The following is a 144,179-nucleotide window of genomic DNA, read 5'->3' as shown; positions in this document are numbered from 1 at the left end:
ATCAACAATACTTTATGATAGCAATACCAATAAGATAACCTCATGGGTCCAATGCTATTTTTCCTCTTTCCTAAGGCCGCGTACACACGTGGGGACTGTTCGCTGAAACTTTGTTCGTCAAACAGTTGCCGCAACAGTCCGCTCAAAATTTGCATGAGCGGACTTGCCCACACACGGCACTTTTTGAGCGGACTGTTTCAGTGAACTGTTTGCCAAACAGTTCGCTCAACTTTTGAAATGAACGGACTCGCCCACGTAAGGCGGAGGCAAGTCCGCCCATTTCGAGCGCGTGTACAGGTAGGCGGGGCCCGCGAAGGAGACGTCGCGGGCACCGCCGCCTGGAATGGACTTAAAGGGACACCCAACGCCGAAAAAAATCGGCGTGGGGGTTCCCCCAAAGTCCACAACAGACCCTTGTCCGAGCACGCTACCCGGCCGGCCAGGAAAGGGGGGGCGAGCGAGCGCGCCCCCCCCCTGAGCCGTGCCAGGCCGCGTGCCCTCAACATGGGGGGTGCCTTGGGGAAGGGGGGGCCGCGCGGCCCCCCCACCCCAAAGCACCTTGTCCCCATGTTGATGAGGACAAGGGCCTCTTCCCGACAACCCTGGCCGTTGGTTGTCGGGGTTTGCGGGCGGGGGGCTTATCGGAATCCGGGAGCCCCCTTTAAGAAGGGGGCCCCCGGATACCGGCCCCCCACCCTATGTGAATGAGTATGGGGTACAATGTACCCCTACCCATTCACCTGTGAAAAAAAGTACAAAAAAAAACACAACACAGGGTTAAAATATTTTATTGCACAGCTCCGGGGGTCTTCCGTCTTCGGGGGTCTTCTCCGGACTCCTCCGCTATCTTCTTGTAGCTCTTTTGCTAGCGGAGGAGTCCGGCTTTCTTCCTCCCCGCCGCCGGCCTCTTCTTCCGACTTTGGGGGTCTTGTCCCCCTCTTCGGTTCTTCTGCCGGGCCACCGCGCCTTCTTATAGCTCTTTTAGAGGCGGTGGCCCGAGCTTCTGTCGCCGCCTTCCGTTCTTCTTCTTCTTCTTCTTCTTCTTCTTCTTCTTCTCCAGGAGATGTTGACACGTCGCTCTCTCCGGCCGGAATGCCAGAGCCGCGCTGTGCTGCCACTTATATAGTGCCAATGGGGCGGTGTCACATGGTATATGTCACATGGGTTGGTCACATGGGTTGATGTCACATGGGGACTATGACATCGTAAGGGGGCGGGGTCACCATGTGACATCAACCCATGTGACCAACCCATGTGACATATACCATGTGACACCGCCCCATTGTCACTATATAAGTGGCAGCGCAGGGCGGCTCTGGCATTCCGGCCGGAGAGAGCGTCGTGTCAACATCTCCTGGAGAAGAAGAAGAAGAACAAGAAGAAGAAGAAGAACGGAAGGCGGCGACGGCGACAGCGGCGACAGAAGACCGGGCCACCGCCTGCAAAAGAGCTACAAGAAGGCGCGGTGGCCCGGCAGAAGAACCGAAGAGGGGGACAAGACCCCCGAAGTCGGGAGAAGAGGCCGGCGGCGGGGAGGAAGAAAGCCGGACTCCTCCGCTAGCAAAAGAGCTACACGAAGATAGCGGAGGAGTCCGGCGAGAAGACCCCCGAAGACGGAAGACCCCCGGAGCTGTGCAATAAAATATTTTTTCTCGTGTGTTGTGTTTTTTTTTTGGGTACTTTTATTTTACAGGTGAATGGGTAGGGGTACATTGTACCCCATACTCATTCACATAGGGTGGGGGGCCGGTATCCGGGGGCCCCCTTATTAAAGGGGGCTCCCGGATTCCGATAAGCCCCCCGCCCGCAGACCCCGACAACCAACGGCCAGGGTTGTCGGGAAGAGGCCCTTGTCCTCATCAACATGGGGACAAGGTGCTTTGGGGTGGGGGGGCCGCGCGGCCCCCCCTTCCCCAAGGCACCCCCCATGTTGAGGGCACGCGGCCTGGTACGGCTCAGGAGGGGGGGCGCGCTCGCTCGCCCCCCTTTCCTGGCCGGCCAGGTAGCGTGCTCGGACAAGGGTCTGTTGTGGACTTTGGGGGGACCCCCACGCCGATTTTTTTCGGCGTTGGGGTTCCCCTTTAAGTCCATTCCAGGCGGCGGAGCCCGCAACGTCTCCGTCGCGGGCCCCGCCTACCTTCACACGGGCTCGAAATGAGCGGACTTTCCTCCGAGCGGGAACAGTTTGCTCATTTCGAAAGTGGCCTACACACGGGCGGACTGTTCGCTCAAACAAAGTTTCAGCGGACAGTTTTTCGGAATTTCCGAAAGACTTTGTCCGTCAAACTGTCCGCTGAAACTGTCCGCTGAAAGCCCACACACGAGCGGACTGTCCGCTGAAACACTGTTCAGCGGACAAAGTTGAGCGAACAGTCCGCCCGTGTGTACGCGGCCTTAGGGACAGAGTTTTGTCACCCTACAATAAGAAGTGGTTGTACAGGGACCTTCATGGAAGGATCAATCACCAGGTATTAATGTAATGAGAATTACAAATTTACAATAATAAAATTGACTTTTGAAAAGACATGTTAAAGCTCATATGATGTTTTATTATATTCCTTCTTATAATATAAAACATAAGAAGCAGGTGAGCCTGTATCACTTCCATGAATTATTTGCAATGTGTTTGGTGAAGAGCTCGGTATTTCCGTACACATGATATACTGTATGCTATGACATAATCAAATGTTCTGACTACTGAAATATTAGCATGTCAACCTGACAACACTTTGAAATTCGGGAAGTGATATCACTTTAGCAAGGGTACAAATCAATATCCTATATTTACGTAGAAATCGAAACACACATTGCACAACCGTATAGAGACATAAACAAAATTAAATTTTTTAAAGACCATTACTTCACCTGTCCCCAATAAACTAAAATACGAGAACATTGAAATAACCATAAAAACGATTTATAGCTATCATAACTTTTCATGTCAACCTGTATTTCTTTGTACTTTTTTTTTACTTTATGTTCTGAACATGTTATAAGTCAACAATTCTGATGCCAAGATCTACTACTCTTTTCCATCCTTTGTTGAAGCTTGGTGGTGCTTCTACAACTTCTTTGCAGTAGCTTCTTGTCTGCATGCATTTCCAAGATGGCAGAATGACACTTTTCAGGGTGGGTTTTTTGATGGCAACAGCGGTACACCAGGCTTGCATAATGTGGGTTGAAATGGCCGCTTGTAGCCTTCTTTTGAAGCCTGTGTGACAACCCAAAACAACGATTGGTATGTAGGAGGGGTCCAGCCCCCTAGGTTTGCCCTCTTATGTAGTGTGTGGTGGTGGGGGAAGGGGTGTGGAATATTTGTCTGCCTGGCTTTTGTCCAGTACTATTTGTGATAGTCAATAGCATGGTTAAGTGTATGCCACTTAGACGTTGCCGCTAGGGGTATAATCGGGTATAGAAGTGGGTTGTTCTCAACTGAGGATGTCCAGCATCATCTTGGAGAAGCCTAGGTCCCAATTGGACCTCAAGTTCATGTGATTTAGGTGGCGATCTTGGATGCAGGTGTGATATACAAAGTGCAATCTGCGTCATAAGAGGACATCTGGTCAAGGAGAGTTAAGGTGGCCACAGATGACTTGAGATTCCTCAATACACACAACGAGGTGGATATAGAAATCCTCCCCCATTGAGCCATTGTATTCTAACAGTGGGACTCCTCCAACTGGCTGCAGCTGCTGCTTGATAAAAGTTTTCAAATACAGATTGCTCTGCTGAATGTTGCACTTTTGGAGCTGATCAGGACTCAATCTCATCTCCACTTTTACGCCACAACAGCCACGAAACAGACAATTGCAAGGTCTTGGAAGACACCAGTTCTTTGCATGCTAGCTACTAAAAATATAGTCACTCCGGTGATGGCACGTGCAAAAAATGAGGCTACACTCCAGGACCGAGCACTTCAATATATTAAAGTCAGGCAGCCCTGGATAGATAAACACAGTACTTGGCCCCCCCCCCCCGACTTTGACTCAACCCTCTTGGAACATTAACTCGCCTAATGCCGCGCACACACCACCAGACTTTCCGGCAGAAAAGGTCAGACGGTCTTTCCTTCTGACTTTTGACAGAGTTACGATGGACTTTCGACCGAACAGGCTTGCCCACACACGAACAGACCAAAGTCCGTTTGTTTTGAACGTGATGACGTACGACGGGACTAGAAAAGGAAGTTCAATAGCCAGTAGCCAATAGCTGCCCTTGCGTGGTATTTGGTCCGTCGGACCAGCATACAGATGAACAATTTTCCCAATAGAAATTGATTCCGTCGGACAGATTTGAAACATGTTCTATTTCTAAGTCCGTCTGAATTTTTGAAGAAAAAAGTCAGATGACGTCCACACACACGATCGTAATATTCGACGGAATGATTCCGTCTGACCTTTTCTGCCGGAAAGTTTGGTCGTGTGTACGCGGCATTAGAATTCAGTCATTGCATAGTACCTTTAAGTTCACCACTAGTATAGACCCTGAAACTAACCGCCCGTCCCCCTTCCCCCCCAGTCACAGTGTCACTGATTGCTGGGGTTGACCATGCAAGAGTCAGCTATTTTATACCCTTTCTTTTCACTGTCTTTAAACCATTGTTGCTGCCACCGCTCTTTGGTCCATTATTGGACTCTAAACACTCATCCTTTGTTCAAGGACCCACAACAGTTCCGCTATGTTCTTCTGAACCGCTCTATATATCTCCCTGTGTGGAGACCTCTGTGAACCTTCTTGAAAACTATTTTGTTTTTAATGGCAGATTCAGCACTCAATAAAAACTCTTGAATCAAAAAAAGTTCCCGTTTGACAAAAGTTGATTGAATGATGCCCATTATCATGTTGCATTATAAAGTGAGTCCACGCTGAGAAATAAGATACTTCAACCTGATTATAGTGAAAAAATAAAATTGATCGAATTCTACATAATTAATCGTCCATTCAAATTGCTAGTTGATCTCCACTGTGAAGGTAACACACAATACACCGAGAATGGTGATGAGAGAAAAGGTCTGCCTTCCACCTCCACACACACTGCCGCTTACCAACTCCTGTTGATCTCTTAGTTATAGGAGATCACACATGCCTGTGGCTTGATACCCAGCCTGGGCCTATAAAGAGGAAGTAAACCCTGAGGGGTTTACTTTCTCTTTCATTCCCTGCAAAGGCAAAGCATAATGGACTACTATGCATCACATAGTAGTCCATTATGTGTCACTTACCTGACACAGGAGCCAGCAAAGTCACCGCTGTCCTCTGTAGTCCGGCACATCCATTTTCTCGGTGGGGTCTCGCAGCTCCGCCGCTGTCATTCGGTGAAGCTGCGATGACGTCACTCCCGCGCATGCGCACGGGAGCCGACACGCGTGGCAGCTCCGTCGTTGAAGATGCCGCGCTCAGTGCGCCTGCGCGCCGCTGTGTACGGCGCATGCACCGTAGACAGCGGTGCCTGTCTTTGGGCAAATATCTCCTAAACCGTATAGGTTTAGGAGATATTTCTTGGACCTACAGGTAAGCCTTAATCTAGGCTTACCTGTAGGTCAAAGTGTGTTGTAAAGGTTTACAACCACTTTAATTCACACAGCCAAGATTCCAGCTTCTTCACGGGAGTTGCAACTCTTATGCTCCGTATACACAGTTGGACTTTCCATCAGAAAATGTGCGATCGGAGCTTGTTGTCGGAAATTCCGACCATGTGTAGGCTCCATCGGACTTTTTCCATCAGAATTTCCGACACACAAAGTTTGAGAGCTGAATCTAAAATTTTCCGACAACAAAATCCGTTTGCGTAAATTCCGATCATGTGTAGACAATTCCGACGCACAAAGTGCCACGCATGCTCAGAATAAATTACGAGACGGAAGCTATTGGCTGCTGGCTATTGAACTTCCTCTTTATAGTCCCGTCGTACGTGTTGTATGTCACCGCGTTCTTGGTGATCGGAATTTCCGACAACTTTGTGCGACCATGTGTATGCAAGACAAGTTTGAGCCAACATCCGTTGGAAAAAATCAGATGGATTTTGTTGTCGGAATGTGCGATCGTGTGTACAGGGCATTACAGGTATCTTTTACCAGATGTTTCCCAAAAGAGATTAATAAAAGGCTTCCATAGTGTAAAACCATTGGATATTTATTTCATTAAAAATTAAGAAGTATTGCACTTACATTTGTAAAAAGCATCACATGCAGCATGAAACAGGGAGCCAGCTGGCCGACTCTCGATAGCAACCCATTTATCTCGGTGATGTCAGCACTTCGCTCCTCCCTGCATGTTTTGTCACACCTGACGCTGTGCTGGGGCAGTAAACGCGTAGGAAGTAGCATCGTGCTTACTTCACCGCCATAAACACAAGTCCTGGAACCACGGGTTGCTATCGAGAGCCGGCCGCCTCGGGGTTTTATACTGCATGTGATTCTTTTTACAAATGTAAGTGCAATACTTCTTAATTTTTTTAATGAAATAAATATCCAATGGTTTTACGCTATGGAAGCCTTTTATTACTCTCTTTTGGGAACCATCTGATAAAACATACCTGTAAGCCCTTGTACACACGGTCGGACATTCTGACAACCAAATCCGTTGGATTTTGTGCGACGGATTTTGTCCGAAACTGTTGCATACACACGGTCGGACAAAGTTGTCGGAAAATACGATTGTACACAACGTGATGATGTTATTTCGTTACGACGGGACTACGTTCAGGCTAGTAGCCAATAGCTTTGGTCTAGGAATTAGATCTGAGCATGCGTGGCACTTTGTCCATCGGAGTAGGCTACACATGATCAGAGTATGTCCGATCGGAGCATTTTGTTGGAAAATCTTATGGACAAGTTGGAAAACTTGGTCCGTCGGAAACGGTCCGATAGGACACATTCCGTCTGAATCTCCGACCGTGTGTACAAGGGCTAAGAGTTACAACTCCTGTGAAAATGCTGGGATCTTGGCTGTGTGTAATTAAAGGACGGGATGGGTATCAAGCCACAGGCGTGTGTGATCTCCTATAGCTAAGAGATCAACGGGAGTCGGGAAGCGGCAGTGTGCGTGGAGGTGGAAGGCAGATCTTTTCTCTCATCACCATTCTCGGGTGTATTGTGTGTTACCTTGACAGTGGAGATCAACTAGCAATTTGAATGGACTATTAATTATGTCAAATTTGATCAATTTTATTTTTTCACTATAATCAGGTTGAAGTATCTTATTTCCCAGCACGGACTCACTTTATAGCGCAACTAGATATTGGGAATTGTTGATTGATATGGATATCTTGCAGAGAAGTCGCAGACGTTTTTTATTCACATATTTGTTATTAATCACAATTTTGTGTCACATACCATTAGGGACAGTGCAGTAATTTTAAGTTACTATTGATCTAATGATGCGGTTTGCCATGCATTTGTCGAAATTCAGCAGGTTCCTGCTGAACCCTCTACATTTCATTACATTTATGGCAGCTTTAGGCTCTGAAGAGATCCTTGACCCTACATTAGGAATGGGCTAGGATAGGAAGATCTGAAATCCTGGAGGACGGAGGGCCCCTTCTAGAGCCCAGTTTGTAATCAGCCTGTTTCTAGCAAATGCGTCTGACTACACTTCAATCACCTACCTTGGAAAGCAACAAGAATTTGTTTAGATGTTCAGAAGAAGGATATTTGGAGTTTAGGAGGAAGCCTTCTCCACGGTAAACCATAGAATGAATAAGGCTTCCTCCTAAACTCTAAATAACCTTCTTCTGAACTTATAACCAAATTCTTGGTTAGAAGTTCAGAAGAAGGTTATTTGGAGTTTAGGATGAAGCCTTCTCCACTCTAAACCATAGAGTGGAGAATGCTTCCTCCTAAACTCCAAATAACCTTCTTCTGAACTTCTACTTCCAACCAAATTCTTGTTGCTTTCCAAGGTAGATGATTGTTGTAGGAGAACCACAATTGCCTTTAAACCCTGTAACTATTTAGGAATGGTTGTTCTTGTTGAACAACCTGTTTTAACTGTAATTTTATTCAAGTCCTAAAGAAAGAACACGTCTACAGAAAATAATTGAATTTGTTTGTTACTTTGTTGCGTCATTTTGGATAAAAGTAAATAAAGCCAAGTTCCAGGGATGGTCATTTTTAGTTACGTTGCCCCAGCTTGGCCCGATGCAAGAACGTATATGTACCACCCATGTAGGATCTCAGTAAAAGCTGCAGATTCAAAAATATTGAAAGTGACTTTCAAAATGTGATCAACATGTTGATGCTTTGAAAGAATTTTAGGGATTGGGTTGACATAAACTTGAAATGTGTTAACAAAAGCATCCCAACCCAAGGCAAACAACTCCAAACCGGTGGCGTTCATGTACCCTTAGATATTTTATCCATCTCCAATGGAAGACCCATTTAATGGCAATCTCAGGCAATGTGACATTGTTGATGTCTACCCTGATTGAAGCTGACTGTACAAACATGCCATGTACTGTAGACCACAAGAGGGAGCTATACATTCTCATTCTTTATATTGGATATCTTCTGTCCGTTGTTTGTCTAATGCCGCGTACACACGATCGGACATTCCGACAACAAAATCCATTAATTTTTTTCCGACAGATGTTGGCTCAAACTTGTCTTGCCTACACATGGTCAACACAATGTAGTCCAAATTTCTGAACGTCAAGAATGTGGTGACGTACAATGAGCCGAGTTCAACAGCCAGTGCGGCTCTTCTGCTTGATTCTGAGCATGCGTAGAACTTTGTGCGTCGCAATTGTGTACACACGATCTGAATTTCAGACGACGGGTTTCATTGTCAGAAAATTTGAGATCAGATCTCAAATTTTATGTGTCAGAAATTCCAATGGAAAATGTCCGATGGAGCCTACACACGGTCGGAATTTCCGACAAAAAGCTCCCATCGAACATTTTCCGTCGGAAAATCCGACCGTGCGCACGGGGCATTACACTTGTCTATGATTTTCTGTCTGCATTCTTTGCAAGGTATTTATCAGTTGCTATTTTTGTATCTAAAGCCCAAACTTTTTTTTGGGATAGTGTAGGGAAGAGTGATGGAATCCCTGTCGGGTTTTATTGGTCCAGAAAAGGTACTAAAGAGGTGCTATGATTTTAAAACTTTTTTGTGCAACAAGGTGATTGAAGGAACCTTATTCAAGCTCAATAGCTCTGGCGTGGTGGCCCTTACATGGCACGGCATCCCTCCATGGGCACCCAACAGTAGACATGTCCATGACGAAAAAATTTGTTTAGTTTGTTTCATTTTGATTGGTTTGATCAAGTTTTTTCGTTTCGTTAAATTCGGTTGATTCGCTCAATTATTTTAGAATTCGTTTTCAGAAATTTGTATTTGGAATTAGTATTCGGAATTTTCTTTGAATTTACCATCTTTTTTTAAGATTCGAAACGACCAAATCTATGAATTTTTCGAATCGGCCGAAACTAAAATGTTATATTGTTTTCAAATCGAATGCAGCAAAGTGAACCAACAAAAGGAAAATCAAATGATTTCAATGACTCTTTAAATTCGCCTTTGGCTTAGCAAAAAAAACTGCATTATTTTGAAATGGTACTCTAATAACACAGTCTTTGATTTCAGCAATATGCACAGTGAGAATTCGACTGGACTTCAATGTAAAATTCGAATTTCAGTCCAAATTTCCAAAATTCTGACAAATTTTGTTACGTTATTCTGAGCTTTCGGTAAAATGTATATATATTGTAATTCAGGTATTTGGATATATCGAATCTCCGAATAGCGAAAAATTTGTCCGAATATTTATTCAGAACAAAACGAACCACACATGTCTACCCAACAGGAGTGCCGGATCAAAATCATCAAATCAAAATATATGAAGGAGTTTAGGATCATGTTTATTGTTCATAAATTAATCATACAAAAATATCCTATGCATTTTGGGGGCTAAAACCACTCCCCTTTCATCATACAAAAACAAATATAAGACAAAGTCATAATCATGAAAAATAAATAAATAAATATAGATAGATATATACACTCTGTATGTAAAGAATATAATTATAAGTGTAAAAATATCTCTAAAAAGAAAAAGTGCATACAATTTTTATAAAATTGCATCCAATGCAAAGTGTTCACAAAAAGAATGACCATAAAAATACTGAAAATGCCAAGAAAACAAGTTGCTGAACTTGTAAAACAGCCAATGGCAAGATAAGATGAATTAGCCGCTCTAGCTGTGTCAGCATGTATTGCATGCTTGAAGAGGAAAACAGCAGCTGCAAAAGCTACATCCATAACAAAGGATGTAACAGAAGGCATGGGAAGCTGGGCACTGCCACCGGGGACATGTAGCAATGCAAAAAACAAAAAAACAAAAAAAACAACAACAAATAAATACAAATGATGACACCAGAAGCAGATTATTCCTTCAATACCACCCTCCTTTATATAACAAAATTATTGTTTTAAATAGCCATGAAATAAATAATAATAAAAATATTAAAATTAATAATAATAATAATAATTATTATTATTATTATTGCAGTATAATAATAATATTATTATTATTATTATTATTATTATTATTATTATTATTATTATTATTATTAATAATAATAATAATAAAAATTATTATTATTATTATTATTAATTTTATTATTACTATTATTATTATTATTATTATTATTATGTAGCGCTTACCCCAGATAGGAGCTGCTGGTAATTGATTGGGCCTGTACTCTGATTTTCCACCCCCAATAATTTGACTCAACCCAATTGACACAGTTGTGTAACAGTGTTGGTACGAAGCTTAATAACAAGGAACAATCCCACAATAATAATATGCATATAATATACCTTTGCCATTTAGCTGGGCATCCGTTGCTCCACCTGTTAGGAGAATGAACAAGCCTCACACCAATTGTAACTTAACCAGAGTGCAAGTTTACTGAAACTGGTTTAAACAGTGGTTACAATAACTGTACTAACACACAAACTTAACACAATAATGCAATGAATAATTGTGTATTGTTAGCACTACAGAGATTCCTTAACTGACCCCGGCAGGCGCGTCTCCAAGTGAGACTAGTGCTCAGGGTGTTAAAGCCTTGACCCTGGTCACCTTCCCACTTCCAGTACGGCCAAACTAGATACACTATGCAAGGCTATTAGACACAACACAGTACAATTGCTCAAGAGGTTTCACTGAGGTATAATGCAGTCCTTTGCATGGAACTGTGACCCCCATTGAAGATATAGTCTCTGGTCTTCTTTCTTCTGCTAGCTATTATACTGCAGTGTTTGTAATCCAAAGGTTTGATAAGTAATAATGTCATGTACCTGGTAGGAGTCTGAGATGATGAGGTCGGCCTCTTCTTGCATCCAATGCGTTTCAGAGTACTAGTTTGTCTCCTTCTTCAGAGGTATTTAGCAAGAAGAGACTCTATTTTTCTAAAGGTGAAACAATAAGTGAATGAATGAATACATAGACACTGATATTCAATATTTATCCAGTATTAATAACGTGTAATGTTGAAAAGAGAACTTACAAATTAAGTATTGTGGTACCGGTTCCGGCATCCACAGGTGTTCCACTGGGGGTCTCTCGTATGAAAACTTGAGGGAAATTGTACTCTCGTTTGTTCGTAATTACTGGAATGTTAAACCATACCGTCACAATATTTGTAAATTCTCTTTTATAGGGGGATCTCTTTTTTTTTTTTTCGCCACATCAGTGAACACGTTCGGGAAGCCCCAAATCAACTCTGCTGTTCATCGTAGCCCCGAATCTTTTCAACATCATTGTAGCATTTATCTCTCATATCTGTGTGGGATTTTTTTTTCTTTTGATGTAATTAATTTCAATTCCATCGTGCCTGATGGGCTCCACTTATCTGCATCCCTTAGTCATTCTTATAAAAAAAAAAAGCTTTACCCGCCCTACCACCCATTTATTTTCAACAGCGACAGATAACTTTCCATATGTCCACTTTCCAAATTTTTTTTCATACTTTCTATAAGTAGATTGTTACATTGTATTGTAATGTACAATTAGCAACCCAGGAGCTTTCGGTCGACCATGGCGAGACCTGTTCTGAGTGGAACCTGTCTTGTTATACCACTGTATGGTCTTGGCCACCATGCTGCAGCTCAGTTTCAGGGTCTTGCCAATCTTCTTATAGCCTATGCGATCTTTATGTAGAGCAACAATTATTTTTTTCAGATCCTCAGAGAGTTCTTTGCCATGAGGTGCCATGTCTAACTTCCAGTGACCAGTATGAGAGAGTGAGAGTGATAACACCAAATTTAACACACCTGCTCCCCATTCACACCTGAGACCTTGTAACACTAATGAGTCACATGACATCAGGGAGGGAAAATGGCCAATTTGGCCATTTTCACCTAGGGGTGTACTCACTTTTGTTGCCAGACATTAATGGCTGTGTGTTGAGTTATTTTGCGGGCACAGCAAATTTACATTATTATACAAGCTGTACACTCACTACTTTACATTGTAGCAAAGTGTCATTTCTTCAGTGTTGTCACATGAAAAGATGGAAGAAAATATTTACAAAAATGTGAGGGGTGTACTTACTTTTGTGAGATACTGTATATCTATCTACCTATATATATATATATCTACACAGTTAGGTCCATATATATTTGGACACCAGCACAATTTTCTTTTTTTCAGGTACTTAGCAAAACATGTTCAAGCTATAGTTATATAATGGATATGGGCTGAAATTGCACACTCTCAGGTTTGAGGGTACGTACATCCAAATAGGCCTTTTCTAAAGATGATGCACAAGAAAGCCTGCAAACAGTTTGCTGTAGACATGTAGACTAAGGACATGGATTACTGGAACCATGTCCTGTGGTCTGATGAGACCAAGATAAACGTATTTGGTTGGGATGGTGTCAGCATGTGTGGCAGCAACCAGGTGAGGAGTACAAAGACAAGTGTGTCTTGCACTGGGGAGCTACAGTTCATTGAGGGAACCATGAATGCCAACATGTACTGACATACTGAAGCAGAGTGTGATCCCCTCCCCTTCTGACACTGGGCCTCCGGGCAGTATTCCAACATGATAATGAACCCAAACACACCTCCCAGACGACCACTGCCTTGCTAAAGAAGCTGAAGGTAAAGGTGATGGACTGGCCAAGCATGTCTCCAGACCTAAACTCTATTGAGCATCTGTGGGGCATACTCAAACGTAAGGTGGAGGAGCGCAAGGTCTCTAACATCCACCAGCTCCGTGATGTCATCATGGAGGAGTGGCAGAGGACTCCAGTGGCAACCTGTGAAGCTCTGGTGAACTCCATGCCCAAGAGGGTTAAGGCAGTGCTGGAAAATAATGGTGGCCACACAAAATATTGGCACTTTGAGCCCAAATTTGGACATTTTCACTTAGGGGTGTACTGACTTTTGTTGCCAGCGATAGAGATTAATGGCTGTGTGTTGAGTTATTTTGAGGGGGCAGCAAATTTACACTGTTATACAAGCTGTACACTCACTAATTTACATTATAGTAGACAAGTGTAATTTCTTCAGTGTTGTCACATGAAAAAATATTTACAAAAATGTGAGGGGTGTACTCACTTTTGTGAGATATTGTATATATGGACCTAACTTTATATACAGTGTGTATATAGTGTATATATATATATATATATATATATATAATTTAGGGCTGTGAAAATTAACGATTCTTTTGATCGGTAGGCTGCATGCCCTGGGGCTGCTTTGGGCCAAGCTGCCTCCCCACTCCCTCCTCTTCCTCCTCCACTATACGCCATACACAGTCTGCGGGCATCTACCGCTGTGCGTCTCCGAGCTGAGTGTGAAAACTTTGGCCGCGCTGTGAGAAAGGTCCCACCCTCCTCCTATATCAGCTTGTGTGATAGACGCAGTGTTCTGTCTATTACACGAGCTGATCTAGGAGGAGGGCAGGACTTTTCTCACAGTGCGGCCAAAGTTTTCACACTCAGCTCGGAGATGCCTGCAGACTGTGTAATCCAGGGACAGGCATTGACTACAGTGAGGCTGCGATTATGGGAACGGTGAGACTGCATTATGGGCATGGTGAGGCTGCCATTATAGGCACAGCGAAGCTGCGATTAAGGGCATTGTGAGGCTGCAATTCTAGGCACCACAAGGCTGCTACAATGGGCAAGGTGAGACAGCATTATGGGCATGGAGAGGCTGCCATTATAGGCACGGCGAAGCTGCGATTAAGGGCATGGAGAGGCTGAGATTATGAGCCCGGTGAGGCTGTGATTATGGGCATAGTGAGGCTGAGATTATGGGCACGGTGAGGCTGCATTATGGGCACGGTGAGGCTGCATTATGGGCATGGTGAGGCTGCATTATGGGCACGGTAAGGCTGCGAATATTGGCATGGTGAGGCTGCATTATGGGCACGGTGAGGCTGAGATTATGGGCACGGTGAGGCTGCATTATGGGCACGGTGAGGCTGCATTATGGGCACGGTGAGGCTGCATTATGGGCACGGTAAGGCTGTGATTATGGGCACGGTGAGGCTGTGATTATGAGCACGGTAAGGCTGCGATAATGGACACGGTGAGGCTGAGATTATGGGCACAGTGAGGCTGCATTATGGGCACGGTAAGGCTGCGAATATGGGCATGGTGAGGCTGAGATTATGGGCACGGTGAGGCTGAAATGATGGGCCCAGTAAGGCTGAGATTATGGGCACAGTGAGGCTGAGTTTGACGTGTGATGTCCTAGCCATGCCCCGCTATGTCTGGCTTTAGCCGCTGCCATAACAACAGTGCTAAATCAGCTAAAAGTAGTTGGCTCTGTATGTATTTTATAATTAATCGAAATTAATCAAAAAAGAAAACAATCGAACACGAAAATTTTAATTTGTAACAACCCTAATATAATTATATTTTATATATATATATATATATATATATATATATATTTTTTTTTTTTTTTTTTTTTTTTCAAGACAGGACAGATAGCTATGCCCACTTCTCAATTTATTTTCATACTCATAAGTACATTGTTACATTGTATTTTCTCAAAGATACTTACAGAATTTCTGCAAGTGTGATTTTATATATTTTCATAACTTTCTATCATTTTTTGTTTCTTTTTTTTATTTAACAAACTGTCCCCTTTAAAGAAAAAACTGAAAGCATTTCAGAATATCCAAATGCTTCCTGCAAAATGGTCTGTTTAGAAACTGTGTGTATAATGTTAACCTGCTAATAAAATATACAGATGAGGGAAGGTCCTTGTTTAGCTTGAAGCAACATGCCCGAACATGTCTAAACTTGTTTGAAAAAAGGCAGATTTCTGTTTTCTCTGAAATAACATGAAAATGGATTTGTCAACTTTTTTTTTTTTCTTCTTGGCTGATGAAATCATAAGTCAAGACTGAAGCAAACAGGATAATAAATTATATAGGAAAAAAATAAATAAAAATTAAACAATGAGATTTTTGATGAATAATGTAACATGAGTCGGACTGCATTAACCAATGTTGCGCCACCGGTAAAAACTTTCTTGTAAGGTGTGGCTTCTTTCAATTGGGAGTACTTAAGTGAGCCCCCATGTGGGGGCCGCGTGTACCTGCACGAGGTTCACAGGTTTTTTCTGTGTATCCCCGTGCAGGCAGTCCCATTCATGCCAATTGGGACGCAGTGGCTATACAGTAGCTGCTCCCAATTTGAAGGCCGTGGGGGTGCCTGTACCCACACGCACCCACGCCCACACTGATGTCAAATTATCAACCATTGCAGACTGATTGACATAAAGGTGCATCTCGGAAAATTCGATTATTGCCAAAAAGTTTATTTATTTCAGTAATTCAATTCAAAAAGTGAAACTCATATATTCTATAAAGATACGTTACACATAGAGTGATATATTTTAAGCATTTCTTTCATTTAATTTTGATGATGATGGCTTACAGCTCGTGGCAACCCCAAATTCATTATCTCAGAAAATTAGAATATTACATAAGACCAATTAAAAAAATAAAGAAATGTTGGTTTAGTGAAAAGTATGTCCATGTATAGTATAGTAGGTAATCAATACTTGGTCGGGGGCTCCTTTTGCATGAATTATGGCATCAATGTGGCGTGGCATGGAGGCGATCAGCCTGGGGCACTGCTGAGGTGTTATGGAAGCCCAGGTTGCTTTGATAGCGGCCTACGGCTCATCTGCATTGTTGGGTCTGGTGTCTCTCATCTTCCTCTTGACCATGGGTCTTCAAATTATGGCCCTCCAGTTGTTCAGGAACTACAATTTCCATCATGCCTCCTACAGTAGTCATGTCTGTGAATGTCAGAGTTTTACAATGCCTCATGGGATGTGTAGTTTCGGAACAGCTGGAGGGCCATAGTTTGAGGATCCCTGCTCTTGACAATACCCCACTGATTCTCTATGGGGTTTAGGTCAAACGAGTTAGCAGGTCAATCAAGCACAGTGATACCATGATCATTAAACCAGGCATTGGTAGTTTTGGCAGTGTGGGCAGGCGTCAAGTCCTGCTGGAAAATGAAATCAGCATCTCCATAAGGCTGGTCAACAGAGGGAAGCATGAAGTCCTCTAGAATTTCCTGGTAGAGGGCTGAGCTGACTTTGGACTTGATAAAAACACAGTGGACCAACACCAGCAGATGACACGGCTCCCCAAATCATCAATGACTGTGGAAACATCACACTGGACCTCATGCAACTTGGATTCTGGGATATAGGTAAATATGTAGCGCTAAACCATCCAAACTATACTAAAAATACATACTCGTAAGTGCAGTTAATCAAACAAACAATTCATGAAAAAAGTCCACATAAAAATAAGTGAAACATAAAATGTCCATCTAAACATGTGCATGGATAAACGGGATGTCACACAGCCATAAGGATCAAACTGTAGACGTCTTCAAAGTAAACACCAAGGTTTATGTACGCTTACCAGAGATGTTGGACTCGGATATCATGAGATAATGAGTCAATCAAGCATGAATGCACCCATGGGACAGGCCAACAGTGACTGTATATCCAGTGTCAGAAGAATCCCGGATCCACCTCACTACTGCTTCACACGGTATCAACCATAGATAAAATGGTTACTGCAGGCGGTACCAAGACAGGAACTCCAGTGATGGCAAATGGAGGATGACCCAAACCAACCCTTATGAGGGTACTGGAACCAAATGGTAGAGCTCAACAGCACTTTCATCGGTGGACATAAAAAGAAAAGAAAAAAAAAGAAAAAAACTTGGATTCTGTGCCTCTCCACTCTTCCTCCAGACTCTTGATTTCCAAATGAAATGCAAAATGTTCCACAGTCCAAGGACTGGACTTTTCCTCTTTTGGGATGAAAGTAAATTTTGCATTTTATTTGCAAATCAAGGTCCCAGAGTCTGGAGGAAGAGTGGAGAGACACAGAATCCAAGTTGCATGAGGTCCAGTGTGAAGTCCAATTGTAGTTTAGGAGGAAGCTGGTGGGGGCACCAAAACAGTGGGGGCACCAAAACAGTGGCTCAACGTATATTTTTAACACCTCCAAACTGCTAGTCTAAATGAGGCCTTAGGGATCTGCTTAGACATGGTCAGAACCTAGTCCAAGCCCACATGAGCTAACCCACCAGGAAGCTGTCACTTAAAGCCAATCATAAGCCAATCATAAGCGGTTGAGGCATTTTCCTCTCTGAAGCCCTACATGCCCCATGTGGCTGTGGGTGGGGAATGCCTTGGCCTCTTTTGATTGGCTTTGTGCGGTGACATATTTCTGGAAGGATAGCTTAGGTGGGTTCAGACTAGGTCCTTGGTGACTATTACCAGGCTTGTAAAGTTCCCTCAAGGGCAGCTGCTGAGAGCTCAGTTGCAATTGATGTAGGTACACCCTTAGGTCTACACCACCCAAGAGCCCTTTCTCTAAACTCAGTGTGTGGGCAGCCTTTTGAGTGTCAAGGCAGCAACAATGCTTTGCTTAGAAGTTGGAGTAGGATATGCACACACCTGAGTTCATTCACACCTGAGACCATTACCAGGCTTCTTGCAGGGACAGCTGCTTGGAGCTCAGTTGCAATTGATGTAGGTACGTCCCCAGAGCTAAATCTCCCAAGAGCCCTTTTCATGTAAGTTGTGTGGGCGAGCTTCTGGAAGTTAAGGCAGCTACATTTCTTATTTATATTAATTCATCTTTATTTAAACATTTTCATTTATTACAAACAATATCTAAATTCCATATTTTACATAGAAACATAGAAATAGACAACAATCAGAAAAAATTGATATTTATAAAATAAGTAATCATCATATCTTATATAAACCTGCCGATAGCAGGGGGGGAATTTGCCCCGTCCCGCACCCCTCTAATCTTGTTGGAACCCCCCTCTCCCCCCCCCCCCCCCCCACTAAAAGGAAAGAGGAAGTTGGAGTAGGATCTGAACACCTGAGTTCATCCCTAGTGACCATTACCAGGCTTCTTGCAGAGGCAGATGCTTGGAGCTCAGTTGCAATTGATGTAGGTATGCCCCCAGAACTACATCTCCCAAGAGCCCTTTCAGTGTACTCATTGTGTGGGCAGGCTTCTGGAAGTTAAGGTAGCAGTATTCATTTTCTTAGATGTAGGAGTAGGATCCAAACACACTTGAGTTTATCCTTAGGCCTCGTTCAGATATAGCGTTTCCGCTTGCAATTCTGAAAGTGCGATTACCCGCGTTTTTGTGTTTCTCGCATAGGGCAGTCTATTCACTTCAACTTTTTGGGCGACAACAGGCAGAATTGTTGCCATACTATCAGAGGACATTGCATTATGTGGATCAACAGGTATTTAGGGGACTTTGTAGGGGGGCTAAGGGAAAACTAAGTTCAGATGGATGCATAATTAAGTGGTGCAATAACAAACCCAATGGGAAGGCAACCAACCGGGAACACTCACTGGATATAACAGCGATGTGTAACAGAGCGGGTCTTGGATGTGCCAACAGCGTTTGTCTTGAGGGGCGTTATGCAGCCTGGCCAGTCCATGCCTAAATGGGAGGGTTTCCAGTAAGGATGGTGTGTCTCTATCCTTTCCCTACTCATCCGGAACCTCTCTTTACTGATTTACTATTACTATTCTAGTCCCTACACTACCCACACGAGAAATGCATGCCAAGCCTGGGAGCTAGGGTCTTAAGTAGACTCTGCCTGACCCAGGATAGCCACCAAAGTCACATGGGGTGGCAGCAGCCAACTGGATAGCTTCCCCAGTGACCCAGGAAAACCTGTTGCTCTTGACTTCCTCTCCCTCTGCAATGCCGCTGCAATTGCTACCTGCAGTGGAGAAAGTAGGCTGCACCTGCTTATATGCTTATTGTCCCAAACTGAGGGTGCTGTCCCAAAAGGGGTTACACCTGGGTGTCCATTCATGTTACAGGAGGCCATAGTTCTACTTTGGACAATTGTGGCAACAGTTTGGGGGATGCTCTCTTCAGTTAGAGCATGACTGGGCCCCTGCACAGAAACCCAACTCCATAAAGTAATGGTTTGTTGCATATAGAGGAACTGGAGTGGCCTACACAGAGCCCTGGCTTCAACTTATTAAGCACTTTGAGATGATCCAAGCGTAGCAGCACCGCTCCATAAACCAAAGCGTCTCTTTTGCTGTGAACTATATGGGTGCTAGCAAAAAAGCAGGTCCACATTCCCAATCTGGAGAAAACAGCACAACGCAAGCCGCACAAAGATGATGGCACCTTTTCATAAAACCGTGCCTGAAGATATGCACATGTGCATAACACAGTTCATGCACCCATACACAGAATCCGGGCTGTGCATATGTCAATGCGTGAATGAATACGCATGTTGGGCACTGGCGTATTGGTGCCCAGTGGCTTATTTAAGGCTTTACAGAGGTTAGTAGAACCACTGAGTGGTTTACAGCTTCTGTAATCCACAACCAGTCCTTCTTCCTCATCTGTACCCTGACCCGGTCTATTCTCTGACTCTGCCAGAGCATGATCTCCCCTTATCAACCCTGGCTTATGACCTGACTCCAACTTCTGCCTGCTGATTTGGTATTGGTTCTGCCAGTCTGATACCAACCTTGGCCCATGCTTCGTATCCTGCTTCTGTTTCCTGAATCTCCACCTTTGCCGCTTGATTGTTTCTGACTTCTGCCTGCTCGACTACTTTTCCAGGATCCAAGTTGCTACAACAGCCTCCTACACGGATTCAAGTCCTGCGTCCACACTATCCCCAAATTATCCAAATATTCTTCTGACCAGGATCTCTCACAGGCACCCATGCCACTCCTTGCCCTACTTTACTCTGTTATCATTTCCAGGGGAGATGGCACAGGAAATGTAATGGAAGCCCTCTTGTCAGTTCAGTCTCCAATGGCGTGTACACATGGTTGGACTTTCCGGCAGAAAAAGTCTGACGGAATCACTTCATTGGATATTCCGATCGTGTGTGGGCTTCAGCTGATTTTTTTTTTTTTCGAAAATTCTGACGGACTTAGAAATAGAACATATTTTAAATCTTTCTGACGGAATCAATTCCTATCGGGAAAACCGTTTGTCTGTATGCTGTTTTTCCGACCGACCAAAAACGACACAAGGGCAGCTATTGGCTACTGGCTATTTAACTTCCTTTTTCTAGTCTCATCGTAAACGATCGGACTTTGGTGTGATTGTGTGTAGCCAAGTCCGTTTCAGCGGTTTATTCTGACAGAAAAATCGGTCGTGTGTACGCAGCATAACAGATACATGATAGATGGGAGTTGAAATTGGACGTTCAACTAACTCATACACATGTGATGGTCAGGTGTCTACAAACCTTGGCCATATAGTTTATGAAAAATTAATTTGCAATATTTCATATTGACCTAAGATGTATGATAAATTTCCCAGCTTCATAATTCTACAGTTTTTTTTTTTTGACGATATAGGTTGTTAGATAAATTGAATTTTTTGGCTCCTTTGTAATCATTGGAGCAGCTATTGATTTCTTTAAATTTCAAAGTATTTATTGCCTCTGCGGGAAGGGTGGAGGCACAAGGGGATCACCTCTACCCCTTGCCTATAAGTAAAATTGTAAAAGGAAAAAAAGTATGCCCGGAACACCACTAGAAAAATAAAATAGGTTAAAGGCTAACCGTATTCAGCTAACAGTCAGGCTAAACTTGCAGTAACTAATATTTGTCCAACAAAAAACTATTCTGTGACCTAAACAATCCCGGGGGCGGAAACTGCCCGGTGGCCTAGTAACAGATCATGGGAGTTATGGGGGTGCCCCGCTAAAGAGAGTACAAGATAGACAGAACCATAGTCTCCTCCGAGGCGTCCATGTGAATAGCAAAGAATCTTCTGACTAGGCTGTCAAAGGGAGGTCCCGGAGGTCTTGATGAGTTAGTCTCTCTCTCTCTCGCCTGATGGCAGGGTGAGGATGGTTCTGAGCATACAGGGCCATCGTGGTACACCCGACAGTGGTGAAAAGGCTGTGTGCTAGGGGCTTCAGGGGGGGTGAGGGGAAGTGTATCAAAATGGAAAAATGAAAAAAAAAAGAAAAAACAACAGGAAAAAGCCAAGAAAGGTCCTGCTTGGGGACAGGTTAGATTAGGAGCTCAGGGCCCCGACCATCACGGAGAAACCCGTCCCAGGTACATGACCTAAAGGGAATGATGAGTGGAGAACCTGAGGGTCTCGTAAGGGGGGTCTTCCATCTCTTGATTTCTTGTTCTTTCCCGAGATCCATAGGGGGGAGACTGGGCTCGTCGGTTGTGGACGCTTGGCTGAAGCTGCTGCGTTGGCCGATACTTCCATGGGTGCTTCCTGGGATAGAAGTTTTAGATGGAGGAGCAGTTTTTTACCTTCCTGCAGACTGGAAAAGGCGTAGGTACGGCCCTTGTAGTTGAATTTAACTGCAAAAGGGAAGGCCCACCGGTATTTGATCTCCTGGTTGGAGAGAACTGTGAGAAGCGACTTCAGGGCTCGCCTCTTCTGTATAGTAGCTGGGGACAGGTCAGCGAAGATTTGAAGCTGGTGACCATGGCAGGAGACCTGTTGTTGAAGTCTCAACTGCTTCAAAACCTCCTCCTTCATGGCATAGAAGTGTGGCTTCATGATGATATCCCTAGGGGAGCCATCCTTTCTCGGGGGTCCAAGGGCTCTGTGAACCCTGTCCAGCTCCAGACGATGCGATGGTATATTCGGAATTAAATCCTTGAAAAGATCCTGGACTGCCGTGGAAACATCTGGAAAGGTCTCAGGGAGGCCACGTATCCTAAGGTTATATCGCCTGGATCTGTTTTCGAGGTAGTCGATCCTGGATAGGGCCAAATCTAGTTGCTCCTTAAGGGTCTGAATGTGTGCGGCATTTTGGTTGGTGCACGACACAGTAATGTCTAGCTTGCTTTCAATCGCTTCCATTCTGGATCCCAGATTTGCGAAATCCGATTTCATATCTCTAGTGATCTGGGCTGCGGTGTTCAGGGCCGCTGATAGGGCAGTACAACCAGCCCTGTTGTACCGGGCCCGGCCAGCAGCTTTTAACTTCTAGCTAAAAAAAAAAAATAATAATAAATAAATAAATAAACGAAATAACTATATTAACCTGCACCCACTTGATTACTAACATATATAAGGAATATATATTCATTTCCTGGGCCCCATCAGGTTACCAGAGGGGCCCAGGAGGTGAAAGCAGAAGAGGGACTTTTTTTCTATTTTCGGGTGCAGGGATACAATGCTGTGCCGCATGCTGTTCTCAGTATACCTGCACAAACTAAAGTTCTTCCTGCTCACTGTATGCCTCCCCGGCGGATGGATATTACTGTTATACGGCTCCCTTCATCCAGTAAGTGCTGCAGCTTGAGGGACTTATCACTGGGACGGCTGAGACATTCAGCACAGCCATAACAAAGTCAGCATCACACAGTCATGTTACACTGACAGAGCCACACAGCACCTGCTGTGCTCTGATCATCATAATGATAATGACCATGAGCACATAGTGAGATGCTACTTTTACACATGTGATGGGGGAAGGGACAGTAAAAATACATAGCCAAGCTGCATTTTTACCACCCCCAAACCACTCTCCTTTCATAACCTTTCAGCCAAGCTTTGCAATTAGGTCCTTTTTCATGCAGACCTGATTGAAAGCTCCGTATGAAGACACAAACTGAATGGGCACAGATGTCAAAACACTGACATCTCTCCCATTCAGATGCAGTTATGATTGGTGGGGCGCTGTAAATGTTAAATGTTCCAGCTCCTGCCTCCTGCCCTGACAGCGTGGAGGCAGGGGTGGGGTTATGGGCGGAGCCAGGATGGGTTGTGGGCGGGGTCAATGGGGCCCCGTCAGGTAGGCTGTATGGGGCCCCATGATTTCTAACAGCGGCCCTGGCGGTGTTAACTAGACCCCTTTCCAGGAGGGCCGATAGTTTGAGAAAAAGGTCTCCCTGCTGGGAGAAGGAGTCTTGTTCAGGCATGCATGGAGAGGGTGTAGCTAGGAGGTTGGGAGACATAGGCCCTGATGGTGATAGGGCACTGTCCTCAATGTGGCGGCCTAGGAGTGATTCTGTGGAGGCTGGGGATGGTGTCTGGGGATAGTGATGTCCACCCTGGGTCACCTGAGAATATGACAGTATAGCAGGGGCGATCACTTGCCTTTGATCTGGCTTCTTGTCCCCTGTGGCTGTGTGAGGCTGTGTGAGGCTGTGAGGCGTTCTGTACGGCAGCCATCTTGGTACACCCGTTCCCTCCAGCCTTGTTGAAATCCGGCCCCAGATCTCGTCTGGCCGCCGGACCTGACATCTGCGGGTGTTCCCGCCGGGATCCTTGCAGAGGAGAGGGTCAGTGGAAGCTGCTTTGGCTGATGCTGTGGCGCCGTGTGCGATTGCGTGGTAGAGGTGATGCGGAGTTCCCGGCTTAAGCGGCCATTACGGAGCGCCCGCGCATGCGCACTGCTCCTATTGATTTGTTTGGGATGTTCTAGATGTTGTTTCCCCCCTGCATTTTGGAGACTTCCAGAACATAGAGGGCAAAGGAAAGTCAATTGAACAACCTGAATATTTATTGTGCTTCAGTTAATCCCTGGGAAGGTGTGCAGAGTAGGTTGCTGAAGAGGACCATAAAAAGCCTGAGGCCTGGAGCAGCCAAGGTCTTGTCCTCCAAGCCTCTGAGGCTGCTGCCCCTGTTAGGCCAACCCTGCTGCAGTCTCCTGATGTTCATTGAAGGCCCCAACTATAGCAGAGTTTGGAAGCCTATTCCTTATTTCTTCTGAAGCTAAGGATCTGGTCTAGAGCACTCATTGAGTAGTGCTTGGTTAAAGCTAGAAGGTGTGCAGTTGCCCAGGATATTTGTGAGTACTAACCCAAGCTCAAGGTTAAGTAACTGTAGACATCTGGGGCAGGTAGTTCCTTTCCTGAAGGGTCCTTACTTATGGTTTTCCCTAGTCATTAGTGCAGGGGAACTCTCATCATCATCATCATCTGTGCTGTAAATGACCTCACAGTCCAAACTATGAGGCTAAAGATTGCTTCAGTTTAACAACGACTCTATGGTGTCCAGCTGTGAGAAATAGACTTTTCTATTTGCTAAAGAGAGGAGTGTCCTCTATTTGCCGTGCGTAAGTGTTTGGAGTATCCCAGACCACCCCAGGCCTCATCCTCTTTCAATTTCTATAAGCAAATAAACTCTAAAAAGACATCCCCTAGACCAGGAATCCTCAAACTACGGCCCTCCAGCTGTTGCAAAACTACACATCCCATGAGGCATTGTAAAACTCTGACATTCACAGACATGACTAGGCATGATGGGAATTGTAGTTCCTGAAGAACTGGAGGGCCATAGTTTGAAGACCCATCCCCTAGCCTAGACCATGGGTGTCAAACTCAATTTTGTTTCGGGCCCAATCAGTGTTTCATTACTAGTTTTAGTAATAAATTATTATACCAGCCGTGTGCAACCCTGTTTTTCAACTGACATAGAATTGTATTATTCTCATAATAATTATAAGCAGATGCCCAGAGCAATGGCAGAGGAGTTCTGTCCTCCTCTCTGTGGTCAAATGCTAAAATGGGGGGGGGGGGGGGGGGGACTGAAATTCCCCTTCTTCCAATATTCCTGCCACCGCCCCCACCCCCACCTCATATGATACTACAGTGCCCAGGGCAGCTCCCCCTGCCCACCCTTTGTCCTGGCCCTGGGCAGCAGAGAAGAGAACCTCTTCTGGTGGAGAAGTTCTCTTCTCTGCTGCCCAGGGCCAGGACAACGGGTGGGCAGGAGGGACGGCTGCCCTGGGCACTGTGGTATCATATGAGGTGGGGGTGGGTGCTGCAACGTGAGTGCTTACCTACAACATGGCAGGAATACCGGAAGAGGGGGAATTTTTGTTTGGGTACCAAACTCCCCCCCCCCAAGATATATGAGCATTATGTGTCAGCACTCAGTAACCCCCCCCCCAAAAAAAAAAGCATTTATCTGCATAAATTACCCCCTAAGCATAAATTCCCCCTCTTCCCAGTACATATCTGCCCCTCTACTGAAATTAACCCCTGCTAGCACAAATATTTGCTCCCCCATCCCTCCTTCAAGCTCAAATGATCTCTCTCTCCAAATCCCCCCTCCCAAAAAAAAAGAAGAAACCAAACACCCTCCAAGCACAAATCCTCTACACCTCAAATTTCCCATACAAGCACAAATCCTCTCCCCCCACTCCAAAATCCCCCTCCCATCACACATTCTCCGCCCAATCCCCCCTCATAGCACTAACCCCCCATAATTAATTTCCCCTCCTAGCATAAATAGCCCCCCAATCATCCCTACTAGCTCAAATCCCCCCCAATAAGAACATTTCCCCTCCTAGCACAAATTCCCTCCCCCCCCCCCCCCCCCAACACAACCCCCCCCCCCAATCGCCATTCCTATCACACACCTCTATTTTCCCCTCCTAGACCAATTCTTATCCCCTGACACCCTCCAAGTTCCCCCTCCCAACACAAATCTTTGCTCCCCCATCCCTTATCGAAGCTCAAATCCTCTCTCTCTCTCTCTCTCTCTCTCTCTCCCTCCAAATCCCCCTTCCCTCAAAAAAAAAAAAATTCTCCCTCCTAACACAAATCCTCCTTCCCTCAAATTTCCCCTCCAAGCACAAATCTTCTCCCTCCACTCTAAACCCCCCAATCACAAATTATCTTCAAAAAATCCCCCCACCTAGCACTAATCCCCCCCCCCCCCCCAAAATGTTTCCCTTCCTAGCATAGAAAAACTCCCAATCATCCATAATAGCTCAAACCCACCCAAGAGGAAAATGTTCCCTCCTAGCACTAATACCCTCCCCCTTTCCAACACAAATCCCCCCAAATCACCATTCCTATCAAACACTCCTATTTTCCCCACCTAGACCAATTCTTATCCCCTGACACCCTCCAAGTTCCCCCTCCCAACACAAATCTTTTTTACCCCCATCCCTCATCCAAGCTCAAATCCTCTCTCTTTCTCCCTCCAAATCCCCCTTCCCCCAAGAAAATCCCCCCAAATAACCATTCCTAGCATACACCTCTATTTTCCCCTCCTAGACCAATTTCTCACAATCCACCCTTCTAGCACTAACCCCCCCCCCCCACACACACAATTTCCCTTGCTAGCATAAAAAACTCCCAATCATCCCTAATAGCTCAAACCCACCCAATTTCCTCTCCTAGCAGAAATGCCCCCCCTCCCCTTACCACCTCCCAACACAAATCCCCCTAAATCACCATCCCTAGGGCACACTCTTGGTTACCCCTCCTAAAACAATTCTTATTCCTGCTACCCTCCAAATTCTCCCTCCCAACACAAATTCCCCTCCATAAGATAACTTCCCCTTCTGGCACAAATGCCCTGCGCCTTCCTCTCCTCCCAACACAAATCCCCCCAAATCACCATTCATAGCCTTCACCTCTATTTTCCCCTCCTAGACCAATTCTTATCCCCTGCCACCCTCCAAATATCCCCTCCCAACACAAATCTTTGCTCCCCCCATCCCTCCTCCAAGTTCAAATCCCCTCTCTCCAAATCCCCACTCCCAAAAAAAAAAATCCCCCCCTCTTAGCACAAATCCTCCTTCCCTCTAATTTCCCCTCCAAGCACAAATCTTCTCCCTCCACTCTAAAGCCCCCACTCCAATCACAAATTATCCTCACAATCCCCCCTCCTAGCACTAATCCCCTCCCCCACAAATTTCCCTTCTTAGCATAAAAAACTCCCAATCATCCCTTATAGCTCAAACCCACCCAAGAGGAACATTTCCCCTCCTAGCACTAATACCCTCCCCCTTCCTAACACAAACCCCCCTAAATCACCATTCCTAGTGCACACCCCTATCTTTCCCTCCTAAAAAAAAATCTTATCCCCTGCCACCTTCCAAATACCCCCTCCTAACACAAATCACCCACCGCCCTATCTCCTTGAGGTGACCCCCTCCGACCCCCACCTCACATGATACCACAGTGCCCAGGACGGGCCACCCCCTTTCGCCCACTCCTTGTCCCGGGCCCTTCTTTTGCCAATGCACTGGCACATTTTGGTGAGTTGCCGTGGATCGGTTCAACTCTGGTCCAACCAGCTCAGAAGGTTCATCCCTATTCATAAAAACCAATGAGGTTTCCAAACCTGAAATGCTCCTCTCATCTGTATACACAACACAACCATACCGTATTCGGGTTCTGCTCGTTTGATCCAGAGAGCTTTGCCTTTGGTAATCCTATGAAATCTGTATAGTCTGCTGCATTATGGAAAGCGCTCTCAGGATGTATTAGTTCAGGATGTAGAAAGTCTGGATCGGCGGGAGCTTGAGACTTTCCAAGAAATGTAGTGACAAAACACAGCGCTGTCAATTTTATTTTATTTTTTTTATTCCCCCCCCCCCCCTTTTTTTTTTTCCAGGGGAACCAGATGGTGTATATTTCCTTCCCAGCACCGGACTTCACTTTCTAGGAAATCTTATTTGTAGTAGATGTTACTTGAAACTATTGAGCAGGAGTTTGTTCTGTTTCAATTTAGCCGTGTTTCAGTTTTCCGTCCAAATCCCCTCATTTCCCTTTAAAAAGAGCACGAAAAAGGTAAACATATTTTTCTGAGATAATGTTTTTTTTCTTTTTTGGACACAAAACTTTTGTACATAATCCAAAATGCAGGTATAGGAATGATTCCCTGACACGTTGGAGTTCATTTACTAAAGGACTACAGTGAATGTTCACGAAGGACCACCACCACGTCACGACTGGACCTTAGGCGTGAAAGGACCGACTGGACCACAAAAGAACTCTCATCCGGAAGATTTCATCCCAAAGGACTTCAACTGGGGCATGTGTTCTTTTGTGGTCCAGTCGTTCCTTTCATGCCTAAGGTCCAGTCGTGATGTGGTGGTGGTCCTTAACATCTCCTGAAGTTGTGTTTGGAGGCCCTGGGTTCCTTGAAGTTCTGTTGATCTACCGATCCCAGCATTCATGCCTTTGACTCACTGACATACGAGTCCATCTGTTCCCGTAAGAGTAAATATACTTCCCCTGTTTTGGTTGAAGATGTACCATGCCTGAGGATTCTCATACCGGACACTAGACATGTGCACACTGAAAAATTTTCGTTTTGGAATTTCGTTTTTGTCCGAAAATAAATTTATTTAGTTACTCCCGAAATGTGTTTTTATTTATTTTGTTTCGTTAAATGCTTTTGTCCGAAAATCCGAAATAATTAAGGTTGAATCTGTCATTGAAGGCTTATGGTGTCTATCGAATGTTCTAAGAAGATTCGACGGAGCAGCTAAACTGTACGACGTGGCAATCGTACATTTCCGTTCGAATGTTCCGCCTACAAGCTATAGTAGAATTCTAATGTTGTATGACACTAGTAATAATTATATTTATTAATTATTATTACTAGTCAACCAACATTAGAATTCTTCTATAGTTTATGGGCAGAGCATTTGACCATAAATGTCCACTCGCGGCAACTGCTTCGTCATATCTTAATGTCCAATCTTTTCTCTCTATGTCGAATAATCTTGGACTAATAGAGTTAGGTTAGGCACATTCGACCTTTTTTGCTATTGTCTCTAAAACGTCAAATCTTTTCTCTCTATGTCGAATCTTTTCTCTCTATGTAGAATAATCTTGGACTAATAGAGCTAAGGTTAGGCACATTCGACCACAGGTTCGATGGACACAGATTGCTATTGTCAGCATGATGTGGAATCTCCTATCTATATCGAACTGTTATCACAACGAAAACGAAAATAAGAAAATAAACCATTTGTTTATGTTGGATCTTTCGGTTTTTGGATTCTGCATGTTCGTTATCGTTTGTTAAAACGATAACGAAAACGCGATTTTTTTTCCTTCCTCCGGTCTTTTCCTTCCTCCGGTCTTTTCCTTCCTCTGGTCTTCTCCTTCCTCCGCTTATTGCTCCAATCTTCTTCTTTATCCAGTCTTCTTCTTCCGCTGCTCTTCTTCTTCCCCTGCATCTTACATAGTTACATAGTTAGTAAGGTTGAATAAAGACACCAGTCCATCCAGTTCAACCTGAGTGTGGGTGCATGTCTACAATTGTACATTGCGTCTCATCTATTATATTATTATTTATTTAAGGTACCCATATAGCGTCATCAATTTACGCAGCGCTCCACACATACACTGCACACTCACATCAGTCCCTACCCTCAAGGAGCCCACAGTCCAAGGTCCTCAACTCACATTCATATACTAGGGCCAATTTTGGACAGAAGCCAATTAACCTACCAGCATGTCTTTGGATTCTTCTTCAGCTGATCTTTTTCTTCCTCTGCTTCTTCCTCCGGTCTTCTTTGTCCTCTGTCTGCCGCTGCTGCCCCCACCGCCGACCCGCTGAAAATAAAATAAGTGATTATCCTCTGACTATCTTCCGCCTTCCTGACAATGTCTGACATTTCTTATATAACTGTGGGGCGTGGTCATGGGGTGACGTCATCTGGAAACACCACCCCTCGTGATGTCACTGACCCATCATGGCCTGGGCGGTGATGTCACAAGGTGGTGGGTGACGTCACCCCATGGCCACACCCCATAGTTATATAAGAAATGTCAGACATCGGAGCGGAAAAAAAGGCAGGAGCCAGCATGGGAGGATGATAGTTTTAGCAAGAAGAAGACCTGTTATTTCCTCGTTGAACAAAATCTTTGGTAATAATACCCTATTCTCTCCATTTTCATCAAGCCAATCTTTGGTCCCAAGTAGAGATGACATTTGGGTTCTCCACCACCATGGGTTTTTTCAAATTCCTGGGGTTCATGAATAGCAAACCTTTTTTTGGCTGGAACCTTTGCAAAAATAAGAAACATGTGAAAATAAACCGCGCTAATGGTGGACAAATGGAGTGAAGCTCCAGACACAGAAATAAGATATCCCTGCTAATGTCAAAATATAATATTAATGGGTTTGTGCTAACATACAAAATACCTTAATTCATCACACATAGGAATATTTAAACTGCAAATATCAAAATACAAAAGTTAACAAAATGTGAAAAATGACCATGCAAAGATAAATCAAAAGTCCCAAAATCAAAGAAAGTCCTCATTTATATGTACACCAAATCAAATTCTTTGCTATTCACAAGAAGGGCCAGCATCATCCACCAACACCAAGAATGGTAAAGGTTCGGGCTTACCAGACCACAGTGACCCCCTTATTCAGAGTGGTCAACCCAAGCTTAAATGCAATTCATCAACATCAATGGCGCCTCTCCTTATGGAACACCAGGGTAGACCTCTGGACCCAGCGCCAAATGGACTCCTCTCCCCAGGAAGACATCCTTTTGATGATGAAATGCACCGGCCAGAGCCTCCTTTTGTTGCGTACCTTAAGTGGACCATAAATACTATCCTATTACCGGCCAGGTGATTCTTTTTTCAATGTACTTTGTCTGTGTGCAGATAAATGTGGAGCATTGTCTATGAAGATTTTTAGGTACTGTAGTCTGTCACTATTCCACGGCTGTATGCAATTTTAAAACCTTGATATGTTAGGTATCTATTTACTCGGCAAAGCGCCATGTTTTATAGTTCACAAAAAAATGGATATTATATTGTGTTTTTGTGCTATAAAGTTCATTAGAGAGTATTTTTTCCAATGAAGTTGCGTTTGAAAAAACGCTGTGCAGATACCGCATGACTTAAAAAATTGCAACACCCACCATTTTTTCTATATATATTTTTTCTTTTATATATATATATATATATATATATATATATATATATATATATATATATATATATATATATATATATATATATGCACAGTATCTCACATTTTTGTAAATATTTTTCATGTGACAACACTAAAGAAATTACACTTTGCTATAATGTAAAGTAGTGAGTGTAAATCAGTGGCGGTACATCCATAGTATATTATATATATATATATATATATATATATATATATATATATATATATATATATATATATATATATATTTATTTATTTTTATTTTTTTCATAAATAATAATAATAATCATAAATAATCACTTTTTTTTCTGTGATATGTAGCAGGGCTCTTTAAAACTTATGACTGGATGGACAAAAAAAAAACAAAAAAAAAAAAAAACCATATGCAATGGCAGGTAATTCATAGATGGGTTTAACGGGAATTTAGCTGTAAAATATATTTTTGATTTGTAGATATTATACTGCTGCAAATATCTGGTAAGTCCCTTTTTAACTGTGCAGTGTTACCATTTTTATGGCTTTTTTTTCCGATGCGCTTTGCCTTTCCTAGTACTCCTCACGTTATCTAATGTAACGGATCCAAAGATAACAAATACGCGTCTGCGATCGAACTGATGAATAATTAAGAATATATATATATATATATATATATATATATATATATATATATATATATAAAAAATAAAAAAATAAAAATTCGTATACAGTTACAATTTTTCAAGCAGCCAGGTTGGAGCAGACGTGGTATCTCAGCCTTCTAGGAAAAAAGCGAAGATTTGGGGTTTTAAATTAGCCGTGGGTGACGTCACCGCTGCATTCCAGGAAGAGGACTTTTTTTCCCCCCCGTGTCAGGCCGTGTGTGGTTTTTACATAAACATGGGACCCAATATTCTCCTACGAGCCTCGCAGAGGTTCAGAAAGGGGATAACAAATATAACATACGTCAATGATACAGCGAGACGTGCAAGTAATTACGGCTTCGCAGCCACAGCTAAAGTCTACAGGCTTATGGAACATCTGCCCAACTCAGGCTTCACAACAACCCAGGCAGGTTTACCTTCACCACCATCGCCTGACCGTTTATAAAACCGTGCTGCCCTGGAGGGTACGTTTAGGGATATGAAAAAAAAATGGGGGCGGGGGGGAGCAAAAATAATTTTTTTAAAATTAGGAATAATAAGTAAATTAGATGATGCAAGAAAATTTAATTCATGGATTTTTTTTTTGTCTTTCTTTTTTTAATTTTTTTTTAAAGAATCTGCAAGGCCGGCGTTAGAAGTCATGGGGGCCCCGTACAGTTTACCCAGCAGGGCCACCCCTTAGATACAACCGATGAGATGCCACACACTGGAACACAGAAAGGGAAATGCAGCTTCAGGCTTGCTCCTCCCAGGCCATGCCCCCGATGTGTTTTGTCTCACCCACAGGGCTTAGTCATATGATGCTAGACAATTTAATGCATGGGCCTCTATTTTTTTCCCTTTTTTTTTTTTAGGCTACTATAATGCTGCTTCAACCTGGCTCCTCCCAGGCCTCACCCTTCTGATGTGTTTCGTCTCATCTTTTATTTTTTTAGGCATGCACAAGGTTGCCATTACAAATCATGGGGCCCCCTACTGGCAGGGTCTCCTCTTAGAAATAACTGACAAGACACCACACACCAGAAACACAGTTCAGATAGCAAAAGATATAATGCATCTTCAGCCTGGCACCTCCCAGGCTATGCCCCACTGACGTGTTTTGTCTCACCCACAGGGCTAAGTCATATGGCGCTAGACAATTAAATGCATGGGTCTCTATTTTTTTTCAGCTTTTTTTTAGGCTATTATAATGCTGCTTTAGCCTGGCTCCTCCCAGGCCTCGCCCTTCTGACGTGTTTTACCTCATCTTTTTTTTTAGGCATGCACAAGGTTGCCATTACAAATCATGGGGCCCTCTACTGGCATGGTCCCCCCTTAGAAACAACTGACGAGACACCACACACCAGAAACACAGCTCAGGTAGAGAAAAGATATAATGCAGCTTCAGCTTGGCACCTCCCAGGCCATGCCCCACTGACGTGTTTCGTCTCACCCATGGTGTTTTATCTCACCCATAGGAATTTTTTTATTAGGTATGCACAAGGCTGCCATTAGAACTCATGGGGCCCTGTACCGGCAGGGTCCCCCCTTATAAACAACCGCTGAGATGTCACACACTGAAAACACAGCCCAGGTACAGAAAGATATATATTTTTAGGCATTTATAATGTGACTTCAGCCTGGCTCCAGCCAGGCCTCGTCCTTCTGACGTGTTTCGCCTAATCTTTTTTATTTTTAGGCATGCACAAGGCTGGTATTAGAAATCATGGGGACCCCATACCAGCAGGGTCCCCCTTTAAAAACAAAAGAATGGACACCACACACCAGAAACACATCCCAGGCACAGAAAGATATAATTCAACTTTAGCTTGGCTCCTTCCAGACCTCGCCCTTCTGACATGTTTCGCCTAATTTTTTTTCTTTTTTTTTTAGGTATGCACAAAGTTGCAATTAGAAATCATGGGGCCCTGTACCGACAGGGTGCCCTCCTTAGAAAAAAACAATGAGACACCACACACTGAAAACACAGCCCAGGTACAGAAAGATATAACGTGGCTTCAGTCTGGCTCCTCCCAGGCCTCCTCTTGTGACATGTTTTGCCTAGCCCACAGGGCTTAGTCATATGATGCAGGAAATGATATGCATGTACAAGACTGCCATTGGAAAGCATGGGGCCCTGTACTGGCAGGGCCCCCCCACTAAAATCAACCGAGGAGACACTGCACACCAGAAACACAGCCCCAGGTACAGAAAGATATAATGCTGCTTCAGTCTGGCTCCTCCCAGGCTTTGCTCTTCTGACATGTTTCGTCTCATCTTTTTTTTTTTAGTCAAGCACAAGGCTCCCATTAGAAATCATGGGGACCCCGAAACCAGCAGGGCCCCACCCCTTTTAAAAACAACCGATGAGACACTGCACACCGGAAACACAGCTCAGGTACAGAAAGATATAGTGGGGCTTCAGCCTGGCTCCTCCTTGCCCTTCTGATGTGTTTTGCCTCGCCCATAGGGCTTAGTCACATGATGCAGGAAATGAAATGCATGGATCTCTAATATTTTTTTCAATTTTTTTTTTTTTTAGGAATGCGCAAAATTGCTATTAAAAATCACGGGGCCCCGTACAGTTTACCCAGCAGGGCCCTCCTTAGAAACAACTGATGAGACGCCACACACTGGAAACACAGCTCAGGTACAGAAAGGGATAATGCAGCTTCAGGCTAGCTCCTCCGAGGCCACGCCCCACTGCCACGTTTCGTCTCACCCACAGGCCTTAGTCATATGATGCTAGAAAATTAAATGCTTGGATCTCTATTTTTATATATATATTTTTTAAGAATTTATAATGTGGCTTCAGCCTGGCTCCTCCCAGGGCTCCTCCTTCTGATGTGTTTCGCCTTATCTTTTTTTTTTTAGGCACGCACAAGGCTGCCATTACAAATCCTGTACTGGCAGGGTCCCGCCTTAGAAACAACCGATGAGACATCACACACCAGAAACACATCCCAGGTACAAAAAGATATAATGCCATTTCAGCCTGGCTCCTCCCAAGCCTCGCCCTTCTGACATGCTTCGCTCATCTTTTTTTTTTAGGCTGCCATTAGAAATCATAGGGCCCCCATACCAGCAGGGTCCCCCCCTTTAAAAACAACCAATGAGACACCACACACCAGAAACACATCTCAGGTACAGAAAAATATAAGCTTCAGCCTAGCTCCTCTCAGGTCTCGCCCTTTTGACGCCCTTCTCTCATCTTAGAAACAACTGATGAGACATCACACACTGAAAACACAGCCCAGGCACAGAAAGATATAGTGTGGCTTCAGCCTGGCTCCTCGCCAGGGCCGTCTTTATGGCAGGGCAAAAGGGGAAGCTGCCCTGGGCCCTATCATTGTTGTGGAACCCAAAGCATCTGCCTCATACTTGGCAACTATCCTAATTTAAATTCCCTTTTCCCTTGAAGTTTTAGTCCTGTGCTGTGTCTTAATATCTCAGTGTGAAGTGCTGTTACTAATGTTGTGTACAGATGACTCACCTGCAGAACCTGTGTTTACATGTAAATAACCTGGGAATTCATATGTAAATAGCTTCGGCATTACTACATAAATAGCTGCGGCCGGCAGCATTGCATGTAAATAAAGGCGGCATTCATATGTATATCATGCTCTCCTGCAGTGAGGAAATCATGCGCTGTAATCTCTAACAACCAATCAGTGAGCAGTATTACTGTACATTAATCTCTAGCAACCAATTAACAAGCAGAAATAATTTGCTGTAACCTCTAGCAACCAGTCAGTAAGCAGTAATGATATGCTGTAACAGGTGGCAACCAATCGCAATTGCTGCCTGATCTAATAGAGTAAACAGATTTTAAGTCTAACTGCTATTTATTGTATGTCTCAGAGCAGGTGGAGAGCGAAATTGCATGGGGGGGGGGGGGCCGGGCCCAAGAAAATTTTTGCCCACAGTCCAATCAATATTAAAGACGGCCCTGCTCCTCCCAGGCCTTGCCCTTCTGACGTTTTTCTCCTCGCCCACAGGCCTTAGTGATATGATGCAGGAAATTAAATGCATGGATCTCTAATATTTTTAATATTTCTAATATTCTCCACAAATTTTTTAAGGCATGCACAAGATCTCCATTAGAAATCACTGGGCCCCATACAGTTTACTCAGCAGGGCCCCCCTTAGAAACAACTGATGAGATCCTACATGCTGGAAACACAGCTCAGGCACAGAAAGTCTAAATACGGCTTCAGGCTGGCTCCTCCCAGGCATGCCCCCACTGGCGCGTTTCGTCTCATCCACAGGGCTTAGCCATATAATACTAAAAAATGCAATGCATGGATCTCTATTATTTTTATATATATATATATATATATATATATATATATATATATATATATATATATATATATTGTTAGGCATTCATACTACAACTTCAGCCTGGCTCCTCTCAGGCCTCGCCCCTCTGACGTATTTCGCCCTATCTTTTTTTTTGGTCATGCACAAGGTTGCCATTAGAAATCATGGGGCTCCATACCAGCAGGGCCTCCCTTAGAAGCGTCCGATGAGACACCAAACACCGAAAACAGAGCCCAGGTACAGAAAGATATAATGTGGCTTCAGCCTGGCTCCTCGCAGGCCTTCCCCTTCCGACGTGGTTTGCCTAGCCCACAGGGCTAAGTCCTATGATGCAGTAAAAATGATATGCATGGATTTCTATCATTTTTTTCATTTTTTTAAGACATACACAAGACAACCAATGAGACACCACACACCAAAAACAAATCCCAGTTACAGAAAGATATGATGCCGCTTCAGCCAGGCTCCCCCCCCCCCCCCCCCCAAGCCTCGCCTCATCTTTTTTTTAGGCATGCACAAGACTGCCATTAGAAATCATGGGGCCCCCATACCAGCAGGGTCTCCCCCTTTAAAAACAACCGATGAGACACCGCACACCGGAAACACAGCCCAGGTACAGAAGGATATAATGCTGCTTCAGCCTGGCTCCTCCCAGTCCTTGCCCTTCTGATATGTTTCGCCTCACCTTTTTTTTTTTTTAAAGGCATGTACAAGGCTGGCCCTTAGAAATCATGGGACCCTGCTGGTATGGGGTCCCATGATTTCAAAGTGTGAGAGCGCTGAAAGCTGATAATGGGCCTGGGCAGGAATGGGGGGTGAAAGTGCCCGGTATTGAAGGGGTTAAAGGAGGGTGCCAACACAGTCACCCCCAAGGTAGAATCGCCGCTATCTTAGGCCCTGGGAGGAGAAATGCTCAAATGACATCACAGGAGCAATGTGGCGGAGATCCACTCCAGTTCCCACCCCGTGCCTTTCTTTGCACCAGATTTGGAAATCTGTATCTAACATCTACAACTGGAGCGCGTCGCTTCAATTATGCAGAGAAAAAAAAAATGAGCTGCAATGTCCTTTCACAAACCTGCAATAAAAAGACGTGCCAAAGTATCATAGAAAAAAAAAAATCAATGTCCCCTCTTACTGAAATGCAACATCAGCACATTAAGAGCCGATATTAAATTGCAGAGATGGATATACGGTTCTGCAAAACTGCATAATGTCCTTTGGTACCCAATCACAGCGCCATCCCTGCTGGGAGAATCCCAACAACTTAAAGGGGTAATCTCCATGACTATTCACCGAGACCGCGGCCGCCATACACTCCAAATATGCAGGACTGAATATTTACTAAGAACTGTGTCATTATGTAACCAGTTCAGATCCCTCCCCTATACACACCTAATATACACCCCTATACACCCCTATACACACCTAATATACACCCCTATACACCCCTAATATACACCCCTATACACCCCTATACACACCTAATATACACCCCTATACACCCCTATACACACCTAATATACACCCCTATACACACCCCTATACACACCTAATATACACCCCTGTACACACCTAATATACACCCCTGTACACCTCTATACACACCTAATATACACCCCTATACACATCTAATATACACCGCTATACACACCTAATATACACCTCTATACACCCCTATACACCTCTATACATTCCTATACACATCTATACACCCCTATACATTCCTATACCGCCCATACATTCCTATACACCCCTATAAACTTCTATACATTCCTATGTACCCCTATCCCCCCATACACACCTATACACCCCTATACAACCCTATATAATCCTATACACCCCTATACACACCTGTACACCCATATAGATTCCTATACCCCCTATATATACCTTATACACCCCTATACACACACCTATACACCCTTATATACACCCCTATACACTCCTATAAATTCCTATACACATCTATACACCCCTATACATTCCTATACCCCCCATACACTCCTATACACCCCTACAAACTCATATACATTCCTATACACCCCTACCCCTATACACACATATACACCCCTATGCACTCCTATATAATCCTATACACACCTGTACACCCCTATAGATTCCTATACACCCCCATAGAACCTATATATACCTTATACTCCCCTATATACCCCTATAAACCCCTATGCACCCCTATATACCCATATACAAGCCTATACACCCCTATACACGCCTATACACTCTTATATACACCTATATGCCCCTATATACTCCTATACTCCCCTATACACACCTACAGTATAAACCCCTATACATTCCTATATACACCCCTATATACTCTTATACACCCCTATACACCACTGTACACAGCTATACACCCCTGTAATCTCCTATGCATTCTTATACACCCCTAAACACCTATACTCCTGATGTACACATCTATACACCCCTACACACCCTATACACCCTTATATACACTCCTATACACACACCTATATAACCCTATACACACCTATACACTCCTAAACCCCCTATACATCCATACAAACACCTATATACCCTATATACTCCTATACACCATCTATACACCCCTATACATCCCATACACCTTATACACTCCTATACACATTATACACCTCTTTTACAACCCTACACACCCATTTACACCCCTATAAACCCTATATTCCCTTTTACACACTTTTACAACCCTATACACCATATATACCCCTATACGCACTATATACCTGTATTCACCCCTATACACCTCTTTACACCCTATATGCCCCTATATACCATACTTTAGATTGTAAGCTCTAACGAGCAGGGCCCTCCGATTCCTCTTGTACCAAATTGTAACTGTAATGTCTGCCCTCATGTTGTAAAGCGCTGAGCAAACTGTTGGCGCTTTATAAATCCTGTATTATAATAATAATAATAATAATAATAATAATAATAATAATAATAATAATATACCTCTCTATACACTCCTATGGACCACAGCAATGTTTATCATTTCTTCTATGGGCCTATTTATTGGACATTTGGACAATAACATTATCATTACTTAAAGCAGACCTTCCCCCTTTTTTTTAAATGTAGCTCTCCCCTCCCTCTATCCCCCTCCCAATAACAGAACTGCAAAATAAAATAAATACATAAAATTCTATAAAGGTTCCAGTCTGCACCCCTGCCGGGACCTGCAGGAGCTGTTCAATTTGGGGCCTGAATTAAAACAGCACTGGAATAGATAGCCATCATGTCCGTGCCATTTTGAATGGCATTAGGTGCTTAAATTAAGATAACCTGTTACTTTGTATCTTACTATCCCCCACCTATATTATATATTTATTAACAATGGTACTTTTAATTTCTCTATTTCCTTTCTAAACAATGTTACGTTGTATCTCTCTATCTCACTTCTGATCAATGTTTATAAACAATGTTACTTTATATTTCTCTATTTCCCATCTGAGCAATGTTTATAAACAATGTTACGTTATATTTCTCTATCTCCTGTCTGTATAATGTGTATAAACAATGTTACTTTATATCTCTCTATTTCCTGTCTTATCAATGTTTATAATGATGATGTTACGATATATCTCTCTATCTCACCTCTGATCAATGTTTATAAACAATGTTAATTTGTATCTCTCTATCTCCTGTATGTATAATATAAATATATAAACGTGCTCGACTGATTGGCTCGGTCTGTTCAGTGATGACCTCTCTGCAAGAAGTAGATTGCATACTTGCCAACTGTCCCGAATTTCCCAGGACATTCCCGGGTGTTAGACCCTTTTTCCCGATTTTATTGTGTCCTGGGAAATGTCCCAGGAAATCAGTTTTTTCCTGATTTTTCCGCGCCGCTAGAGGTCCGCGGACCGAGGTCTCTGCTGGCCGCCATTTTTAAGAATACCAGAAGAAGAACACGGGTGGCTACAATAGAAATTAAGCTGCCGCGCCGCCCACCCCCCACCCTGCTGCTGGTCCATCTCTGACCTGTTATGGAAAGGGCCAGGGGTGGGCGGAGCTTAATTCCTATTGTAGCCACATGGCCAGCTCTGGCTATTTTGTTCCCCCTCTGGCAACGGAGAAACCGTAATGGCGGCGGAGACACCGCTATATACCTGAGGGGGCTCCAATGGTGGGGGACTGATGTAAGGGGGCTCCAATGGGGGGACACCTGATGTAAGGGGGGCTCCAATGGGGGGACACCTGATGTAAGGGGGCTCCAATAGGGGGACATCTGATGTAAGGAGGGACTCCTCTGGGGATGCCTGATGTAAGGAGGGACTCCTCTGGGGATGCCTGATGTAAGGAGGGACTCCTCTGGGGATGCCTGATGTAAGGAGGGACTGTGCTGGAATGCCTGATGTAAGGAGAGACTCTACTGGGGATGCCTGATGTAAATAGGGACTCTGCTGGGGGCACCTGATGCAAGGACAGACTCTGCTGGGGGCACCTGATGCAAGGATAGACTCTGCTGGGGGCACCTGATGCAAGGACAGACTCCGCTGGGGACACCTGATGTAAGGAGGGACTCTGCTGGGGGCACCTGATGTAAGGACAGTCTCTGCTGGGGGAACCCATGCGCTTCAATAAACCTGACTCCATAACATCCATGGTGCTGGGATAATTGAAGCGCCGACACCAGGTGTTTGGAGTATCTTTATCTGCTGATTTGTTAAACTCTGGAATAAATTTCTATTGTGGTGTAGGATCTGGGCCTGCTGTCCCTCCATCTCTCTTTCCTTTCTTTCTTTCTTACATGTTTTTCTCCGTTATTCATCCATCCGTTGACAGATTAAAACCGGACATACATGTATCTCTATGGGATAGCGGATGTTAGTGGATGATCATCTGCTGACACCCATTTTTTATGATAGAATGGACGATCCGCTTACATTCGATCCACTGACATCTGCTTTTAAACCTTTTTTTTCATTAAACGCACTGTATATAGCTGGTTGCTAAGGAGGGGGCCTGGAAGATGGCCCCTGCATCCTTAATAACCGACGAGTCATCATCTGTCAGCAGGGTTCCCCACTGACAGCTGAATGTAGAGAAAAATAAAATCGCACAAAAAAATGGTGTGGCACCCCCCCAGGTCCATACCCGGCCCCTTTTAGGTCTAGTATGGATTCGGAGGGGACCATCCCATTCCATCCCCAAAATCCATGCTAGACCCTTATCCGAGCATGCAGCCAGGCAGGTCAGGAAAGGGAGGGCTCAAGCAAGTGCCCCCCCTCCTGAACCATGCACCCCCCACCCCAAAGCCCCGTGCCTCAATTATGAAAGGGACAAAGCCTCTTCCACCACAAATGACACCAATGATGGGGCACTATTCCTCCTACTGACAACAATGATGGGGCACTATTCCTCCCAGTGATACCAATGATGGGGCACTATTCCTCCCACTGACAACAATGATGGGGCACTATTCCTCCCAGTGATACCAATGATGGGGCACTATTCCTCCCACTGACACCAACGATGGGGCACTATTCCTCCCACTGACAACAACGATGGGGCACTATTCCTCCCACTGACAACAACGATGGGGCACTATTCCTCCCACTGACAACAACGATGGGGCACTATTTCTCCCACTGACAACAACGATGGGGCACTATTTCTCCCACTGACAACAACGATGGGGCACTATTCCTCCCACTGACAACAACGATGGGGCACTATTCCTCCCACTGACAACAATGATGGGGCACTATTCCTCCCACTGATACCAATGATGGGGCACTATTCCTCCCACTGATACCAATGATGGGGCACTGTTCCCCCCACTGGTACCAGTGATGGGGCACTATTCCCCCCACTGAAACCAATGATGGGGCACTATTCCCCCCCAATGACAGCAATGGTGGGGCACTATTCCTCCCACTGATACCAATGATGGGACACTATTGATCTTTTATTAAAAAGAATCAAGTGACCAATTTTATACAAAAGTAAAAAACAAAACCATATTATAAAACTTCAACAGAAAAAAAAAGGAATACACATCAACTTTCAGAATATATACAATATATACATAGTCCATTACCAAAACATGCTTAGAAAACTATTTAGATAAAGCAGCAGAGAGGGCCTAAGAGGCACAACCCATCACCTATGTACGCAGCCATTTATCAAAAATGTATCATAAGTTATAAAATCTAGGGTGATAAGAGACACAGTCACACCCGGGAAAGAGACTCCTGGCAGTCAGGGAGGCTTGAAACCCCTCCACGCCTTCAACCAAGCCCCCCGACTCCGCTTGTCCCTCTCAAGCACCCGAATCTTCTCCACCTCATGCAGAATGTCATACACCACCACCTCAACAGGAAGGATTTTATGCCGAATGCTGACCTGACACCGTGCGTTCCAGGTGAAATAACGGACTACTAGGCTACCTAGAAAAATTGTATCCAAACAAAAAACCCCCACCAGTATTGAATGCTATGTACGTCCACTCAGCATAACCCAGTCTGGAGAGGAAAGGGACACCGAGGGCCCGTCCCACCTGTTTGTACACCTCTATGTTAAAGGGGCAATGAAGCAGAAAATGGCCCATAGTCTCCTCCTCACCCGCACACTCCTCCCGAGGACAGCTACGATCCACCCCACTGCGGAATTTCAAATTGCCCCAAACATAGAGCCTCCCATGGAAGCACAACCAGGCCAGATCCCTAAATTTAGGGGGTACTCTGTCCAAATTAATCAATCTTAACCCCACCCTCAAAACTGGGCCTGGGCAATCCCTTAAGGCCAGTGGGTCATGAAAGACTTCGCCCAAGACTAGACTCATAAGGACTTTCCTCGGAACCGATCTGAGATCTTCAGCCAACGATCGCCACTGCCACAGTAACTTCAGGCACAGAGCAACATAGGCTGGTAGCTGACCACGATGACCCCTGAGATTCTTCACTTGGCCACCTTCTTCACAAAGTCGTAGAAAAGGCCTAAACCAAGATCGAAATATGCCTACCCATCCAGGAGGTTCCACTGCAAGCATATTACCAATGTTGAATTTGAGAAATAGCAGTGAAAAGAAAAGAACTGGGTTGACCATACCTAAGCCACCCTCCCTCCTGGATAGATAGGTGACATTCCTCTTGATGGGGTTCAGTCTGTTCCCCCACAGCATCTGGAAGAACACACTACTGACCCTAGTATAGAGAGACACCGGCAAGATGCAGACAAAGCTGACATACAAGAAGATCGGAATCAGGTAAGTTTTAATCAGATCAACCCTTTCCCTCAGAGATAACTTCCATCTCTTCCAGCTGACCACCTTAATATTGTCAAAGTACTTACTAAGGAGCAACCACAGGTACTCATGGTTAACACGATCAAAAGCCTTTGCCTGATCCAATGTCAGCAAATACTTTCCCCTGCCTGCAGCCCTGCACCGCTCCAAGGCCTCCCGGACAGCTAAAACCGCTGTGAAGGTGCTTCTACCCTGGACCGAACAGTACTGATGGCGAGAAAGCAAAGACTCTGCTACTGACAATAGGCGCCAGAAAATAATCTTTGCCAGTATCTTTCTATCAACATTAAGAAGGCTGATGGGGCGCCAATTCTCAATCATCGAAGGATCTTTACCCTTTGAAAGAAGAATCACAGCCGAGTGCCTCATGGAAGGGGAAAGCACCCCCTCAGCAAGGCAACTGTTAAAAACCTCTACCAAATGTGGGGCCAGAATAGACTTAAAGGTTTTGTAAAACTCAGCCATCAAGCCATCCGGTCCAGGTGACTTTTTGATGGCAAGCTGATCAATTGCCCTCATCACCTCTTCAACTGTGATCTCCTCTGTCAAATTCATCAATGGAACATCTCCACCATTTAGACCTGGAGTAGAGTCCAAAAAGCTGTCCATCTTGTCACGGTCAAGCTCTTTCTTCCCAAGAAGGTCAGCATAAAAGGACCTCACGACCTCCAGGATCCCTGACCTGGACTTTATCAAGGAACCTGTACTGTCCTTAAGGCCAACAACCGTTTTAACAGCTACACCTTGTTTGCAGTTCTGGTAAGGGTCAGGCGAGTGGTACTTCCAATAGTCCCTCTCCAGAACCAAAGAGGCATGCCGGTCATATTGACACTTCCTGGGGAGGAGTTTCACTTCGGAGATTGCCCCAGGATCTCCTCCTCTCGAGACAAGAATATCCAGCTTCCTCCGTAAACGTTGGTATTTATTAAACTGCTTTCTATTGACTAGGCCCCTGAAGAATCCAGCGATCCTCTTTTTGGTCAACTTCCACCACTCAGCCTTGGGGCTACAAAAGTCCAGGATGGTCACCTGAGCCTGAAAAAAATCCTCAAAAGATTGTCTAACATGTTCTTCCTTGAGCAGAGTCAAATTCAATCTCCAGATGCCCTTGTCCCTCTGAGGGGCGTCTGAAGCATTCAGGACCACAGATAGCATACAGTGATCAGAGAACTCTACTGCCTGCACCACTGGGGGTGAGAAAGCAGAGGTCTCCTTCAAAAAAAACCTATCTATCCTACTCTGACTACTACCTCGATGAAAGGTGAACCCGGTGTCATCCGGGAGGTGCTTAATGTGCACATCCACAAGACCAGCATCCCTAACCATACTATTTAAAAAAACGCTATCATATCCCAGCCTGTCCTTGAAGTCCTTCCTGTCCTTGGGCCTAGTTACTGTATTAAAGTCACCTCCAAAGACCACTTGCCGGAATGTAAAAAGAAATGGCTTGATCATTGTAAAAAGGCATTTCCTGTCCCACTTTGTGTGCGGCCCATAAACATTAATTAGGTGCAGGTCCTGCCCCCCCACAAGGACGTCTAAGACCATACATCTCCCAATCTCCACCTCAATAACCCGCCGGACATTTACCATACCGGTTTTAAACAACACCGCCACACCGCCGTAAGGCTCGGCGGCAAGAGACCAGTAAGATGGACCATACTTCCACTCTCTCTTGGCCATATGAATATCTGCCAAGGAGGTGAGCCTAGTCTCTTGCAAAAATAAAATTTCAGCGTCTAATTGGCTAAACAAAAAGAAGGCTATAGAACGAGCTCTTACTGACCTAATGCTGGCGACATTTATTGTCACCACTTTTAACGGAGGGGGAACCGCCATTTGGGTTATTGGGTGGATTGCTTCTTAGCTCCCCTCTGCTGCTCATCACCAGAAGCCTCTCTCTTTCTTGAGGCAGCCTCAAACTCCATTTCAGAATCGGAAATTCGTTCCGAAGAAGCTCCAGATGAAGAAACATACCATTCAGAGGACCTACGATGGTTGGAGACAGGCACTGGAGCCCGTTCCGTCCTCACCACCTGCTTCCGCTTCCCAACCTTCCTTCTCTCCTCCAGGTACCGCAGGTCAGCTTCAGAGATGCCATCATCTCTGTTTTTTTTCTTTGGAGTCTTCACAGAAGACTCCTTTATAGAGGAAGAAGCGACCTTTGTAGTACCTGCTACCACTCCTGGTGGGGGTGGTGTTCCCTTTGAGACAGACTTAGAGGGGGGGGGGTAACTGACACGGGGGGCACAGACTTGGAAGATTCTGACACAAGAGGAGAGGATACAGTAGGCTGGGGGGACACAGAGACAGAAGGAATACTTACAGACACAGGGGGGGTGGCCACAGGAACTGGAGAGGGATCCTGAGCAGAATCAGGGGAGTCAGTCACCGCAGAGGACGATGGTACACCAGGGGCCTCACCCTCCATCCTGTCCAGCCCAGACAAGTCATCCATTACCTCCTTCTCCATATTGTGCCAGGCTTCAGGACATTTGCTGTAGGGATGACCAAGGCGCAGGCACAGGTTGCACCTGATCATATCGGTGCAGTCCTTGGCCATGTGACCCTGACCCCGACACACTGAACATATCAAGGCTGAACAGGAGGAGCTCAAATGCCCCTTTTCTCCACAGCGGTGACACAGCTTCGGCTGACCAGGGTAGAAAATAGTCATCCTATCCCTCCCTATAAAAGCTGAGGAGGGCAGGTGACGGACAACATTCCCATCCCTAGCCAACCTGACTGTTACTAACCAACCCCCAGTCCAGAAGTTACGCTCATCAAGGATTTTGCTGGGCTTAATCAAAACCTCCCCATAGTTCCGCAACCAAACCTCTAAATCCCGAGCTGGGACGCTCTCATTGGTCAGAATGATGGTGATTTTTTTTAACTGTTGACCTCTGAGAGATCGCAACTGGGGCCAGACCTTCCCATTCAGGTCTTGACCTGCACCGAGCCTCATATCGCTCCCAGAACAGGTCAAGACCCTCTGGCCTGGTGAAACTAACCGTATAATCCCTCGTCCCAGACACATGTATAAAGGCATACAAGTCATTTGCCCCAAAACCCATTTCTAAAATGAGATCCACCACCGCACGCCGCGCTGGAGGGACTGCACCACCTTTCAGAATCACAACATTACGTCTGGGACCCCCAGCAGAAGCCAGAGACCCAAGACCAGATCCTGGGGTGCCCAAAGTGGTAGCCTATAGGGGAAAACCCCGCTTGGGAGCGGGGCTACCAGGAGCAGAGCGTACCACCTGAGCAAACGTGGGTTTATCAGGGCCAAGGCTCCACACTGAAGTCACATTAGTCTTTACATTATTAGCATTATCAACTGTCTGAACTGGATTAGCAGAATCCGCAGCCGGATGATTGTCCATCACACTGGTGCTGGGGTGATTGTTATCAGTCACAGAAATTTTCCCATCAGGAATGGTCATAGTTGCTGCTGCAGTACCAGCTGTCACCTGATGCTGCGCTGTAGAGTCCTCAGCAGCAGTGGGGTAAACAGCTTTGAAATCTGCTAAAGAAGGGTTAATGGGCTCTGCTGACACCTGTAGTTCATCCACAGAAATAACACTTTTTATATGTAAGTTTTGCTGCATTGCAACATCATCTGGCACAACAGGGCTGCACACAGGATTAGCAGTCTGACTGTTATCAGGCACATTGTCATTATCAGAGAAAGACACAAACACAGTCTTGTCCACAACATGGGACTTGGCAGGCTTTACCTTATCAGGTACATTGTCTGGAATGTCCTCCTCATTAAACACCAACCGATCCCCCCGTATAGGAGACTCCATTACCTGGATGGCCCTCAGCATGCCTCCTGAGTCCTGGGAAGGCATGGGGCTACTTACCTCTCCCTGGGGGGGCAGGGGGGCGGAATTGGGGGTCTCCTCCTCCACCTCCATCTTTGTCACCCTTCCAAACCTCCTGTCGTTACCAAACTTTTCCTTGAAGGGACCATCTCTGCCTTCCATCATGGCCACGATGGTCTCCTGGTGGTCCACACGGACTTTAGCCAATTGGATCTCCGGATCCATGGATCCTCGCTTCTGGCTGTGTAAGCCCTCAGGCTGCCTTCTCAGACGCTTCAGCTCCGCACGCAGCTTGTACAGCTTATCCCTCTCCCTATTCAGGACCTTTATCCCGGCCACCACTCACTCCCGAATGGCTTGCGAGCCTTCGTCCTCTCCAGGGGCAGAGAGATCCGCTTGTCCACCAGAAGGCATGTCACCCGACAGCCCAGGAGATGGCTGAGAACCTCCAGCAGGAGAGGCCCTGCTGGCCTCCATGGCTTCCCCAGAAAGGGGCCAGGAGAGCTGGGAGAGATTTCCTCACGACTCCCCTCTCACACAGATCATCTGGAAGAGCTCCACAGACACCCTCCACCTGACACACCTCACTGATACCAATGATGGGACAATATTCCTCCCACTGACACCAACGATGGGGCACTATTCCTCCCACTGACACCAGTGATAGGGCACTATTCCCCCCACTGACAACAATGATGGGGCACTATTCCTCCCACTGATACCAATGATGGGACACTATTCCTCCCATTGATACCAATGATGGGGCACTAATCCTCCCACTGATACCAATGATGGGGCATTATTCATCCTACTGATACCAATGATGGGGCACTATTCCTTCCACTGATACCAATCATGGGGCACTATTCCTCCCACTGATACCAATGATGGGGCACTATTCCTCCTCCAAGTCTAATCCTGATTTCTAATCCCACTGGCCACGTTCCTCCGGCCCCTCTAAATTCATTACGTTTTTTAATACCATTTTTTTTGGTACAGTTCAGTCTGATTGCTATTTATTGAAGGAAACTATTTTTCTGAAATATAGTAGTACAGAGAATTTTATTTTATTTTTTTTAACCAGGAACGGGGAAAGTTGGACTGCATTCGGAAACATTAATCAAGATCAAAACATCTGAATTCTATGAAAATGAATGGAAATAGATTTCATAGAGGTTTGGTGGGCTGTTCTCTGGTTCCTTGTCAGCAGTCTACAGAAGAACAATGATCGGGTGGGATGAGGATAGGGAGCTGAGTGACGGGCTCTGCTCCCACCCTGTTGTCTGTAGACTTTTTCTGGAAAGAAAAACACACTTTACTTCCAGGCGGGCCTGAGGCGGCCAAATGTCGGCCTTGAGGAAGCCAATTACATGGTCAAATCTTTTACACCATTGTAGTTTTGTCAGCTGAGAGGAATTACACCTGTAAGAGAGACAAATTTCACATTGTAGAATTAAACCCGTGCCATATTTTGTGTTATTCTTCATCGTTCGGCTATCGATCATATTAAGACGATGCAGCTTTCGCAAAAAAAAAAAAAGGGACTTATATTTTTCATATATGAAGTGCAAAGGAGCAAATATATTCCATAAAGGGAACTCAGTGAAATTACTATGAACTCCAGGCAGATATAAAAGACGCAAATTTAAACTTCTCTACCGGAAAAGTCTGGTTGTGTGTGGGCAGGTCTGCTCGTTCGGAAAGTCCGGCGGATAGTCTGATCTTGTGTACGCGGCATTAGAGTACCTGAACCCTCTTTCCAACCCTCTGATCCCAAGTTGAAAGACTGTTCATTTGTCTGAGTTTTGCAAATAAAATCTATTCAAATGGATCTATTGTCAGTCTCAAGTTACTGGGCCATCTACCACGGGACATCCACTAGACATGCTACAAGGAGCAGCTCCTTCGGGGGTTAGTGCTACATTATTAAAACATTATTAAAACATGTAGGACTGTACTGAAAGTAATGCAAAAGTGGGCATGACTTTATTATTAATTACTGTAATTGTAATTAAGTACTGTAATTGAGTTGTCCCCTCCCAAACATTGTAAAGCGCTGCGTAAGCTGTTGGTGCTATATAAATCGTGTATAATAATAGTTATTATTATTATATTGTTATACAGGATTTATATAGCGGCAACAGTTTGCACAGCGCTCAAAGCGGAGTTACCCAGCTATTTTTCGTTTAGTAAAAGTCAGCAGCTACAAAAAGTGTAGCTGCTGAATTTTAATAAACAGCCCTTCGCCCATCCCGCGGTCCAGCGAACGCGGCCGCATGCAGCCTCGCTCCTCTCCCCCCCTCTCCTTTCCAAAGCGCCATCATTGGAACTGTGGGTACGCAGGCCGTGTGACACGGCGGCTTCACGCCATGGGCACCCACTGCGCATGCGCGAGTCCCGCGAATCTTCTGGGACCTGTTATGTGTCCCGGAAGATTGCCTAGAGAGAGGGGCCGCCTAGGTGGGAGAGGAGGAGTCGCCTAGGCGGCCTGAAGACAGAACGAGGAAGTGGGACAGGAAGTCCTGCTCTAAAAGTGGCACGTAAGGGGGGTGAGGAGTACTTAAAGTGGAAGTTTCACTTTTTCGGTGGAACTTCGCTTTAACTTTTTTGGGTATTTGTTTATTTATTATTATTTTATATATGTTACTTTATATATAAGATATATTAAATATACAGTATATATATAGTATTTTTTTTCATATACAGTAGATATATGGACTTTGCTACAATGTAAAGTAGTAGGAGTATACAGCTTGTATGAGCTGTATGTAAATTTGCTGTCCCCTCAAAATAGCTCAACACACAGTCATTAATATATATATATATATATTTATGGCTGGAGCCCTATGGCCGATATGTATCTGAACAAAACAAGCTTATCATGAGACACCTTATATGAAATGGACCTGAAAGTGTGCCTTGGTCTAATGGACGGTATACCAAAATAAGGGGGCATACCCAGTAATTAGAATAAATGTGATTGAAGAGAAATGTTTTAGATAAATGCCCTAAAAAGGGGATGGGAGGGAGGGTATTGCGCACCGGAAACCGACAACTACCCCAGGCGAACGGGCTGGTTAAATACCCCCCGGGCTCCTCCCATAAATTCAGGCCACCATACTGGCCTTCTTACTTATGGCTGGAGCCCTATGGCCGATATGTATCTGAACAAAACAAGCTTATCATGAGACACCTTATATGAAATGGACCTGAAAGTGTGCCTTGGTCTAATGGACGGTATACCAAAATAAGGGGGCAAAACAGTCAGGTAGGGATAAGAGTTTTATTGTTTCCTGGTTAATCTTTATTGAGCCAGTTGAGTGAATGCTCGTGACATCTCTACCTGTGGGTTAGGGATGTACCGAGTGAAGCAGGCCGACTTCCACCTGCCCAACCTTTTGATGACGTGGTCCGGGACCCCATGCCGGGATGCGGATGAAGCTGCTCCGATGCGGAAGGAGTGGCCGGAATACTCACTGGGATTGAGGAGCAAGTTGCGGAGGAGAATCCTGACATGCTTAATGAATTGGTGGTTAGTTAGTGGTTTGACCGGGAAGGGCAAAAGAGGGCTAGAGTCCGGGAGCTCGGGTAGCCGAGAGAGAAGCTGTGTAAGCACCGCGACCGGGCACCAGGCATTGTTAGTCTTGAAGAGGTGGATGTCTACGCCGGTGCCTGTCTGCTGGGTCTTGGTTACCGGGAGGTGGAGGATGAAATGGTCCTGGTGACGGAGCAGATGACGTCTGCGGAGGACTGGGCTGTGTGGGCTGTTGTGAGTGAACTCCCCGGGCCGAAGGAAGCCATAGAAGGCTAGGTAAATGGCTGCCTGTATGACCAGACTGGGGAGAGCACCGAAGGGGTAGCTGTTGAGTATGGTGGACATATCCCTGAAAATGGAACTGGTGATGGGGAGCCGTTTGACTTTCACTGGCGGCTGTTGTTTTTGGATGCCGCGTAGTATGGCTCGGACAGCGTGGGACGAAAAAACAGAGGGATTGGTAGGATCCTGGATTGAGAGGAAGTGCTGAACGCCAGCTAAATATAGGCGGATGGTGTTAAAAGACAAGGCCAGTTGGTTGTGGCAGTACGAGATGAAGGCTAGTATGTGTCTAGCATCTGTGGGGGTGCCTACTGTGGAGGCCACCAGAAATGTGTTGAAGGCCTTCCAGGCTACCTGGTAGGCTTTCAGCGTATTGTCCGATAAAGAACGGTTGATGAGCTGCGTGGCTCCTAGTAGATGCGGCTCTAGTCCAGGGTCAACTGCGACCAATGCGGGATAGGAGCTGATGTGGTATCTGCACTGGGAACCTGTAGAAAGAAGGACCGGAAATTAAAACGGGACAGGGCGTCAGCTGCGAGGTTATATTTCCCTGGGATAAACATGCAGACAACGTTAAATTGGTGCTGTAGCGACAGCTGCACCAGCCTGCGTAGGAAGGACATCACGGAGGGAGATTTAGACCTGCCTTTATTGACAATTTCGGCTGTGGCCTGATTGTCGGTGGTGAAGCCTACCGTTTGACAAGACCAGGTAGGGTCCCAGAGCTGGGCGGCTGCAACCATGGGGTAGAGCTCGAAGAGTGAAGAGGATTGACTAAACCCCGGGATCCTAAGAATTTGAGAAGGCCAGGGTCCGGCGAACCAATGGTGGCCAAAAATTGCTGCAAACCCTGTAGAGGCCGCGGCATCTGTGACTACCTGTGGTGAGAGAGGTGAGATGCATGGGATGAAGAGAGAGATGCCATTCCAGTTGGACAGGAACTCGTCCCACATTGCCAGGTCTGCTAAAGCTGCGGTGTCTAGGCAGAGGATTTGATCCGGGTCTTGAGCCTGAGACAGGTAGACCAACAGACGTGATACAAAGGAACGGCCTTGTGGAATAATGCGCATGGCATAGTTGAGCATGCCCAACAGCGACTGCAGCTGTCTCCTTGTACATCCCCTGGTCCGAGTGAACTCGTGGAGTGCCGCCTTGATGCGGGTTAGTTTGTCAAGGGGCAGGCTGGCTTTCATGGAGCTGGTGTCTAAATTGACTCCAAGGAAGGTGATTGAACGTGCGGGTCCTTCCACCTTATGTTCAGCGATGGGAACATTGAGGTTCCCAAAGACGGTCCTTAACTTGTCGAGATCCCTCGGAGGTGTGCCTGGCCGTTCTATCAACAAGAAGTCGTCTAGGTAGTGGATAATTTGCTGACAGCCGACCTTGTGTAAGAGAATCCACTCGAGGGACTGAGCGAACATGTCGAACAGCCACGGGCTGCTTTTGGAGCCGAACGTCAACTTCGTAGCAAAGTAATATTGATCCTTCCACTTAATCCCGTGCCAGCACCAGAGGGACGGGTGGATAGGCAACAGTTTGAAGGCGTCGGATATGTCCGCTTTGGCCAGCCACGCACCTGTGCCTACTTTAAGGATGGCCTGAATTGCCATGTCCACGGAGGAGTACTTTAAGGAGAACTCCTCAGAAGGGATCAAGGAGTTTAAGCTGGGAATGTGAGAAGAACGAGGCGCAGACAGGTCATACACTAAACGGTTTTTATTGGAAAACTTGCCCTTGACAAGCCCAATAGGGCTAACTCTCCACATATTGAAGGGGGGCTGAGTGAAGGGGCCTATGACGAAGCCTCGATCCACCTCGTTCTGCAGCAGCAGGTCGATGGCCTGTTCGTCAGAGGCTGCTGAGCGGAGGTTTCTGCACTCGTGGGTTTGGTGGGGTAGGGAGATGAGGCCGGTGTGGAAACCTGAGGTGAAGCCACCGATGAGGAAGGTGGCTAGTGAAGGAGTGGGGTGCGTGTTGAGATAGAAGCCCAGGCAAAGCACATCTATACGGCTTAGTCAAGAGCCTTTGTGCGCTTTGACCTCGCACAAATTTCTGGGGTGTGCCCTGTGGCATATCACGCAGATGTGCAGTAGACGGCACTGGCTGTAATTGCAAGAACCATAGTTAAAGTTATTGCAGATGGCCGCACCCCCAACGGTTCGGACCGTGCGTCCAAATTTGTCCACCTGGTTTTTAGGTGCCGAGCCTGATGGGCCTAGGGCTGCGGCAGAGGTGGAGGGGAACTCTACTGGGCGACTAGCCGGTATGTTGGCGCACCAGGGAGCGGTATGGGTGGAGGACTGGCAGATGGCACACAGGGGTGAACGAAGGCCGGCAAAATGCCGGCAGAATAGTTCCGTATCCATAAGGCTCCAGTCTGTGGGTGACTGGAACTGTGCCAGTTTGGCGGCTGCTTTCGCTGAGAAGGAACGATGGTAGTCGTAGAAAGCAAAGCCACCATATTTGTATCCCAGGTCCACCACCGTGTGGAGATACAAATCTAGTTCTACCCTCCTGGCAGGAGAGGCTGAGCAAACGACATCTCTCAGCGTTCCAAAGGCTAGGGTAAACTCGGGGATGGATAGTTTACGGTTCAGCCTGGGGTCCTTAGCTTTGAGGACTACGGATACATCCCCCCAGGTGTAAGCCTTATTCTCTGCCAGGTCATGTACTGAAATGAGCAAGGAGGCAAGGTTAACATCCTTGCCGTCCAAGATGTCCTTCCTAATGCTGGCCGGCACTAGATGTGCTGGACAGACCACGGGACATGTGCCTTCGGTACCTGTTGGTAGTGGAGACGGGACTGCGTCCGGCACCGGGGTGGCTGTGGCTGGGAGTGTTTCTAAGAGGGTCACTCTGGTTTGAACATCCGTGACCGAGCTGGATAGAGACGACACCATGGCATGTAGTTGGCCTATGGCCGTTGAGATGGACTGCAGAGTAGCCTGAGGCGGGGTACTAGGCCCGGCGGTAGCTGGGGGGGTAGAGAGGAGCCTAAACAGCTCTGCTTTCCTAGCTGTGGCTGGGAAGGGGATGCCCCTGCGTCTGAGCTCTGCTGTCAGCCTAGGGATAGTCCAGCCCCTGAAAGACTGAATACTGTCGCTCACTGAAGGCGGGCGAGGTGACAGGGGGGCAGTAAGGTCTTCGCTGCCGAGCTGGGACATGGCTCCTGATGGATCGTGTCCTAGGAGTGATGTCCTATCTCTTTGGGGAAGATAGATGGACGACCGGAACCTATAAAGGATGACAAAGTCAAGACTGTTTCTCTATTTTCCAAGTGAACCCACCTGTTGCTGGGTACTAAGGCGGAAGCGAACGCGTATACACATATATATTGACGTGTGCCTTAGCGTACATACATATGTGTATCGGTCCGTCTCGCTGTCGCCTTTTCCACTCCTAGCCCTCTTTTTTTTTTTTTTTTTTTACCTGGGAGATAACGTCCAAGCTGGTGCAGGGTGGACCTGCGAAAGTTAGACTGACCTGGAGAGAGAAACAACAGATGATAATTGTTGAAGGAGCCTAACAGGGAAACTGACAAGCGACGTAAGCGGCTGGCTAACACAACTGAAGTGCACCGGTGAGTAGATATTTCTTCGCCACAATTTCTAAGTCATCGCGCCGTTATTTCCCTCATACTTTCTGTTTTCCTTTTGGGGTTTCCTTCTTTTTTTTTTTTTCTTTTTTTTGGCCGAACGCCAGGCAACCTGTGGAAAAAATGAATGAAATGTGGCTGTTCCCTCTGGGGCACGCCGAACCGTATCGATGCATCATAGATGCTACTGGATTCGGGTCGGGGCGCTATAAGTGATCGTGAGATGAAGTATGGTTGCCGTGACAGAGGCACCACTGGTCGAGTCGCTAGTACGACTGACAACAGCACGGACTCTGGAGCACGTACTGAAATGTGGGAAATAACCTGGGGCGAACCGGAACGAATCGGTGCATGCGATCGTGCGACTGGATTCGAACCGGAGCGCGGAATGTGACAGTGAAATGAACTAAAGGACTATTGTCATGACAGAGGCCTGGGACGGCCGGCCACGGACTGAGGCTGGAACCGACCCGGATTTCTGGAGCATGCACTGAAATGAGGCCGAAAACCTACAAACCTGGGACCGTCCGGACGAGTCGATGCAAGTGAAATGCGATCGGACTCGAACCGGGCGTACTAGATGAGGATGAAATGTTTCCCATGGTAGAGCTACGACTCGGAGAGGACGCGGCTCGCGACCGTCAACGAACGGGCTCTAGCGCATGTACCGAAATGAGGCCAACGCAACTGGGACACGTCGATCGAAACCTGTGCGTTTTGACAAAGCGACTGGTATTGATTCGAACGTGATAGGTGACGTGAAATGACTCCCATGACAGGGCCCGGGTTGGAATGGTAACGAACGGGCTCTGGAGCATGTACTGAAATGAGGCCAAGATCCTTGGGATACGTTGGTCGAACCTGTGCGTTTTTATTTGAAAAGACGACTGGTATCGATTCGAACGTAGTAGGTGACGTGAAATGACCCCCCCCCCATGACAGAGACCCGGACGGTTGGAACGAGCGGGCTCTGGAGCATGTACCGAAATGAGGCCGAGTACCTAGGGGCACACCGGGACGAATCGGCGCATTTAGTTTATGCAACTGGATTCGAATCGGAGCGTAGTAAGTGACAAGTGAAATGAAGAAATGGCCTACGTGAGCCAGCTTGTGGCAGAGGCATGAGTCGTTGTGCCGTAAGATACGACTGGCAACGATATGACTGCGGTACACGACAAACAAGATTTTGACAACCAGCTACTAACATAGTATTACAAACAATATCTACCGAACGACGCCCGTGAAATGAAGGGCGTATGCGGACATGTGCGTTATGAGTGATAACAACCCGGTATCATCACGAACGATATGACATTTTTTCGGGTTTTACGACCCTCAAACAAATATGGAAAGGAAGGTCAATCGAGACCCCTACCTGTGGCAGTCGAGCCAGCGAGATTGTACAAAACCGGACGGAACACGAGCACTGCGAGACTTCCTAGAAGGGAGACGTTTGTCCGAATGGTAATCAATGGTGATCAACACGCGCTGTCGGCCTAGTGACGTGGTATTGCGCACCGGAAACCGACAACTACCCCAGGCGAACGGGCTGGTTAAATACCCCCCGGGCTCCTCCCATAAATTCAGGCCACCATACTGGCCTTCTTACATATATTTTTTTTTTTTAATTTACAGTGTATGTGTGTATATTTATATACATATATATATATATATATATATATATATATATATATATATATATATATATACACACATGTGTGTATGTATATATATATATATATATATATATATATATATATATATATACACACACATGTGTGTATGTATATATATATATATATATATATACACAATATTATTTTTTATTATTATTTTATATATCTTACTTGATTTATAATATATTTTAAATATATGCATATATGTGTGTGTGTGTGTGGGGGGGTATATATACGTATTTGTCGGCGTATAGCACTTTTCTCCCCTTAAAATCGGGGGGAAATCGTGCGTGTTATACGCCGATCCTTCGCGATTTCTGAGCGATTTTGAGCCTCTCGGAGGCTTTCAGCCACCTTCGGCTCTTCTCACGGCTTTCGGCTGCCTTCGGCAATTCTCAGCAGCCTTAGGCCCTTCTCGGAAAACCGCTAAGAATGGCCGAGAGCGGCCGGAAGCTGACGAAAAAGGCCGAAGGCGGCCGAAAGCCGCAGAGAACGGCCGAAGGCGGCCGAGAACTACCGGGTGCCATCGAGATACACAGGACATCTCGGCAGCGCCATTTTTAAAAATAAAATCTGCAATTAACAGACAAGGGGACAACGATGCACAAGGCTGCAATGATAGACAGGCTGCAATGATGGACAGGCTGCAGGACAAGGCTGCAATGATGGACAGGCTGCATGACTAGGCTGCAATGATGGACAGGCTGCATGACAAGGCTGCAATGATGGACAGGCTCCATGACAAGGCTGCAAATGACACTGACAAGGCTTCAGATGGACACTGATAAGGCTGCATTGATGGGCATTTAAATGTAAGTTTTTTTTCCTTAAATTTCCCTCCTAAAAGTTTTTTTCCTTATAAAATTCCCTCCTAAACTTGGGGTGCGTGTTATACGCCGGCGCGTGTTATACGCCGATAAATACGGTGTGTATATATATATATATATATATATATATATATATATACATACACAGTATCTCACAAAAGTGAGTACACCCCTCACATTTTTGTATTTTCATGTGACAACACTGAAGAAATTACACTTGTCTACAATGTAAAGTAGTGAGTGTACAGCTTGTATAACAGTGTAAATCTGCTGTCCCCTCAAAATAACTCAACACAAAGCCATTAATGTCTAAACTGCTGGCAACAAAATTCAGTACACCCCTAAGTGAAAAAATGTTCAAATTGGGTCCAATTAGCCATTTTTCCTCCCCGGTGTCTTGTGACTCGTTAGTGTTACAAGGTCTCAGGTGTGAATGGGGAGCAGGTGTGTTAAATTTGGTGTTATCGCTCTCACTCTCTCACACTGGTCACTGGAAGTTCAAAATGGCACCTCATGACAAAGAACTCTCTGAGGATCTGAAAAAAAAGAATTGTTGCTCTACATAAAGATGGCCTAGGCTATAAGAAGATTGGCAAGACCCTGAAACTGATCTGCAGCACGGTGGCCAACACCATACAGTGGTTTAACATGACAAGTTCCACTCAGAACAGGCCTCGCCATGGTCCATCAAAGAGGTTGAGGCCACATGCTCAGCGTCATATCCAGAGGTTCTCTTTGGGAAATAGATGTATGAGTGCTGCCAGCATTGCTGCAGAGGTTGTAGGGGTGGGGGGGGGGGGGTCAGCCTGTCAGTGCTCAGACCATACGCCGCACACTGCATCAAATTGGTCTGATGCAGTGATGCATGCACCTATACAGCTGGAAGAGGGATAGGAAGGCAACCTGTTGGGTGAGCTACATGCAAATACTCTGGAAGACACAAGCTGAAAGGATGAGAGAACAGAGTGAGAAGTGAGATACTGTATGGAACCATGAATCAGAAAGAAAATGCAGTATAAATCACACCTTTTAAAATTGTTGTAAAAATGGTGCAAATTGTAAATGTAGTTAAAACATAGCCAGGATTCAGCAATCAAAGCGAGTAGTCAGTGCAAGCCAGTAAATGAGGAAGCCAGAGATCAGCGTAGACGGAGACAGCAAACAGGATCAGGAACCAGAAGGAATGTCAGCCAGGCAAGTCTTTAACAGGAACACAGCAGAGAATCTTCAGATATGTTGACCAAGGCGAAGGCATGGGGGATATGAACCAGGCAGTTTAAATAGCCAGAAGGGGCTGGCTGGCGAGCAGGAAATGATGAGTGCCGGCAATTAGCTGAACAGTGAGAAGGGAGGGCTGAGCCACTTTACAGTCTGCCACTGCTTGTTCACTGTCCCATCAACAGGGTGGAGGAAGGAGGAGATGTCACTTCTCAGGAGCGGAAAAAAAACAAAAAAACGGCGCTCCAACCTTGTGCATTACCCAAGTGGTTTTTATTGGTATAAAAAGAAAGGAAATCGCGCCCTTCTGGGAGAGAGTCGCTTAGCCTCAGACAAGAATGTAAGATTCTTATGGTCAGTAAGAATAAGAACGGGCACAGTGGTACCTTCAAGGAGATGTCTCCATTCTTTCAGGGCTAAATTGATCGCCAACAGCTCTCTGTCACCAATCTCATAATTGCATTCAGCAGGTGACAACTTCTTGGAAAAGTAACCACACGGATGCATAGCGCTCTCAGAGTTAGGATGTTGAGACAGAAGGGCGCCAACTCCAGTCTCAGAAGCATCAACTTCTAGGATAAAAGGCAATGTAGGATCTGGATGTGCGAACACAGAAGCAGAAACAAAGGCAGCCTTGAGAGTCTCAAAGGCCTTAATGGACTCCGGAGACCAACTCTGTGGGTTACCGTCCTTTTTGGTATTATCACTCAGCTTGACCAGAGACGAGAAGTTACGAATAAACTTCCGATAGTAGTTGCCAAATAAGTTAGTCATAAAAGTATTTCAAGTCCACAATGGACCCAAAGTGACCAGGTCACCGGGACCATGTCTAGCGTGCCTGGAGGACCTTCCAGGTGGCTGACGGGTTTCAAGGGGAGAGCCGGATAGACAGTAGCGATGGGCACATCTGCTTGGGTTTGGCTCAAATGCAGTTTTGGCAAACAGCAATCTGTTAATTGCCAACTTAACCACTGGGCGTCCGTGCTATAGCTGAAAGACAGCTGCAGCGTGGACGCCAATTGCAGGGAGGCTGTCCCTGGATGTCCTCCTGTTTACTTCCGCGTTGCGTGCTCCCGCGAGCGTGCATCAGGGAAGTTCTGTGCTGGCCATGTCCCCTGGACACAGCCAATCACAGATCGCTGTGATCACAGATCGATCGGACCTGCCAATGAGAGCTGATCTCAAGTGTAAACATAGGAGATCATCTCTCATTGCCGGCTTTCTCTCCTCACACAGAGACAGCATGTGAGGAGAGAGAGAGGATCTGTGCTGAAGCTGACAAGTAATTTATACTGTAAAAATCACATCTGTGCCCACACAGCGCCCATACAGTGCCCAGTGTCACAGTGCCATCTGTTATCAGTGAATTCAGTGCCATCTGTTATCACTGCCACCTATCAGTGCCATCTCAGTGCCATCTGTCGTCAGTGCCATCTGTCAGTGCCACCTGCCACATCAGTGCCACCTGTCAGTGTCACTTGCCACATCAGTGTCACTTGTCAGTGTCACCTGCCACATCAGTGCCACATTTCATTAGTGCCACATCAGTGCCATGTGTCATCAGTGCCACACCAGTGCCACGTGTCATCAGTGCCATCTGCCAGTGTCACGTGTCATCAGTGCCACTTATCCGTGCCACCTAACAGTGTCACCTGCCACATCAGTGTCATCTATCAGTGTCACCTGCCACATCAGTGTCACCTGTCAGATCAGTGTCACCTGCCAGATCAGTGTCACCTGCCGCATTAGTGTCACCTGCCGCATTAGTGTCACCTGTCTGTCACCTGCCACATCAGTGCCATTTGTGAGAATGTCGCAAAGATTATTTTTAGCCCAGGAGGCATACAATATTCTTGCGGCTGACGAGAGCAACGGGGAGCTCTCTGCTTCGGATTCCTCATTTTCGGATTGTGAGTCTGACGTGGACTACGAGCCTGTCCTAACCAGTGGAACACAGACAGCCTCAGAGGAGGAAGATGAGAGTTCGCCCACCAGAAGAAGGCATACTGGTGAGGAGGCAGTGCTATCCACCAGCACCGCAGTGCCATCCACCAGCACCGCAGTGCCATCCACCAGCACCGCAGTGCCATCCACCAGCACTGCAATGCCATCAACCAGCACCGCAATGCCATCCACCAGCACCGCAGTACCTCAGCAAAGGCCACGTACCAGTGGGGTGTTAGCTTAGTCCCAAAGGGTTAGGTCCCATGCCAGCCTTCCCTATTCCCTTCAGAACCCCTTATGGCTTCCTCCCAATTCACCAAAGCGCAGTCTTCGATCAGCCAACAAAAACCTCCTCCTCGTGCCCAAAGCCCGGTATACATCCAAGGGTGATCGGAGATTCGCTGTCCAAGGGCCTCGGTTATGGAATGCTCTACCAATCAACATCCGCCTGGAAGAAAATCACCTGGCTTTTAGGAAAAAACTCAAGACCTTCCTCTTTTAGCAGATGATCAAAGCTCGCCACAGCGCCTAGAGGCGATTCAGTTCGCATTGTGCGCTATACAAGTATTTCATTCATTCATTCAGGAGAAGCTATCATTCCCCTTTTCACTGCCCAGCCAGAAGTCCAGGTGAATACAGAACATTTTTCACCAATCTATTTTTTCAACCTTATTTTTACTGAGGACATGCTTGCATCAGTTGTGGTCCAGTCCAACCTATATGCCCAACAATTTATTGCAATCAACCCAACGTCCTATTATGCCCGTCCCTACAAGTGGAGAGCCCTAACAGTGGAGGAGTTTAAAAAATTTTTGGGCCTCACATTTTGTATGGGACAAAGCAAAAAAAATGTTTTACGTTCGTATTGGTCTACCCTCCCCATCCACCACATGCCCATCTTTTCCTCAGTAATGCCCAGAATGAGATATCTCATGATTATGAGATTCCTACACTACAATGATAATACCCAGTGTCCTCCCCGAAATGACCCAAATTTTGACAAGCTTTATAAAATTCGGCCACTACTCAACTATTTTTCTTATTTCTTCCCCCGGTTGTTTACCCCAGACCAACACATTTGCGTGGATGAGTCCCTTGTCAAATTTTCTGGCAGGCTGAGCATAAAACAATTTATTCCCTCCAAAAGGGCCCGCTATGGGGTGAAGATGTACAGATTGTGCGACTGCACTACAGGGTATACCTATGCCTTCATGGTATATGAAGGGAAGGAAACCCAGCTACATCCCCCCAATTGCCCAGAATACATTGGATCGAGTGGGAAAGTTGTTTGGGCACTCATAAATCCACTCCTAGAGAAAGGCTACCATCTCTATGTGGACAACTTTTATACAACTTTACCCCTGTTCCGCAACCTTCCAAGAAAGAACACTCCAGCATGTGGCACCGTAAGGATGAACCGGAAGGGCTTTCCTCAAAGCCTCATCAACAAGAAGCTAAGAAGAGGGGAGACAGCGAGCTTACAGAATGAGGAAATTATGGCTGTGAAGTGGAGGGACAGATGGGATGTGTACATTCTTTCATCGATCCACAATAATATCTTCGTGAAGATCAGCGGGAGGGATGGCCGAGTTCAAAAGCCAACATGTATCCACGAATACAATATGTTCATGGGGGGTGTCGACTACAACGACCAGATGCTTGAACCCTACCTTGCCACAAGACGAACATACCAGTGGTATAAAAAAGTTTCCATTTATTTATTTAATTTGGCCATATACAACAGTTACGTTATTTATCACAAATCCACTGAAAGACCCAAATCCTTCCTTGCCTACCAAGAGGAAATAACCACTGCCCTTGCATTCCCAAACAGCCCACCAGAAACCATTCGATCCGATGTGATTTGTAGACTCTCCGAACCACACTTTCCTGAAAAAAATCCCTCCCAGACCAACAGGCCAAAAATGGCAGAAAAAATGCCGGGTGTGCACCAAAGGAGGAGTGAGAAGAGACACCACTTTTTATTGTCCCCAATGTCCTTCCCAACCAGGCCTCTGCGTAGTTGGCTGTTTCTGCCGTTACCATACTTCACTACATTATTAGTGAAGTATGGTAAACATAACCCTCACTTCCTGCCATTTACCTTCACACCCCTTATGCCTCTACTTGCTCTGTAACTGACCCTGGCTTGTTATTCGACCACGCTTCTGCCTACCGATTCTGTTTATACCTCTGCCTGATCTGGAACTGACCCTGGCTTGTTATTCGACCACGCTTCTGCCTACCAATTCTGTACATACCTCTGCCAGATCTGGAACTGACCCTGGACTGTTTGACCATCCTTTTTGCTTGCCTCTTGGACTGATCTTGTTCCCTGCCACTGGACTAGTGGGGTTCATAACACAGGGGTCTCACATATGTGAGGGGCTCCAGAATTGTTTTTCTGGATGAAGAAAACTTTTTTTTGTTTTCTCATTCGTAGATTAGGGTCTGGAGACTCGGAGGCTTCAGAGAGATTTGGGTGGGAGAAGCCTCTGCCCCTATCCCTATTCTGTCCTGAACGAGGCCCTACTTTTGCCTGCTGCCTGTAGGACCTATGCCATCATTTCTCTGCCTGTCACATGAACTGACCACACCACATGGATGGACCACTGCTGACCATCTCTGCCTGCACTGACCCTGGACTGTATCCCTGCCATGGAAAGTGTTCCTGCCTGTTGCCTGGACAATTGCGTTTGCTTTTGCTGACCAAGTCCCTGCCTGCTGCCTGGACCAGTGCTATCCTCCTGTGGACAACTGTGCTACTAAAACCATAGGTAATCTTTTTTTTACCCTTTGCTCAGCAGAATGTTTTTTGGGGTGTAATTATTGGTATGTGCATGCTATGTGTCCTTAGAACATCTGACGGTGTTCCTTGTATGTGGCCAGGCTGTGTAAAAGTCTCACACATGTGGTATTGCCATACTCAGGAGGAGTAGCAAAATTTATTTTGGGGTGTCATTTTTGCTATGTACATGCTATGTGTTGGAAATATCTTATAAATGGACAAATTTGTGTAAAAAACAAATGCATTTTCATTTTTTTTCCACATTTTCCAAAAACTTCTGGAAAAAAATTAAGCACTCAAAAGACTCATTATGCCTTATGCCGCGTACACACAGTCGAACTGTTTGATGTACTTAGTCCGTTGAAACACATTTCAGCGGACCATCCGCTCGTGTGTGGGCTTCAGCTGACTTTTTCAGCGTGCAGTTCGGAGTACTAAGAATTTCGGAATTTCCTGAAAATCTGTCCGTCGTACTTTGGTTTCAGCGGACAATACGGTCGTCAGTATGCTAGTTCGACGGACTAAGAATGGCGCATGCCCAGAAAGGATTTACACGGCGGAAGGGTGCTTTGCTGTGTCTTGGACTTCCTATTTCTAGTCCCGTCGTACGTGCTGTACACGTCATCGCGCAAGCTTTCGACGGACTGTTTGTGCATCCGTGTGTGGTCAAGTCCGTTCAGTGGAAAGTACGACGGATTGTCCGTCGGATTGTATGACGGACTAAGTACGTCAAACAGTTCGACCGTGTGTACGCGGCATTATAGATTATACGTTGGGGTGTTAGCTTTCCAAAATGGGGTCATTTTGTGGGTGCGTTTCCATTGTCCTGGTGCTCCAGGGCCTTCAAAAGAGTAATAGGTGGTTGAGAAATGAGATGTGTAATTGATGCTCCTAAAACCCTTGAAAGTGCTATTTCAATGTTGGGCCTCTGTATGTGGCCAGGCTGTATAAAAGTCTCACACATGTGGTATTCCCGTACTCAGGAGGAGTAGCAGAATATATTTTGGGGTGTCATTTTTGCTATGTACATGCTATGTGTTGGAAATATCTTATAAATGGACAACATTTGTGTAAAAAAAAAAATGCGTTTTCATTTTTTTTCCACATTTTCCAAAAACTTCTGGAAAAAAATGAACCATTCAAAAGACTCATTATGCCTCCTAGATTATATGTTGGGGTGTTAGCTTTCCAAAATGGGGTCATTTTGTGGGAGTTTCCATTGTCCTGGTGCTCCAGGGCCTTCAAAAGTGTAATAGGTGGTTGAGAAATGAGATGTGTAATTGATGCACCTAAAACCCTTGAAAGTGCTATTTCAATGTTGGGCCTCTGTATGTGGCCAGGCTGTATAAAAGTCTCACACATTTGGTATCGCCGTACTCAGGAGGAATATCAGAATGTATTTTGGGGTGTCATTTTTGCTATGTACATGCTATGTGTTGGAAATATATTATAAATGGACAACTTTGTGTAAAAAAAAAATGTGTTTTAATTTTTTTCCACATTTTCCAAAAACTTCTGGAAAAAAATGAACCATTCAAAAAACGAATTATGCCTCCTAGATTATACGTTGGGGTGTTAGCTTTCTAACATGGGGTAATTTTGTGGGCTTTTCCATTGTCCTGGTGCTCCAGGGCCTTCAAAATTGTAATAGGTGGTTGAGAAATGAGATGTGTAATTGATGCTCCTAAAACCCTTGAAAGTGCTATTTCAATGTTGGGCCTCTGTATGTGGCCAGGCTGTGTAAAATTCTCACACATGTGGTATTTCCATAGTCAGGAGGAGTAGCAAAATGTATTTGGGGTGTCATTTTTGCTATGTACATGCTATGTGTTGGAAATATCTTATAAATGGACAAATTTGTGCAAAGAACAATTGCGTTTTCATTTTTTTCCACATTTTCCAAAAACTTCTGGAAAAAAATGGACCATTCAAAAGACTCATTATGCCTCATAAATTATACGTTGGGGTGTTAGCTTTCCAAAATGGGGTCATTTTGTGGGAGTTTCCATTGTCCTGGTGCTCCAGGGCCTTCAAAATTGTAATAGGTGCGGTTGAGAAATGAGATGTGTAATTGATGCTCCTAAAACCCTTGAAAGTGCTATTTCAATGTTGGGCCTCTGTATGTGGCCAGGCTGTATAAAAGTCTCACACATGTGGTATCACCATACTCAGGAGGAGTAGCAGAATGTATTTTGGGGTGTCATTTTTGCTATGTACATGCTATGTGTTGGAAACATCTTATAAATGGACAATTTTGTGTAAAAAAAAATGCGTTTAAATTTTTTTCCACATTTTCCAAAAACTTCTGGAAAAAAATGAACCATTCAAAAGACTCATTATGCCTCATAGATTATACGTTGGGGTGTTGGCTTTCCAAAATGGGGTCATTTTGTGAACGTTTCCATTGTCCTGGTGCTCCAGGGCTTTCAAAAGTGTTATAGGTAGTCAACAAGTTAGATGTGTCATTTATGCTCCTAGAACACCTGATGGTGCTCCCTGCATATTGGGCCTCTCTATGTGGCCAGGCTGTGAAAAAGTCCCACACATGTGGTATCGCCATACTTAGGAGGAGTAGCAGAATGTATTTTGGGGCGTCATTTGTGGTATACACATGCAATGTGAGAGAAATAACCTATTACAATGACAATTTTGTGGAAACAAAAATTTTAATTTTGCAAAGAATTGAGGGAAACAAATTACATCAAACGCCTCACCACACATCTTACTAAATAACTTGGAGTGTCTACTTTCAAAAAAGGGTCTCTAACTTTCACACAGACCAAATAATATCCAGTAGTTTGGATAATTTTTACCAAGATATGTAGCAGTATAAATGTGGCCAAAATGTATGAAGAAAAATTAATAATTTGCAAAATTTTATCACAGAAACTAAGAAAAATTTATTTTTTTCAAAATTTTTGGTCTTTTTTCATTTATAGCGCTAAAAAATAAAAAAAAACAGAGGTGATCAAATACCACCAAAAGAAAGCTCCATTTGTATGAAAAAAAGGACGAAAATTTCAATTGGGTACAGTATTGCGAATGAGTAATTGTCATTCAAAGTGGGAGAGCACTCAAAGCGGAAAATTGGTCTGGTCACGAGGTGGGTTTAAGTGCCCAGTTGTCAAGTGGTTAACCATTTCCATAAGTCAGTAGCAGTGGGGGGGTTTTACACAAACTCCCACCTGGCCCCTGCTACAGAATCCAGGCACACACCCCTCCTCCATGTGTGCCCTGGGTAAAAGACCCCTGAAGTCTCATTAAAGGTAACCTATCACAACATATTTTTTTGTGGAAAAAGAGCAAAAAATAAAATACAATTAAACCCAAGCACTTAAGACCCCCCCCAAAAAAAATTTGTTTGGGCCATGCCCCGTCCCCACAGACACACTAATACGAATGTAAGCACACAGGTCGGGGCACCTAACACTGCCTGTGAAGTTGAGCACTTGTATGATGGTTTTGTTTTTAAACAAAACATCCAGGATCCCCTTAAACATCTATATTAGGCCCTTATCCTTAATGAGGGTCTGGTAAAGATTGTAAAGGTGGGGGGCACAGAAAAATGAAAAAATTGCATAATCCAAAAACCCCAAAATACATATCAAACAATTATCCTTGATTAGGGTACCCTGTGGATTTCAAGCAGGCTTCACAAAAATAAAAAAAGGAAGAATCCCCCCAAAATCCATACCAGAACCTTCAGGTATAGGAATGGACTTTATGAAGGTACCCTATAGAAAAAAAATGATAAAGTATGGGGTTCCCTCCAAATGAACCCAGTGTGTAAGCCTCTCAAGCTTAGTAGGGGTGCAAGTCCTCAGTATCCACTGTCAGTGCTGGCTTGGGAGGGAGCCCTGCCCCGGTGTAGTGTCAGATACTGTCCCCCATCACATAGTGTCCGCCCTGTGCTGCTCTTGCACAGTACGGGGGACAAGGTGAAGCCGAACATAGCCGAAGATAAACGGCGCCTGCGCAGTGAGTCCAGGTTCAAGCCCCACCATCCAAGTGGACATAGAGTTAGAATCAAGTGAGCCCGCGAGGGGCCCTGTTACTATGAGCAACCGTTTGTCCACTTGGATGGTGGGGCTTCAACCTGGACTCAGCGCAGGCGCCGTTTATCTTCCGAGATGTTCAGCTTTTTCTTCTCCCCCGTACTGCGCAAGCACTGCACCTGTGCAGTACGGGCCGGACACTTTTCGATAGGCGGACACATTTTGTCAGACTTTAAAACGATCCCATTAATCTTGAGTGTATGGCAACTTCATCCTGGCCTCCAACCAGGCCATCCCACTAACGGGTTTCGCTCTGCCACATTTTCCATACACTCAAGATTATTGGCATGTTTTTTGTAATGGAACGTCCCACACTCCGCTTGAGTGCTTCCGTCATATACCACTTCCTCCAGTCTGAATATAGATATCAGATATTATAGCCGCATATTACAACCAAGAACTAGGCAGAACTCGTTTGGCTGCAAAGCTGGAACTGTTTATTTGAACAAGAATAAAGACTTTTATACACTTAAGAAGGAGGAGGTTCCCCCTCATGATCATATTGCCCTAACAATAGAAATTGTAACCAGAAATATAAATTAATATCAGCTAATTAACTAGTCATTTACCCAGCCTAGGTGACTCAGAGGTCAGAGGTCTGTCCTTTCAGGCCAGACTAGCTCAGAAGACACAATACACATTATTGTAATGCCCCGACACACGGACGGATTTTCCGACTGAAAATTTTTCAATGGGAGCTTTTTGTTGGAAGTGTGTAGGCTCCATTGGACATTTTCCATCTGAATTTCTGTGGAATTTCCGTCACACAAAATTTAAGATCTGGATCTCAAATTTTCCGACAACAAAATACGTTGTTGAAAATTCCGATCGTGTGTACACAATTCTGCCGCACAAAGTTTCATGCATGCCCAGAATCAGCGTGTGTATGCAAGACAAGTTTAAGCCAACATCCGTCGGCAAAAATCCATGGTATTTGTTGTCGGAATGTCCGATCAATGTCCGATTGTGTGTACGCGGCATTAGTATAAACACAGAACACCTGCAGGTGCCCCCAGTAGCAAACGCACTGACTCCTACATTAAAGACCATGAAATCCATATCTAAGCAAAGCTTTGATTAATCAGGGATTGCAGATGGCATGGCAACAGTCTACAAAACTTACAATGTTCCATAATTTTTTCAGTCACACTGTGCCCCTAATAGACACAGGGTGACTTAGACATAGGAGGTGTGTGGGAAGCTGAAACAATAGTTTCTCAAGCTCTCCAAAGGATTCTGGGTTCCATGGACCCCTACCCCCCCCCTAAAGTGACCCTTGATTTTTTGATGTGCATTCCCTCCAATTGCCGTACCAGACCCTTATCCAAGCATGCATCTAGGCTGGCTATAGTACATGTGCTCCTTCCCCCTCCTGAAAAATACCTAGTCGCATGTCCTCATCATGGGGAGGGTACCTTGCCAGGGCCCCCTATGATGGCAAAGCACCTTGCCCCAGTGCTGACTGGCATGAAGGTCTCTTCTCTACATCCTTGACCACATAGCTGTGGGGCACTTAACAATCTGGAAGCCCTCTTTAAAAATAGCCTTTCTACTCAGGTTGTGGCTGCTTTTCTAAAGAAAATCAGCTGTAAAATTCACCACACCTTATTGGGTTTATTGCGCCTGTAATGTATTTAGCAGATTTAAACTGAAAGTTTAGATGGGCTTTGAAAAAAATATATATAATGAATGCCACAAAACACAGGTACAGGCTGCAGTACATATTGATATTTGTAGTAAAAGTGTAAAGCTGATTGCATTGGTACTACGCTGTGTCTGCTTTTGGCCGGATTGAGCTTGGCATCGCCCCAGCTCCTTTTGTGAAAATGTTTATTTTTGTGAACATTGCATTCAGGAATGTGTGGAAGCCAAATGAGTTTTACTGCAGCCCTCTGGCAATGGCTGTCCAAAGTCATTCTTGTTAAGATGTACAAAACAAAGTGTATTCACTCCGCTTGCATCTCATCACAGCCATGAAACTTTGCCGTACGCTTAATGTGCAAAGCAAAATTCTGGAACTGTTGACAGCTTTTGTGTAACATACAGGACCGAAAAGACCCCGTGATAGGTTCTACTTTCCAGCTGCTTGAATGTAGACACGTGACTTTATTTGGATGGAATCTTGGATTTTTTTTTTTTTACAAGTCAGTGTCTAAACAAATATAATCCATATTTATAGTTCCTAGAATCCGTGATATAAATAACAATATACAGTCATGTAAGTTCCACACAATCACGGTACACAAAGCAGTGTTGTCTACTGTTTATATCCATGTCAGTTGTAGCTTGAAGGCGTATCTAAACCCAGAAAAAAACATTTGCACAAATAGCCCCTTAAAGCGGAGCTCCACTTCATTTAACATGTTTTGCTTAATTACATGCCATAAATCTATACAGTAATAAATGGATTTTTTTTTTCTTTTGTACCTGTTTTTTTGAAGAAGTCCTCCTCTGCTTCCTGTCTCAGCTCTCTGCGGATATGGGCGGGTAATCTGCGGATATCACGTCATTTCCTCTTGTTGAGCAATGTCTCCTGGGAGCTCCTGTCATTATTCCCAGGAGTCATTGCGGATGCCTGCCGCGAGTTATCGCGGGATTTCGCCACCGCCGCTGCCGTTGTCATGGCAACCTCGCAAGTTTACAGCGCTGCCCTCTGTAAACACTGAGCATGCGCGGGAAATATCGGTGAATGCTGGGAGCTCAGCATTCACCATATCCAGGAAATCCATACTTGTGATCTTCACATGCCCACAAGTAAGATGGGAATGGCCACAATCTTTTTTTTATAAATATTTATTTAAAACGAAAACGGACAGCAACAGCAAAAAAAAAAAAACTAAACTAAACAGTGAGTGTATTAATGATTTTACATGTATCTCAATGACTGAAAAAAAAAAATATAGTAATGGTCGCTGGAACCCTGTTTTAAGATATTGTAGTTTCAATATCTACAGATGAGGAGAGAGCACCTTTATAGTGTTTTGTAAGAAGAAAAACACAAAGAAGCTTCCAAGAAAGCTTATATTCATTGGAGGTATTCATTGGAAGTATGGTGTATTCATTGGAAGACCTGTGGGGTGTGAAAGTGCTATGACCTGCAACTGTGTTGGAATTAAATGTCACACGTGGTCTTCACAAGTGCAGGTTGAAGGGCTCTCGAACATCCACTTTGAGTGGAGAAACCTATTTTTTCTATTTTCTCCAGGTTTTGTAACCCCCAGATAGGGGTCTGGAGTCCAGAGGCTTTGAAGAAAAACACAAAAAACACTCCAAGAAAGCACCTTTTTGGTGTATTAATTGGAAGACCTGAGGGGTGTGAAAGTGCTATGACCTGCAACTTAAATGTCACCCGTGGTCTTCACAAGTGCAGGTTGAAGGGCTCTGGAAAATCCGCTTTGACTGGAGAAACCTATATTTTCTATTTTCTCCAGGTTTTGTAACCCCCAGGTATGGGTCTGGAGTCCAAAAGCTTTGAAGAAAAACACAAAAAACACTCCAAGAAAGCACCTTTTAGTGTATTATTTGAAAGACCTGTCAGGGGTGTGACAGTGCTATGCCCTGCCACTGTGTTGGAATTGAATGTCACACAGGGTCTTTACAAGTGCAGGTTGAGGGGCTCTGGAACATCGGCTTTGAGCGGAGAACCCTATTTTTTCAATTTTGGCCAGGTTTTGTAACTTCCAGACAGGGTTCTGGAATTCAGAGACTTCAAAGAGCCTTAGAAGTTTGACTACCGTATATTATGAGGAGAAGAGAAAGAGGAAAAACACAAACAAGCCTCCTGGAGTGCACCTTAAAGTATATGAATTGGAAAACCTGTAAGGAATGTGACAGTGCTGTACCATGCCAATGTGTTAGGAGGATTGAATATCACCCAGGGTTCTCAATGATGCAGGTTAAGAGGCTCTGGAATATCTGTTTTGAGTGGAGAAAACTGTATTTTCCATTTTCTCTGGGACTTGTAACTCCTATATTTGGTTCTCGAGTCCAGGGGCTTTGAAGGGATTTGGGAGTTTGCATATATTATGATAAAAAAAAAAAGAAGAAAACACAAAAAGGCCTTAAGGAAATCACTTTTTGGTGTATTAATTGGAAGACCTGTGCTGTGCCCTGTTACTTTGTTGACAGGGCACAGCACTCAATATAATTGAATGTCACACAGGGTCTTCACAAGTTGAGGTTGAAGGGCTCTGGAACATCGGCTTTGAGCAGAGAAACTTATTTTTTTTATTTTGTAACTCCAGATAGGGTTCTGGAGTCCAGAGGCTTTGAAGAAAAACACAAAAAAAGCCTCCAGGAAAGTACCTTTTGGTGTATTAATTGAAAGACTTGTAAGGGGTGTGACATTGCTATGTCCTGCCACTGTGTTGGAATTGAATTTCACCCAGGGTCTTCACAAGTGCAGGTTAAGGGGCCCTGGAATATCAGCTTAGAGTGGAGAAACCAATTTTTTCTATTTTCTCCAGGTTTTGTAACCTCCAGATAGGGGTCTGGAGTCCAGAGGCTTTGAAGAAAAACCACAAAAAACACTCCAAGAAAGCACCTTTTTGGTGTATTAATTGGAAGACCTGAGGGATGTGAAAGTGCTATGATGTGCAACTGTGTTGGACTTAAATGCTCCATTTTACAAGTGCGGGTTGAGGGGCTCTGGAACATAGGCTTTGAGCGGAGAAACCAATTTTTTCTATTTTCTCCAGGTTTTGTAACCTCCAGATAGGGGTCTGGAGTCCAAAGGCTTTGAAGAAAAACACAAAAAACACTCCAAGAAAGCAACTTTTGGTGTATTATTTGAAAGACCTGTCAGAGGTGTGACAGTGCTATGCCCGGCCACTGTGTTGAAATTGAATGTCGCACAGGGTCTTTACAAGTGCAGGCTCTGGAGTGCAATTTGTTTTGCACTCCTGTGACTTCAGACCACTCTCTGATGACATCACTGCAATCAGACCAGGAACCAGGTCATCATGACAATAAAGTCTGGATCTGCCAGATGCCTGGACCGATGCCCGTCTTAGCCTCTCAGCTCCCTGTTGAGAGCCTGAGATGGCCGCTCCCTGCCCCTCCACAGCTCAGCGCCCCAGTGAGCGTGGAGAAGCAGAGAGGAGAGCCGCTGATTGACAGTCAGCAGCTCTCCTCTTGGGGATCTGTGAGAACCAAGCCATTGCCGATGTTCAATGGCTCAGTTCTCAGTGTAGAAACGCTGCGGGAACAGATGCAGCATCGGTCCCATGCTGCATCCACCTAGGTAAGTATAAAAGGGGGAAAAAAACATACTTCTCTTTTAAAGTCTTCTCACATCCAACTGGCCTCCTCACCCCTCCATGGGTGTTACCTGTGTTTTTGCTCTCTGTACTCATCTTTGTAGGCCCTTTGAAGATGTCTGTCTGGTTTACTGTAGGAATGATATATTGAGGTATTCTTTGAAAAGTATTCAATACTAAAGACTGCATTACAAAAAATGTATTCAATGGGAGGGATGTTCCTATTACAGTGGTGGTCATATTGCCACCTTTACATGCAGCAAAAAAGATCATTGGTGTGATGCCACTGGCTCTGCTAAGTGCCATTGCATCCAAAACTAAACTATGAACTTTAATGGAATCCCAGTCTAAGTCCGTAGGGTTCAATATTGCATTGGCCCACCCTTTGCAGCTATAACAGCTTCAACTCTTCTGAGGGTGCTGTCCACAAGGTTTAGGAGTGTGTCTATGGGAATGTTTGAATATTGTTCCAGAAGTGTATTTATGAGGTAAGGTGTTTTATCGGGTTGAAGTCAAGTTCCTCTACCCCAAACTTGCTCATCCATGTCTTTATGGACCTTGCTTTGTGCACTGGTCCATCTCATTTGGTGGAGGGGGGATTATGGTGTGGGGTTGTTTTTCAGGGGTTGGGCTTGGCCCCTTAGTTCCAGTGAAGTGAATTCTTAAGGCATCAGCATACCAAGACATTTTGGACAATTTCATGCTCCCAACTTTGTGGGAACAGTTTGGGCATGGCCCCTTCCTGTTCCAACATGACTGTGCACCAGTGCACAAGGCAAGGTCCAAAAAAGACATGGATGAGCGAGTTTGAAGGGAACTCAGCCGTGCGGCAAGTTTAGCAGGGCAGAAGATACTCTAGAATAGCAGGTGAAGTCTTGACCATGCAGAGGTACCAGTAAGACAGGAGTAACTCTAAATAGACTTGCGAATCTTAACAGGTGGACGATACAGGAAGCGAGGTCAGGAGCCAATATATATATATATATATATATATATATATATATATATATATATATATATATATACCCTGTTTCCCCTAAAATAAGACCTAGCGTGATTGTCGGTGTTGGCTGCAATATAAGCCCTACCACCCAAATAAGCCCTACTGTGTTTCCTCAAAAATAAGCCCTACCCTGAAAAGAAGACCTACAAGGACTTTAACTAGGGCTTATTTGGGGGGTAGGGCGTTTTTTTTGCAGCTATCACTGACAATCACACTAGGTCTTATTTTAGGGGAAACAGGGTATATATATATATATATATATATATATATATATATATATATATATATATATATATTCAAAAGTATTGGGACACCTGCCTTTACACGCATATGAACTTTAATAGCATCCCAGTCTTAGTCCGCAGAAATAAATATTGACTTGGATTGGCCCACCCTTTGCAGCTATACCAGCTTCAACTCTCCTGGGAAGGCTGTCCACAAGGAGTGCTTGCTTTGTGCACTGATCATGTTGGAACAGGAGGGATGACCCCCAAACTGTTCCCACAAAGTCCAAAATGTCCAAAATGTCTTGGCATGCTGATGCCTTAAGAGTTCCTTTCACTGGAATTAGAGGGCCAAGCCCAACCCCTGAAGAACAACCCCACACCATAATCCTCCCTCCACCAAATTGTTCAGACTAGTGCACAAGGCAAGGTCTATAAAGACATGGATGAGCGAGTTTGGGGTGGAGGAACTTGTCTGGCCTGCACAAAGTCCTGACCTCAACCTGATAGAACACCTTTGGGATGAATTAGAGCGGAGACTGAGGGCCAGGCCTTCTCGTTTAACATCAGTGCCTGACCTCACAAATGCTCTTTTGGAAGAATGGCCAAACATTCCCATAGACACACTCCTTACCTTGTAGACAGCCTTCCCAGAAGAGTTGAAGCTGTTATAGCTGCAAAGGGTGGGCCAACTCAACATTGATCCCTACAGACTAAGACTGGGATGCCATTCAAGTTCATGTGCGTGTAAAGGCATACTTTTAACAATATAGTGTATGTAGGCACCATCAGATGGGAGGTCATCCAGCCACAGCTCAAGGAACCCCCTCGCAACCTCTGGAGGAAAATGGCCGATCAAACCTCTCAAGCATAAGAGCAAAAGCACCTTATCTACCTGCAATAGTATTTTACTACTATTTGGCTTTGGTTGCCCATTATTTGAGAGTTCACCAAATTTAAAAGGATTCTTTCATATCTAGAACAATGACCTGAAAAAACAAGAAAACGATGTCTCAAATTGCACCCCCCCCCCCCCGCCCCCTGGATTTCTAGGAACATCTTCCTGAATTTTACAAGGAAATTTAGAGGGAAGACTCACTGACCTTTAAATCCATGCTTATTCAGTTTATGCATGAGAGAAAAGTTTTGACAAACAAGGATTACAAAGTTAATTTAACTCTCGACATAGCTTTGACTTCATGTCATGTCCCAGAGGTTGTGTGCGGGAAACGCTGTAATTTCGTTCCCACCCTTATCTGTGAAAGAAAAAGACACACAGCTGGACAAGGTTGATATCACCGAGCCTTTTAATTCTCAACATGCATGAAGTCGTTTTTACCCATCGTTGACCTTTCCCAAGTAGAGTTAAATGTCAGGTGAGTGTCCCTACTTCAAGAATATGGAATGAATAGAAATTCCCAGCTGTAAACAGAGTTGAAAGTCATGTCTGTTGAATATCTCTAATGTAGACTGAAGGATGGTTCACGATGCAGTTCCAGCTCAGGTCATTCGAATACAATGCCTGTAGCAAGTCAGGAAGGCTTCAGAACTCGGTTTATGAGCAGGATTCCCCCTTTCTTTCATTCTTTGCTGGACTGCATATGATGGATGTTTTTATCTGAGTAACAGATGCTGTGTTTTAAATGGCACAGTTTTAGACTCTACTTCAATTCCATATACTACAGCACTTTCACTCAAAATCAAATTTGTAGGCAAACATAAAAAAGAACACTTTAAATCCCGACTGAACCTTCTGATTAAATCAGATTAAAAAACAAAATCCAAGTGCATCAAACAAGAGATGTTTATAGTCCAACAGCTTGTTTAACCACTTGTCTACAGGGCACTTTCGCCACCTTCAACTGATAAGGCAGCGCTGATGGGCATTGATGGGCGCAGATGGACTGCACTGATGGGCACTGGTGAGGCGGCACTCGGCCAGTGTAGATAAGATGTCCACCTCCCTTTATAAAGCTGCCACCATTCTATACTTCACCTTAAAGTGGTTGTAAACCCTTACAAACCACTTTGACCTACAGGTAAGCCTAGATTAAGGCTTACCTGTAGGTCCAAGAAATATCTCCTAAACCTATACGGTTTAGGAGATATTTGCCCGAAGACAGGCACCACTGTCTACGGTGCATGCGCCGTAGACAGCGGCGCGCCGGCGCACTGAGCGCGGCATTTCCAACAACGTCAGTGACGTCACCGCGGCTCCGCCGAATGACAGCGGCGGAGCTGCGAGACCCCACCGAAAAGATGGATGCGCCGGACTACAGGGGACAGCGGTGACATCGCTGGCTCCTGTGTCAGGTAAGTGACACATAATGGGCTACTATGCGATGCATAGTAGTCCATTATGCTTTGCCTTTGCAGGGAATGAAAGAGGAAGTAAGCCCATCAGGGTTTACTTCCTCTTTAACTCCCCGCCTAAACATAACCTATAATAACGAAACCACATATATATAACATTGTAACCATAACAAACTCAAACATCATCCCCCCCCCCCACGATGGTCTTTGACGGCACTTTCCCAATAACTCTGTTCCACATCTACACTGCAGGCCTTTACCGCACTAGGCCTACGGCTGTGATAACACCAGCCCGAAGACAAATCGTTACCCGTAGTGTCACCATTACCATTTTCAGTTAACCCGGGTTAACTGTACACCAAAGGGGGCCCATACCACCAACGAATCCCCCACACTTCCATCTCATGGGTTAGTTACCACCATCAAAGACCATCACCACTGCCACTTGTCCTCTACCATGACATATTCTGCAATACCGAACCTGCAAATAAATAAGCATTAACAAACACCACACATAGGGAGGGCGGGTGGGAAACCCCCCTTCTCAAATTCTTCTCTGCACTGATTGCTCTGGAAACCCTTCCTGCCCCTAAATAAACGAAACCCCTCCCACACCGCACTTACTATCCAATCACTACACTCCCCCACTTCCTCAACAATTTTATTAACCCCTGCTGTGCCCTTATCAGCCCTGTCATGCCGGCCTTCTGCTAGCTTCTTTTCAATCCACGCGCTCCCAGGCCTCTCTGATGGGCACGGATGAGGGGGCACTGATAGGCTTCACTGATAGACGGCACTGATGGACACTGATTGGTACTGATAAGGGGCACTGATAGGCGGCACTGATGGGCATCATTAATGATCACTAGTAGGCGGCACTATTAGGTGACACTAATGAGGAGACACAGATGGGCACTGATTGGCAGCACTGGTGGACACTGTTGGGACTGCACTGATGGTCAGTCCCCTGATTATCAGTGTACATGTCCCTTTTACATGCTGTCAGCGTGAGGAAAGGAGTGCCAATAACCAGCTTCTGTTTACATCCATGATCAGCTGATCGGACACAGCTGATCACGTGGTAAAGAGCTGCTGATTGGCTCTTTACCTCAATCTGTGATCAGCAGTGTCCAGAGGATACTACGATCACAGAGCATGCTGACCGCGTCCTGCAGCTGGGGCAATCACGGGAGACCATCATATGATGGTCTCCGAGAACTAGTCAGCCATGTTTTACCCGTCATTTGGCTATAGCGCAGTCTGCAAGTGAATAATCCGCTTGTTGCCCAGAAGCCATATATATATATATATATATATATATATATATATATATATATATATATATATATATATATATATTGTTTTTAAAGATGGCAGTTGACTTTCCAGTAAAAGTGATCCAAGTGGCTTTACAGCTACCCAATTACTTTTACACTACTTGGAAGGCCCCCCCCCCCCCTGCCATTCCTGTTCCTGGGTTCTCCTATTCCATCAGTCGGGTCAGCTGCCTATAGAGAAGAAGCCAGACCATCCATTCCCCCATCTCCTCTGGGACAAATGAAGCTGTGTCATGTACATGGTCGGAGGCCGAAGTGATGAGAGGGCTTCCCTTGCGACTGAGTGCAGAGAACCTCTGAAGGTGGAGACAGGAATTGCTGAGCCCAAAGAAGCATGGGTTTGCCGGCTGCAGCGTTGCCTGAAGATCTAAGTGGATGAAGCAACAGAAGGTGACTGTGGCAGTGTCAGCAGGGCAGAAGAAACTCTAGAAGAGCAGGTGAAGTCTTGACCGTGCAGAGGTACCAGTAAGACAGAACTAACTCTAGATGCCCTGGCGGATCTTAACAGGTGAACTATACAGGAAGCAGGGTCAAGATACAGAACCAGGATCATGCTCAGGAGGTCAGACAGGAACAGGAGCAGAATCGTGGTCATGGTCAAGCAGAGGTCATACACAGGAGGATGGCAGTAAGCGAACTCTGTGAGACAAGCCGGGGTCAGAGCCGGGAGAGAAGCCAAGATCTGTCACAAGACAAGTCACAAGACAAGGCAAGCCTGCCAGCAATGGGAAATCCAAGAATTAAGCAACGCAGAAGCACTGGAACAGGTGGCGGGCTGACGATAATTCAGAAACTTGTGGACCACACTGCTGGCTTTAAATAAGCTGCTGGATGAGAAGTTCTGTCACACTTTACATGAGCCATAGCACACAGGCTTGTGCAGTATGCGCGCCCGAACATTTGCACGCGCATGTGCCCATGCACCCATATAAAATGTTTGTGCACATTTCTGTACACAATAGCATGGCCATGTTGGGGGATGTGTCAGTTCTTCCATGGTTCATCCTCCGACAAGCTGGAAGTGACAAGGATCTTGTCACTTTCGGGTTCAGTGCCACAGAGACTATGTTTGATCAGATGCTTTAAAGGGTAGGAAGTGTCAATGTCATACAAGCATTATTTTGAACACCCAAGGAAAGACTCTTCCTAGAAGTAATTAGAAGAGGAGAAGGCTCAGATTGGTAAGGTGACATAATCTTGGCTTCAGGCTTTTTTTTTTTTTTTTTATAAAGGGATCTGTTAGAAGGCAGTGGGAGGTAGGGATGGGAGAAGGACACCTTTTTCCCATGTGTCCCTTTAACCTCTTCATGCTGCCTTCTGGTGGCCTTTCAAGTGGACTTTAAAGTGGTTGTGAACCTCTGAAATGAAAAATGAACAAAGCATATCCTTCTATAATGTGTACTTGCCTCAATCCAAAGCACCTAGTGTGATTTCTGTCTCCTCGCTCATTCCTCTGTCACCTGCACAAGTCACTTCTGACAGTTTATCCTACACCAAAGGATCCCATATTTTCATATGAGATTTTGTAGAGAATGCAGAGATCCATCCACTCAGGTCTCAGATTACACTCAGCTCTATGCTGTGTTGTATGTGACATTATATCCCCACCCCCTGCCTTCTGGAGCTGAGAAATGCTGTGTAAATTCTGGACTTTGAACTGCAGTAGAGGGAAAAGCCTATAGATAAACATGCACAACTTATGTAGGAGGATTTGTCTCATTTACATAGAAAAATATGTTTGTCTAAGTGCTCATGCACACGGACGTTTTAAAAAACTGGCTGCAAAGCTAGCTCCGATGCCTGGAAAAATCGTTGTTAAAAACGTGATTTTTACCGCGTTTTGCATTGGTGTTTTTGCGCGTTTTTGCGCGTTTTTTAGCGTTAGCGTTAAGTAGCGTTTTTTAAGAAACACATCTCTTGGCTATAGCACTCAGAAAACAAAGAAAATATGTTGCGCGTTTATGCGCGTTTTTGCGCGTTTTCCCGCGATTCGCGTTTTTACAGCTCTAGCTCCACGCCACGGAACGCACTGGTCCTGGGTTTTTTTTACAGCTTAAAAACGCCTATGCCATTTGCAGCTCAAAAACGCCTAGGTGGGCATGAAGCCATAGACTAACATGGACAGCCGTTTTTAAGCTGCAAAAAAAGCTCAAAAAAGTGGCTGTAAAAACGTCCGTGTGCATGAGGCCTTAAAAGCAGACATCAGGTTCCTTTGAGTGTTTGAGTGGACACATCTCAAACAAATGCCATTGGAAAAATTTGCACAAGTCCTCTAATACAATGGTAACATAGATTCTATTGTCATACGTTTGAAAAATGTCAGTTGGCAGTTAGATGCTTGTATTATATCCTGTTTAGATGATTCAATTAGGTAACCAATGGTCAACATAGCTTGACCTTTTGACATCTATAGGACCTATGGCATGTATGATACAATAGTGCTACCTAGAGGTTGAATTGGGAAATGTTTCACCCAATGAAGACTATGGTAAAAGAAGTAGTGAGAAAGGATACTCCTATGTGGGATTGTATACCTAAACTTTCCACAAAAAAAAAGGACCAGCGGCTTGAGAGACTGACAGGGTGGACTCTACAATGACATAGCAACAGCAAAGGTCTGTGCCATTTCACTGGTTATATGCAGGGGTCAAGTCCTGGGGAAAAAAGTGTGGGAACTCCCACCCAAGATCCACTCCCCCACCAAAAAAAAAAAAAAGATACGCTCATATGCATATATATATTTCACATAAAATACAGTGACTGCAAATGCGACATGCTACAAGAGATGACCAGACTGCGAATGCGACTACAGGAGATGACCAGACTGCCAATGCGACTACAGGAGATGACCAGACTGTGAATGCGACTACAGGAGATGATCAGACTGCGAATGTGACTACAGGAGATGACCAGACTGCGAATGCGACATAGTAAAGGAGATGACCAGACTGCAAATGCGACATAGTACAGGAGATGACCAGACTGTGAATGTGACTACAGGAGATGATCAGACTGCGAATGCGACTACAGGAGATGACCAGACTGCGAATGTGACTACAGGAGATGACCAGACTGTGAATGCGACATACTACAGGAGATGATCAGACTGTGAATGCGACTACAGGAGATGACCAGACTGTGAATGCGACTACAGGAGATGACCAGACTGCGAATGCGACTACAAGAGATGACCAGACTGCGAATGCGACTACGGGAGATGACCAGACTGCGAATGTGACTACAGGAGATGATCAAACTGCGAATGCGACATACTACAGGAGATGATCAGACTGCGAATGTGACTACAGGAGATGACCAGACTGCGAATGCGACTACAAGAGATGATCAGACTGCGAATGCGACATACTACAGGAGATGATCAGACTGCGAATGCGACTACAGGAGATGACCAGACTGCGAATGCGACTACAGGAGATAACCAGACTGCGAATGTGACTACAGGAGATGATCAGACTGCGAATGCGACTACAGGAGATGACCAGACTGCGAATGTGACTACAGGAGATGATCAGACTGCGAATGTGACATACTACAGGAGATGACCAGACTGCGAATGCCACTACAAGTAGGGTGCCCACGTGTCCCGGATTGCCCGGGATTGTCCCTGATTTAACATTTTTGTCCCGTGTCCCGGGCACCTTCATTCAAAAAAAACACAGTGATCACCAGAGTGTCTGCTCCGCGAGTCTCCCTGTCTGCCGCCACGGCGCTACCACAGTCACACTCACTACACAGACAGCACAGGAGGATAAGTCATTATATGCTGGCAGTCTGGTTGCTAGGCTAGGGGCCGCCCCGCGTCTAGCAACCAGTGACGTCAGCCTGAGGGGCGGGTTGAGAAGGAACTGGTCTGGCACTAGCAGTCAGTGTGGGCAGTGCACCCCCCCCCCACGCAGGCCCCCGCACAGTACGTACCCCAGCCAGAGTGACGCCACTGACGACACAGGGACAGAGCGCCTCACTTAAATTGGTCTCCAGCCAGCTTGAGTCTCGTCTCCTCTCACTCAAAATCCTCCTCCAGAGCCCAGGCTCCTCCCGCCTACGAGGTCCCCAAGTTTGCCTGCAGTGAATTTACAGACATTGACAAACTTCCAGGAGTCCAGGTTAGTGTACAATTCTGCTGCTGTCCCCCTCCCCCTCCATTCTGCTGCTGACTGTCCCCCTCTATTCTTTCTGCTGCTGTCCCCCTCCAGTTTTTCTCTGTGTCCCCCTCCGTTCTTCCTCTGTGTCTCCCTCTTTTCTGTTGCTGTCCCCCTCCGTTCTTCCTCCGTACCCCCCTCCGTTCTTCCTCTGTGTCCCCCTCCGTTTTTCCTCAGTGTCCCCCTCTGTTCTTCCTCCGTTTTTCCTCCGTGTCCCCCTCTGTTCTTCCTCCTTGTCCCCCTCCGTTGTTTCTCAGTGTCCCCCTCCGTTCTTTCTCAGTGTCCCCCTCCATTCTTCCTCAATGTCCCCCCTCCATTCTTTCTCAGTGTCCCCCTCCGTTCTGCTGCTGTCCCCCACCGTTCTTCCTCCGTCTCCCCCTCCGATCTTCCTCCATGTCCCCCTCTGTTTTTCCTCCGTGTCCCCCTCTGTTCTGCTGCTGTTCCCCTCCATTCTTCCTCTGTGTCCCCCTCTGTTCTGCTGCTGTCCCCCTCCGTTCTTCCTCCGTGTCCCCCTCCGTTCTTCCTCTGTGTCCCCCTCCGTTCTTCCTTCGTGTCCCTCTCCGTTCTTCCTCCGTGTCCCCCTCTGTTCTGCTGCTGTTCCCCTCCATTCTTCCTCCGTGTCCCCCTCCGTTCTTCCTCCATGTCCCCCTCTGTTCTTCCTCCGTATCCCCCTCTGTTCTGCTGCTGTTCCCCTCCGTTCTTCCTTTGTGTCCCCTCCGTTCTTCCTTCGTGTCCCCCTCCGTTCTTCCTCCGTGTCCCCCTCCGTTCTTCCTCCGTGTCCCCCTATGTTCTGCTGCTGTTCCCCTCTGTTCTGCTGCTGTCCTCCTCCGTTCTTCCTCCGTGTCCCCCTCCGATCTTCCTCCATGTCCCCCTCTGTTTTTCCTCCGTGTCCCCCTCTTTTCTGTTGCTGTCCCCCTCCGTTCTTCCTCCGTGTCCCCCTCGGTTCTTCCTCCGTGTCCCCCTCTGTTCTGCTATCCCCCTCCGTTCTTCCTCCATGTCCCCCTCCATTCTGCTGTCCTCCTCCATTCTTCCTCCGTGTCCCCCTGCGTTCTTCCTCCGTGTCCTCCTCCGTTCTTCCTCCGTGTCCCCCTCCGTTCTTCCTCCATGTCCCCCTCTACACATTGGATACCACCTGTCTAAACTGGTTACCACTGTTTGCTTTTTTCCCCAAAAATTTGCTAAAAAAAGTATCAAAAACCATCTTTTTTTGGCGGGTGCGGGGGGGGGGGTGTCCCTGAATGGCCATTTGGAAATGTGGTCACCCTAACTACAAGAGATGACCAGACTGCGAATGCGACTACAGGAGACCCCCCCCCCCCTTCACATTCCTGCCCTGCCTCCCTTTTATATCACCCCTCCTCATTCCTTTCAGTTTCTGATACTTTCCCCCTCCCTCCTTCATAACAGTGCCCTCTTCCCTGTCTTACCTTACACAGGACACAACAGATGACATCGGAAGTGCTGCAAAGGGATGGACAGAGGGCGGGACCTGCCCCAGTTAACTGATTGGTTGATAGAATGCAGAGCGGTTCTATTAACCAATCAGTTAACTGGGCCAGCCCCTGCCCTCCGTGCATCACTGTGCTGCTCTTCCGATGTCAGCTCTGTGAAGACAACACAGCTAGCAGGCTGTTCTAGAGCCTCGGGCGGCTCTGGTCCTGCAAAGGGAATGGCGTTCCTGCTGTGAAAAAAGTGCAGGGACGCCATTCCCACACGTTCCCGCAGGACTCGAGCCCTGGTTATATATAAGGCTTTACAACTACTTTACTGCCCATGGTTTCTGTATCATGTGACTAATGGGATTGGCACAGCAGTCAACTGATCTTTTGTGCCTCATTCTATTGGTTTCCAATCACAAGCCTTGAACGAGAACTGTCTGTGACAGCTCGGTCTATGTGCCAGGAGCATGCAATGAGCATGCTGTCAGCACACAAAGCTTATGCTGCCATGGACCCATATGTGTGGGGTCTGGGTGTTACATAGTTGGTAAGGTTGAATAAAGACACCAGTCCATCCAGAGTTTCTACAATTGTCCCTATCCCTGTGCATTGTGTCTCATTAAGATGCTCATGTATTATTATTATTTATTTAAGGTACCGATATATTTGCGGAGCGTTGTAAATTTATGCAGTGCTCCACACATATATCGCACACTCACATCGAACCCTACCCTCAAGGAGCCCACAATCCAAGGTCCCCAACTCGCACCCATATACAAGGGCTAATTTTGGACAGAAGACAAAATTAGCCTACCAGCATGCCTTTAGAGTGTGGGTGAAAACTTGCACAGGTAGAACATGCAAACTCCAGGCAGGTAGTGTCGTGGTTGGGATTTGAACCAGTGACCCTTTTTACTGCTAGGTGAGAATGCTAACCACTACACCACTGTGCTGCCCTGGGTGTTGCAGCCCACTTTTCTTGCTGCCTCATATATGCGTTATATAGTAGACAAGAGGTTAACTTGTATTAATATAAACATTATCTGGATGACTCTATCCTCCAACATATTGTTTTCATTGTCAGGTTTTGCTAAATGCTTTGAAAACAACATGTTTTCAGCTCACCAAAAGATCGTCTCTGCCACATTCATCACAGATTGCCTAGGCAGATGGAAAGGCAAAAAAAGGAAATGTTTCTAAATCCAATAAAACAAAAGATGAGCTTGCTGCACAAATTCACAGAAAAAAAACCACCAAAAAACATAGAGAAAAACAAAAAAGACATATTTTGCTTGTCGAAAGTCGTGACTCATTCATATCTCAACAAACGAGGATGCAAAGCAGGAGGAATCAGTGTAACAAGTTCTACAGAAAACAGATGCATCCTCGAAACTCCAGCAAGAGATGTAAACAAGGGGCGATTTTGTATAAACAGGAGGAAAAAAAAATAAAACGCACATTGAAAATGCAGTTTATTAACCTCATTCACTTACATTGTGCGGTGTCTATAGACTTCAACCTAATAGTTAACCAAAGCCAATGCTTGAAAACAAACATCTCCATTAGACAATAAGCACAGAAGCGTATTCATCTGAGTGGGTCCTTTTGAATGTCAAGTTGTTTATGTAATTCAGTAGTATATTACAATGACCGTGCAGTTAGGAAGTAATAATTACAAACACGAATGACATGGAAGCAATAACCATTGTTGATGCAAATAGCCTTTGCTTTTTTGGTAAGTGTTTTGCTTGGGAGAACTTGCAGCATTGCAGTCTGTGTAAACTCTTAATGATTAGCAATCATGTTCTTTAAATGAAAACTGTACATTGCTAAAGTTTAATTTCCTGAAGCCTCCTTTTGTTGTTTAGAATGACTCTACTGCTAAAATAAAAAATAGTCCTAAATGTGCCCCCTGCAATCTCCACTGCTGGCCAGCTAGTAGTCAGAAAGGGCTGTCAATAAAAGATCTGGTTCCCACTAAAGATCAGGAATCCAAAAACATTTACAGAAAAATCGGCCTTCAGATGTCACTGCAGGCTGAAGGTGGCAATATGCCCTTGCTTAATCATATATTCATCAGATACAATTACAGTACTAAAGAAAAAGGTAATTAACTTACAAGGGGTAAAACCGATCTGTCAGTAAAAGTCTGGATTCCCAGTAAAGATCAGGAACTAATTAGAGTAGTTCCTGATCTTGTGCTCACTTTATGGCTGATGCCTCCTTTGTTGCTTAAAATGGCTGTCACTGCAATGTAAAATTGACAAAAATGTGCTCCCTGCAATCTCCATTCTGCCCGGTGGCTAGTAGTCAGAAAGGGCTGTCTACAAAAGCTCAGATTCCCACAAAAGATCAGGAATCCAAAACATTTAATAAAAAATAAACCTTCAGATGCCACTGCAGGCTGAAGATGGGAGCATGCCTCTGCTTAATCATATAATAATCAGGCACAATTACAGTACTAAAAAAAAGTTAGTTAACTTACAAGGGACAAGACCGATCTGTCAGTAAAATTTCTGGTTCCCACTAAAGATCAGGAACCAGAGTATATCCCAAGTTTGTGTTTACTCTATGGCTAATGCATCCTTTCTTGCTTGACATGTCTGTCACTATTAATCAAAAATGTGTCCACTGCAAACTCCACTCTGCCCAACAGCTAGTAGTCAGAAAGCGCTGTCAATAAAAGATCTGGTTCCCACTAAAGATCAGGAATCCAAAAAACATTTACAGAAAAATATACCTTCAGATGTCACTGCAGGCTAGAGATGGGAACATGCCTCTGCTTAATCATGTAATCATCAGTTACAATTACAGTACTAAAAAAAGTGAATTAACTTACAAGTGATAAGACCGATTTGTCAGTAAAAGTACGTGTTCCCACTAAAGATTAGGACCAAATCAGAGCATTTCCTTATTTTGTGCTTACTCTATGGTTAATGCCTCCTGTGTTGAATGAAATGACTGTCACTAATAATAAAAAATGTGTCCCATGCAATCTCCACTCTGCCAGGTGGCTAGTAGTCAGAAAGGGCTGCCAATAATATCTCTGATTCCCACTAAAGATCAGGAATCAAAAAGATTTACAGAAAAATATACCTTCAGATGTCACTGAAGGCTGAAGATGGCAACATGCATCTGTCTAATCATGTAATCACAAGATACAATTACAGTACTAAAAAAAGTTTAAAGGAGAAGTACAGCCTGAGCTCATTTGGCTAGGCTTCTCTTATGGGTGACAGGAATGCAATTCATTTTGCACTCCTTTAACCTGTTTACAGCAGAGAGCGGACTGAAGTCCGCTCTCTGCTGACGTCACAGAAATCAGTCCAGGCACGACATCATCACGTCAGTAAAGCCTGGATATGCCAGGTACCTGGACTTATACCAGTCTCAGCCTCTCAGCGAGCCACTGAGACGAGCCGTTCCCCGCCCCTCCACAGCTCAGTGCTCCAGTGAGCATGGGGGGCAGAGCGGAGAGCTGCTGATTGACAATCATCAGCTCTCTGCTCCGGGAGGTGAGAGAACCAAGCCATTCACAGTGTTCGATGGCTCGGTTCTTAGTGCAGAGGTGTTGGGGGACAGATGCAGCATCGGTCCGATGCTGCATACACCTAGGTAAGTATGAATCTGGAAAAAAATATATATATTTAACTTACAAGGGGTAAAACAGATCTTTCACTGAAAATTCTGGTTCCCACTAAAGGCTGAAGATGGCAACATGGCTCTGCTTAATAATGTAATCAACAGATACAATTACAGTACTAAAGAAAAAGGTAATTAATTTACAAGGGGTAAGACCAAGCTGTCAGTAGGAATTCTGGTTCCCACTAAAGATCAGGAACCAGATTCCTGATCTTGTGCTTACTTTATGACTGACGTCTCATTGGGTATGGATGTCACTACAATGACAAATTGTCAAAAATATGTCCCCTACGATCTCCACACTGCCTGGTGGCTAGTGGTCAGAAAGGTCTTCCAATAAAAACTCCAAAACTCCGGTTCCCACTAAAAATCAGAAACCTCAAAACATTTACAGAAAAATAAACCTTCGGATGTCACTGCAGACTGAAGATGGCAACATACCTTTGCTTAATCATGTAATCGTCAGATACAATTACAGTACTAAGCAAAGTTAATTAGGGTAAAAGGGGTAAGACCTATCTGTCACTAAAAATTCTGGTTCCCACTAAAAATCAGAGTAATTCCAATCTTGTGCTTACTCTAGGGCTGATGCCTCCTTTGTTGCTTGAAACGACTGTCTCTACAATGAAAAAATAGCCAAAAACATGCCCCGAGCAATCTACATTGTTCCTGGCTGCTAGCTTTGGCACACATGGGAACATACCGATGATCATATGGCATCATCATAACACAGTTGTACTGCCCTGCATCCTGGCATGGATATACTCACTGGTTTTCCAACAGATTTTGAGGTGGATGTACTCACTGGCTCTCCAACAGAATTTCAGGTGGATGTATTCACTGGCTCTCCAACAGTGTCTGAGGTGGGTCAAATCACTGTTACTAGTTTGAGGTGAATGTACTCACTGGCTCTCCAACAGAATTTGAGGTGGGTATACTCACTGGTTTTAAAACAGAGTTTGAGGATGATGTACTCACTGGCTCTCCAACAGAATTTCAGGTGGATGTATTCACTGGCTCCCCAACAGTGTCTGAGGTGGGTCTAATCAATGGTTCTCAAAGCCTGAGGTGGGAGAAATCACTGGTACTAGTTTGAGGTGAGTGTACTCAATGGTTCTCCAACAGAATTTGAGGTGGGTGTACTTACTACCGTATATACTCGAGTATAAGCCGAGATTTTCAGCCTCTTTTTTGAGGCTGAAAGTGCCCCCCTCGGCTTATACTCGAGTCATCGCCATCTGCCTGCCCGATCAGCATGTCGAGCAGACAGACGGCGGCCATTCTACTATTCAAAAGCCGCGCCTCCCTCTCTGTGATAGGCGGAACACTCAATTTCCCAGCAGTCAGTGTTCCGCCTATCACGGACATCCGCTCATTCTCATACTATGGACGAGGATGAGAGGATGTCCGTGATAGGCGGAACACTGACTGCTGGGAAATTGAGTGTTCCGCCTATCACAGAGAGGGAGGCGCGGCTTTTGAACAGAGGAATGGCCGCCGTCTGCCAGGAGGAGAGCGTGGCACACAGAGGCTGCAGATTGGCACAGGTAGGCAGGGATGGACGGACAGCACAGCACAGCGACGGACGGGACACAGGGACACAGCGACGGACGGGACACAGGGACGGACGGGACACAGGGACGGACGGGACACAGGGATGGACACAGGGACGGATGGGACACAGGGACGGACGGGACACAGGGATGGACACAGGGATGGACGGGACACAGGGACGGACGGGACACAGGGATGGACACAGGGACGGACGGGACACAGGGACGGACGGGACACAGGGACGGACGGGACACAGGGATGGACGGGACACAGGGATGTCTCACCCTCGGCTTATACACGAGTCAATAAGTTTCCCAGTTTTTTTGGGGTAAATTGGGGGCCTCGGCTTATACTCGGGTCGGCCTATACTCGAGTATATACGGTAGCTCTCCAGAGATGGGTGTACTATATGTCTCTCTAATGGAGCTTAAAATGGGTAAAATCACTGATACTGGCTTGAGGTGGATGTACTCACTTGTTCTCCAACAGAATTCGAGTTGGGTTCAGAGTATGAGTTGGTAATTTGTTCAGTTTTTTGGTTCCAATCATAATGTACTTTTGCTCAGATGGTTATCGGAGGTGGTTCTCACTGGTTCAGATGGCTCATATCACTTGTACTGGTTTTAGGTGAATGTACTCACTGGTTCTCTGACAGAGATTGAGGTGGATGTACTAACTGGATCTCCAATAGAGTTTGAGCTGGATATACTCACTGGTTCTCCAACAGAGCTTGAGATGGGTCTAATCAATGGTTCTCAGAGCCTGAAATGGGTCAAATTATTGATACTAGTTTGAGGTGGATATACTCACTGGTTCTCCAACAAAATTTGAGGTAGGTGTACTCACTGGCTCTCAAACAGAGTTTGAGATGGGTGCACTATATATCTCTCCAATGAAGCTTGAGGTGGATCAAATCACTGATACTGGTTTGAGGTGAATGTACTCACTGGCTCTCCAACTGAATTTGAGTTAGTAAATTTGGTTCAGAGTTTGAGTTGGCAATTTTTTTTCAGTTTTTTGGTTCCACTCATTTTGCTAAGGTACTTTTGCTGAGATGGGTAGGGTATAATTACTGGTTCTCGGAGCTTGAGATGAATCAAATCACTGGTACTGGTTTGAGATGGATGTACTCACTGGTTCTCACTGGACCTTTTTAGCATTCTGTAAAGGGAATTCATTCCACCAAGCACCAGGGAAAGACACTTCTCTCGTGATAACCGCCAACATAATGAGGGCCCTTCTCTACTGACCACAATAAAAGAAGGAGCTTCAGGAATAATTACTATGCACCTTCTCTCTCTAAACCAGTCTTTATCAATTATGGTTCCATGGAATCCTAGGGTTCTCCAGGGGTTTCTAGTGGTTCCTTGAACAGTGAATAATGTCAGTCTCTTGTGTAGGTACTTGTGTAGGTAACCACTGACTCCAATTATCTTTTTTAGCTCCCATTTTTTAGATGGGAATTTATCCCATCAAGTGCCAAGGTAAAGGTGCCCTCCTTCCCATGACTGTAAATATAATGGGGACCCTTCTCCCACTAACCATAATGAAAGAGAACACTTCAGGGATAAGTACTATGCTCCTTCTCTTTAGTGATGAGACGATGGGACGTTCCACGAACGCGATCCGCAAACGTGCCCAAAACTGCAAGTGTCTTTGGGGGTGCACACAACGGAGAGTGAAGAGGGTGCAGATTAAGAGGATGAGGAGGGTGCAGAAGAGTAAGGCTGATTGAGCCACTCAACCAAGTCTGGTGCGTCCTTTGATATAATCGAAGGCATCTTCTGCAATTTGCCACTTTGGCTCAAGCCTGTTGCTCCTGCCCTACCCCTACCACCCCTGTGGAAGGGCCTGTCTCTTCTTCTGCGTGTCATTTTTTAAATGACCCTGTGACAAAAGTCTCTAGAGAAGTGTAGTATATGTGGAAGAAGGTATATACCACCCTGCTTCAATCTGTCGTTTTGGGGGGCCACTGGTCTATCACACCAGTTATAATACTTTTTTCTAATTGCGTTTGTCACTCTTTGTAGTATTGCTGCAGAACCGCTCAGAAGTCACAATGCTGCACAGTGAAAATGCACTATACTATGCTTTCTATATTTGAAAGTATTTTATACGTGTATTACACCCCTATATACTGCACACCAAATAGTACACCTATACCAGTCCTTAAAAGGACCTTTGTGGACCTAATAGTAGCTAGCTAGTAGGTAGTGAATTGCAGACTGTCCTTGCTCCAAACACCAAACTGTCCCTACACTGAGAAACGACAGTTGCAGAATCGGTCAATAGTGATAGACGAACTTCTGACGGGACGTTTCACGAATGCGGTCCACGAACGTGCCCAAATGTTCACGAATCGCAAGGGTCGCGGCGGACCCCATTCACTTTAATGGCAGGCGAACCTTAAAAACCTCCAGGTCATATTTTCAGCCACAAAATACTTACTAGCTGTGCACACATAGTCCCACAACATGGACACTGACATACCAGAAGTATTAAGTGAATCTGGGATCGACAAAGACAAGCATTCTTTTTTTATCTGTAAGATTTTGTCAATTCAGGAGCGCTTGAAGGCCATGGAGGAAAGGCAAGGTCAGGCCAGGCTATGAAGGGGGTGCAGGAGATAATCAGTGCCACAGTCAGGGCAGCGCAGTCCTGTGCCAGTGTCCCAGTGTGCCAACCTGTGCTTGAGCCCCTGACCCCTCCCTCTGGCCGGCTTTTACCCCCACCTATGCAGGGCTCCACTACAGTGGTTCGGAGGTGCCAGTCCAGTGCTGATCCTCAGCCATGGTGCTGGCACTGCCTGCTGATTGGCTTCTCCGCTGCTATCTCCCTCACTGACACCAGCACTGAGATAGAACACTGACACCAGCACAGCGATAGAGACTGAGCACTGACTCCAACGCAGAGATAGAGAGCACTGACGCCAGCACCCAGATAGAGAGCACTGACACCAGCACAGTGATAGAGAGCACTGGCACCAGCACCGAGATAAAGAGAGCACTGACACCAGCAGAGCGATAGAGAGCACTGACACCAGCACCGTGATAGAGAGCACTGACACCAGCACCGAGATAGAGAGCACTGACACCAGCACCGTGATAGAGAGCACTGACACCAGCACCGTGATAGAGAGCACTGACACCAGAACCGAGATAGAGAGCACTGACACCAGCACCATGATAGAGAGCACTGACACCAGCACCGTGATAGAGAGCACTGACACAAGCACCGTGATAGAGAGCACTGACACCAGAACCGAGATAGAGAGCACTGACACCAGCACCGTGATAGAGAGCACTGACACCAGCACCGTAATAGAGAGCACTGACACCACACCAGCACCGAGATAGAGAGCACTGACACCAGCACCGTGATAGAGAGCACTGACACCAGCACCGTGATAGAGAGCACTGACACCAGCACCGAGATAGAGAGCACTGACACCAGCACCGTGATAGAGAGCACTGACACCAGCACAGTGATAGAGAGCACTGACCCAACACCAGCACCGAGATAGAGAGCACTGACACCAGCACCAAGCTAGAGAGCACTGACACCAGCACCGTGATAGAGAACACTGACACCAGCACCGAGATAGAGAGCACTGACACCAGCATCGTGATAGAGAGCACTGACACCACACCAGCACCGATATAGAGAGCACTGACACCAGCACCATGATAGAGAGCACTGACACCAGCACCGAGATAGAGAGCACTGACACCACACCAGCACCGTGATAGAGAGCACTGACACCAGCACAGTGATAGAGAGCACTGAAACCAGCGCCGTGATAGAGAGCACTGACACCAGCACCGTGATAGAGAGCACTGACACCAGCACCATGATAGAAAGCACTGACACCAACACCATGATAGAGAGCACTGACACCAGCACCGTGATAGAGAGCACTGACACCAGCACCGAGATAGAGAGCACTGACACCAGCACCGAGATAGAGAGCACTGACACCAGCACCAAGATAGAGAGCACTGACACCACACCAGCACTGTGATAGAGAGCACTGACACCACACCAGCACCGTGATAGAGAGAGCACTGACACCAGCACCGTGATAGAGAGCACTGACACCACACCAGCACCGAGATAGAGAGCACTGACACCAGCACTGTGATAGAGAGCACTGACAACAACACCGTGATAGAGAGCACTGACACCACACCAGCACTGAGATAGAGAGCACTGACACCAGCACCGAGATAGAGAGCACTGAAACCACACCAGCACCGTGATAGAGAGCACTGACACCAGCACTGATACCAGCAACTCGCTGCGGGACCCAAAAATATGACACGCTCAACCTTTTCAAACAGGAGGGTACGGGCATATAGTACGGTGTGCTGTTTTTGTACAAGTGAGCCAAAGGTAGAAAATAGGTCCGTCTGCTAGATTATATAAAACGTTTATAGAGTTATGCATATACATGGTCTACTGGTCACATGTGTTGAATTCCTCCGAGATCCATGCCTTATTCATTTTTATAAATGTGAGGTAGTCAACACTGTTGTGAGCTAGGCGAGTACGCTTATCGGTCACGATCCCCTCTGCTGCGCTAAACGTCCTTTCGGACAGGACACTGGACGAGGGGCAAGCCAACAGTTCCATTGCAAATTGGGCAAGCTCTGGACAGAGGTCAAGCCTGCCCACCCAGTAGTCCAGGGGTTCATCACTTCTCAGAGCATCCACATCAGCCGTTAACCCAATGTAGTCGGACACCTGTCGGTCTAGGCGTTCCCTGATGCTGGATCCGGATGACACCTGTCGATGGGTCGGCTGAAAGAATGATCTCATATCAGAAGTGACCAACACATCTTCAAACCGCCCTCTTCTTGCAGGCGCTGTTGGATTGGTACCCACAACTCTTTCTCTGGGAGTGGGAATTCCTCTGCCAGTGCACGCAAAAGCAGAATGCAGCATTTCTTTAAGCAAGGCCTGGAAGTGCTCCATTCTGACAGCCCTCTGTGACGGTGGTAACATTTCTGCCATTTTGTGTTTGTACCGGGGGTCTAAGTACGTTGCTACCCAGTACTGGTCCTTGACCTTTATGCTTTTTATACGGGGGTCCCTGTTAAAACACTGAAGCATGAAGTCCCCCATTTGCACTAAACTGGAAGTGGTGTGGTGGCCTGGCTCCTGCTCATCATCCAGGATAATGTTGTTCTCCTCGTTCTCCTCCCCCCCATCCACGGACAACAACAGGGATCCCATAAAGGTTTAAAGCATTCTCTTCTTGCTCCTCCTCATTCGCCCCGGCACCATCCTCCTCTGACTCCTCTACAGACACCTGTTGTTGACTTGTCTCAGATAGAGTAGCCCCCCCTGGGAATTCATCCAGCATTGCGACTTCCTCATCTTCCTGCTCCTGCTCCTCCACGGCTTGATCAATGACACGACGCAATGCACGCTCCATAAAGAAGGCATAAGGTACCATGTCACTGATGGCGCCATGGCTGTGCCTGACCAGTTTGGTGATCTCATCAAATGGCTGCAGAAGTCTGCATGCGTCGCGCACTGGCGCGGTGAAAAAAAAACAAGCTCCCCAGAACCTGTTCTGCCGCAGAGTTCGTACAGGTAGTCATTAACTGCATGTTTCTGCTGGAGCAGCCTATCATACATATAGAAGGTTGAGTTCCATCGTGTCGGGCAATCGCAAATAAGATGTCTGACCGGCAGATTGTGTCGCCGCTGAATATCAGCAAGGCGAGCCATGGCCGTGTAAGATCTTCTGAAATGGCCCGAGATTTTCCTTGCCTGCCGTAAGATGTCTTGGACCCCAGGGTATTTGTCAACTAATCTCTGCCCGACCATGTTCAGGATGTGTGCCATGCGTGTGTAATTTTGCCCCATTTCAATGCGCTAAGCAGATTGGCACCGTTGTCACACACCACTTTTCCAACTATCAAATTAGCCACTGATCTGCCTGTGAACGCAAAGCTGAAAGGAGTGCAGGGCCAGTAGGAGGAGTAGGAGGAGGAGAAGAAGAGGCAAGCCTGCATGCAATCCGTGGCGGTAAAACCAAATCTACACGGGCGCCATGGGTTACATGCTTGTCGGCCGTCAGAAGGTTCACCCAGTGGGCAGTAAAAATTATATACCTTCCCTGCCCGTGTTTGCTAGACCACGTGTCTGTGGTCAGATGTATCTTGGCACCGACACTGTGTGCCAGAGATACATTCACTTGCCGCTGAACATGGCCATATAGCTCTGGGGTGCCCTTCTGTGAGAAATACTTCCTTCCTTGGACCTTCCATTGTAGTGTTCCAATCGTCACAAATTTTCGAAAGGCCTCCAAGTCCACCAGTTTATATGGCAGTAGTTGGCAGGCTAACAGTTCTGACAAGCCAACGGTCAACCGTTGGGCAAGAGGGTTATCCGGCGTCATCATTTTTTTACACTCGAACATTTGGCCAACAGATGCTTGCCTTTTTCCAGAAAAACGTGAGGACGGCATGATGGAAGGTGGAGTGGAGGATAATTCTGAGGAGAGAGGAGAAGGAGAAGTAGAAGAGGCTGGACGGTGAGAGCCTGGAGTGTGGCTTTGTGGGTTCCGTTGCTCCCACTGGGCTCGCAGATGGCAGCTCATGTGCCTTCTTAAGGCGGTCATCCCTAGGTGAGTGTTGGCCTTACCGCGACTTATGCGTTTACTGAAAAGATTGCAGATGGCAACACTATTGTCAGCAGCGGACACGTTAAAAAAAGCACACACATGGTTGATGCCTCGCTCCTTATATATTAGCAGTCTGCTTTGTCCCTCCTGTGCAATCTAAGTTCCGCCTGCTTCTCCTTCTTATTTGCTGGTCCATATCTCCCTCTGAATTCCCCTCTTCATCCTCTCTTGTGGGCACCCACTTGACATCACTAGACACGTCATCATCGACGTCACCTTCCCCACCGCTATAATTAGAGATCTCGGAGTAGGCAGCAACAGCAGGGACCAACCTCCTCCTTGGGCTGAGCATTTCCTGCCCCATTTTGACTGCGGTCCATAGATATTAATCAGGCAGAGGTCCTGCCCTCAAACAGAGACTACCGCGACTTATGCGTTGACTGCAAAAGCTGCAGATGGCAACACTATTGTCAGCAGCAGATACGTTAAAAAAAGCCCACACTGCGAAGCCATGTGCCTGCATCCTGGGAGCGCCAGATGTGACCGTACATGGTTGATGCCTCACCCCGGATACATTAGCAGTCTGGTTTGTCCCTCCTGTGAACTGTAAGTTCCACCTGATTCTCCTCCCTATCTGCTGGTCCATATCTCCCACTGAACTCCCCTCCTCTTCCTCTCTTGTGGGCACCCACTTGACATCACTAGACACGTCATCATCGACGTCACCTTCCCCACCTCTATAATTAGAGATCTCAGAGTAGGCAGCAACACCAGGGACCAACCTCCTTGGGCTGATCTGGGTACTGTCGTCAGACTGCTCAGTGGGGGTTGTTGCTACCTTCTCTTCCTGATCCAATGCCAAGAATGGCTGCACATCAGCAATGTCTTGTGATGGGTCAGAAAATAATTCCTGTGACTCAAGTTGAGGGTATATGGTGGTGGTGGTGTTGGTGGTAGTGTCTAGTGGGGGTGCACACAGCAGAGAGTGAATACGGTGCAGATCGAGAAGATGAGGAGGGTGCAGAAGAGTAAGGCTGAGTGAGCCACTCAACCAAGTCTGGTGCGTCCTTTGACGTAATCGAAGGCACCTTCTGCAATTTGCCACTTTCGCTCAAGCCTGTTGCTTCTGCCCTACCCCTACCACCCCTGCGGAAGGGCCTGCCTCTTCCTCTGCCTGTCATTTTTAAATGACCCTGTGACCAGGCCCGGATTGGCCATAGGGCAAACCGGGCAATTGCCCAGTGGGCCGCGGCTGCCGGGGCAGCCATGCTGTAAGTACATGCGGGGCACAAGGCTCTTTGAGCCCACGCCGCTCATGCAGCCTCTCTGTGGCCGCCGAGCTGCCTGTTAAACTCAGCTCATCGGCGCCGGGGAAATGTAAACATAGAGGGGGTGGAGCTAGATGTGAAGCCTTCAGCCGTATAGGTCGGCCATCGGTGGCAGCCTGCCAGGGGGCGTGACTGTGAAGGGGGAAGAGCCAGAACAGACACCTGCTGCTGAATCCTGGCAGAACACCGGACAACAGAAAACGTGAGTTCCGCCCGTACTCTGCGCTCACCCCCTTATAACCTGGATATGAGGAGCAGTGGGGGCGGCTGCATATAGAACAATCATTCTCTCCATCTTCCACCTGCAGTATCGGAATGCCTGTGAGAGGTAGAGGAGAAGCAGGAGACTGCAGGAGGAAGATGGAGAGAATGATTGTTCTATATGCAGCCGCCCCCCACCGCTCCTCATATCCTGCTTATTACTGCTGCCCCCCTCCCCCCCGGCTCTCTACACCACCTATACTCTTTGCCTCCTCATGCTCTCTGCCACCCCCAGTGTACTCCACCTCCCCCATGCCCTCTGCCACCCCCCAGTGCACTCCAGCTCCCCCATGCTCTCTGCCACCCCCGCAGTGCGCTCCACCTCCGTCATGCCCTCTGCCACCCCCCCCAGTGCGCTCCACCTCCCCATGCTCTCTGCCACCCCCCCGTGCGCTCCACCTCCGCCATGCCCTCTGCCACCCCCGCCCAGTGCGCTCTACCTCCGCCATGCCCTCTGCCACCCCCCCCCCCAGTGCGCTCCACCTCCCCCATGCTCTCTGCCACCCCCCACCAGTGCACTCCACCTCCCCCAATGCTCTCTGCCACCCCCCAGTGCACTCCACCTCACCCATGCTCTCTGCCACCCCCCCTGTGCGCTCCACCTCCCCCATGCTCTCTGCCACCCCCCGCCAGTACACTCCACCTCCCCATTCTCTCTGCCACCCCCCAGTGTGCTCCCCTTCCCCATGCTCTCTGCCACCCCCCAGTGCACTCCACCTCCCCCATGCTCTCTGCCACCCCCCGTGCGCTCCACCTCCCCATGCTCTCTGCCACCCCCCGCCAGTGCACTCCACCTCCCCCATGCTCTCTTCCACCCCCCACCAGTGCACTCCACCTCCCCCATGCTCTCTGCCTCCCCCCAGTGCGCTCCATTCCCCCATGCGCTGCGCTACCCTCCCTGTGCTCTCCACCTTCCCCATGCTCTCTGCCACCCCCCAGTGCGCTCCACCTCCCCCATGCCCTCTGCCACCCCCAGTGCGCTCCACCTCCCCATGCTCTCTACCGCCCTCCCTGTGCTATCCACCTCCCCCATGCTCTCCACTGCCCTCCCTGTGCCCTCCACCTCCCCCCATGCTCTTTGCTGCCTCCCTGCGCTCTCTACCTCCCCCGATGCTCTCCACCTCCCCCATGCTCTCTGCCACCACCCAGTGCGCTCCACCTCCCCCATGCTCTCTGCCACCCCCCGTGCGCTCCACCTCCCCCATGCTCTCTGCCACCCCCCAGTGCGCTCCTTCCCCTCATGCTCTCCGCCACCCTCCCTGTGCTCTCCACCTTCCCCATGCTCTCTGGCACCCCCCAGTGCGCTCCATCTCCCCCATGCCCTCTGCCACCTCCCCAGTGCACTCCCCCTCCCAATGCTCTCCACTGCCCTCCCCGTGTTCTCCACCGCCCTCCCTGTGTTCTCCACCACCCTCCCTGTGCTCTCCACCTCCCCCATGCTCTCTGCCGCCCTCCCTGTGCCCTCCACCTCCCCCATGCTCTTTGCTGCCTCCCTGCGCTCTCCACCTCCCCCGATGTTCTCCACCTCCCCCCATGCTCTCCGCCGCCCTCCTTGCACTCTCCACCTCCCCCCATGCTCTCCACCGCCTTCCCTGTGCTCTCCACCACCCTTGCTGTGCTCTCCACCTTCCCCCATGCTCTCTGCTGCCCCCTGTTCTCCCCCCCCTCCCCCCATGCTCTCCGATGCCCCTTGTGCTCTTCTCTTCGTTCCTGTGCTCTCGCCCCACCCCATGTTCTCAAGGTTCTTCCCTGTGCTCTCCATCCCCCCATGCTCTTTCCTGGTCCCACCTCACCCCACCCACACCTCTGGTGGGTTCCCCCCCTCCCCTCTCTCAGGGGATTTGTCAGGGTGGAGAGTGGGGAAGGGGCCGGTCAACATATCATGGGCTGCTCAATCCAAAATGCCCGGGCCTATTTTTTGTCCCAGTCTGGGCCTGCCTGTGACAAATGTCTCTGGAGAAGTGCGGTATATGTGGAAGAAGGTATATAACACCCCGCTTCAATCTGTAATTTTGGGGCCCACTGGTCTATCACATCAGTTATAATACTTTTTTCTAATTGCGTTTGTCACTCTTTGTAGTATCGCAGCAGAACCGCTCACAGTCATAATGCTGCACCGTGGAAATATATTATACTATGCTTTCTATATTTGAAAATATTTTATATGTGTATTACACCTCTATATACTGCACACCAAATAGTACACCTATACCAGTCCATAAAAGGACCTTTGTGGACCCAATAGTAGCTAGCTAGTAGGGATGAGCTTCTGTGTTCGACTCGAACATACGTTCGACTCGAACATCGGCTGTTCGCCCGTTCAGCGAATTCCGAAAGTTATGGGCCGTTCGCGCCAAATTCGTGTGGCGCTCACGGCCCACAATGCACTGCGATGGCGCAGTGCATTGCTGGCTCATGATTGGCCAAGCATGCACTGTGACCCCGCATGCTTGGCCAATCACAGAGATGGCAGCGAGGAGAGCCATGATTGGCCACAGGCAGGATGCCTGTGGCCAATCATAGCTCAGGCTATGTAGTACACGACCCACACTATATAAGGCAGCCAGCGCGGCGGCCTTGTGTAGTGTGTTGGCGTCTGAGGCAGTTAGTGGGTGTTCTGTGTACCTTCAACACAGTATACACCGATCGCTATCGGCCAATTTTTCGTTCTTGCTCTTCTGTAGTGGTTGTTGTCTGCGTGCCCTGACCACAGTATACACCGCTATATTCACCTATATAGCTAGCGATATATCTATCTTTTATAATAGAGCTTGCAGTCAGCGGTAGGAGCTTGTGCGTGCTGTCTGCGTGCTCTGAACCCAGTATACACCGCTATATCCACCTATATAGCAAACTATCTTGCTAGTTTTAAACAGAGCTTGCAGTCAAGGGTAGGAGCTTGTGTGTGCTGTCTGCGTGCTCTGAACCCAGTATACACCGCTATATCCACCTATATAGCAAACTATCTTGCTAGTTTTAAACAGAGCTTGCAGTCAGCGGTAGGAGCTTGTGCGTGCTGTCTGCGTGCTCTGAACCCAGTATACACCGCTATATCCACCTATATAGCTAACTATCTTGCTCGTTTTAAATAGAGCTTGCAGTCAGCGGTAGGAGCTTGTGCATGCTGTCTGCGTGCTCTGAACCCAGTATACACTGCTATATCCATCTATATAGCAAACTATCTTGCTCGTTTTAAATAGAGCTTGCAGTCAGCGGTAGGAGCTTGTGCGTGCTGTCTGCGTGCTCTGAACTCAGTATACACCGCTATATCCACCTATATAGCACTCTATCTTGCTTGTTTTAAATAGAGCTTGCAGTCAGCGGTAGGAGCTTGTGCGTGCTGTCTGCGTGCTCTGAACCCAGTATACACTGCTATATCCACCTATATAGCAAACTATCTTGCTCGTTTTCAATAGATCTTGCAGTCAGCGGTAGGAGCTTGTGCGTGCTGTCTGCGTGCTCTGAACCCAGTATACACTGCTATATCCACCTATATAGCAAACTATCTTGCTCGTTTTAAATAGAGTTTGCAGTCAGCGGTAGGAGCTTGTGCGTGCTGTCTGCATGCTCTGAATCCAGTATACACCACTATATCCACCTACATAGCTCTTCTCTATTTGAGCCATCTGCCATCTGCAGGAGTTAGTGGAAGTTGTGTGTGCCTCCAGCACAATATACACTACCCAATTGCTGTTTTTCCCAACTCCCTTCAGGCCATTACCATGTCTGGAAGGCCAGCAAGGAGAGGCAGACAGGCGCGAGCCGATAAAAGAGGGCAAGCAGGCTCTGTGTCTAGAGACAACAGTGCTGGTCGTGGACGCAGTGCATCGTCATCATCAGCACATGGCCATGGGACACGCTTTTCCTTCTTTTCAGCAGCTGGACATGTTGAACCGCAACATGCCAACGACTTGGTAGAGTGGATGACCAAGCCCTCTTCATCCTCCTCATCCTCTCTCACCCAGTCTCAGGGTACTAGCAAAGCAGCTGCAAACACATCGTCTTCCCTCCTCTCAATGTCATCATCAGTGACTCCTTCCCTAGACCCACCACGTCCTCCTGAGGAGTCTCCTGAACTCTTTGAGCACAGTGTTGGGTTCATGCTCCAGGAGGATGCCCAGTATTTTGTAGGCTCTGATGATGATACTCAGCTAGAGGAAGGCAATAGCGTGAATGCAGAGAGAGGGGATGCTCAAGAAGGACAGCAATCTGGCAGTCATGTTCCACAAGCTGCAGCATACTGCCAGGTTTGCTCCAGCGATGAAGAGGGAGGGGATGATGAGGGCACTGACTCCACGTGGGTGCCTGGTAGGAGAGAGGAGGAGGAGGCACATCTCCAACGAGGCAGGATGCCCTCCGGGGGCCAGCTTAGGGGCAGCACACCGACTGAATCACACCGCAGAGCTCCGCCTGTGCAGGGCGCTGCCTCTGCGCGTTATTCTAAAAGTTCTTTGGTGTGGGCCTTTTTTTAGACGAGTGCATCAGATCGCACCGCTGCTATTTGCAACATATGTCTCAAGTGTATCTCGTGTGGCCAAAAACATCTGCCGCTTGGGCACCACATGCTTGACCAAACATATGTTGACCTGCCATGCAGCTCGTTGGCAAGCGTGCCTCAAAGACCCACACCAAAGAACAAAGCAGACCTCTCCTTGCTCCTCATCAGCTGGGATCTCCAACCCCACTAGACCTTCAGTCCTCTCTGAAACCTGCTCTGAGAGGAATGAAGGTGTAGAATTAGGTGTGTCACAGCCAAGTGCTTTTGGGCACTCTGCTAGCAGTACACCCACGTCCGATTATAGCAGGCAAATGTCCCTGCCCCAGCTGCTGGACCGGCGAAAGAAGTTCACTCCCAGCCATCCACATGCCCAGCGGTTGAATGCTAGCTTGGCTAAATTGCTAGCACTTCAACTGCTGCCTTTTCAGTTGGTAGACTCGGCCCCCTTCTGTGAGTTTGTACAATGTGCGGTTCCTCAGTGGCAGGTCCCCAAACGCCACTTTTTCTCACGGAAGGCGATTCCGGCTCTCTACCGGCATGTGGAAAGCAATGTCCTTGCCTCGCTGGACAGGGCGGTCAGCGGTAAGGTGCATATTACCGCTGACTCATGGTCCAGCAGGCATGGACAGGGACATTACCTGTCTTTCACGACCCATTGGGTCACTCTTCTGGCAGCTGGGAAGGATGCAGGACAAGGTGCAGTAGTGTTGGAGGTTGTTCCGCCACCACGCCTCCAAAATGCTACTATTGGTTGTGACACACCTCTCTCCTCCACCCCCTCCTCTTCTTCTTCCTCCATGGCCTCTTCCAGTGCTCTGTCCTCAGAACCAGCGGTGGTCCGTAGGCGTTCCAGGGGCTACGCAAGTACGCAGGCAAAACAATGCCATGCCGTGCTTGCGCTGGTTTGTTTGGGGGACAGGAGCCACACTGGGGCGGATATTTTGTCAGCTCTGCAGGGGCAGGCCGAGAGGTGGTTGACGCCACGCCAGCTTAAGCCAGGAATGGTGGTTTGCGACAATGGCACCAACCTCCTCTCCGCCCTCCGACAGGAACAACTGACCTATGTGCCCTGTGTAGCTCATGTCCTTAACCTGGTAGTGCAGCGGTTCTTGGGCAGGTACCCGGGCTTACAGGATGTCCTGAAGCAGGCCAGGAAAGTCTGTGTGCATTTCCGCCGATCATTTAATGCCTCTGCTCGGCTGGCTGAGCTCCAAAAGGAGTTGAACCGGCCCAAGAACCGCCTTATATGTGACATGCCCACCAGGTAGAACTCAACGTTGGCCATGCTGCAGCGGCTGCACACGCAGCAGAGGGCCATGAATGAGTACCTGTGCGACTACGGCACCAGGAAAGGGTCAGGGGAGCTCGGTTTTTTCTCACCACGCCAGTGGGGCATGATCAGGGATGCATGCACTGTCCTGTCACCGTTTGAGGAGGCCACAAGGATGGTGAGCAGTGACAGTGCATGCATCAGTGACACTGTACCTCTTGTCCACCTCTTGGAGCATACGCTGTGTGGAATAATGGACAGGGCACTTGAGGCAGAACAGAGGCAGGAAGAGGAGGACTTCCTTGCCTCTCAAGGCCCCCTTTATCCAGACAGTGTTCCTGCTGTGCCACCCATCACACAGGAAGAGGATGAGGGTGAGGAGGAGGAGGAGGAGGAGGAGGATGATTGTGTCAGCATGGAGGTGGAGGCTGGCACTCAGCATCAGCAGCAGCAGCAGTCTTGTAGGGATGATTTACAGTCCCAAGATACCCGTGGACTTGTACATGGCTGGGAGGAGGTAGCTGTGGATCATGTTGTCCTTAGTGACCCAGAGAACTCCGGACTGAATGCCTCAGCTAACCTACGCTGCATGGCCTCCCTGATCCTGCAAAGCCTGCTGAAGGATCCTCGTATTCTTCGGATCAAGGAGAGGGACCATTACTGGCTGGCCACTCTCCTTGATCCACGGTACAAGGATAAGGTTGCCGACCTTATCTTGCCATCGCAGAGGGAGCAGAGGATGAGACATCTCCGGGAGGCCTTGCAGAAAGGTCTGTGCAACTCGTTCCCAGAGACTGGGAGGTTACATACTCCTGGTCCTGGACAACGTGTTGCTGAGGCATCTGTCAGAAGGAGCGGTGGAGAAGGTGGCCGTCTGACCGATGCTTTCAGACAATTTTTTAGTCCGCAGCCCCAAGGTATGATCGGTTCCAGCAACCATCGCCAGCGTCTGATTTACATGGTGCAGGAATACCTAGGGGCAAGGTCAGACTTGGACACCTTTCCCACCGAAAATCCTCTGGCTTACTGGGTCTTGAGGATGGATCACTGGCCAGAGCTTGCACAGTATGCAATTGAGCTACTGGCCTGTCCTGCATCCAGCATTCTTTCGGAACGCACCTTCAGTGCTGCTGGTGTCTTTGTTACCGATCACAGGGTGCGCCTGTCCACCGAATCAGTTGATCGACTGACCTTCATCAAAATGAATCAGTCTTGGATCACCCACAGCTACCAAGCACCTGAAGCTGATGTAACCGAATAATTTTTTTTGAAATATCACATCCCTTCAAGACTGCCTATGCTGATGCTGAGTGACTGTCCTGTTATGTTGATTGTCTATCCTCTTCCTCCTCCGCTGATATGTTGGAAGAACATTTCTGGTTCTGGGTGATGCCATCAGCCCAATTTTTCTGCCCCTGTTTAACAGGGGCATTTAATTACAATTTTTGAGGCAATGCTTTGCAGCAGGGCTAATTCCTGCACTACAACTAGAGTATATGGGAGAGGTTGCAGTGTGGTGGCACCAGCACCAGTGCCTAAGGCCCAATTTTTCTGCCCCTGTTTAACAGGGGCGTTTAATTACAATTTTTGATGCAATGCTTTGCAGCAGGGCTAATTCCTGCACTAAAACTAGAATATATGGGAGAGGTTGCAGTGTCGTGGCACCAGCACCAGTGCCTAAGGCCCAATTTTTCTGCCCCTGTTTAACAGGGGCGTTTAATTACAATTTTTGATGCAATGCTTTGCAGCAGGGCTAATTCCTGCACTAAAACTAGAATATATGGGAGAGGTTGCAGTGTCGTGGCACCAGCACCAGTGCCTATGGCCCAATTTTTATGCCCCTGTTTAACAGGGGCATGTAATTACAATTCTTGATATAATATTTCACAGGAGGGCCCATTCCTGTGCCCACCCAGAGTAACTGTGAGGACTTATAGTGTTGTGACACCAGCACCAGAACCAACACCTTGTTCCGCCATTTCTGCAGAGCATATAGGGCAGGCCCCTACTTTCAAACATCCAACTTACAAACATCTCCTACTTGCAAACGGAAGGAGACAACAGCAAGTGAGATGAAAAAAGATGGACGACAAAACAAACTATACAGGGGTGATAACCCTTCCCTATGTTTTCCAAAAAGCTTAAAAATAGTTTTTTTGACTGGAGCTACACTTTAAAAATGTACCAGTTGAAAATTACAAACAGATTCAACTTAACACAACAAACCTACACAGTCCCTGTCTTGTTTGCACCGCCTGTATACTGCTGTTCTGAGTATATAGGGCCTGGGGGCCACACGCATTTTTTTAATATGGGTACGGGGTTTCCCTTAATATGCGTACAAGTCCCAAAGGGGCTGGTAATGGGCAGGGAGGGCTACCCATGCCATTTTTCTCAATGATTTTCAACCATATTGCAGGAACCAGATATAACATTAAAACCGCAAGCAGTTTTAACTGACGTTATTTCCGTTAAATGTCATTTTGTGCAGGGACAGCTGCAGAATTGGTCAGCAGAACTGCTATAATATGCTTTCTATATTTTAAAGAAAGTATATTATACGTGTATTACAACCCTATATACTGTACACCTATACCAGTCCTTAAAAGGACCTTTGTGGACCTAATTGTAGCTAGCTAATAGCTAGTGAATTGCAGACTGTCCCTGCTCCAAACACCAAACTGTCCCTACACTAAGGCCGCGTACACACGCGCGGACTGTTCGCCCAACTCTGTCCGTCAAACAGTTTCGGCAAACAGTCCGCTCAAAATTAGCATGGACGGACATGGCCACACACGACGAACGAACAGTTTGCTGAAACCGTGCGCGATGACGTGAACGGCACGTACGACGGGACGAAAAATACGACGTCCTATACACTGCATTATAACTTTCGGCGTGTAAATCCTTTCTGAGCATGCGCGGAACTTAGTTTGACGAACAAGCCTACACACGAGGGGACTGTTCGCTGAAACAAGGTTTCAGCGGACAGTTTTTCGGAAATTCCGTAAAACCTTGTTCGTCAAACTGTCCGCTGAGACTGTCCGCCCAAACACTGTTCAGCGGACAAAGTTGGGCGAACAGTCCGCCCGTGTGTACGCGGCCTAAGAAACGACAGCTGCAGAATCAGTCAGCAGCACTGCAGTGCACTATAATATGCTTTCTATACTTGAAAGAAAGCATATTATACGTGTATTACAACCCTATATACTGTACAGTGTACACTAGGGATGAGACGAACACCCCCCGGTTCGGTTCGCACCAGAACTTTCGTGCGAACTTTAGAACCCCATTGAAGTCTATGGGACTCGAACTTTTGAAATAAAAAGTGCTAATTTTAATGGCTAATATGCAAGATATTTTCCTAAAAAGGGTTTGGGGACATGGCTCCTGGCCCAGGGGACATGGGTCAATGCCTAAAATGTTTTTAAAAACTGGCGTTTTTTCGGGAGCACTGATTTTATTGAAAAAAAAGTGAAATATTACTTTAAATATCGTGCCTGGGGGGGTGTCTATAGTATGCCTGTGAAGTGGCAGGTGTTTCCCGTGTTTAGAACAGTCCCTGCACGGTCCCTGCACAAAATGACATTTAACGGAAAAAAAGTCATTTAAAACTGCTTGCGGTTTTAATGTAATATCTGGTTCCGGCAATACGGATGAAAATCATTGAGAAAAATGGCATAGGTAGGCCCCCCCCCCTGCCCATTACCAGCCCCTTTGGGTCTTGCATGGATATTAAGGGGAACCCCATACCCATATTAAAAAAAGAAAAGGCGTGGGGCCCCCAAGCCCTATATACTTAGAACAGGAGTATACAGGCGGTGAAAACAAGACAGGGACTGTGTAGGTTTGTTGTGTTACGTAGAATCTGTTTGTAATTTTGAACTGGTACATTTTTAAAGTGTAGCTCCAGTCAAAAAAATCTATTTTTAAGGTTTTAGGAAAACATAGGGAAGGGTTATCACCCCTGTATAATTTGTTTTGCCGTCCGTATTTTTTCCTCTCACTTCCTGTTGTCTCCTTCCATTTGCAAGTAGGAGACGTTTGTAAGTTGGATGTTTGAAAGTAGGGGCCTGCCCTATATGCTCTGCAGAAATGGGGGCCTAAGGTGTTGGTGTTGCAACAACACTGTAAGCCCTCAAAGTGACTCTTGCTGGAGCGCCCTGCTGTGCAAGATTATATCAAGAATTGTAATTACATGCCATTGTTGAACAGTGGTAGAAAAATTGGGCCTTTGGTGATTGTGGTGGTGGTGCTGGTGCCACAACACTATAATTCCTCACAGTTACTCTGGGTGGGCACAGGAACGGGCCCTCCTGTGAAATATTATATCAAGAATTGTAATTACATGTCCCTGTTAAACAGGGGCAGAAAAATTGTGCCTTGGGCACTGCTTGCTGGTGCCACCACACTGCAACCTCTCCCATATACTCTTGTTTTATTGCAGGAATTAGCCCTGCTGCAAAGCATTGCATAAAAAATTGTAATTAAACACCCCTGTTAAACAGGGGCAGAAAAATTGGGCCTTAGGCACTGGTGCTGGTGCCACCACACTGCAACCTCTCCCATATACTCTTGTTTTATTGCAGGAATTAGCCCTGCTGCAAAGCATTGCATCAAAAATTGTAATTGCACGCCCCTGTTAAACAGGGTCTGAAAAATTGGGCCTTAGGCACTGGTGCCACAACACTGCAACCTCTCCCATATACTCTATTTGGAGTGTAGAAATGAGCCCTGCTGCAAAGCATTGCATCAAAAATTGTAATTGCACGCCCCTGTTAAACAGGGGCTGAAAAATAGGGCTGGTGGCATCACCCAAAAAGATATCAGCGGAGGAGGAAGAGGATAGACAGTCAACATAACAGGACAGTCACTCAGCATCAGCATAGGCAGTCTTGAAGGGATGTGATATTTCAAAAAAAAATATTCGGTTACATCAGCTTCAGGTGCTTGGTAGCTGGTGGTGATCCAAGACTGAATCATCTTTATGAAGGTCAGTCGATCAACCGCGTTGGTGGACAGGCGCACCCTATGATCGGTAACAAAGCCACCAGCAGAACTGAAGGTGCGTTCCAAAAGAATGCTGGATGCAGGACAGGCCAGTAGCTCAATTGCATACTGTGCAAGCTCTGGCCAGTGATCCATCCTCAAGACCCAGTAAGCCAGAGTATTTTCGGTGGGAAAGGTGTCCAAGTCTGACCTTGCCCCTAGGTATTCCTGCACCATGTAAATCAGACGCTGGCGATGGTTGCTGGAACCGATCATACCTTGGGGTTGCGGACTAAAAAATTGTCTGAACGCATTGGTCAGACGGCCACCTTCTCCACTGCTCCTTCTGACCGAAGCCTTAGCAACACGTTGTCCAGGACCAGGAGTTTGTAACCTCCCAGTCTCTGGGATGTCTCATCCTCTGCTCCCTCTGCGACTGCAAGATAAGGTCGGCAACCTTACCCTTGTACCGTGGATCAAGGAGAGTGGCCAGCCAGTAATGGTCCCTCTCCTTGATCCGAAGAATACGAGGATCCTTCGGCAGGCTTTGCAGGATCAGGGAGGCCATGCAGCGTAGGTTAGCTGAGGCATTCGGTCCGGAGTCCTCTGGGTCACTAAGGACAACATGATCCGCAACTACCTCCTCCCAGCCATGTACAAGTCCACGGGTTTCTTGGGACTGTAAATCATCCCTACAAGACTGCTGCTGCTGATGCTGAGTGCCAGAAACCACCTCCATGCTGACACAATCCTCCTCCTCCTCCTCCTCCTCTTCCTGTGTTATGGGTGGGGCAGCAGGAACACTGTCTGGATAAAGGGGGCCTTGAGAGGCAAGGAAGTCCTCCTCTTGCTGCCTCTGTTCTGCCTCAAGTGCCCTGTCCATTATTCCATGCATCTTATGCTCCAACAGGTGGACAAGAGGTACAGTGTCACTGATGCATGCACTGTCACTGCTCACCATCCTCGTGGCCTCCTCAAACAGTGACAGGACAGTGCATGCATCTCTGATCATGCCCCACTGGCGTGGTGAGAAAAAAACGAGCTCCCCTGACCCTGTCCTGGTGCTGTAGTCGCACAGGTACTCATTGATGGCCCTCTGCTGCGTGTGCAGCCACTGCAGCATGGCCAATGTTGAGTTCCACCTGGTGGGCATGTCACATATAAGGCGGTTTTGGAGCTCAGCCAGCCGAGCACTGGCATTAAATGATTGGCGGAAATGCACACAGACTTTCCTGGCCTGCTTCAGGACATCCTGTAAGCCGGTGTACCTGCCCAAGAACCGCTGCACCACCAGGTTAAGGACGTGAGCTACACAGGGCACATGGGTCAGTTGTCCCTGTCGGAAGGCGGAGAGGAGGTTGGTGCCATTGTCACAAACCACCATTCCTGGCTTAAGTTGGCGTGGCGTCAACCACCTCTCGGCCTGCCCCTGCAGAGCTGACAAAACATCCGCCCCAGTGTGGCTCCTGTCCCCCAAACAAACCAGCGCAAGCACGGCATGGCGTCGTTTTGCCTGCATACTTGCGTAGCCCCTGGAACGCCTACAGAGCACTGCTGGTTCTGAGGACGGAGCACTGCTGGTTCTGAGGACAGAGCACTGGAAGAGCCCATGGAGGAAGAAGAAGAGGAGGGGGTGGAGGAGAGAGGTGTGTCACAACCAATAATAGAATTTTGGAGGCGTGGTGGCGGAACAACCTCCAACACTACTGCACCTTGTCCTGCATCCTTCCCAGCTGCCAGAAGAGTGACCCAATGGGCCGTGAAAGACAGGTAACATCCCTGTCCATGCCTGCTGGACCATGAATCAGCGGTAATATGCACCTTACCACTGACCGCCCTGTCCAGCGAGGCAAGGACATTGCCTTCCACATGCCGGTAGAGAGCCGGAATCGCCTTCCGTGGGAAAAAGTGGCGTTTGGGGACCTGCCACTGAGGAACCGCACATTGTACAAACTCACGGAAGGGGGCCGAGTCTACTAACTGAAAAGGCAGCAGTTGAAGTGCTAGCAATTTAGCCAAGATAGCATTCAACCGCTGGGCATGTGGATGGCTGGGAGTGAACTTCTTTCGCCGGTCCAGCAGCTGGGGCAGGGACATTTGCCTGCTATAATCGGACGTGGGTGTACTGCTAGCAGAGTGCCCGGAAGCACTTGGCTGTGACACACCTAATTCTACACCTTCATTCCTCTCAGAGCAGGTTTCAGAGAGGACCGAAGGTCTAGTGGGGTTGGAGATGCCAGCTGATGAGGAGCAAGGAGAGGTCCGCTTTGTTCTTTAGTGTGGGTCTTTGAGGTACGCTTGCCAATGAGCTGCATGGCAGGTCAACATATGTCTGGTCAAGCATGTGGTGCCCAAGCGGCTGATGTTTTGGCCACGCGAGATACGCTTGAGACATATGTTGCAAATAGCAGCGGTGCGATCTGATGCACTCGTCTCAAAAAAGGCCCACACCAAAGAACTTTTAGAATAAAATTGTGTGATTCAGTCGGTGTGCTGCCCCTAAGCTGGCCCCCGAGGGGAATCCTGCCTCGTTGGACATGTTCCTCCTCCTCCTCCTCCTCCTCTCTCCTACCAGGCACCCACGTGGAGTCGGTGCCCTCATTATCCCCTCCCTCTTCATCGCTGGAGCAAACCTGGCAATATGCTGCAGCTTGTGGAACATGACTGCCAGATTGCTGTCCTTCTTGAGCATCCCCTCTCTCTGCATTCACGCTACTGCCTTCCTCTAGCTGAGTGTCATCATCAGAGGCTACAAAACACTGGGCATCCTCCTGGAGCATGTAGCATGTACCCAACACTGTGCTCAAAGAGTTCAGGAGACTCCTCAGGAGGACGTGGTGGGTCTAGGGAAGGAGTCACTGATGATGACATTGAGACGAGGGAAGACGATGCGTTGGCAGCTGCTTTGCTAGTACCCTGAGACTGGGTGAGAGAGGATGAGGAGGATGAAGAGGGCTTGGTCATCCACTCTACCAAGTCATTGGCATGTTGCGGTTCAACATGTTCAGCTGCCGAAAAGAAGGACAAGCGTGTCCCATGGCCACGTGCTGATGACAATGCACCGCGTCCACGACCAGCACTGTTGTCTCTAGACACAGAGCCTGCTTGCCCTCTTTTATCGGCTCGCGCCTGTCTGCCTCTCCTTGCTGGCCTTCCAGACATGGTAATGGCCTGAAGGGAGTTGGGTAAAACAGCAGTTGGGTAGTGTATATTGTGCTGGATGCACACAACACCCACTAACTCCTGCAGATGCCTTTATTATAGAACACCAGAGATAAAGGGGTATACTGTAATGGAGTCACACAACACCCACTAAGCCCTGCAGATGGCTCTATTAGAGAACAGCAATAAAGGGTAGATACAGGTGTATATTGTGCTGGAGGCACAAAACACCCACTAACTCCTGTAGATGCCTTTTTTATAGAACACCAGAGATAAAGGGGTATATACAGATGTATACTGTGCTGTGCTGGAGGCACACACAACTTCCAATAACTCCTGCAGATGGCAAGTGGGCTCAAATAGAGAAGAGCTATGTAGGTGGATATAGCAGTGTGTACTGGGTACAGAGCAAACAGACAGCACGCACAAGCTCCTAACACTACTGACTGCAAGCTCTATTATAAAAGATAGATCACTAGCTATATAGGTGAGGTGAATATAGCGGTGTATACTGCAGTCAGGGCAAGCAGACAACAACCACTACAGAAGAGCAAGATCGAAAATCGTCCGATAACGATCGGTGTGTACTGTGTTGAAGGTACACAGAACACCCACTAACTGCTTCAGACGCCAACACACTACACAAGGCCGCCGCGCTGGCGGTCTTATATAGTGTGGGGCGTGTACTACACAGCCTGAGCTATGATTGGCCACAGGCATCCTGCCTGTGGCCAATCATGGCTCTCCTCGCTGCTGGCGCTATGATTGGCCAAGCATGCGGGGTCACAGTGCATGCTTGGCCAATCATGAGCCAGCAATGCACTGCGATGACGCAGTGCATTGTGGGCCATGAGCGCCACACGAATTTGGCGCGAACGGCCCATAACAGCCCATAACAGCCGATGTTCGAGTCGAACGTATGTTCGACTCAAACACGAAGCTCATCCCTAGTCTAGGAAAGGAGTCACTGATGATGACATTGAGACGAGGGAAGAGGATGCGTTGGCAGCTGCTTTGCTAGTACCCTGAGCCTGGGTGAGAGAGGATGAGGAGGATGAAGAGGGCTTGGTCATCCACTCTACCAAGTCTTCAGCATGATGCGGCTCAACACGTCCAGCTGCCGAAAATAAGGACAAGCGTGTCCAATGGCCACGTGCTAATGACGATGCACCGCATCCACGACCAGCACTGTTGTCTCTAGACACAGAGCCTGCTTGCCCTCTTTTATTGGCTCGTGCCTGTCTGCCTCTCCTTGTTGGCCTTCCAGACATGGTAATGGCCTGCAGGGAGATGGGAAAACCAGCAATTGGGTAGTGTATATTGTGCTGGAGGCACAAAACACCCACTAACTCCTGCAGATGCCTTTATTATAGAACACCAGCAATAAATGGTAGATACAGGTGTATATTGTGTTGTGCTGGAGGCACACAACACCCACTAACGCCTGCAGATGGCTTTATTAGAGGACACCAGCAATAAAGGGTAGATATAGGTGTATTCTGCGGTGAAGGCACACAGACAAGACCCAGTCACCCACTAACTCCTGCAGATGGCAGATGACAACAACCAGTCACCCACTAACTCCTGCAGATGGCAGATGGCTCAATTAGAGAACAGCAATAAATGGTAGATACAGGTGTATTTTGCGTCGAAGGCACACAGACAACACCCAGTCACCCACTAACTCCTGCAGATGGCTCAATTAGAGAACAGCAGTAAAGGGTAGATACAGGTGTATTCTGCGGTGAAGACACACAGACAACACCCAGTCACCCACTAACTCCTGCAGATGGCAGATGGCTCAATTAGAGAACAGCAATAAAGGGTAGATACAGGTGTATTCTGTGGTGAAGGCACACAGACAACACTCAGTCACCCACTAACTCCTGCAGATGGCAGATGGCTCAATTAGAGAACAGCAATAAAGGGTAGATATAGGTGTATTCTGTGGTGAAGGCACACAGACAACACCCACTAACTCCTGCAGACGCCGGAACACTAAACAAGGCCGCCGCGCTGACGGCCTTATATAGTGTGGAGCGTGTACTACACAGCCTGAGCTATAATTGGCCACAGGCAGCTCGCCTCGCTGCCGGTGCTGTGATTGGCCAAGCATGCGGGGTCACAGTGCATGCTTGGCCAATCATGAGCCAGCAATGCACTGCGATGGCGCAGTCCATTGTGGGCCGTGAGTGCCACGCGAATTTGGAGCGAATGGCCCACAGAGTTCTGGCTTCGCCAAACGGGCAAACAGCCGGTGTTCGAGTCGAACATGCATTCGACTCGAACACCAAGCTCATCTATACTGTACACCTATACCAGTCCTTAAAAGGACCTTTGTGGACCTAATGGTAGCTAGCTAGTAGCTAGTGAATTGCAGACTGTCCCTGCTCCAAACACCAAACTGTCCCTACACTGAGAAACGACAACTGCAGAATTGGTCAGCAGCACTGCAGTGCACTATAATATGCTTTCTATATTTGAATAAAGTATATTATACATGTATTGCAACCCTATATACTGTACACCTATACCAGTCCTTAAAAGGACTTTTGTGGACCTAATAGTAACAGACTGACTGTCCCTGCTCCACATAGCGTCCTTTCCCTACACTGACAAAAGACAGAATGTAAAATGGCCGCCAGATCAGGTCTATTTAAAAGTTTCATGTGCTGAAATGTCTCAATTGGCTGTCCTGTACCCCATGATGGATGTGTCATGGGTCAAATTTCTTCACAATGTAAACGATTATGTCCGCCGCAATCAGCGTCAGAAGTCTGCCAGTTTGGCGAACCGCGAACGAGCAAAGTTTGCCGCGAACCAACCGCCGAGGGAACTGCAAGGCCATCTTTACTTCTCTTTATAGATAAGCTTTTATCAACCATGGTTCCGTGGAACCCTAACGTTTCTCCAGGGGTTGCTAGGCGTTCCTTGAACAATGAACAATTTCTGTCTCTTGGGCCGGTAACCACTGACTCCAATGGTCTTTTTAGCTATCTGTAAAGGGAACTTATCCCAACAAGTGCCAAGGTAAAGGAGCCCTCCTCCCGATGACTCTCAACATAATGGGGGCCCTTCTTCACTGACCATAATGAAAGGGGGCACTTTAGCAATATGTACTATGCACCTTCTCTCTCTAGACCAGCCTTTATCAACCAGGGTTCCATGAAACCTTTAGGTTGCTAGGGGTTTCTTGACTATGAACAATTTCTTTCTCTCAGGTAGGTAACCACTGACTACAATGATGCTTTTAGCTCTCTGTAAAGGGAATTTATCCCAGCAAGCACCAAGATAAAGAGGCCTTCCTCCCAATGACCCTCAATATAATGGGGGCCCTTCACTAACCATAATGAAAGGGAACATTTTAGAGATATGTACAAAGCATCTTCTCTCTCTAGACCAGCCTTTATCAACTAGGGTTCCATGGAATCCTAAGGTTCCTCCATGGGTTGCTAGGAGTTTCTTGACAATGAACAACTTCTGGTTCTCAGGTAGGTAACTACTGACTCCAATGGTCTTTTTAGCTCTCCGTAAAGGAAATTTATCCCACCAAGCATCAAGATAAAGAGACCTTTCTCCCGATTACCAACAATATAATGGCGCCCCATCTTCACTGACCATACTGAAAGGGGGCACTTCAGAGATATGTACTATGCACTTTCTCTCTCTAGAACAGCCTTTATTAATCAGGGTTTCTTGAAACCCTAAGGTTCCTCCAGGGGTTTCTAGGAGTTCTTTGAACAATGAACAATTTCTGTTCCTCAGGTAGGCAACCACTGACTCCAGTGAGCTTTTCCATCTATTTGTAAAGAAAACTCGTTCTATGGAACAGCAGTGAAAAGGGGCTCTTCTCTAATAAAAGGGGGCACTTCATTGGCCATCAATGTGGGGGAGTTCTACAATTTTCATTGTCTACATTTTTTATGGTCATTATTATTATTATTATCATCCTCAATATTGTCAATAATATGTCACTTATATTTTTTTATAATGTAGCACTAACCCCGAAGGAGCTGCTGATTTTATTTGGGCCTACCGTTACCTCGCTTCTCCGTCACAGGGGTCCCGTTGTAAAGTAGCCCAAATGATGATGAATCCTACACTTAGTCCTTTTTTTAGCATCTATTCAGGAATAAGCACAAAAATCTTTCAATAGAGGGTCAGAGGATAAAGGGGAGGTCAGGCACTTAGTAATTGCAGGTTAAAGGTATTCATCAGATCCAGAGGACAAACAGCTCCACAGACTGGATCCAGCAACCATCGGATAGGCCCCTCTCACCTAGCAGCCGATGAGGTGCTCAACCAAGTCTCTGCTACACACTTGTCAATTGAATTTAGAAATCTTGAGAGTATTAAAGAACTACCATACAGTACCAGATTCTTTCAGCTGACACGGCGATACTGTAGGGATATTGATCTGGGTTGCGTCCTTCAGCTGAGTTTCCAGGCTCCTCCAGAGACACCAGCCTTGCGCTCAGTCCTCTCCTGGAAAAGTCCTCCCCTGGATCCTCCATTTTTCTTGGCTTCTTCCCGCAGGCGAGACAGCACAGGACCACCCCTGGATCAGTAGGCCCCAAAACTGCTGTGGGCCTACTCTCTCATTTGCAAAGCCTTGAGTCAGCCGGCCCCGAGGCACAGGACCATGCAACACCAACCCCAGGCCAGGAGAGCCATGAGGTCGGGATAGCGGACCCCAGAAAACGAACCACTAAAAATGGCGTTGTGATGGTGTGTGGCCGGATGTGATACAGGGAGGACATGAGGTGCTAGAGCTCCCGGTATCCTGAGTATAATCCTATACCATCCTCTCTGCTGAAGGACCCAGCGACTCTCCCTCTCACCCCAGGACATCCTAGGGACCGGCTGAGCCCGATATTGAGGAATTTGGATGTATCGGGCGGCCCCGCCCGGCTGCGGCCTAGCTAATCCTACGGAGACTGGCCGCCATCTTTGAGGCCTGTGAAGCCTCCGGGCCGGCCGCAGTGGAGTGCCGCGATCGCGGAGCGCTAATACGAGCGGGCCGAGCAGGGGTAGAGCCTTGCGGAGGACATCTCAAGGGCTGCTGCCAGGACTCCTCACCGCCAACGCCATCGCCGTGTCTGGATCTCACCATAGCAGGCGACCGCACGGTGGCACGGACGGGCATTATCCCAGAGGCTGAAGCAGCTTGTAGAGACCACACTTCATACAGGGAGGGAGGTGAGTCCTGAACACTGGGGACAGCTGCAGGGTGCTTTAGAACGGTGGCTGGGGGAGTGAGGTGGAGGTCAGCTACAGTCATTTATCATCCATGCCTGCTCTCACCTCCTAGTATATGGCTGGACACTTTGCACTCTGCACCCTGCTGGACTGTATCTGCTGTCCCCTAAGACCTCCGGCAGCACCTGCACCCTCAAGAAACTCTAGAGCTAAACTTTCAGTCAGCCTGGCCGTTTATTGATTATCCTATGGCTGGGAAAACGTTTAAAGGGGTGCACCTCCCTGCATACGTACAACCCTACGTACCTTCAGTGTGTCTTTCTACTCCCTCATGCCCTCCAAAGGCAAGTCTGCAGCTAAGAAGGTGCCAGCCTGCACAGTGTCCTGGTGACTTTTTTAATCAATTTAAGGCGCTGATGGCAGACATGGAGCAGGCGGCACCGCAGGCGGCTGTTCCGCCCGTGCCGCCAACCCCTCAAGCCAATGATACCACTGTTATCCTTGTGGCAATTGAGCAAAGCAGAACATCATTGCTGGTTCACATAGACCACCTGGCGGAGGAATGCAATCTCATAAGAGCGGACTTAGACAAATTTAGGGGCAGACTTTCTGGAACCGAATCGCGAATCTCGGCAACGGAGGACGCCACTAACCGCCACGATGAAGCCATACATGCTCTACAGTGCACTGTTCAAAATCTGGTGGCTAAAGCCGGTGACGCAGAAAATCGCCTTCAGAGGAACAATGTTAGGGTCCTGGGCCTTCCAGAAGGGGCGGAGGGGGAGCACCCGGCTGAGTTTGCGGAGGGTTTTTTTAAGGCACTCCTTCACTTGACCGAGGTCTCCCCAACCTATGTGGTAGAAAGGGCTCACAGGGCCCCTACTAGCCGGGGTCCTCCTGGGGCCCCGCCCAGGCCTTTCCTAGTGCGATTCCTCAACTATAGGGACAGGTACCGTATACTGCGCGAGGCCCGTAAACATCAGACCCTGGCCTTTGAGAACACGGCGGTGCATCTTTATCCTGACTTCTCAGCTGACTTGCAGAGACGAAAATTTCAGTATATGTATGGTTCTTTGTTGGACACATCAGATCCTGAGAACTGAGGGGGGGGCACATAAGGTCCGGATACTATGGCAAGGACGGGAAGGGTCCCAAAGCGGAGTTGGGAGCTCCGTGAACTCAGGCACCATGTTTAGGACGGTTGACTTTTTGACACCTTTTTGTTTTGGGGTGTGTCAAATTTTTCTGTTTGTGTCTTCTGGTCCTTTTTGACCCTTTAAACGGTCATGCCCTCAAGGACTATTTTAGGACACGGTTCGGGGAAAAGCTGCGTGTACCTGTTTTTTTGGTTACACAGCACCTTGTAGGGTGTTTAGTATGTGCAGCCCTTCAAGTCAGCCTTTCTACTTTTCATATGCTTAGTCACATGTATGCCTCGCATGGTCAACTGTATTTCTCTCTGGTATTATATGTATCTTGTTTCATATCTGACAGGTTTAATGGGGGATAATGGTGGGACAAATGTTTAATGTGGTCTCCTGGAATGTCCGAGGACTGAATGACAAATTCAGTAGAGCTTTAATGTTTCAATTTTTAAAACCAATTAGTCCTCGTGTAGTGTTCCTGCAGGAGACGCATCTGGATGGGAGCAGGGTGCTGGCCTTACGCAGAGCCTGGATACAGCGGGCGATCCATGCAACATACTCCACCTACTCCAGGGGAGTGTCAATCCTAATCAGTAAGGCGGTACCTTGCACCATACATCGTGTGATCTCGGACCCAGGAGGAAGGTTTTTGATTGTAGTTGCTGATATTAGTACTTGCAAGATGGTCTTGGTAAATGTTTATATTCCGCCTCCCTTCCAGATTCAGATCCTGTATGACCTCTTGGGTAAATTGGCGCCCTACATGCATCTCCCTCTCCTTATAGCTGGGGATTTTAATGCCATACTCTCTACCGCTCTGGACTCCTCCAATACGTCTAGAGTGGCATCAGCTGACCTTTCTGCCTGGGCAGCTACGGCTTCCCTGACAGAATTGTGGCGGTGGAAAAACCCTACTACCAGAGGTTACTCACATCTTTCCAAAACGCACAGATCCTCCTCGAGAATCGACTTAGCGTTCGCAAATGCGTCAATGCTGCAGTTTGTGGGTGGAGCTAAATATCTCGCAGGTGGTCTATCTGATCACACGCCACTGTCGATACATATTGGTCACACCTCGGTTTCTGGGGGGGGGGGGGTGGAGGTTGAACGCTGGCTGGCTGGAGGTGGAGGAGGTGTCCACTCAGGTTGCGCCACATTTTAGTAATTATTGGCAAGATAATGCAGGGTCTGCTGACCCAACAACGGTTTGGGATGCGTTTAAGGCTTGCATACGCGGTCATTATATTTCAGCCATTAAGCAGGACCGAAGGTCACATAATAAGAAAGAACAGGAATTACAGGATAGAGAGAGTGTGTGTGCTCTGGCACATTCAAATAATCAATCCGATGTCACGTTTAGTGAACTTCTGGAGGCGAGGCACATGTTGGCACTCCATTATACTTAATTACCGTATATACTCGAGTATAAGCCGAGATTTTCAGCCTCTTTTTTGAGGCTGAAAGTGCCCCCCTCGGCTTATACTCGAGTCATCGCTGTCTGCCCGCTCGATCAGCGTGTCGAGCAGACAGACAGCGGCCATTCTATTCAAAAGCCGCGCCTCCGGCTCCGCCTTCGCCTGTGATAGGCGGAACACTGAATTTCCCAGCAGCCTGTGTTCCGCCTATCACGGACATCGTATCATCCTCGTACTACGGACGAGGATGATACGACGTCTGTGATAGGCGGAACACAGGCTGCTGGGAAATCCAGTGTTCCGCCTATCACAGGCGAAGGCGGCGGCGCAGCTTTTGAACTTTACAATGGCCGCCGACGAAGAGGGCACGGGACGGAGGCAAGGGAAGGCACGGCACGGGACGGGACGGGACGGCGGCGGCAAGGCAAGGCACGACACGGGACGGATGCAAGGAGGCAAGTCACGGCACGGGACGGAGGCAAGGAGGCAAGGCACGGGACGGAGGCTCGGGACAAAGGTAGGCTGGACACACACACACACACACACACACACACACACACACACACACACACACACACACACGGATGGAGACACACACAGGGATGGATGGATGGATGGAGACACACACACACACAGGGATGGATGGATGGATGGATGGAGACACACACACACACAGGGATGGATGGATGGATGGATGGAGACACACACACACAGGGATGGATGGATGGATGGACACACACACACACAGGGATGGATGGACGGACACACAGGGATGGACGGACACACAGGGATGGACGGACACACAGGGATGGACGGACACACAGGGATGGACGGACACACACACAGGGATGGACAGGCATGTCTCACCCTCGGCTTATACACGAGTCAATAAGTTTGCCAGTTTTTTTGGGGGTAAATTGGGGGCCTCGGCTTATATTCGGGTCGGCCTATACTCGAGTATATACGGTAGCCCACACATCTAGGACGAAGCTAGCTGAATCCCTTTTTGAGCAAGGGGATAAAAATGGTAAGTTGCTTGCTATGTTAGTAGCAGAACAGAGAGTACAGACGAACATACCTTGCATTAAAAATGATCGGGGGGATATACTCACAAATCCAACGGATATCTTGGACACCTTTGTGAAATACTACAGGGCCTTGTATGCGTCTATCCCCGCCTACAGTCCCCTGGAATTAGATGGGTTGCTGGCGTCTCTGGGTGTCCCGGTGCTGTCTGTGGTGGACAGGGACATTTTGGACGCTGATATAACCGACAGGGAAATTGAGAGGGCCATTAGGTCCTTCCCTCCCCATAAATCCCCTGGTCCTGATGGTTTATGTGTCAAATGGTATCGATCACATTTAGAGGACTTGGTGCCTAGACTAAAATATCTCTTTAATTACTGTCTTGAACACAAGTGTCTTCCTGACTCCTGGTTAGAGGCGCAGGTTATTCTGCTGCCAAAGCCAGGCAAGGATCCCCTGTCATGTTCATTGTACAGGCCAATAGCACTGCTGAACCAAGATTTAAAAATCTTAACAAAAGTTTTGGCTACCAGACTTTCTCAAGTCATTACTATCTTGGTGGACATAGATCAGACAGGTTTTATCCCCCAAAAATCTACGGACACTAACCTGCGCAGACTGTTCATTTACAGATTGAACATGACAGGACAGGCACGAGAGTAGTGGTATCCCTCGACATGGCTAAGGCCTTTGACTCAGTAGACTGGCAGTATATGCTAGCAGTGCTGAGGCACATGGGCTTTGGAGAGGTTTTCGTGACCTGGATATCCCTGCTCTATAGCAATCCCCGGGTGGTTATTAAAATAGGTACCTCAATCTCCTCTCAGTTTAAAGTGGGCAGGGGCACACGTCAAGGGTGCCCGCTGTCCCCGTCCTTATTTGCGCTCGCAATAGAGCCCCTGGCAATAGCTTTGCGGAGGTCCTCTGAGGTTGGAGCATTGGAGGTAGGGGGCATTAAGGAATGCATAGTATTATAGTCGGATGACATGCTTTTCTTTCTGCAGGACGCAGGGTCATCCTTGGAGGCAGTGTTTGAGGTGCTGGACAAATTTGCCACATACTCAGGGCTACGAGTTAACTGGGAGAAGTCCAACGTGATGGCTATTGATGGGGAAGCCCGTGCTCTGGCGACCGTCAAGGTTCCCATTGCATGGGTGCAGGAGTTCAAGTATTTAGGTGTGCGGGTATCACCAAGAGTAGGTGACTATATGTCTCTAAATCTTCTTCCATTACTGGCCAAGGTTAAGCTGCAACTAGATGCATGGAAACACTTGCCGTTGTCCCTGATTGGTAGAGTTAATCTGCTTAAAATGAAAGTCCTGCCGGTGTTCCTATACTTTCTGCGAAACTCACCAATTTGGATTCCCTGTTCTTTTTTTAGAAGGGTGAATAGTCTATTTGGTTCATTTTTATGGGCCGCCACACATCCCAGGATAAGTCTCCGTGTTTTGCAGGAACCCTGGGGTCAAGGTGGCTTGGCATTACCAGATCTTAGTCGCCAGGCATTGGTTAACAAGGGATGACGGGGACTCAGCTACGGTATTAGAGGCAGCCCTTCTGGGCTCGTATGAGAGTTTATCCTACTTGGTATATAGGGGTACAAGGGCTTCCCCTTCTCTGACGGCCTCAATGCGAGCAACGGTGAGAGCTTGGGACAGGGCACAGGTTTTGATGAAGAACAGGGTGGGGTGTTGGTCGCCAGACACTCCTCTCTGGTTCAATACCAGGTTGTCGCATTTTGGTGCGATTCCTGACCAAGTGATCTGGGCCAGGGTTGGCATCAAACAGCTGAGGCACGTAGTGGGGGGGACGAGGCTATATACGTTTGACCAACTAAAAGCTAAATACAATCTACCAAATTGGTATTTATTTCGCTACCTCCAGCTGAGACATGCCTTCTTCACTCAGTTCGGTTCCGACGCTGTAGAGCTTGGTGTGACTCCCCTGGAGAGGGTGCTGCAGACGGAGGACTTGCTGAAGCCTCTATCCGCGGTCTACAAAGAGTTGTTCGTTGAAAGGCCAAATATGATCCAAAAATGTAGAGACACATGGAGTGCTTTAGTGACAGACTTTGGAGGGGAGGATTGGGATGACATGTGGGATTACCCGTTTCAGACCCTAGTATCAGCCAGAGATAGACTTATTCAATTTAAAATTCTATACAGGGTGTACTATACTCCTGCACGGCTAGCTGGAATGTATGGTACGGGTTCAGCCGGGTGCTGGCGTTGTACATATATTTTGGCAGTGCCAGCAGATTAAGGACTTCTGGAAGGGAGTGACGGACACCATACAAACAGTCCTTTCGGTGCCGATTCCTATCACAGTCGTGGTATGTTTGCTCGGGCTGGTGGAGGAGTTGGCGCCTCGAAGGGCACAGAGGACTATGATATCTCTGTCTTTGTTTTATGCGCGAAAAGCTATCCTGTTATATTGGAAAAAACCTGAGCCACCTACTGTGTCCTATTGGAAAAGCTTGATTAACAAGGCACTACCCCTTTACAAGGCCACATACCTAAGTAGGGGATGCCCCAAGAAATTTGAGAAGGTGTGGCAGGGCTGGCTGGACGCCAAAGATACTTTGAATTAAATTATTGAGTGGGGTGAGGATGCCGGGGTTCCTTGTTAGTCATTGGTGCACGGGGTGGGATGCTGCAGTGTGCGTTATGGGTCTTTCTGTTATGCCTTCAGGGTTGAGATACGTCATTACTCTTTGGGAAACATGATTTCCATGGGATACAGCTGATAAACATGGTTTGAGATCTGGTATTGATTGGGGGGCTGCACAAGGGTCAGGGGGGGGGGGGTTATGGGTCATGTGTTGTATATGTTGTAAGTGTTTGAAAAACTGTTAACCACTACAATACAGGGCACTTTCACCCCCTTCCTTCCCAGCCCAATTTTCAGCTTTCAGCGCTCTAGCGCTTTCAGTGACAATTGCGCGGTCATGCTACACTGTACCCAAATGAAATTGTTATCATTTTGTTCGCACAAATAGAGCTTTATTTTGGTGTTATTTATTCACGACTCCGTTTTTTATTTTTTGCGATATAAGCGCAAAAAAAGCGGAAATTTGGAAAAAAAATAATATTTTCTTTTTTCTATTTGAAAAGAAATCCAATAAAATCAAATTTTGTCATAAATTTAAGCCAAAATGTATTCTGCTACATGTTTTTGGTAAAAAAAATTCCGTTAAGTGTATAATAATAGGTTTGTGTGATCAGGGACATATGTACGCAAATGATCATGTACATATGTGTGCAGGTGATCACGTACATATGTGTGCAGATAATCATTGGGACATGTGATTTTAGTGGGACATATGTGGGGGACATGTTTTTATTATTAGGGACATGTGTTTTTATTATTTGGGGACATGTATGTTTTGGGGACATGTGTGTTTTGGGGACATATGTGGGGACTGTGTTTGTACTGTGTGGTGTGTTGTGTGTTGACACTACACTGATGATCAGTGAGTAAAAAGCTGTAAAAAACAGCTCATACTCACTGATCATCAACCGGCTGCAGCAATCTGCTCTCCTCTCCTCAGCGATGACTTCCGTGTGAGGAGAGGAGAGCCGATTGCCTAGCAACCGGCTGTTTGTTTACATCACATGACGGCCGTGATTGGACACGGCCGTCATGTGATCAGGAGGGCCAATCACAGAGCCCTCCTGCCGATCTGAGATGTGCCGTGTCCGGGTGACACGAGCACATCGGGATCGCGCCGCTACTTCTTAAGGACGTTCCTGAATGTCCTATCAGGAGTAGACGGCTCCCACCCGGCCGTATATATGCATTGGCTGGGTGGGAAGTGGTTAATAAACATAAATTTACAAAAAAAAAAAAAATGGCGTCGGTACCTTAACCACTTTCAGACCGGACCATTTTGCTGGTAAATGACCAGAGGTCTTTTTACACTTTGGCACTGCGCTGCTTTAACTGGTAATTGCGCGGTCATGCAATGTTGTACCCAAACAAAATTTGCGTCCTTTTCTTCCCACAAATAGAGCTTTCTTTTGATGGTATTTGATTGCCTCTGCGATTTTTATTTTTTGCGATATAAACGTAAAAAGACCGCAAATTTTGAAAAAAAATGATATTTTCTACTTTTTGTTATTAGAAAAATCCAATAAACTCAATTTTAGTCATACATTTAGGCCAAAATGTATTCAGCCACATGTCTTTGGTAAAAAAAAAGTCAATAATTGTATATTTATTGGTTTGCGCAAAAGTTGTCACATCTACAAACTAAGGTACGTTTTCTGGAATTTACGCAGCTTTTAGTTTACGACTGCCTATCTCATTTCTTGAGGTGCTAAAATGGCAGGGCAGTACAAAACCCCCCCAAATGACCCCATTTTGGAAAGTAGACCCCCTAAGGAAATTGATAAGAGGCATGTTGAGCCCATTGAATATTTTATTTTTTTGCCTCAAGCGATTGAATAATGACAAAAAAATTTTTTTTTTTTTTTTTTTACACAAAGTTGTCACTAAATGATATATTGCTCACACATGCTATGGGCGTATGTGAAATGACACCCCAAAATAAATTCTGCTGCTTCTACGGGGATACCACATATGTGAGACTTTTTGGGAGCCTAGCCGCGTACGGGGCCCCGAAAACCAAGCACCGCCTTCAGGCTTTCTAAGGGCGTACATTTTTGAGTTCACTTCTCACTACCTATTACAGTTTTGAAGGCCATAAAATGCCAAGATGGCACAAAACCCCCACAAATGACCCCATTTTAGAAAGTAGACACCCCAAGCTATTTGCTGAGAGGCATGTTGAGTTCATGGAATATTTTATATTTTGCCACAAGTTGCGGGAAAATTACAAACTTTTTTTTTTTTTTTTTTTTTTTCACAAAGTTGTCACTAAATGATATATTGCTCACACATGCCATGGGCATATGTGAAATGACACCCCAAAATAAATTCTGCTGCTTCTCCTGAGTACGGGGATACCACATATGTGGGACTTTTTGGGAGCCTAGCCGCGTACGGGGCCCCGAAAACCAAGCACCGCCTTCAGGCTTTCTAAGGGCGTAAATTTTTGAGTTCACTTCTCACTACCTATTACAGTTTTGAAGGCCATAAAATGCCAAGATGGCACAAAACCCCCACAAATGACCCCATTTTAGAAAGTAGACACCCCAAGCTATTTGCTGAGAGGCATGTTGAGTCCATGGAATATTTTATATTTTGCCACAAGTTGCGGGAAAATTACAAACTTTTTTTTTTTTTTTTTTTTTTCACAAAGTTGTCACTAAATGATATATTGCTCACGCATGCCATGGGCATATGTGAAATGACACCCCAAAATAAATTCTGCTGCTTCTCCTGAGTACGGGGATACCACATATGTGGGATTTTTTGGGAGCCTAGCCGCGTACGGGGCCCCGAAAACCAAGCACCGCCTTCAGGCTTTCTAAGGGCGTTACAGTTTTGAAGGCCATAAAATGCCAAGATGGCACAAACCCCCCCCAAATGACCCCATTTTGGAAAGTAGACACCCCTAAATTTAGGGGTACACTAGTGAGACTAGGTAATAAATGGCGGGTGCCCTGAAACTATAAAAAAATAACTAACCAACCAGCGTCACCTGTAACAGTTATATGGTGATCACTGGTGAAAGGGTTAACTAGGGGGCAATCAGGGGGCTTTATGCGGTAGTATATGGGGGTCCCTGGCGCTATAAAAAGCTGCGGCGAACCTAAATACCTACCTGCCTAACTAGCGTCACCTGTGACACTAATACAGCGATCAGAAAAACGATCGCTTATTAGGCTGGGTTCACACTGGAGCGATGCGGGAACGCCACGAATGCGCGGCGGGTTCCCGCATCGCATGCCTCCCGGCGGCAGTTCACACTGCCCTATGCGAACTGCTGGGAGTGTCAGTGAAATGTTACTGACACCCCCAGATCAGTTCGCATATCGCAGTGCGATCTGCAAACTCGGATCGCATGGTGTGAACACCCATGCGATCCGATTCTGCTGCGGGCCAAAAAAAGGGTCCCGTGCGAATTTGCGGCGGGTGCGGCGGGTGCGGCGGGTGTGGCGGGTGCGGCGAATGGCTGAACTCGAATCGCACAGAGATCGGATGTGATTTGCACTGCAGTGCGGTGCGAATCACATCCGTTCTCAAACCGCTGCAATGTGAACCCAGCCTTAGTGACACTGGCGACGGGGGGTGATCACGGGGTTAAACCTTTATTGGGGGGGTTAGGGGGGTACCTTAGAACTAAAGGAGGCTAACCCTAACTGCCCTAACAGTTATTAGTCACAAATGACACCCGCCGGGTGATCAGGGGGTTAAACCTTTATTAGGTAATAAATGGCGGGTGCCCTGAAACTATAAAAAAATAACTAACCAACCAGCGTCACCTGTAACAGTTATATGGTGATCACTGGTGAAAGGGTTAACTAGGGGGCAATCAGGGGGCTTTATGCGGTAGTATATGGGGGTCCCTGGCGCTATAAAAAGCTGCGGCGAACCTAAATACCTACCTGCCTAACTAGCGTCACCTGTGACACTAATACGGCGATCAGAAAAATGATCGCTTATTAGGCTGGGTTCACACTGGAGCGATGCGGAAACGCCGCGAATCCGCGGCGGGTTCCCGCATCGCATGCCTCCCGGCGGCAGTTCACACTGCCCTATGCGAACTGCTGGGAGTGTCAGTGAAATGTTACTGACACCCCCAGATCAGTTCGCATATCGCAGTGCGATCTGCAAACTCGGATCGCATGGTGTGAACACCCATGCGATCCGATTCTGCTGCGGGCCAAAAAAAGGGTCCCGTGCGAATTTGCGGCGGGTGCGGCGGGTGTGGCGGGTGCGGCGGGTGCGGCGAATGGCTGAACTCGAATCGCACAGAGATCGGATGTGATTTGCACTGCAGTGCGGTGCGAATCACATTCGTTCTCATAAACCGCTGCAATGTGAACCCAGCCTTAGTGACACTGGCGACGGGGGGTGATCACGGGGTTAAACCTTTATTGGGGGGGGTTAGGGGGGCACATTAGAACTAAAGGGGGCTAACTCTAACTGCCCTAACAGTTATTACAGTCACAAATGACACCAATGCAAAAAAAAAAAAAAAAAAAATGACATTGGTGTCACTGTGACTGGGGGGCAGGGGTAATTGGGGGGGTGATCGGGGGGTAAAGGGGGGGTGTGAGTGTGCCTGGCATGTTCTACTGTGTGTGTAGAGTGTTGGTGCAACTCACCGATCCGCTCTCCTCCGTGTCGGAACGAAAAATACCGACACGGAGGAGAGAATACATCACTTCCTCTCCTGTGTTTACATTACAGGAGAGGAAGTGATGTCACCGGGGATTTCCATTCGTCGAGAGCGATCGCGAGGGGGTGGCCATGAATGAATGGCTGCCCCCTCATCCCGGATCGCTCTCGAAGGAATGCCGACCGCCGCAGGCACCGGGGGGGGGGCCCGATCGGGCCCCCCACCCGCGGGCAGGCAGGGACTTATATATACGCCCATATGCCTGCCCGTGCCATTCTGCCGACGTATATCGTCGTGCGGCGGTCGGCAAGTGGTTAAATACCCTCTCCCAGAATGCACAGCAGGGAAACCACTCCCACTGAACTATTTCAGAGCAAGAGATAGCATTCAATACATCCAGCCTGCTGCATTTCCACACCTACCGGCGGTGACAGCGACACCTATGGTTAGGTGGGAATCAGTGCAACCCAGCTAGACTGGCACACAAACCAGAACTTTTGAAGAAAATTTAATCTGAGCTTCAGACAACTAAATTTGAAAAATAATAGCGCCTGCCCATCAGGAGCAGGGAGCTACAATAATATTACTGAAAATATTTTAGTAGGTGTTATTTGAGAACCAAAAGTAACTTTAAGGGTTCCTCTGTGTTAAAAGGATTGAGAAAGGCTTCTTTAAGCTTAGAGCATAAGCCGGGCTACTTGTTGAAAACAAAAATTGCATTCTGTTTGCGCATACACAACGCTACTCTATGGATTCCTGTTTAGATCCACTGTGCCATCTTGTGGTGAGCCTATATGATGATGTGATCAAAATACAGAATGAGTATTTGGGAATTATTTTACTTTACTTGATGAAATATCTCAGTTTGGCTTTATTTAGTCATTCAGGAAGCATAAAATACTGAAACTTAATAACAAAGGATGGGAAATTCTACAGAGCAAGAAAACTTTTCGAGCAATGCTTAGGACCCCTTTTATTCATTTTTATTTTTTGCGTTTTTTTTTGTTAATAATTGTTCATTGAAAAATAAGGAAACTTGCCTAAAATTAAACAAATGATGTTTCTACTGCAGAATTTCTTTTTCTTTTTCTGCTTTAGACTTGTTTAGCAATGATGTGCTGATGAAAATGAGCAACCATGTACATACACATATGATATGTTCATATAATATAATAATATAAAAATATATAATATAATACTATATATCATATCAAAATATGTGTATGTATTAATGGCAGTTTGAGGCATGCAATCACCATAAAGTAAGTGTTTTTTTTTTACATTCAAATAATGAACATCTTTTTAAAGGATAACTCCACTTTTGCAAAAAGAAAAAAAAAGAAAAAGGAAAATATAAATATACAGTATCTCACAAAAGTGAGTACACCCCTCACATTTTTGTAAATATTTTCTTCTATCTTTTCATGTGACAGCACTGAAGAAATGACACTTTGCTACAATGTAAAATAGTAAATGTACAGCTTGTATAACAGTGTAAATGTGCTGTCCCCTCATAATAACTCAACACGCAGCCATGACCTATGCATTCGGTAATTACCCCTTCCGTAAATATTACCTTTTACTACTCATACCTGTACCGTTCCATTTTTCCTCCCCCATTCCCAATAAATAGACCACACCGGAGTTTGGAGTATAAATTGGCCATAGCAGCCTTTTATTTTAACCAAAACCTTTAACCAAAATAAAATAAATAACTTTAATGTTAAATAGAACATACTTATATATATATATATCTTGCAGCAGCAATTACAACTCCCAGTCGTTTGGTCTTTGACGGTACCTCGGTTCCATTTTAACGTTACCCTTTTCCACACCCACTGCGGGACCAAATTTTGTACCATACAAGGCCTCCGGCCGTTTAACAGCCCGGAGACAACCCCCACCTTCCCGCAGTGTCACCAAACCCGTATCCCAGCCTACCCTTCCACTGGGATACACCAAAAAAGGGGGACATACCACCTATGAGCCCCCCACACCGTTCCATCACCTAATTTCCTTTACCCCGTCAAAGACCAAAGACACCGCCTTCCACTGCTATGACGACCTCCACAACCGAACCTGCAAGAAAAATGAGACAACCGACAACACCTGAAAACAAACATAGCATCTTAACCTAAAGGGCGGGTGGGCGGGCAACTTCTCCCTTGTGACCCCACGCTTCCTGCCGTGACTCCTCCCCTTGCTTTTATAACACTCCGCCCTCTCCTTTTCCCTTCCTGCAGCTCCACCCCTCCCTCTAACTTCTCACTAGGATTAACCCTATAGGGGCTACCTAGCATCAGTCATGCCAGCCCTGCACCTCCGTCCAGCCTGCGTTTCCGGGCTTCCCTTTAATGTCTAAACCGCTGGCAACAAAAGTGAGTACATCCCTAAGGGAAAATGTCCAAATTGGGCCCAATTAGCCATTTTCCCTCCCTGGTGTCATGTCACTCATTAGTGTTATAAGGTCTCAGGTGTGAATGGGGAGCAGGTGTGTTAAATTTGGTGTCATAGCTCTCACTCTCTCATACTGGTCACTGGAAGTTCAACATGGCACCTCATGGCAAAGAACTCTCTGAGGATCTGAAAAAAAAGAATTGTTGCTCTCTGTGCTGTCTTTAAGGCAGGGCAAAAGGGGCAGCTGCCCTGGGCCCTGTCATTGTTGTGGGGCCCAAAGCAGCTGCCTCATACTTGTCAACTATCCCAGTTTAAATTCCCTAGTCCTGTGCTGTGTCCTAATATCTCAGTGTGAAGTGTTGGTACTAATGCTGCCCAGCTCAGCCCTATTGTTGTGTACAGATGACTCACCTGCAGACCCTGTGTTTACATGTAAATAACCGACATTCATATGTAAATAGCGGCGGCATTATTAAGTAAATATCTGCGGCCTGTGGCATTGATATGTAAATAAAGGCAGCATTTATATGTATATCATGCTACCCTGCAGTGAGGAGATGATGTGTTGTAACCTCTAGCAACTAATCAGTGAGCCGTAATGTGTGCTGTAACCTGTAGTAACCAGTCAGTAAACAGTAATGATATGCTGTAACTTCTGGCAACCAATTGCAATTTCTGCCTGATCTGATACAGTAAACTGATTTTAAGTCTAGCTGCTATTTATTGTATGTCTCAGAGCAGGTGGAGAGTGAAATTGCATGGGGAGGGGCCCCAAGAACATTTTGGCCCAGGGTCCAATTGATATTAAAGACGGCCCTGGTTGCTCTACATAAAGATGGCCTAGGCTATAAGAAGATTGCCAAGACCCTGAAACTGAGCTGCAGAATGGTGACCAAGACCATACAGCGGTATAACAGGACAGGTTCCACTCAGAAGAGGCCTCGCCATGGTCCACCAAAGAAGTTGAGGTCACGTGCTCAGCGTCATATCCAGAGGTTGTCTTTGGGAAATAGCCGTATGAGTGCTGCCAGCATTGCTGCAGAGGTTGTAGGGGTGGGGGGTCAGCCTGTCAGCGCTCAGACCGTACGCTGCACGCTGCATCAAATTGGTCTGCATGGCTGTCATCCCAGAAGGAAGCCTCTTCTAAAGATGATGCACAAGAAAGCCTGCAAACAGTTTGTTGAAGACAAGCAGGCTAAGGACATGGATTACTGGAACCATGTCCTGTGGTCTGATGAGACCAAGATAAACTTATTTGGTTCAGATGGTGTCAAGCGTGTGTGGGGGCAACCAGGTGAGGAGTACAAAGACAAGTGTGTCTTGCCTACAGTCAAGCATGGTGGTTGGAGTGTCATTTTCTGGGGCTGCATGAGTGCTGCCGGCACGGGGGGCTACAGTTCATTGAGGGAACCATGAATTCCAACATGTACTGTGACATACTGAAGCAGAGCATGATCCCCTCCCTTGGAAGACTGGGCTGCAGGGCAGTATTAGCACGGTCAGCAAGTGGTTATAGCGTAACTGAGCTTTCAGTTCAAATTAGCTAATTGCATTCCCGGGGGCAGGATAAATAAAAAGTAGAAATTTGGTTTTAGGGTGATACCATTTATTGGTGAACTGAATAGATTGTAATTCAAGCTAATGTGTCTACTGCAATGGGCTCCGGGACCCATCTTAGGGAAACCTGTGCTGCATTTTGACAGGGAGCTCAAGTTAGATTTGTTGGCCATTTTAGGATACAGAGTTGTTAAAATTGTCACAATCTAAAAATATTACGTGTCACAGAGGAGCCCTGGTTTGCGAAATGTTCAGACTTGAAGGAGAGGCCAGATTGCCTTGAAAGTTTGCACTACAATCTCTTTAGTTAGCCAATTGTTGCACCCTCTACTTTAGGTAGGTGCTAGAAGTAGGATTTTTGTGTAAGTGCTGGTAAAATTAATCAGGCCTAGTTGTAAGCTGTTTTGATCTGTGTGGGCTGGGAGTGGCTCAGTGTAGGCTGGTGGCTCACAGATAGCATCATCTTTTGGTTACCTCCCTTCTGCTTCTAGAGGATTCTAGAAGGAAGGAGGGGAAGAGAGGTGGAGCTGTTTGGTGTGTCTCAGGAAGACCTGACCAATCCCCAACTAGGATTGGCAGGGGGCAGGCCTCCTTGGTATACCCAGGGTCAGCCCAGCTGAGGAGAGTTTTTCGGGTGGAAGAAGCTGGAGATGGAGCACTAGGTGTGACATTGGGCATGTGGGGTTTGGGAGTAAGTTGGAGCCTTTCTGAATAACAAAGAAGCATCTGGACAGGAGGCACAGAGAGAGACCAAGACGGACAACGAGAGCTAGTATTCTCAGGCAAGTCTCCAGGAAGGCTGGTGAGTGACTGGGACAATTGGGAAGGCTGGGGAGGCATGCTGGAGCGGACTGGGAGAGTGAAGTCTGAGATGGATGTAGAGCCAGCAGGAGAGACTGTGATGTCATGGTCAGTGGAGTCAGGTAGCTGTGGCCAGGAGGGCTGGCAGAGCCTGAAGAGGACTGACTGGGAGCAATAGTCCATGAAAAAGGTCAGCTAGCACTAAAGACTTTCCTATTTTTGTTGCTAGAATAAAGGGGCCCACGGTCCCTGCCTGCAAATGGCAGTTGCTAAGGCCTGACAGAGATAGAGTTGGGCCTACCTTGTGCTAGATGTACCAGGAACCAAGTATTTTACAAGAGAGACTACAAATAAGTGTTGTGCTGGAGGAGACTGGAGCTCTGGAAGTGTAAATAGAGGTTCCAACTAATAATCCAATCGATTCTACTAATGACTTTGGGCATCCCATAATTTCCCTTACCTTATCCAAGTTCAACATCCCTCAATAAAATATGAAGCAAACATATCTCAAGAGTGACTGAAAGGTGAATGACAGGCTGGGCAGGGTGACAGGTGGACCACAATATCGAGCAGCCCCTAGGGGGGTACCACTACACAATAAACAGTAGCACCCTAAATCCAAACTAGGCTAGCATGGTAGAAAATACAAGGGCTTTACCGAAATAATGCAAAAATGGGCAATATTTTTTTACTAACGTACACAGGACAGTCAAATTTCACATGTTGGTTGAGTAACTCTTCCTCTATAGCAGTGGTCTCCAAACAGTGGTCTGGGGGCCCTTTGCTTGGCTTGGTCTGGCCCTTGGGACGCTATTCCTCCCACTGACAACAGCGATGGGGCGCTATTCCTTCTACTGATGTTAACAAAAGGTCATTGTTAATCTCACTGAATTAAGGACATTTTCTACTCCCAATGGCCACAGTCCATTTCTCTAAAGTCTGAAGGACAGCAAAATGGGCCTTTGCTTAAAAAGTTTGGAGATCCCTGCTCTATAGTAACTCTTCCTCTATAGTAACTCTTCTTTTTCATTGCAGGTGTTGCTCTACCCCTGCAAGGTCTGCTGATTAACTGTCTCCCATGATTGAGCTCCAAGGGATGGAATGAAAGGCATTGCGGGCATGGCTTGGTTGGAGCCTAGGCTGAGGTTGCCACTAACACATTGATCGGAGGGGTTGTTTAGATGGGAGACCTTTCTCATACTAACTGTCTCTCCTATTCTTGCACAGTGAGGCTACACACATTTTTCACAAGAAATCAGTTTCTGAGTTTGTTTTTGTTGTTTTTATTAGGGTTAATAACTTGGATGGGGTAGATGGGTTCCAGGGTGCCAAACTTGACAGAAACAATGAATGGGGACAACTTCCTTCCTCTGTACAAAGTAAAGATCCTAGTCTGCTCTCCCTCCTAGACACCATCAATCCTTCAGGATCAGTGGCAAAAAAGTCCCTTGGGGAATCATAGTCCCCTTTTGAAAAATAGCACAGACTGTGGTAAACTGCATGGTAGAGTATCTCCTCTCCTTTATAGAACTGTTCCCAGCTCCAGTGCCTGCAGGAACTACTATCCCACTTGGCTGCTCTGAAGATCTCCCAGAGCAAGGGATAGAAAGGGGAAACACAGTGCTATCCTTCAGAAATCTTGCTAGATATGGCAAAATCTCCCCAGGTGTGCTGATGCACTCACTCTGTCCTCCTTGCTCCCTGCTGCTCCTTATGTAAGATTCCTCCTCAAACTGTAACACTGATAGGATCTTCCCAAGCCAGTCCGGGCCCAGCCTGGAGGCAGGGGTCCCCTCCTAGGCCACGACAGCCACCTCAGTGCCCCATCTTTCACCCGACTCTCCTGCTAGCGTGGCTCACCCATATTTAAGGGCTCACCTAACCACACCTCCGAGACATTCTGCCTGGGGGTTGCCCAAGTTCCCTCAAGTATGCAGATCAAAACCTCCTGTCCTCTTCCCACTAACTTCTAGAAGCTTCTACCGGCTTCAAGATCCAGGGAGAGGTACCAGAGACCTGCCTCTGTAGAGCCATCCAGCCTGACATGCAGTAACCCGACCCAATTTCTGACTCACATAATTTACCATGAGTCATAACTTAAATTTGCCTGTAGTAACACTAGTAGCACATTACATTATGAATTACATTACAGAATGTCCTGGCAGGGTGGTTAGGCCAGTCCTTAAATATGGGCGAGTGATGCCAGCAGGAGAGTGGCCATAACCTTTTTAGTAACTTACATAGGTCTTCAAATTTCACATGTTGGTAAAGTAGCTCTTCCTCTATAGCAGTGATGGCGAACCTTGGCACCCCAGATGTTTTGGAACTACATTTCCCATGATGCTCATGCACTCTGCAGTGTAGTTGAGCATCATGGAAAATGTAGTTCCAAAACATCTGGGGTGCCAAGGTTCGCCATCACTGCTCTATAGTAACTCTTCCTCTTTTTCATTACAGGTAAAAAATGGATTGCAAGCAGAAACAGCATGCCATCATTGAGTTCTTAAGGAAGGAGGCTGCTCAACAGCCACAGAAGGCTACAGAATGTTTATGGAGATGACACGACAGGCAAAAGTTACCATTGACAAGACATCTTCTCAATGGTATCATCCCCGTAAACATTCTGTAGTCTTCTGTGGATGTTGGACAACCTGTACCCCTCCTTCAAGAACTCAAAGATGGCACATTAATTCTGTTTGGAATCCATTATTTACCTGTAATGAAAAAGAGGAAGAGTTACTATAGAGGAAGAGCTACTTTACCAACATGTGAAATTTGAAGACCTATGTAAGTTACTAAAAAAATTATGGCCACTCTCCTGCTGGCATGGCTCCCCCAAATTTAAGCGCTGGCCTAACCCCCCTGCCAGGACATTCTGCCTGGGGGTTGGCCAAGTTCCCTCAAGTATGCAGATCAGAACCTTCTGGCCTCTGCCCGCTAACTTCTAGAAGCTTCTACCAGCTTCTAAATCTAGGGGGAGGTACCTGAGACCTGCTTCTATAGAGCCACCCAGCCTGACTTGCAATAACCCGACCCAATTTCTGACTCAAATAACTTACCACGAGTCATAACTTTAATTTTCCTGTACTAACACTAGTAGCACATTAGAGGGTGCTACACAGGCAAAAAATTGATTGCAAGCAGAAGCAACATGTTGTCATTGAGTTCCTAATGAAGGAGGGTTCCAGGCTGTCCAACATCCACAGAAAGCTGGGGATCTGGTAAGCCTCCGTTTATTTGTGATTTATAGAGATGAAGGTGTCTACGTGGTCAAGTATTGTTATTATTTTTGAACAAACAAGATTAGTTATGTCTGCTTCATATTCACATGGGACATTTTTTATATTATTTTGCTGCATCAATTTATCTATGATCATTTGGATTCACAGTTCGTTTTTTGATTCTATTGGACACTTGAGTTTCAGAAGCATCTTAAATTAATGTTTTTTCACAATATTTGTATATTTGATTTCACAGTTTTTTTGTTTTACATCTATTAGGCCACATTCATATTTAGTGGCCAAGCGCTGCACTTTATTTCTTTTATCCACAGAAAGCTACAGGATGTTTACTGAGATCATCGTAAAACAAAAGTCACCATTGACAAGACATCTTCTCAATGGTGTCATCTCCGTAAACATTCTGAAGTCTTCTGTGGATATCGGACAGCCTGCACCCCTCCATCAAAAACTCAATAAAGGCATGTTGCTTCGGCTAGGAATCCATTATTTACCTGTAATGACGCCACTGACAAAAGTCACCATTGACAAGAAATCTTCTCAATGGTATCATCTCCATAAACATTCTGTAGACTTCTGTGGATGCTGGACAGCCTGCACCCCTCCTTCATCAAAAACTCTATGACAGCATGTTGTTCCTGCTTGGAATCCATTATTTACCTGCAATGACACCACTGACAAAAGCCACCATTGACAAGACATCTTCTCAATGGTGTCATCTCCATAAACATTCTGTAGTCTTCTCAATGACGGCACCTTAATTGTGTTTGGAATCCATTATTTACCTGTAATGAAAAAGAGGAAGAGTTACTATAGAGGAAAAGCTACTTTACCAACATGTGAAATTTGAAAACCTATGTAAGTCACTAAAAAAGTTATGGCCACTTTTCCATTACTTTTGGTACAGTCCTCGTAAAAAAAAAAAAAAAAAAAAAGATCTCTTACTATTACGCCAGCCTGACTGCATCCCCCTATTCAAAAATAAAGGTCCAATTGGGCTTTAAGATCAGAAAATATTATTTTTTAAATAGAATTGTACCGTATGGCAGTTTGTTTTCTCAATTAGCAGTTGAAGAGGCTTATTGTTATCTGGATGTGAAATCACAGCTTAGTCTTCTCTCCCAGCTCCTAATTGTGCTGATCTTTTGTAACGTCAGTTAACTAAGTAATGAGTTCCTCACATTGACAGTAAGTGTTCGGAATCGTGTACCCTAAGTGCATTTGGTAGTTTGGATTGAATCAAGATCATGCCAAGATGAAAGAGACATAGTAGCGGAGGTAGGCTCTAACTCTGCTGATTGAAATCTAGTGATGATGTTTCGGTAAGTGTGGAGATGACTAATAGCTGACTCAAGCCGATGAGGTCATTCTGTTGCAGTCATAGCCGCAGCTCATCAGTGAGATGGCCTCTCTGATTTAATGATTACAATTTCATTTTCTTTTTGCTGCAATGCAACCCCTGAGTGTAAAAAAAAACAAAGTTATCAATATATAATATACTGCGTGTTCAGAGGTCAAAATATGATTATCTATCCTGTCCAGCAATTTTCATATTGAAATAATTTCAGTGTTAACTATATATCCTTCGAGCCAAATTTTACAATGTAATGGTCACGTACCTAATAGAGGAAATCAAAGAGATCAGGATGGCCTTGCTTATATCTATGGCTCAGGGCCCCTGGTAAAGCCAATAGGTGGTACATGATCCCCATGATTAAGCTCTGGGGTGCAGAGCGAGATGTGTTGGGGGCATGGCATGGTTGGAGCCCTGGCTGAGACTGCCACATACTCCTTTACAGTGGACATGCAGTGATGTGCAGCTTATGAGATACTGTACCTGCTACATGGTGATGTCTAGAGCTGAGACGAGCTCTGTTCCCAGGCGGCACTCCCAGCAGTTGGCGTCAGATGGGGACCCTCCAGAGCCTGAGCGGCACCTATAATTTCTATTTGGTCCACAGGTGGCGCAAGGGCATAAAGTAGCACGAGTGCCTTGTAGGTCTTTCTGGCAGTTGGCCCAGGTAGACAGGTGTATCTGAACCAGTCAGTATTGAGTACCTTCCCCTCAGGAGATGATGGACAGGAGGAGACTGGACACATGGATACCAGGCAGGAATTCCACAGCAGTGGGTGACAACCACTGGAACAGCATGTAGGTGGGGTGCAGCGTAGCAATAATTAACACAGTCAGGTGCAAATAGGAAACAACAGTTCACAACAAACCCAGTGGGAAGTTTGTCCAACTGGGTACACTCATGGTTTCCATCAATGTGAAAAGAACAGGTTTCAGCCAGACTGATAACGTCTGTTAAGAGGGCAAAATGCTGCCTGGCTGTTTTGTGCCCAAGTTGTAAAATGTCCAGAGAAGCCCTACACTTTCCAGGCCTCCTTGGTATACCCAGGTTCAGCCCAGTTGAGGAGAGTTTTTCGGGTGGAAGAGGCTGGAGATGGAGCACTAGGTTGTCGGGGCCTTTGAGGTTCCCTCCAATCTGGGGGGGTGACCTTGGGCCAGTGGGGTTCGGGAGTAAGTCGGAGCCTTTCTGAGTAACAAAGAAGTATCTGGATAAGAGGCACAGAGAGGGACTGAGAAGGACAACGGGAGCTAGTGTTCTCAGGCAAGTCTCCAGGAGGGCCCCACCAAAGTACAGCCAGGGGGGCTGGTGAGTGACAGGCACAGTTGGGAAGGCTGGGGAGGCATGCCGGAGCAGCCTGGGAGAGTGAAGTCTGAGATGGATGTAGAGCCAGCAGGAGAGACTGTGATGTCATGGACAGTGGAGTCTGGTAGCTGCGGCCAGGAGGGCTGGCAGAGCCTGAAGAGGACTGACTGGGAGCAGTAGTCCACCAAAAGGTCTTTCCTATTTTTGTTGATACACTAAAGGGCCCACAGTCCCTGTCTGCAAATGGCAGTTGCTAAGGCCTGACAAAGTTATGCCCTGTACACACGGTCGGACATTCCGACAACAAAATCCATCTGATTTTTTCCGACGGATTTTGGCCCAAGCTTGTCTTGCATACACATGGTCACACAAAGTTGTCAGAAAATCTGATTGTTTAGAACGCGACAGGACTATAAATGGGCGAGTAGCCAATAGCTTTTGTCTCGTAATTTATTCTGAGCATGCGTGGCACTTTGTCCGTTGGAATTGTCTACACACGATCGGAATTTAAACGATCGGATTTTGTTGTCGGAAAATTTTAGATCCAGTCTCAAACTTTGTGTGTCGGAAATTCCGACGGAAAAAGTCCAATGGAGCCCACACATGATCAGATTTTATGACAACACGATCCGGTCGCACATTTTCCATCAGAAAGTCCGACCGTGTGTACAGGGCATTAGAGTTGGGCCTACCTTGTGCTAGATGTAGCAGAAAACAAGTATTTTACAAAAGAGAGAGGGTGTGGATCAATGGGATCAACGTGAAAAGAACAGGTTTCATCTGTTAAGAGGGCAAAATGCTGCCTGGCTGTCTTGTGCCCAAGTGGGAAAATATCCAGAGAAACCCTACACTTTCCATCCTTATCAGGAACCTTTCCCTACTGCTAATACTGTCCCTAACAGACAGAATATCTTTCCCTATGCTACTCACTCACATAAAGCACACCAGGCCTAGGAGGCCGAAGGCTGAAGGCAAAGAGATGTACCTGTACATTGCTGCCTACTTCCAGGTTTAGGGTACACGTACTCGCACCCCCAGCCGGCTCCAGCTTTGATTTGACACAGCTGGAACCTGTCAGCAAGTCCCAGCCAATGATTCACGGCTGGAACCTATTGTACAATCAGAGCCCAGAACTCTATGTTGACATTCAACATAGAGCTCTGTACATAGGGAACAATCTCTCTGTTTCTCATCCCTGCAAAACAGGGTTGTCTGAATCTCCTGGCTTCCTGGTTCCTGCCTGAAGGACATAGTCCAGTTTTGACCCTGTCTTACCCTAATTGACATGCCCTTGTCCATAACTCACATCTCACAATTAGGGCCTTTTGGTGACACAGAACATGCTATTTATAGCATCCATCTGAAAAATGGCCACCAAAATCTCAGAGCAAACTTGTCAAAATGTGATACATGCTATCCCAAGATGGCTCCCAGAGTCCGTGGCAGAAAATACATTTTCTTGTACTTGGCTCCCTCTAGTCAGTCTGCAGGATTAAGCCCAATTTGGACCCTAGTATCCATCATAGACATATTCTTGTCTCTAACTCACATTTCTCTATACAGGGCCTTTGGGTTACGCAGATTTCTGGACCCTCTGTGTGCAAAAAAGGCTACCGAAATCTGATGGGAACCCTTTCACAATGGCACCCAGAGTAGTGACAGAGAATGCATTATTCTTTTGCTGGGCTCCCCCTAGTCTACATGCAGGATGAAGCCAACTTTGAATCCTATCTGTCCATTATAGACATGTTCTGGTCCCTAACTCACACTTCCCAATCAAGGGCCTTTTGGTGACATAGATCGTGCTATTTATAGAGCTTCTGTGTCCAAAAAAGCCATCGAAATCTGGCGGGGACCCTGTCACAATGTGATACAGGATATCCCATGATGGCACCTATCATCCATGGCAGAGAATGCATTATTCCTCTGCTGAACTCCCCCTTATCTGCATGCAGGATGAAGCCCAATTTTAATACTATCTGTCCAATCATAGACATGTTCTGGTCCCCAACTCACACTTCCCAATTCAGGGCCTTTTGGTGACATAGATCGTGCTATTTATAGAGCTTCTGTGTCCAAAAAAGGCCACCGAAATCTGACAGGAGCCCTGTCACAATGTGATACAGGCTATCCCAAGATGGCACCCATTGTCCACGGTCGAGAATACATTATTCTTTTGCTGGGCTCCCCCTAGTCTACATTCAAGATGAAGCCAACTTTGAACCCTATCTGTCCATTATAGACATGTTCTGGTCCCTATCTCACACCTCCCAATCCAGGGCCCTTTGGTGACGCAGATACTGTTATTTATAGAGCCTCTATGTCCAAAAAAGGCCACCAAAATCTGACAGGAACCCTGTCACAATTTGATACAGGCTATCCCAAGGTGGCACCCATTGTCCATGGCAGAGAATACATTATTCCTCTGCTGGGCTCCCCCTAATCTGCATGCAGGATGAAGCCAACTTTGAACCCTATCTTTCCATTATAGACATGCTCTGGTCCCTATCTCACACTTCCCAATACAAGGCCTTTTGGTGGCATAGATCGTACTATTTATAGCGCTTCTATGTCCAAGGAAGGCCACTGAAATCTGACGGGAACCATGCCACAATGTGATACAGGCTATCCAAAGATGGCACCCATTGTCCATGGTCAAGAATACATTATTCCTTTGCTGGGCCCTGCTAGTCTACATGCAGGATGAAGCCATCTTTGAACCCTATCTGTCCATTATAGACATGTTCTGGTCCCCAACTCACACTTACCAATCCAGGGCCTTTTGGTGATACAGATATTGCTAATTATAGAGCTTCTGTGTCCAAAAAAGGCCACCGAAATCTGACAGGAACCCTGTCAAAATGTAATAAGGCTATCCAAAGATGGCACCCATCGTCCATGGCAGAGAATACATTATTCCTGTGCTGGGCTCGCCCTAGTGCCAGTAATAAGAATCTCACATCACCTGAAAGAATGTGGTATGAATACTTGACGGTCTTACTGAACCTATGTAAAAATATCTATAACCAGAATTCCCTTTTAATTAAAAATGATGTCATGCCAAACGATATGAGTGGCCTTTGTATCCCAATGTGCTATGGATATGGATATATCTCAGAGAATCAAGGAGCTAATTGAATTTCACTTGTTTAGTCATCTCAGTTGATGTCACCCTGTATTATAATGCTAGAGGGAAGTAAAACAAGAGTTCGCGAAAAATCTTGCAAAACTTAAGCATGACTGCACTAGGGGACAATATCTTCTCGCAATGGTTAACGGGGACTCTGCACAGGAACCCTTTGATATAAAAAAATATTACGATTTGAATATGTCTGCAAAGATATTAAGATATTATCATAAATTATAGTGGCCGTCTTCTTTGTCTTAAACTTTAAAGCTGTAAAAGAAAATTTATAGTACCTATTGTCCAAAAATTTGGAGTGCTTTCTATTGGCAAAATGTGTCTCCTGGAATATGACCAAATCCCATTAAAGTTTATAATATTTAAGAGAAGTTTTTCCATACTATTGGGGGATTATAGCCCTCAACATTATGGGGTATCTTCAGGACTTCTCAGAGAATAGGTGCAGGTACTTTTGCCTTCTCGCCACCACCTACCCACCTCTGAGCATCATCCCTTGGTCCCACCACCTACCCACCTCTGAGCATCATCCCTTGGTCCCACCACCTACCCACCTCTGAGCATCATCCCTTGGTCCCAACACCTACCCACCTCTGAGCATCATCCTTTGTCCCACCACCTACCCACCTCTGAGCATCATCCCTTGGTCCCACCACCTACCCACCTCTGAGGATCATCCCTTGGTCCCAACACCTACCCACCTCTGAGCATCATCCTTTGTCCCACCACCTACCCACCTCTGAACATCATCCCTTGGTCCCACCACCTACCCACCTCTGAGCATCATCCCTTGGTCCCAACACCTACCCACCTTTGAGCATTATCCCTTGGTCCCACCACCTACCCACCTCTAAACATCATCCCTTGTTCCCACCACCTACCCACCATCCAGTACTAGCCTTTTAAAGAATTCGGAACCAAGTATATTTTTACGGTGATAAGTAATTTGTATAGAATTTGTTCATGATAACAAGAAAAGCAGTAAAATAGATCCCCTGCAGCCAGATACAATAGGCCTCCCCAGCAACAGCATATCCCCCAGCAACAATAGATCCCCAATCAACCACAGATCCCCCAGCAACAATAGACCCTCAAGCAACAATAGGACTTCTTAACAACAATAGATCTCCTCTGTAACCATAGATCCCCAGCAATAATAGGTCCTCCCAAAAACAATAGATCCCCCAGTAACCATAGATCCCCCAGCAACAATAGACCCCCAATAGGTCCTCCCAGAAGCAATAGATCCCCCAACAACTATAGATACCCAGCAACAATAGGCCCCCCAACAATAGATCTTATAAGCAACCATAGATCTCTAGCAACAACAGATCTCCCATCAAAAATAGATCCCCCCAGCAATAATAGACCCCCGGGCAACAAGAGGTCCTCCCAGAAACAATATATCCCCCAGCAGTAATAGATCCCACTGCAACAATAGACACCCCAGCAACATACACTATATTGACAAAAGTATTGGGATGCCTTTACACACACATGAATGGCATCCCAGTCTTAGTCCATAGGGTTCAATATTGAGTTGGCCCACCCTTTGTCGCTATTATAGCTTCAAGTCTTCTGGGAAGGTTGTCCACAAGGTTTAGGAGTGTGTCTATGGGAATGTTTGACCATTCTTCCAAGTCTCCGCTCTAATTTATCCCAAAGATGTTCTATTGTTTTGAGGTCAGGAATCTGTGCAGGCCAGTGAAGTTCCTTCACCCCAAACTCACTCATCCATGTCTTTATGGACCTTGCTTTGTGCACTGGTCCAAATCAGTTGATTGAAGGGGGGGTTGTGGTGTGGCAGTTGTTTTTCATAGGTTGGGTTTGGCCCCTTTAGTTTCAGTGAAGGGAACTCTGAAGGCGTCAGCTTACCAAGACATTTTGGGCAATTTCATGCTCCCAGCTATGGACCTTGCTTTGTGCACTGATGGGGGAGTCATCCCCAAACTGTTCTCACAAAGTTGGGAGCATGAATTTGTCCAAAATGTCTTGGTATGCTGACACCTTAAGAGTTCCCTTCACTGGAACTAAGGGGCCAAACCCAACCCCTGAAAAACTACCCCTACCATTTTTTATTATTTATTATTTTTTACAGTACATCCTTTGCAACACAGTATCATCAATCCAATTACCCAATCGCTGGGACTCGATGATTTCCTCATGACGCCTTCAACCTCTAATATTATTACTCTATTACTTGCCTGTACTTTTAGCTAAGAGCGCTACGCATACCTTTGCATTTTCACTCCGATTTCCTCTGTGTCTAGCGATTGTTCACCCTGTTAACCCTTTATTTTTCTATTATAGATCCTTGCACATGCAACTGCTCCTGATGAGTGGGAATTCCCCATGAAACGCGTAGAGTCCAAGCCTCATGCTACATCCATTAATCACGTGATCTCGAGATTCCGCAATAAGTGGTATTAACTTATTTTATCATCAAGGTTTATTAATTTATTATCATTGCCATGTTTGCTGTTGATGAATTAGCATAACCGCACTACCTTGTAACAATGTTTCTACTACTTATAGACTGGTTTTGAATTGTGTCATCAACCCAATTATGTTGCTTATTAACTAGCATAATTATATTATCATGTATCAACATTTATTACCTATTGATTGATTATCAATTATGTTACTATTATGTATAATAAATTATCAAGGGTTCATCAATCTTATCATGGTATATTTTTTTGATTTAATGTATATGTTTTTGGCATTCATAATCATGTGGTTCCTATTTTTACATTCTTAGCTGTGCTTCATATAAAGTCTCAACTTTTCTTTTTGACATTTTTGAACCCCACACCATAATTCCCCCTCCACCAAATGATTGGGACCAGTGCAAAAAGCAAGGTCTATAAAGACATGGATGAGCGACTTTGGGGTGGATGAACTTGTCTGGCCTGCACAGAGTCCCGATCTCAACCCGACAGAACACCTTTGGGATAAATTAGAGCGGAGACTGTAAGCAATGTCTTTTCATCTAACATCAGTGCCTGACCTCACAAATGCTCTTCTGGAAGAATGGTCAAACATTCCCATAGACACACTCCTAAACCTTCTGGACGGCCTTCCCAGAAGAGTTGAAACTTTTATAGCTGCAAAGGGTGAGACAACTCAATATTGAACCCTACGGACTAAAGCTGGGATGCCATTAAAGTTCATTAATTTCATTAAAAGTTAACATTAATGTGTGTGTAAAGGCAGGCAGGCAGGCAATACCTTTGACAATATAGTGTAGATCAATTCCAGCAATTGTAGATCTTCCAGCATCAATAGAACCTCCAGCAGCCAGCAACACTAGATCCCTCCCTCTACAGTAGATCCCTTCCAGCAACAATACACTTCCCCACTGCCCCACAACGAAATACCACCCCAGCAACATAGATCCATCCCAGCAACTGTAGATCTTCCAGCAGCCAGCATTAATAGATCCCTTCCTTAACAGTAAATCCTTTCCAGCAACAATGGACCTCCCCCGCAAAAACAGGCCCCACACAATATAATACCACCCCAGTAACATAGATCCACCCCAACAGCAGTAGATCTTCTGACAGCCAGTGTCAATAGTACCTCCAGAGGCCAGCAACTCTAGATCCCTCTCTAAACAGTAGGTCCCTTCCAGCGACAAAAGAAAGCAGCCAGGATAAATAGGCCTTCCAGCACACCACAACAGCCCTTGCCATTATAATCAGTCTTGGAGGTACCAGAAATGTGTGTGCCCCCCCCCCCCCCCCCCCATGTTCCCGCAGACTGCTTTATCATTTTATTTTAAAACTCATGTACCAGAAAGATTCACCTTCAGTCAATGTTTGGTGAAAGTCACTAACTGCTTTATAAATATTTCCCTATGTTTGTAGGGGATGTTGATATCTCCTAATTCAGCACAGAATTTGTATAGACCTCTAAATGAGATGTCCTAGGCCAGGGGTCTCCAAATGTTCTAAACAAAGGGTCAGTTCAGACTTTGGGGGGAGGGAGGGCAGACTGTGGCCAGTGGGAGTACAAAATGTCCCAACATCAATGGGAGTAAACAATCACCCATCATTAGTGTTGGGAGGAGTTGTGCCCCATCGTTGGTGTCATTGGGAGGAATTGTGCCCTTCATCGGTATCAGTGAATA

This window comes from Lithobates pipiens, unplaced genomic scaffold (genome assembly GCF_037356315.1).
Source record: "Lithobates pipiens isolate NorthernLeopardFrog02 unplaced genomic scaffold, aLitPip1_a1.2 Scaffold_1, whole genome shotgun sequence".
NCBI classification, from domain to species: domain Eukaryota; kingdom Metazoa; phylum Chordata; class Amphibia; order Anura; family Ranidae; genus Lithobates; species Lithobates pipiens.
This window is presented reverse-complemented; position numbering follows the sequence as displayed.